Source organism: Oryza sativa, chromosome 3, assembly GCF_034140825.1.
Source record: "Oryza sativa Japonica Group chromosome 3, ASM3414082v1".
In the NCBI taxonomy this organism is placed as follows: domain Eukaryota; kingdom Viridiplantae; phylum Streptophyta; class Magnoliopsida; order Poales; family Poaceae; genus Oryza; species Oryza sativa.
In genome coordinates, this window is record NC_089037.1 from 35,124,860 (window position 1) to 35,246,755 (window position 121,896).

General features: G+C 44.3%; 16 protein-coding genes, 2 long non-coding RNA genes, 1 other non-coding gene and 1 pseudogene across 21 annotated transcripts; 10 read left to right on the forward strand and 10 right to left on the reverse strand.

The window, feature by feature from the left end:
* The first annotated feature begins 14,276 nt into the window (after nt 1-14,276).
* Nucleotides 14,277-15,668, forward strand: LOC4334553 (NAC domain-containing protein 2-like). Its single transcript, XM_015775072.3, has 2 exons — nt 14,277-14,829; nt 14,959-15,668. Exons 1-2 carry the CDS (start codon nt 14,356-14,358, stop codon nt 15,433-15,435), a joined length of 951 nt encoding a protein of 316 aa, XP_015630558.1. The 5' UTR covers nt 14,277-14,355; the 3' UTR covers nt 15,436-15,668.
* A 332-nt stretch (nt 15,669-16,000) lies between these two features.
* Nucleotides 16,001-21,511, reverse strand: LOC4334554 (probable methylenetetrahydrofolate reductase). Its single transcript, NM_001402309.1, has 12 exons — nt 21,221-21,511; nt 19,660-19,842; nt 19,443-19,503; nt 19,274-19,356; nt 18,904-19,077; nt 18,592-18,765; nt 18,422-18,522; nt 18,220-18,331; nt 17,796-17,876; nt 17,520-17,697; nt 16,732-17,066; nt 16,001-16,400 (listed from the first exon to the last, which is right to left on the reverse strand). Exons 1-12 carry the CDS (start codon nt 21,437-21,439, stop codon nt 16,317-16,319), a joined length of 1,785 nt encoding a protein of 594 aa, NP_001389238.1. The 5' UTR covers nt 21,440-21,511; the 3' UTR covers nt 16,001-16,316.
* A 1,448-nt stretch (nt 21,512-22,959) lies between these two features.
* Nucleotides 22,960-24,847, forward strand: LOC4334555 (large ribosomal subunit protein bL17c). The gene is made up of 3 exons (XM_015775073.3): nt 22,960-23,250; nt 23,827-24,236; nt 24,617-24,847. Exons 1-2 carry the CDS (start codon nt 23,028-23,030, stop codon nt 24,234-24,236), a joined length of 633 nt encoding a protein of 210 aa, XP_015630559.1. The 5' UTR covers nt 22,960-23,027; the 3' UTR covers nt 24,617-24,847.
* Nucleotides 24,848-25,015: 168 nt separating this feature from the next.
* Nucleotides 25,016-25,099, forward strand: TRNAL-CAA (transfer RNA leucine (anticodon CAA)). The gene has a single exon. It is a non-coding gene; the product is annotated as a tRNA-Leu (tRNA).
* A 9,471-nt stretch (nt 25,100-34,570) lies between these two features.
* On the forward strand, nt 34,571-38,950 carry LOC4334557 (KH domain-containing protein SPIN1-like). Its single transcript, NM_001418906.1, has 7 exons — nt 34,571-34,902; nt 35,013-35,101; nt 36,464-36,615; nt 36,842-36,958; nt 37,054-37,170; nt 37,760-37,903; nt 38,306-38,950. Exons 1-7 carry the CDS (start codon nt 34,820-34,822, stop codon nt 38,447-38,449), a joined length of 846 nt encoding a protein of 281 aa, NP_001405835.1. The 5' UTR covers nt 34,571-34,819; the 3' UTR covers nt 38,450-38,950.
* Nucleotides 38,951-40,593: 1,643 nt separating this feature from the next.
* Nucleotides 40,594-41,827, reverse strand: LOC4334558 (ethylene-responsive transcription factor CRF5). The gene has a single exon (NM_001418907.1). It carries the CDS (start codon nt 41,633-41,635, stop codon nt 40,910-40,912), a length of 726 nt encoding a protein of 241 aa, NP_001405836.1. The 5' UTR covers nt 41,636-41,827; the 3' UTR covers nt 40,594-40,909.
* Nucleotides 41,828-43,355: 1,528 nt separating this feature from the next.
* LOC4334560 (transcription elongation factor TFIIS-like) lies at nt 43,356-50,066 on the reverse strand (annotated as a pseudogene). The gene is made up of 7 exons (XR_010740104.1): nt 49,731-50,066; nt 49,272-49,524; nt 48,831-48,912; nt 48,300-48,357; nt 47,742-47,824; nt 45,899-46,093; nt 43,356-44,556 (listed from the first exon to the last, which is right to left on the reverse strand). The product of XR_010740104.1 is annotated as a transcription elongation factor TFIIS-like (transcript).
* Nucleotides 50,067-50,639: 573 nt separating this feature from the next.
* On the reverse strand, nt 50,640-54,416 carry LOC4334561 (serine/threonine/tyrosine-protein kinase HT1). Its single transcript, XM_015777365.2, has 6 exons — nt 53,837-54,416; nt 53,081-53,213; nt 52,732-52,927; nt 52,126-52,250; nt 51,675-51,833; nt 50,640-51,200 (listed from the first exon to the last, which is right to left on the reverse strand). Exons 1-6 carry the CDS (start codon nt 54,064-54,066, stop codon nt 50,892-50,894), a joined length of 1,152 nt encoding a protein of 383 aa, XP_015632851.1. The 5' UTR covers nt 54,067-54,416; the 3' UTR covers nt 50,640-50,891.
* Nucleotides 54,417-63,586: 9,170 nt separating this feature from the next.
* On the forward strand, nt 63,587-64,548 carry LOC9272278 (uncharacterized). Its single transcript, XR_001544642.3, has 3 exons — nt 63,587-63,655; nt 63,744-63,861; nt 64,303-64,548. It is a non-coding gene; the product is annotated as an uncharacterized lncRNA (long non-coding RNA).
* A 1,557-nt stretch (nt 64,549-66,105) lies between these two features.
* Nucleotides 66,106-67,457, reverse strand: LOC136355766 (uncharacterized). Its single transcript, XR_010740115.1, has 4 exons — nt 67,326-67,457; nt 67,168-67,246; nt 67,024-67,061; nt 66,106-66,914 (listed from the first exon to the last, which is right to left on the reverse strand). It is a non-coding gene; the product is annotated as an uncharacterized lncRNA (long non-coding RNA).
* Nucleotides 67,458-67,911: 454 nt separating this feature from the next.
* Nucleotides 67,912-73,740, reverse strand: LOC4334563 (uncharacterized). The gene is made up of 6 exons (XM_015776112.3): nt 70,258-73,740; nt 70,005-70,181; nt 69,755-69,937; nt 69,508-69,690; nt 69,275-69,442; nt 67,912-69,207 (listed from the first exon to the last, which is right to left on the reverse strand). Exons 1-6 carry the CDS (start codon nt 73,663-73,665, stop codon nt 68,233-68,235), a joined length of 5,094 nt encoding a protein of 1,697 aa, XP_015631598.1. The 5' UTR covers nt 73,666-73,740; the 3' UTR covers nt 67,912-68,232.
* Nucleotides 73,741-75,934: 2,194 nt separating this feature from the next.
* On the reverse strand, nt 75,935-80,448 carry LOC4334564 (uncharacterized). Its single transcript, XM_015773311.3, has 11 exons — nt 80,332-80,448; nt 78,982-79,892; nt 78,332-78,450; nt 78,136-78,255; nt 77,874-77,961; nt 77,541-77,632; nt 77,340-77,444; nt 76,763-76,872; nt 76,458-76,545; nt 76,324-76,359; nt 75,935-76,218 (listed from the first exon to the last, which is right to left on the reverse strand). The coding sequence occupies exons 2-11, from the start codon at nt 79,853-79,855 to the stop codon at nt 76,135-76,137; spliced, it is 1,716 nt and encodes a 571-aa protein (XP_015628797.1). The 5' UTR covers nt 79,856-79,892; nt 80,332-80,448; the 3' UTR covers nt 75,935-76,134.
* A 2,142-nt stretch (nt 80,449-82,590) lies between these two features.
* LOC136355811 (uncharacterized) lies at nt 82,591-83,570 on the forward strand. Its single transcript, XM_066308908.1, has 2 exons — nt 82,591-82,763; nt 82,929-83,570. Exon 2 carries the CDS (start codon nt 82,977-82,979, stop codon nt 83,457-83,459), a length of 483 nt encoding a protein of 160 aa, XP_066165005.1. The 5' UTR covers nt 82,591-82,763; nt 82,929-82,976; the 3' UTR covers nt 83,460-83,570.
* A 95-nt stretch (nt 83,571-83,665) lies between these two features.
* On the forward strand, nt 83,666-86,616 carry LOC4334565 (uncharacterized). Its single transcript, XM_015772565.3, has 4 exons — nt 83,666-83,866; nt 84,759-85,163; nt 85,508-85,852; nt 86,117-86,616. The coding sequence occupies exons 1-4, from the start codon at nt 83,777-83,779 to the stop codon at nt 86,390-86,392; spliced, it is 1,116 nt and encodes a 371-aa protein (XP_015628051.1). The 5' UTR covers nt 83,666-83,776; the 3' UTR covers nt 86,393-86,616.
* Nucleotides 86,617-86,713: 97 nt separating this feature from the next.
* Nucleotides 86,714-89,692, forward strand: LOC4334566 (pentatricopeptide repeat-containing protein At2g41080). The gene is made up of 2 exons (XM_015772564.3): nt 86,714-89,301; nt 89,391-89,692. Exon 1 carries the CDS (start codon nt 86,777-86,779, stop codon nt 88,913-88,915), a length of 2,139 nt encoding a protein of 712 aa, XP_015628050.1. The 5' UTR covers nt 86,714-86,776; the 3' UTR covers nt 88,916-89,301; nt 89,391-89,692.
* Nucleotides 89,693-90,486: 794 nt separating this feature from the next.
* On the reverse strand, nt 90,487-91,864 carry LOC4334567 (protein LURP-one-related 15). Its single transcript, XM_015774667.3, has 2 exons — nt 91,186-91,864; nt 90,487-90,749 (listed from the first exon to the last, which is right to left on the reverse strand). The coding sequence occupies exons 1-2, from the start codon at nt 91,744-91,746 to the stop codon at nt 90,588-90,590; spliced, it is 723 nt and encodes a 240-aa protein (XP_015630153.2). The 5' UTR covers nt 91,747-91,864; the 3' UTR covers nt 90,487-90,587.
* A 1,541-nt stretch (nt 91,865-93,405) lies between these two features.
* On the reverse strand, nt 93,406-94,527 carry LOC4334568 (protein LURP-one-related 15). Its single transcript, XM_015773708.3, has 3 exons — nt 94,164-94,527; nt 93,837-94,070; nt 93,406-93,725 (listed from the first exon to the last, which is right to left on the reverse strand). Exons 1-3 carry the CDS (start codon nt 94,395-94,397, stop codon nt 93,591-93,593), a joined length of 603 nt encoding a protein of 200 aa, XP_015629194.1. The 5' UTR covers nt 94,398-94,527; the 3' UTR covers nt 93,406-93,590.
* An 11,350-nt stretch (nt 94,528-105,877) lies between these two features.
* Nucleotides 105,878-115,202, forward strand: LOC136355733 (SCAR-like protein 1). Of its 2 annotated transcripts, none has more exons than XM_066308612.1 (11): nt 105,878-106,228; nt 107,428-107,591; nt 107,698-107,821; nt 107,897-108,023; nt 108,550-108,611; nt 108,701-109,752; nt 109,896-110,285; nt 110,396-114,357; nt 114,439-114,525; nt 114,614-114,733; nt 114,825-115,202. In XM_066308612.1, exons 1-11 carry the CDS (start codon nt 106,080-106,082, stop codon nt 114,879-114,881), a joined length of 6,294 nt encoding a protein of 2,097 aa, XP_066164709.1. In that variant the 5' UTR covers nt 105,878-106,079; the 3' UTR covers nt 114,882-115,202. The 2 variants fall into 2 exon arrangements, with proteins under 2 accessions (XP_066164709.1, XP_066164710.1); XM_066308613.1 differs by having other exon boundaries at nt 109,971-110,285.
* A 735-nt stretch (nt 115,203-115,937) lies between these two features.
* Nucleotides 115,938-117,047, reverse strand: LOC4334571 (CASP-like protein 4B3). The gene is made up of 3 exons (NM_001418910.1): nt 116,674-117,047; nt 116,458-116,596; nt 115,938-116,348 (listed from the first exon to the last, which is right to left on the reverse strand). Exons 1-3 carry the CDS (start codon nt 116,937-116,939, stop codon nt 116,157-116,159), a joined length of 597 nt encoding a protein of 198 aa, NP_001405839.1. The 5' UTR covers nt 116,940-117,047; the 3' UTR covers nt 115,938-116,156.
* A 2,204-nt stretch (nt 117,048-119,251) lies between these two features.
* Nucleotides 119,252-121,391, forward strand: LOC4334572 (amino acid transporter ANT1). Its single transcript, XM_015772630.3, has 3 exons — nt 119,252-119,915; nt 120,024-120,707; nt 120,792-121,391. The coding sequence occupies exons 1-3, from the start codon at nt 119,715-119,717 to the stop codon at nt 121,161-121,163; spliced, it is 1,257 nt and encodes a 418-aa protein (XP_015628116.1). The 5' UTR covers nt 119,252-119,714; the 3' UTR covers nt 121,164-121,391.
* Nucleotides 121,392-121,896: the final 505 nt, after the last annotated feature.

Consider the following 121,896-nt stretch of genomic DNA (forward strand, 5'->3'; position numbering starts at 1 on the left):
GTCGGGTTGCCAGATCGGTCTGAATCATCGTAGGCCTTGGGTTAAGGCAGGTTCGTGTGGGTTCACGGCCTTGATAAATAATATTGTTTAGTTCTAGAATCGTGTTTACAAAATAGCCCTGAGCAACTAAATATCTTTAAATGCTGTTTACTGCAACCCTAACCCCTTTATAGTGTAACTCCTTTGTACTCCCTTGCATTTATTCTGCACTTGTGGGTGTGTCTTGTTGAGTACGGTGGTTGTACTCAGTCTTGCTCAATTTTTCCCAACCCCAGAAGAGGAGTTCCAGGAGGATGAAGGCTTCGGTGTCTAGCTCGTGCCTGCCGTCAAGCGCCTGTGGTCGTCGCCCTAGTCTTCCGCTGTTTCTCGTTTGTCTCTGTGTGTGCTGGGCCTTCGTTGCCCATGTAATAAGTTATCTATTTACGCTTCCGCTTGTTAAACTCTGAATTGTATCAACTTTTGGTGTACCTTGCCTCCTGGGACAAGGATTAATGCACGCACGTAAGGAATGCCCGTTGGGTTATTTCCGGTCGTGACAAGTTGGTATCAGAGCCCCCTTGACCCTAGGACGAGCCGTAGATCCCAAGCCTTAGCAATATTTTCGAAATAAAAATCCTTTGTATTTGTGAAAATCCTCTATTCTCTCTCTGTCTTGCTGCTTCATTTATCGCCAAAATCTGACCTTTAAAATGTTGCTTTTCTTTTTGTTTTTGTTTATAGATGGCCGGCAGCGTCACCCGTCGTGGTTTGGACATGACTGGTTTCGTCTTGGAGCTGCGGGGCATGTGCGTGGCCCTGGGGTATCCACACGGAGTGGACTACCAGGCCAGGCCGCTTCCGGAGCAGGAGGGTGACGATGCAGAGCCCCACGCTGCTTGGGAGGTCACTGCAGTGATCCTCGCTGGCTCTCCCGAGCGGACTTCGCTGACAGTCACCGCGGGTGGAGACTCCTTCCCCGCCGCTTGCCAGAGCGCCGCTCTCCTCGCCATCGGCACTCTTCACCAGCGCTACCCGGACGAGTTGCAGCACTCGCCCTACCGCTACCACCCTCATCGCGGAGGAGCCCGCGACCACGCCACCTTCCGGGATGCTAGCTCGGAGGATGACGCTACCATCGTGCACTTGGCGCGCATGGTGGAGGCGTACGACGCGGCTCGTATCGACTTTCATCAGATGGTGCGCCGTGGGATGGTCGAGAACAACCTGAAGATCCTGGAGCTGCGTCAAGAGAACCTGCAGCTCAAGGACCTGGACGCAGTGGAGGCGCAGCTGCATCAGCTCAAGATCGCCCAGGGAGAGATCTGCCGCCCCAAGCGCCGCCGCGTCTGCCGCAGCCAGAAGATCACCGCCCGCAAGAGCACCTCCAGGCCCGAGCTTGTTCGTCAGTCCCTGGCGTGGACTTGCTTCGTCGAGACCCCTCATGCCGAGCCTGCGCCCGTGGTTCCCCAGGAGGGGGAAACCTCCGGCGTTGGTAGCACGGAGGATGCGCTGTTGCTCACCTTCCGTCCTGGCCCGTCGCAGCAGTAGACGAGCAGTTAGTAGGCTTGCGCGTGTGTTCTTTCTCATTTGTCTTCTTGTTGGGTTGTGTGGGGCACGGTTATGCCGGTGTGTGGTGTAACTGTGTCGGAGCCTGTCTTTATTTTATTCGCCTAAGCAACTTGAACTTTAATGAACCCATTTAATAGCAGTAATAAATTTAAGAATTATGGTAGTCGTGGGTGGTTAGCTTTAATTGTCAGCTCTCTCTGTTTGCTAGTTCTGTGTGGGGTTTTCAGATGGTGATGACCAGGAGAAGTGCTAACACCGGTGATGGCAACCAACCTGAAGGCAGCAACCACAACCATCAGGGCAACCCACCTCCACCTCCTCCTCCGCCTCCACCACCACCACCAGACACCAACGCCATTCTCACCCAAATCCTCGCCCAGCAGGCCAACATGATGACTGCTTTCCTCCACCACCTCCAAAATCCGCCACAACTTAATGCTCCACCACCACCCCCACAACACTCTAAACTCGCCGAGTTTCTCCGCATCCGCCCACCTACCTTCTCTAGCTCCAACAACCCCGTGCATGCGTTGGATTGGTTGCATGCCGTGGGGAAAAAGCTAGACACTGTGCAGTGCAGCGATGAGGAGAAAGTCATCTTCACCGCCCACCAGCTGCAGGGACCCGCATCTCTATGGTGGGACCATTTCCAGGCTACGCAGCCAGAGGGACAGCCTATTACATGGGCTCGCTTCACCGCCGCTTTCCGAAGAACCCATGTGCCCGCCGGAGTCGTGGCCCTTAAGAAAAGGGAATTCCGAGAGTTGAAGCAAGGCAACCGCTCCGTGATGGAGTATTTGCACGAGTTCAACAACCTGGCCCGTTACGCTCCGGAGGATGTGCGGGAAGATGAGGAGAAGCAAGAGAAGTTCCTGGCAGGAATGGACCCTGAGCTGTCCGTCCGTCTAGTCTCCGGGGATTATCCGGATTTCCAACGTCTGGTGGACAAGAGCATCCGCTTGGAAGCCAAGCACAAGGAACTGGAGTCGCACAAGCGCCGCTTGGCGAATTTCCGCAACCAACAGGGTGCTAACCAAAGGGTCCGCTACACCAATCCCTATCCAGGGGGATCCTCCTCGCAGCAGCAACAGCAGCAGCAGCAGCAACCTCGCTCCGCGCCTCGACCTCAATTCGTGGTGCGCGTCCCACAGCCGCAGCAGCAGCAGAATCAACAAGGGACTCGTGCGCCCCGTCCTCCTCCACCGACTGTGCAGCCTGGTCAAGGCCGCAGGGACGCTCAAGGTCCGCAGCGTCTGTGCTTCAACTGCTTCGAGCCCGGGCACTTTGCGGATAAATGCCCGAAACCAAGGCGTCAGCAAGGCCAAGCGCCTCCCCGCCCCAACAACGGTGGTAAGGACGTCATTCGGGGTCGTGTGAACCATGTGACGGCCGAGGACGTGCTGACAACTCCAGACGTCATCGTTGGTACGTTCCTCATTCATTCCATCCCTGCTACCATTTTGTTCGACTCTGGGGCTTCCCACTCGTTTATATCTGTGCCATTCGTGGGGAGAAATCAGTTGGGGGTAGAAAGGCTTAGAAACCCTCTGCTCATCACCACCCCTAGAGGGGTTATGACAGCAAAGTATTATAGCCCTGCCGTCCCTATAGAAATTCAGGGGATTCCTTTTCCCTCGGATCTGATTCTGCTAGACACCAAGAACTTGGATGTGATCCTTGGGATGAATTGGTTGGCTCAATTCCAAGGAGTAGTGGATTGCGCGAGACGCACTGTCACTCTGTACCGAGGGCCGGAACAACCGGTTGTTTTCTTTGCACCCCCAACCTCAGTCAGAAGTTCAGAACTTCATCAGATAGAACTGTCAGAAATTCCCATCGTCAGAGAGTTCGGAGACGTGTTTCCGGAAGAACTACCTGGTATGCCGCCTAAGCGAGAGATTGAGTTCCGGATAGATCTTGCTCCAGGAACCGCTCCTCTGTACAAGCGACCCTACCGTATGGCAGCAAATGAACTGGCCGAAGTTAAGAAACAGTTGGAAGAGTTGAAAGAAAAGGGGTATATACGTCCGAGTACTTCCCCCTGGGGTGCTCCTGTGATTTTTGTGGAGAAAAAAGACAAGACGAAAAGGATGTGCGTTGACTACAGAGCTCTCAATGAAGTCACCATCAAAAACAAGTACCCTCTTCCCCGGATCGATGATCTGTTCGATCAGCTTAAAGGTGCCACTGTATTCTCCAAGATTGATCTTCGTTCCGGATATCACCAGTTGCGCATCCGTGAAGAAGATATTCCGAAGACCGCATTCACCACGCGATACGGACTGTATGAATTCACGGTGATGTCGTTCGGTTTAACCAATGCACCTGCCTTCTTCATGAACTTAATGAACAAAGTGTTCATGGAATACTTGGATAAGTTTGTTGTGGTTTTCATTGATGACATTCTGATATACTCACAATCAGAGGAAGACCATCAACACCATCTCCGTCTGGTGTTGGGAAAGCTGCGGGAACATCAATTGTATGCCAAACTTAGCAAGTGTGAGTTCTGGTTGTCCGAAGTCAAATTCTTAGGGCACGTGATATCTGCTAAAGGAGTTGCTGTGGACCCCGAAACAGTGACCGCCGTCACCGATTGGAAGCAACCCAAGACAGTCACTCAAGTTCGCAGTTTCTTAGGTTTGGCAGGATACGACCGGAGATTCATCGAGAACTTCTCCAAAATCGCTCGACCCATGACACAGTTGTTGAAGAAAGAAGAGAAATTTGTGTGGAGCCCGCAATGCGAGAAGGCGTTTCAAACTCTCAAAGAAAAGCTGGTTTCCTCGCCAGTGTTAATCTTGCCGGATACTCACAAGGACTTCATGGTGTATTGTGACACTTCGCGCCAAGGATTGGGGTGCGTGCTCATGCAGGATGGTCATGTGGTGGCCTATGCCTCACGCCAGCTACGGCCTCATGAAGGCAACTACCCTACCCATGATTTGGAGTTAGCCGCGGTGGTTCATGCTCTAAAAATCTGGCGGCACTATCTCATTGGGAATCGTTGTGAAATATATACTGATCACAAGAGTTTGAAATACATCTTCACTCAGTCGGACCTGAATCTTCGACAAAGGAGATGGTTAGAACTCATTAAGGATTATGATGTGGGAATTCACTATCATCCTGGTAAGGCCAACGTGGTTGCCGACGCTCTAAGTCGAAAAAGCCATTGCAACACTCTTAACGTCCGTGGCATTCCACCCGAACTTAATCAACAGATGGAAGCTCTGAACCTAAGCATAGTTAGTCGCGGATTCTTGGCTGCGCTGGAAGCCAAGCCCACCTTGCTCGATCAAATCTGCGAGGCTCAGAAGAATGATCCAGACATGCATGGACTCCTCAAGAATATGAAACAGGGTAAAGCCGCTGGTTTCACAGAGGATGAACACGGAACCCTATGGAACGGAAATCGAGTATGCGTTCCAGATAACAGAGAACTTAAACAGTTGATACTTCAGGAAGCTCACGAAAGTCCTTATTCCATCCACCCTGGCAGCACGAAGATGTACTTAGACTTGAGGGAGAAATACTGGTGGGTTAGTATGAAGCGGGAAATTGCAGAGTTCGAGGCCCTTTGTGATGTGTGCCAGCGTGTCAAGGCAGAGCACCAACGACCGGCCGGACTTCTCCAACCTCTCCAAGTACCTGAATGGAAATGGGATGAAATTGGGATGGATTTCATCACCGGACTTCCAAAAACCCAAGGTGGATATGATTCTATATGGGTAGTTGTGGATCGATTAACCAAGGTAGCTTGATTCATTCCTGTGAAGACCACCTATGGAGGGAACAAACTAGCCGAACTCTACTTCGCTAGGATCGTAAGTCTCCATGGCGTTCCTAAGAAAATCGTATCTGATAGGGGAAGCCAATTCACCTCTCACTTTTGGAAGAAGCTCCAAGAAGAGCTGGGTACCCGATTAAACTTTAGCACCGCGTATCACCCGCAGACAGATGGGCAGACCGAGCGTCTAAATCAGATCCTAGAAGATATGCTTCGCGCATGTGTCCTGGATTTCGGGAAGACCTGGGATAAGAGTCTCCCCTATGCCGAGTTCTCCTACAACAACAGCTATCAAGCCAGCATACAAATGGCACCTTATGAAGCGTTGTATGGGCGCAAATGCCGGACACCGCTAATGTGGGATCAAGTTGGGGAAAGCCAAGTGTTCGGGACTGATATCCTGAGAGAAGCTGAAGCTAAAGTCAGAACCATTCGGGATAATCTAAAGGTGGCACAGTCCCGGCAGAAAAGTTATGCAGATAACCGTCGCCGTGACCTGGAATTCGCAGTGGACGATTTTGTATATCTTCGGGTCACGCCATTGCGAGGTGTACACAGGTTTCGGACAAAAGGGAAGCTCGCACCTCGGTATGTGGGTCCTTTCCGTATCGTTGCTCGACGCGGAGAAGTCGCTTACCAATTGGAGCTGCCCGCCTCCTTGGGCAACGTGCATGATGTGTTCCATGTGTCTCAACTCAAGAAATGCCTTCGAGTGCCATCCGAGCAGGCCGACTCAGAGCAAATTGAAGTTCGCGAAGACTTGACCTACGTGGAGAGGCCAGTGAAGATCCTGGACACCATGGAGCGCAGGACCAGGAACCGGGTAATCCGTTTTTGCAAGGTCCAGTGGAGCAACCACGCCGAAGAAGAAGCTACCTAGGAGCGCGAAGACGAGCTGAAGGCAGCCCATCCAGATCTCTTCGCCAGTTCTTCCGAATCTCGGGGTCGAGATTCCGTTTAAGGGGGGTAGGTTTGTCGCGTCCCAAAACGGCTCTAAAATACATCCTCGAAATTGTGCATAGAATAAGTAAAATCCATGTGAAAGCCTCCAACAATTAAAATGTGCAAAGCTAAAAGTCAAATAAGGCTTGGAGGATTTTTGTATATTTCCTAAAAGCCTAAAATGCGTAAATAAATTTTAGTGGAATTTTCAGAGCACAAATAATAATTAAGAAGAAATAAACAAAGTTAAAGTGGTTTTATAAAAAGAAAAATCCCTAAAAGTCCTTTTCCCCCCCCCCTTCCTCTCTTGGGCCGGCTCGGCCCAGCTCCCTCCCTCTCTCTCCTCTCCCCCGCGGCCCATCGGCCTTCCCCCGCGCGCGCGTCGCTGACGGGCGGGCCCGCCCGCCACCCTCGCTGACGGGTGGGGCCCACCCGTCATCCCCTACCTCGCGCCGCGCCCGCCGCCTCGCCCGTGCCCTAGCGCCGCCGCCGCCGCGGATTCCGCCGCATCCCGCCGCCCCCGCGCGCAATAAAGAGGGGGAAATCACTCCCCGTGATTCCCTCCCTCTTTCCCCCCACTTTTCCCTCTCTCTCTCTCTCGGATTCGTTTGGTAATCCTCCCGCAAACTTCGCCGGCGTCATTGATGGAGCCGAGATCGCCGCGCCGGTTTCCTTCCCCTCCGGCCGCCCTCTCTCACTCCCAACACTATTTAAGCACTCCCCGTGCCTCCCTCCTCCGTTTCCGACCCTTGCCGCTTTCTCTCCCCGTCGGAATCGAGCTCGCGCCGTCGTCCTCTCTCTCCGCCGTCGCCGCCGAGCTTCGGTTCGCCGCCGTCGTCGCCCCGGACCTCCTCCCGCTTCGGCATCGCCTCCTTCGGCTTCGCCGCGTCCTCGTCGACCTCGTCCACCCCTTCGTTTCGCCCGCCGACCGCCGGAACGCCGCCGTCCTCGTCGACCCGAGCCGCGCCGCCGCCTCTCTCCGCTTCGGTCGCCGTTCCCGTCGTCGCCGTCGACCCGGGGTGAGCCGAGGACCGCCATTTCGCTTCCCCCTTCCCTCCCCTCTCTCGGGCGCCGCTCCGTCGCGCCGGAGGTCGCCGCCGGCGACCATCGGGGCGCGGGCGCGCCGCCTCCCGTCGGCCGTGCCGGCGAGGCCGCCTTCGGGCGCGTCCCGCGGCTGCCATGTGGGGCCCGGCCGTCAGCCGCCCGCACCCTCGGGTGCGGCTGACGCGTGGGACCCACGGCGCCGGCCGGCGCAAGCCGCGTGCACCCGGTCCACCGTGGACCATGAGGCTGCCGCGTGGGCCCCACTCCCGTGGACCCGGTCCGTGCGCCCCTCCCCTCGGCTGACGCAATAAATCCGATTTTAAATTAAGATTTAAATGAAGAAATTCGCAAATATCCATTTAAAGAGCATATAAACTTCAAATGGCCATATCTTGGCCATTTGAACTCGGAATTGGACCGTTCAAGTCTCTAATTTTTCCTTAAGAAGTCAAGAACCCATTTTTGTGCTTTGTTTCTGCTTGTTATATGGAGTTTAGTAGAGTAAAAGCCTTTTCTTTTCCGTTGGTCGTGTAGACGCTGTAGCTTCGGAAGATCCGCTCTTCGTGGAAGTTGAAGCCGGCGTTTGGGAAAGCGAGCAAGGCAAGTCACATCATCTTTGAACATATTGAATCCCCGTTTGTAAAATTATGTTGATTTAAATTATTGCATTATCGCTTTATTTAAATTCCCGCGTTATCACTGTTTTATTTAGCCATGCCTATTTACCTTTGTTATGACCTTATTATTGTTATTGTTATTATTACCTTGTTCACCCTAGAATAAACAAAACCCCAACTAGTGGACACTCTACTCATGGTACCACTAGTACGATTATAGGTAGATGCTTCGCTTTTAATTAGGTAACATTAGGCGGTTTTACAACTCTAGACTTTGGGAATGTTCATATCACCTGGACACTGTGGAGTTGTTGGAGTATTGTGGAATTGGATTCACACCGCCCCCTCTATTCAAAATCCCCAAAAATGGTTTTAGGCTGGGCTCGGGGTGCATGGTTTTGATAGTAGCACCTCGGCCATATAAGGACCGGTCTTCGGGCCTCTGTTGCAAAGCACTACCGTACTTCCACATGTCTAGTGGGTAAGGCTTAGTTTGTGGCTCAGTCTGGTTATAAACAAAAGTACACGGATGGAGGTGGATGAAGTCGGGGGTCGATGGACATTCTCCAGGGCAAATGAAGGCTACACGAGCTGCGGCCCGGTAGTCGAGATGTCATGGCACAGGGCCGGTGTCCTGCTGCTAGGGGCTCAGTCCTGCCTGCCTGTCCCGGGTGTTCCGGCCGTAGGTGGGATTGGGTCGGTACTCTTGTCTATGGCTAGGATGGGTTGGAAACTATGTCACGTCTTCCGTCCGTATACCGTGGTGGTATGTGGCACGTGGTTACACGTGAGGAAGATGTGTCTTGTGGGTAAAGATGTACACCTCTGATCAGAGTAAAATCTATTCGAATAGCCGCGCCCTCGGTTATGGGCAAGCCGAGCAATGTACCCAAGTTAGTGTTTTAATTCTGAAAACCTGCTTAACAACTAAAATGTGGAATGGTTGGCCTGGGTTGGCTTGGGACGAGCTGGGACCCAGGGTCGGGTTGCCAGATCGGTCTGAATCATCGTAGGCCTTGGGTTAAGGCAGGTTCGTGTGGGTTCACGGCCTTGATAAATAATATTGTTTAGTTCTAGAATCGTGTTTACAAAATAGCCCTGAGCAACTAAATATCTTTAAATGCTGTTTACTGCAACCCTAACCCCTTTATAGTGTAACTCCTTTGTACTCCCTTGCATTTATTCTGCACTTGTGGGTGTGTCTTGTTGAGTACGGTGGTTGTACTCAGTCTTGCTCAATTTTTCCCAACCCCAGAAGAGGAGTTCCAGGAGGATGAAGGCTTCGGTGTCTAGCTCGTGCCTGCCGTCAAGCGCCTGTGGTCGTCGCCCTAGTCTTCCGCTGTTTCTCGTTTGTCTCTGTGTGTGCTGGGCCTTCGTTGCCCATGTAATAAGTTATCTATTTACGCTTCCGCTTGTTAAACTCTGAATTGTATCAACTTTTGGTGTACCTTGCCTCCTGGGACAAGGATTAATGCACGCACGTAAGGAATGCCCGTTGGGTTATTTCCGGTCGTGACAATAGCTGGCTTATAGATTGATATTGTAGTACCTGCTCTTAGAGCAAGTTTAATAGTATAGCCAACTACTAGCTCCAATTCATCTATAGCCAATCTAATAGTTCATTCATACAATAGTTACATACTACACTATTAATATCTGGTCTCACTTGTCATACAGACACTGCGTCTTAGAGTCCGTGCTACAGCTGGCTACAAATCTGTAGCCCGCTACCCTTCTCTCTCCTTATTTATGTGCTTAAAATATGTTTGCAGCTGACTTATAGCCTGCTATTATACCTGCTCTTTAGTGAGCCGTCGCCTCCAAGAGAGGGCGCAGATCACGCCGCGTGGCGCGTCGGACGATCTCCCGCGCCGCTGGACACTTCACCTCATCACGATTTTCACGTCTGCCTCCGGATTCATTTCAGATTTTTTTTCTTTTTTTTTTCAGTTCAGCGCACCTCGTACCGCCTGGGCACGTTACACGTAACACGTTACTTCCTCCGGATTCATTTCAGATTTTTTTTTTTTTGTTGTGTTTTCTGCCTTTCTGGGGATGACGTGCTTTACTGAGGCAGCTAACATTTCGTGTTGAAGTGCGTGTCACCTTCTGCACGTCCTTTTGTTTCTGGTGTGTTTGCAGGATATTCATGTACGTCGAAGCTGTCAAGCAGAGGCCTCGAGTCCATTGTTGATGCTTCCCTTGATGCCTTCCAGATGAAGAGGCCCGTGATGCCGCCAGAGAAGCGGCTCTCCGGTAACAGAACACATCTTAATCCACTGTGATTAAGGAGTACTTCTACTTGGCTTATACGTATTAAATCGAGGGATGCCATGGAATCCAACACTCTCTTCTGTTGTGTCGTTCCCATTACCCTTTGACAGTGAAACCATAGTACTCCAATGCCAGTTTTGGTGGGTTATTAGTTACTAACACTTGGGTACGTATGTAGTCCAGGGAGGCATAAATTTCTGGTGGAGTCTTGTACCATGAGGTAGTACTAAAGCTGTTCGATGGCCTCATCAATAGTATTATGATCTAAGCTCCACATTTTTGTCCTTCATGTACTACAGAGTTTTGCACTGCTTGTTATATCTGGAGGGTTGAATACTTAATTAGCACTCACTCCGTTTTAGGTTGTAAGACATTTTGACTTTTATCGAAGTCAAACTACTCTAAGTTTGAATGATTTTGTAGAAAAAAGTAGTAATATTTACAACACCAGGATAGTTTCATTAAATCTGTAATTGAATAAATTTTCATAATATATTTATCTTGGGTTTAAAATATTAAATATTACTACTTTTTTCTATAAAATTAGTTAAACTTAGAGTGTTTAACTTTGACCAAAGTCAAAACGTCTCATAACTTAAAACGGAGAGAGTAGTATAAAGGTTTTGACCCTTTTCGTGATTGATTTATGGTTAGATAGGCCTCGATATACACTACTCCCTCCGTCCTAAAAAATCCAATCCAGATGATATCCTAAATATACCAATAGAAATGTGATATCATCTAGAACAATAAATTTAGATAACCTTATATCTAGATTCATTCTATGTGATGTCACATCTCCACATAGAGTTATTTTTCTTAACAGAAAAAGTAGATGCATGCTGAACGGTATGTTGAGCGTCTGGTTTATACTGCTCACTATCCTTTAGAAAGGACAAAAGTGTCAGCTACGTTTTCTAGTATTGAGTCGTGTGTTGTGTGCTTCATGTGTGATCAATCCGGTAGTTATTCCATCGTGTCTCTTCAAGCCATGGGCATATTTTCCCCCGTCTAAAAATACCACTTTCAATCGAAGACTACACGCTATAATATCCGAACGGATAAAAATACACTGTTGCTACCTTCTTCCACCTCTGACAAAGACACCAGGATGGATGCCCTGCCGGCTCGTCTCTGCCTCATCTACCTCCACCTCCGCTCCCCTTCCACCCCGCCTCCACCGTCCCCACCTGACGACTCTGTGGTCGCGCTCCATGCCATCCACGCCGCCGTGGAGGCCTTTTGCTCCATGCTCTGCGAAGGCACCCGACAGACCTACGCATTTGTCGGTATCGACAGCGGTCGGCGGGCCGCGTGCTTATTGGTGGTGCTGGTCGGTAGATCCATTCACTCGTCGATGCCGACGCCGGATTCGTGACCTCGTCGTCGTCATCCACCGAATCCCGCTTGCTCGTCGTTGTCGTCCTCCATCCATGACGCTGAAGGAAGGTGGCCGCCGACGAGAGCTGATGGTGATGGAGGGAGGAAGAAGATGAGAGGAGGGTAATTTGGTTCGAGATAGTATTTTAGCGTTTAACCAATATTGATAGTGGCATTTTATCGTATCTATTTTGCGGAGTGGTATTTGGACGGAACCCACCTCGGACTATGTCAATTTTCTCCTGGTGACCTCGTGGAGCGGCACGCGCCGCTGAGCCGTCGACCCGTCGTCTCCAAGAGAGGGCGCAGATCACGCCGCGTGGCACGCCGCCCGAGCTCCCGCGCCGCTGGACACTTCACCTCATCATGATGTTCACGTCTGCGTCCCGTCCGGATTCATTTCAGATTTTTTTTCAGTTCAGCGCACCTCGTACCGCCTGGGCCTTTGTTGCGAGCACGCACGTTACAACACTTTACTTCCTCCGCCTTTGGCTATGTTTAGTTCAACGTAAAGTTTGTATTTTGGTTGAAATTAAAGATGATGTGACTGAAAAGTCGTGTGAATATGACAAGTTGATGTAATGAAAAATGACTGAAGTTTGGATCCAAACTTTAAAACTAAACATAACCTTTTTTTTTGTTTTCTGCCTTTCTGGGGATGACGTGCTTTGCAAATTTCGCACGCACAGCTCGCCGCCGCGGTGGCGCAGTCTCGTGGAAAAAATTCACCTCCCAGACTCCCAGTCCCAGCAAAAACACACACACATCTCGCATGGTAACTTGACATGCGATCGCCGGCACGACGTCGAGCCTCCCTTGGCTTCTTCATCATGCCACCCGTCATTCCGTCAATCACCGAAAGACAGTGTCGCTCGTTGGCCGTGAGACGCGACAGGACGCACGCACGCACGCCACGCCACGCCACGCCCCGTCGCGACTGAAACCGACGCCTCCTCTGCTGCAGCCTGCAGCTGGTCAGCCCACACCAAAACCCAACCAAACCACGCGCCACGCGAAGCACGACGCCACGCGCCCGCGCCATGAGCCACCGCGTGTCCCCTTCCTTCACTCCACCCCTCGTGCGCGCGGCGCCTCGAGCCGAAGAGAAAAAAAAAAAAACTCCTCGCGCTTTTCGCTTTTCCGCTGCAGCAGCAGCAGCCGTTGTCCTCCGCGGCCGCCGGAGCGGCGCGGGGCGGGACACGTATCGCCCCACCCGCCCACACGCACGCAACGCGACTCGGCATCCGCAATCCGCATCGTCGTCGTCGTGTCGAGCCGGGTCCGCGACGAAACCGACCGCGCGCGCATGTCTCCCGCCTGCCTGGCGGGCGGTTACGATTCGGTCGCCCTCCCATGCCACCACGTGTGCGCTCCTACTCCTTACCCGCCAAAGCAACAGTGGAGAGAAAACTAAAAAAAAGAGAATGCGTTAGAATATGTCGTGGAATAATGGGAGGGGATAAGCGATGCTGAGGTAGCGGCCGAATCTTCCCGACGCACGCCGAACATGCATGATACGAGTATATGATTTGATTTGATGATTTTTCTGGTGCCGGTACCTTGAGGTTTTTTTTCTGTCCTGACTCCTGAGATGAAGGAAAAGGCTCGATCGATGATGCGATCGGCGATGATGAGAGTGGTGGTTCCAAGTAACGTGGGGGAAATCTCGTCTCTCGGCGCAATGCTATAAACATGCGGATGACCATCACCGGAGTAAGTAGAGTAATTTAGTCGTACTTGTACCTACTGGAACAGTGACCACCCAACGAGCCTCACATTCACTGAATCATACTAGTCGTACTACTACTACTACAACACTGGAACGGATAGAAAACGATAAATGACGCCGCATAATCGACAACGCATGGGACCAAACTCATGCTTATCTGCTCTTGTACTCGTGCTTATCTCAAATCCACCTCATTTTACATGCCCCTTTTTGCCACAGCAACTTTCGGTCCCATCATGGCATATTTGCAAACGCAAAATAGTTTATAAATAAAATTTTTTATATGCGTGTTTTTATAGTGATATAAAAGCAACGGTTGAAAGATAAATTTCGATAAAAAAACCTTAAAATCAGCTTTAAATTTAAGATTAAAAATTTAAATTTTGACTGATAATAAGTATTAGCGAAAAGATGATGTCCTAATTTCCCCTTTTCGCTCCACCCCATGACGTTGTCCGACATCTAAATACTACTCCTAATCAACTTGCAACCTAAGATAATTTAGTATAGTACACGTAGTACAGCCTTTTTGGAGCAGTAACAAAAGACGCGCGGGCCACACGTCCGTGCAGTTGCAGCCGCCGCTGCATCCCCACCGCGAAAACCACGGCAAAATTTAGCGGCGGCCGCTGTGGCCGCCTCACCCCCCCGCGCCTGGCTGTCCACAGCAACGCACGCACCCGCACCCGCACCGCCGACCCGACCGCGGCGCCGAGCTGTCCCAATTCTGCTGACCTCGGCCGTGACGCCATCCTCGCACGGGTCCAATCCCCGACGCAGGAGGTGGCCTCCTTCCTCGAAACCCACCACCTCACCACCACACGTGCCCCATTTCATCCCATCTCCTCTTCTTCCCGCAGCCGCCGACTCCGCTTTGACTCATCCCCCCGCCGCCGAACCTTCCAGACTACCTCCCTCTATATATCCCCCCCTCCGCCCGCCATTTCTCCCCATTCGAGAAATCCCTCACAACCCACAACATTTTCAAACAACGCAAAGCAGTAGCAGCAGCGAGAAGCAAGCAAGAAGCGATGGGGATGGGGATGAGGAGGGAGAGGGACGCGGAGGCGGAGCTGAACCTGCCGCCGGGGTTCAGGTTCCACCCCACGGACGACGAGCTGGTGGAGCACTACCTGTGCAGGAAGGCGGCGGGGCAGCGCCTGCCGGTGCCGATCATCGCCGAGGTGGATCTCTACAAGTTCGACCCGTGGGATCTGCCCGAGCGCGCGCTGTTCGGCGCCAGGGAGTGGTACTTCTTCACCCCGCGGGATCGCAAGTATCCTAATGGGTCACGCCCCAACCGCGCCGCCGGCAACGGGTACTGGAAGGCCACCGGCGCCGACAAGCCCGTCGCGCCGCGGGGGCGCACGCTTGGGATCAAGAAGGCGCTCGTGTTCTACGCCGGCAAGGCGCCGCGAGGGGTCAAGACTGATTGGATCATGCATGAGTACCGGCTCGCCGATGCTGGCCGCGCCGCCGCGGGCGCCAAGAAGGGATCTCTCAGGGTAAGCTTAGCTCAGATTCATCCGAATTACTAGCAATGATCCTTGCTTCGATCGAAGATTATTCGGTGGGAGTGATGATCGATAATTGGATCGTGGTCTGATCTGATCTGGTGTGAATTGTTTGTGCAGTTGGATGATTGGGTGCTGTGTCGGCTGTACAACAAGAAGAACGAGTGGGAGAAGATGCAGCAGGGGAAGGAGGTGAAGGAGGAGGCGTCCGACATGGTTACGTCGCAGTCGCACTCGCACACCCACTCGTGGGGCGAGACGCGCACGCCGGAGTCGGAGATCGTGGACAACGACCCCTTCCCGGAGCTGGACTCGTTCCCGGCGTTCCAGCCTGCGCCGCCGCCGGCGACGGCGATGATGGTGCCCAAGAAAGAATCGATGGACGACGCCACCGCGGCCGCCGCCGCCGCCGCCACCATCCCCAGGAACAACAGCAGCCTGTTCGTGGACCTGAGCTACGACGATATCCAGGGCATGTACAGCGGCCTCGACATGCTGCCGCCGGGCGACGACTTCTACTCGTCGCTCTTCGCGTCGCCGCGGGTGAAGGGGACGACGCCACGCGCCGGCGCCGGCATGGGCATGGTCCCGTTCTGAGGTGACGGCGACGCGATCGAACAGGTGGTGATCGATGCTGCAACGTGTGTAAATATACAGCGCCGGCTGGGTCAAGAGATGGCTCGGGTGACGCGCGCGCGGCGTGTCCTGGCGTTGGCGCCGGGGCATTCTTTAGTTTTTCATCTTTTCATCATCTCAGATGGTAGATACAAAACAGTGTATGTATGTAGCTCTGTTTCTCTCTATAGAACCCCAACAAATTTTGTTGTTGATGTTGTTTATCTTCATATGCTTTGATCTTGAAATCGTCTACCTTACTACTGCCGATCGTTGCTCAAAAGTGTGGAAGTTTGAAGCATCTTCCACGGGCGTTGCTCTACTCCCATCTCGTTTCACCACGAAATCCCCTTCGCATAGAGGCATCTCAGCCGTACATCTCCAAACCCACGTTCTGGATTCAGCAAACGGACGGCATATGCCAGCGGACTGACTAGGATTTGTGGTTCAGAATAAAAATATGGTTTGCAGTGTCAATTTTCCAGGAGAGTGACTATGTCATACTAACTTCATACTCCAATAATGAAGCTAAGCTATCTCCATGTACATATCAAATACGAAATCATATCCAAGGGAACTAACACAGTCACAAACAACAGGTACACAGACAATTACAGCACAAGCGCAGGAGGGAAATAATTTTAACTGAACTAGGAAGAAAGGAAACACAACTCATTTTTTATTGATATATGTTGGATGAATCCAATAAAACCGATACAAGTCACGAAAAATCAGACTAGATGAATCCTTCGAGATCACATGAGCAAAAGCTTTCGACGAAAGCTGTCCTATAGTCGTGGAAGCAATAACACTTGATAAAGATAGGAATTCAGACACGAGAGGTTGCAGACTATAAGATGTCATCAAATCTCCTTGAACGCCGCGAAGAGATCACCGTTGATGTAGTCGTTGTCCACAAGACTAACCAAGAAGTAGCTCTTCTGGACCTGAGAAGCGAAGAGCAGCGAAATGTGTAAGCTTGTGAGGTCAGGTGATGCATTCAGTATACAGGGAGTATACAATGAAATGTAGCACAATGCCACAACCCTATCACGGCTGATACAGTGGTTCAAGTGGCATGGGATAAGGGGAAAACATGCCAAATGGTATTTTAGAATTTAGACGAATGCCTTCTAAAACACTCTATTTAACATGCAAGTCTTATGAGAAATTGGGAGGATAGGAGAAAAGGTGGCATTCAGATCAGTGCAACAAGTTCTGTTCAATTTTATCTACGACAAAATATTAGGTTCAACGCTAAGGTTTGTGTCGAATTACCTTGTCTAGTATCTCCCTAGATGAGTCGCCCTCAGGGAACAGGCAAGCCCAACCCTTTGACCAAATTTCGAAAGCTTCGTCTTTCCAAACCATAAAGCTGGCTGAGTCAACGACAGTTGGCTGGACTATTTCCTTGCCAGGGAAAACACCCCATGTGACCGCATTCACAGCGTTTGTGGGAATGTTTGAGAATGACTCTCCGTCCTTGTTCACGGCAATGTATGTAAGAGAAGGGAATGCCTTGCTCTTCTCAATTAGCTGATCCAGCTTCTCTTTTGAACAGAAGAACTCAAGATAGGCCTTCTGGTAAACATAGCCTCCAGGACCACCCCATCCTGCACAGTAGGATACCAGTAAGCAGGTTGGCAAGGCACGCCCATATAGCATTATACATAAAACCAGACATTAATGAACAAGTTGAAGTTTGCACCTTAAACAGTGGAATAGCAAATAGCTAATGTGTCGATTGTAGTGAACCCAGACATTATGGCGATGTTGATTTCAGGTTTATTATAATAAGGGAGGGGCATATGATTAAACATGCCAGTGAACATTTCATAATTAAATGTCACTAGTAAAGCTACAAATAAGGTTTAAAATCTTCATGCCCACTACAAACATGAAACATCATAATAATTCTCAATTTCAGATACAATCGACACATGAACTACTGGCATTTTAAGTACTACCACTGTATAAGAGCGCCATGGCAGAAACATGCACATGCTTAAAGATCCTGCTTCCAGTAACAAAAGGAAGAACAAACATAAGAAATAGATTGAACATACCAACACTTGTTGAATCAGATCTCTCTCCATTAACAGCAGGTTGGCTGTTAATGGTAAGGAAGCCCTTCTGGTTAATCTTCACCAATTGGTCGTCTATTATCTTTGTCTCAGGTTGAAGGCCATCAAGCTCAGACCATGGGCTGCTTGTAAGTTTTCCTTGACAGAAGTTCATGAATCGCTGTGTGACAGAAATTGGTTAGCAAAAAAAAAATGATACACTCGTATTTATCTATACATAATAAAGATATATAATATATCAAGCAGCCCAGCAGTTACCTCGTTAATGTCTTCAACAGATTTCACTGGAACCGCCCATTCCTCTTGGAGCTTCTTACCCCTCCCACGTGGTCGAGTGAACTGTAAAATAATAAGAAGGAACGCGTTACTACACACAGCAACAACTTTGTGAAAATTTCTTAACTTGTTATCACAAAAGAACAATTCTATGTAATATGGAGACAAATAATAGACATGCCCGACAACTGATGTTGCACAATCCCACATTCAAGTATTCGACAATTACCAAGTACCAGTACACAGAGGTACTGACGTTGCTAAATCATATGTAAGAGTTCACTTTATAGTTTATAATAGATAAATGTAACTTTTAGTGTGTTTCAAAATACTGCAGACAGCATATCGGGAAAAAATGGTTGAGAACACCAAATTTGTAATTGGAACAGAGGGGCATGGAAGTAACCTGGTAGTCAGTAAGTGCTCCATACGATGGGTTCCGGGAATCACCCCACCGCCCATGTGGGTATTGATCCCAACCAAGGGTCCTTGAAATATAGCTCTTTGGTCTGTTAGCCCTGCTCAGTTATCATCATTCACCAGATTGAATGAGTGTTTATAACAATAAGATTCAATTACCTTGACAAATATTTTTTTTAAACAACTACCAGAATATAGGGCGGACATCCTCCTTGACACGGAAAACATTTGTTGGGGGCCTCCAAGGCAATGACCTTGAGATCTTGGACTCCTCAATTAATCCAAGGTTCTGGATAAATTTTACTTGTTAGAAATGCACCAGACCAAAATACTGCATCAAGTAAGATGTGGAAATTACCATCAATATTCCTAGAGCAGACTTCTCCATGTTTAGCGTGTAAAGGTGCAAGGTCTTGATTCCAGTAGCTAAAATTTTCTTGCACATTTCAGTACCAAGGTGGATTCCATATGCTTTGACCGCCTCCTCGTTATCTTTAATAGGTTCCAGTGCAGCAGTGATCTCAGCTGGTATCTGTTATTAAATTCAAAATTTTCAGTGGCATTCTGTGGGAAACAATGTACAGCACATTGAAGCTTATACATAAATCCATGTCCATTTGAACTATCTCCATGCAATTACTAATCATGGAGCTACAGAAACAGGCTATACCTTAGTTTTGCAGAACCCTGTCATGCGCAGGAAACCTTTGTAGTTATTTATAGGCATTATGCCAGGAACAATGGGGCAAGTTATGCCAATTTGGCGGCAGTCATTCACAAACTTGAGAAAGATATCAGTGTCATAGAAAAGCTGTGTAATGATAAGGTCAGCACCAGCATCAACCTGCAGTGAAAGTGTGCATTCGATAAGAAGCTGACAAAGAACAAAGGTACGCTAAACAAACACCTATGTTTTCTAACAGTTTTACATAATTCCGAAATAAGATCTTATGCTAGACAATGTCCAGGTGATTAATTAATACAACAGAAGATGTTCTCATTTGAATGGAAAAAGTCATTATCATGTGATCAAAGAGAACCTTTTGCTTCAAATAAGCAAGATCATTGCTGTATGCTTCTGGTGTAGCCCCTTCCGTACTTTGTATTGCATCCGGGTGGGCCTCTGACGTTTGAAACAAAAATAAATAAATAAAGCTTCTAATTTTTAAGGTTTAATATCACTGTATAAAGCAGAAACGTTTTGCTAACCTGGATAACCAGCAACAGTAATACCAAAATAATCACCATACTTGGCTCTAATGTGTTGTACCTGCAATTGGAGAATAGAACGCAGGTTTGAATATAGTGGTGATTTCTCTCAGCAAATAAATGGTTTTTATATACATAATCCTAAATATTGGCAGCACCAATCAGCTCGCCACCATATCCTGGCCTTTCTATCATAACTAATCGAAGAGATATTTACCAAATCAAGAGCACAAGCGAATCCACCAGCAACTTGAACAAATTTGTCCTGACCATGTGGAGGATCACCCCTAAGAGCCAGAACATTTTGAATCCCATTAGACTTTATTGTTGTTAAGGCATCATCAATCTTCTCAACTGGCATATTGGTGCATGTCAGGTGCATCATTGTTTCCACACACACCTGCAAAACAACACCAAAATAATATAAAGCATTGACTATATTTAACCAGTGAAAACGATGTATGAAATATTGAAATTGCAAAAGATACTTTATTTTATGAAATTTATATTGAGAAATATATTGGCATGAAGACATAACTTCTGTGCTCATCTTATGTACAATGCATGCATGGCTCCAAACATTCACAGAAAAACAAATCATTGTTTGTGTTGTGACCATCAGTAGTCACGAGTCCCAGTCCAGAGAACAGATGAAATGCAAGCATCTGATGTATTCATAAATGATAGGCCACTACAAAACAACATGATAACTGATTCGCCAATCCTATCAACATCATCTACGCCAGGAGAAAATATCCAGGTTTACTTGTAGAACTACAAGTCAGCAAGATATGCAATATCTTGCATGGGATCAGCACGGCTGCAAAAGGCACATATTGCTACCAAGAATTTTGTCAAAGTCATCTCTATGAATCCACCCAAAGTCACCACTCCATGTCTAGCATCCTCACCATGTGAGGAAACTAGTCCCAATAGTGTGACATCATCCAATCATCCGCTGATCACTAACCAACTTCTAAGGCAAATTCGTTTCAATCCACCAAAACATTTTCTCTCGGAAAGATCACTCCTAACATTACCATTACCAGGAGCTGGGAGACCAGATATCAGGATGGATCAACTCTACGAGTTACAAACCCAGTTTTCAACCAAATTGCAACCACAACAGCTCAAAAGTTCCATTATCTTAAAAAAAAAGCACTAATCAGGCACTAAACCGTGTGGCACTTGAACATGAACGGAACCTCATTCTGCATAACTCAGTTGCAAACCGAACTGGAGCTCAAAGTAGGCATTGTTATTTCTTAATCTATCAGCGTTATCGCAGAATATCACCCGACCGATTATCATCCAAACGGCTCTTATATCACCATTTCACAACCTCATCATCCGACAACACAACAGCACGGTCTCAAACAAATTTCGTCCCAAGTATCAATGAGAACTATTGCAGTATATAAACGTGCGCTCGTCTCAGCACAATCTTACGAGACCGAAGCAAACGAGGAACGACTGATGCAATTAACCAAATCTAATCACCACCGAGTAAGCGAAAATGGCATTTCATCGAACACATCCCCTTCTCAGTTCTCACCAAAGCCCCGAACCAAAACCAGCGAATCTAATTGTCTAAACCCATGATCCAAAAGCATCCCACCCAACACAAACATAGCCACTTCCTACGATCCGTTCCGCCACGCCGAACCAAATCGCGCCCAAAAAAAAACAGATCAGATCGGACCGCGCCGCGCGAGAGAATGAGCGATCGAGAGGCGGCGACACCACACAAACACACACACACACACGCACAAGCGTACCATGTTCTGCATCCGGTTGGCGATCTCGAGGGTGAGGTCGGCGGTGGATCCCCCGGCGCCCCAGGTGATGTCGCAGAAGTTGGGGCCGTGCGCCACCATGCGATCCATCCGCTCGAACAGGTTGTCGAGCCCCTCCTCCGTCTTGGGCGGGAAGTACTCGAACGAGAACACCGTCCGCCCATCCGCCGCCGCCTCCTGGATCTTCTCGATCACCTTCATCTCGGAAGAAGCTTCTAGAAGCTTCTAGACCCTTCCCCTGATGCTGCTGCTGCGGCTTGCGCGGGCAGAGGGGAGGGGACGGGTGCGCGAGTGGGTTTAATAGGAGATCTGACTCCCACCAACCGCAGCCACTGGATGGACCCGGTGCACGTGAGCGCCCGTGCCACTGTGCGGTGGGGCCCACCTGCAGTGCTCGTGTTTCGAGGCGTGGGTGGGGGTGGGTGCAGGGAGAAGGTGGTGGGCTGGGTGCACCGGTCTTTGGTGTCGCTGTCCTACACCAACCAAAATGTTGGGTAAAGGGCACTGACCAGTGACCACCAGTGACCAGTGAGGATCAAAGCTTAAAAAATGAGGTTGTTGGCCCATCGTGCAGCCACTGACAACGTGGGTTTAAAGTGTTAAACCCATGATCAAGTAGGCAATTTTCTGCTGTTCCTGCAATTTTCATGGAGTTTGGGGTGTGGATGACAGCCAGTTTTAGCTGTTTAGCTACCCTTGATCCTTGTTTAGATTCCTGGAGTGTGTACTTCTGCTGATTTGATGACGATGGCACGATTTAGGTGCTGTTTTTGTTAATTAAATCTTGATACCAGTTTCATATTGAGAGGATCATGATAATTAGTAGTAGTACTCTATTATGAACACAATAAATTAGCGCAGTATTTAGGTAGGAGAAGGATGGTAGACACGTTGGACGAGTAAACATGATACTACTTCTACCTACCTTACCAAGTCCTGACAGTTACAACGTGGAAAAATGGCCCCAAGTTCAAGAAAACGACAAACAAGAAGAAAAATAAAAGAGAGTAAATTTGATAAAAATCTCATCTATTATTACGAAGCCATTCCCAACCCAATGACTAGAATGGTATCCATAACATTAAATAAGCTATCAACTAGAATGAAAAATGATGTGGCAAGTGAATAAATGAGGAAAGAGAAGAAAACCATGTCTTGCATGAGACATGGTTTCTACACAACATCCAAGACATCATATGAGATAAGTAGCATTAAATTTAAATATGGAATAGTGGTGTTTGTATTGGAAGGGTAGTGTCTAGTACTAGTTTCTTGATGATGTGGAGTTTATGGAAACTGTGTCTAACGCCTTGGGTTGGAAATGGCCTGATCATTATAACTACACAAAACCACGTGAGTTTCGGTATGTGCCATATAATCCCAAGTATTATGGTCCTAACGTTTAAAAAAGCCACACTATTAATCATTTTGATTTTGGTATACTGCACTTTTGAATTTTACAACCACATCTCAAATTTACAAGTGCTTTATGCATCATATCAAAATGGTTGAAACTTTAGAACCATAATATGCGGGGTTATGTGTCACGTGTCAAAATGTGTGGTTTTGTACAGCTGGGATCATAATACTTGCGGTTTTACTCTTAATTAATCCAGCCCATTAGGTCGAACAGTGAACATTTTCGGCCCGGCCCATGAGGACGGAACCCAATCGGCAGAGCAAAACGTTATCCGATTCAAAGCCGAGCGGCGTCGCCACTCGCCACCACCTCTCCAGCCGAAGCCGCTCACCCTCCTCCGCCTCCCTCCTCCTCTCCCCGTCGCTCGCCATGGCAGCCTTCGCCACCGCGACCCCCTCGCCGGCGATCTCCGTGTCCCCCTGGAGCATGTCGTCGCTCCGCGCCGCGCTCCCCTCCCCCACCCGCGCCTCCCCGGCGGGGAAGCTCCGGTCGTCGTTCTCGCCCGCGGCGGCGGCCACGGCGGCGTCGGTCGGCTGCCTCAGCTCCTTCTCCGGCCTCACCCCCATTTCGCCTCTCCTCTCCCTCGGGGAAGGTAAAGGAGTGGCATCTGTATTGCCCGCGTGATTTTATTGAGCTCACTCGAAATTGTAGCGTTCTAGTTGTAGGAGATGCGGTTGTAAGAATGGGGTGGATTTGTAAATGGCAAACTAGAAATTAGGCTTCTGATAGTATATACCTTCGATGTGAGTTTGGTATAATTCAGAATGTTGGGATAGTGGTGGCTCTAATTTAGTAATGTCTCTGATGTAGATTTAGATATATGCTCCTAGTTATTTAACAAAAACCCTCCACAACACAATATTTAGTGTAATGTTATTTGGTGTGTATATGTTATAACAAGAATGCAAGATTTATTTGTACATTCACTGTAGATTTGTATATGGTTTGAATGAGTATTGTAAGGTAAAAATGCATAGGACAACTTTAGCTAGCTTTGTCTACATAAAACATGTGAATGTGTTACGATCTTATCTACTTCACCTGGAATTTTCATGCCTAAATTTTCTGAGTGAGTGGCACTAAAAGAAGAGGTTAGGTTGCATTTATCCAAAAAATCATATGAATTCTACGGTAAACTCATTCATGGACTATGCTGAATTTATTTTAGAGACTTCAAGCTTTGAGCATCGATTGTTTGGTATTGATGCCCGTGGAAGGATAGTGGCAATGAGACATGGGAGGCGTGTTCCTAAACTTAGCAGACCTCCAGATCAGCGAAAGGCACTTCTGCGCGGGCTGACCACGCAGCTGCTCAAGTACGGAAGGATAAAGACTACCAGGCCAAGAGCAAAGGCAATGAGGAAGTATGTTGAGAAGATGATCACACTGGCAAAGGATGGGTCTCTTCACAAGAGGAGGCAGGCTCTGGCTTTTATCTATGAGAAGCATATAGTCCATGCGTTGTTCGCTGAGGTTGCAGACAGGTATGGGGAAAGAGAGGGGGGCTACACAAGGATCATCCCAACATTTCCAAGACGGGGAGACAATGCACCTATGGCTTACATTGAGCTTGTCTAGGTAAGTTAATTTACCATTACACAAATCTGAAGATATGGTTCTACTATAAGGTTATTTTATTCAGAACTGAAAGGAGTCATTGTTATGTAGGATAAAGTATGCAATGTAAGACTTAATATGCACCATCCTGTTACATGTATTATCAGAACATTACATGATGAAGTACAGAGAACCGCTGTGTTTTTGGTACATGAATGTATTGCCTGAAGATAAATATGCTATTTCTGTCCCAATCTGATACAAAAGACAGATGATGCTGTGGGGGAGTGGCAAGTGCTAAATGAACATTTTTTGTGCTACATGAATCTCTTCTATATGTAGTTGTCTGCTACTCATGAACCTAGGGTGTCTTCTAACTTGTGTCTTATATATATCTGCAGGAGGCCGTTCATTTGAGCGCGCTGCCTAGGTGGAGGGGTCAAGGGAATGCCTTTTTGAATATCTGTTTACATATTTTCTTTTGTAACAAAATGTAGATCATGTGTGAAGTTTTGAACAGTGGAATTTCTATCCTGTAACTACGAAAGCATTGTGCTACATTTTGGAAGTGTTCCTGGCACCATAATCTGGTGCCCTTGAAGTTATGGATTGTTTTCCAGTCAGTTACTATATATACGATATCACAAATGCAAGCAAAACCCCCAAGATGCTGTTTTTGTATACAGTCTTTCCATGTTTCTGCAGTCATGTCCTACAACGGAACATCATGGCGAACTATATTTTGGTGTTACTACTGTTCAATAGGTTAGGTTCTTTGTTCTCCTGATCATATCAACGTGGTCAGGATGGCCGAGTGGTCTAAGGCGCCAGACTCAAGTTCTGGTCCTCTAACGAGGGCGTGGGTTCAAATCCCACTTCTGACATAATTTTGTCGTCTTTTTTTATTTGGTTGTTTTGTTTCATAAAGCTATTCCACAATGTTGACGGTCACGGTACAAACTGTACTACACATGCATTGCAATGCCGCTTCTGAAAGTCGTGGTTTGTTACACTGCCCCCATCTGAAAAAACGCATGGGCTCTAGACTCTGGAAGCCGTGCTGTCGTCCAGGCTTGGGTCGAAGCTTACGTACAAAAGTCTCTACTCTCTACTATTTTCTCTATCTTCTCTGCTACTCCCTCTGTTTCAAAATATTTGACACCGTTAATTTTTTAACACGTGTTTGACCATTCGTCTTATTCAAAAAATTTAAGTAATTATTGATTCTTTTCATATCATTTTCAAAAGAATAAATAATGAAAAGAATAGTCAAACATTATTTTTTAATAAATAATTATTTATTCTTTTGAAAATGATATGAAAAGAATAAATAATTACTTAAATTTTTTGAATAAGACGAATGGTCAAACACGTGCTAAAAAGTCAACGGTGTTAAACATTTTGAAACGGAGGGAGTACTTAAAAAATAAGAGGTGCTTCCATCGTCCGTAAAAAAAACCAGGCAAAAAAAACCGGCAAAAAAACCAGGTTTGTCCGATAAAAAAACCAGGCGAAAAAATGCGAAAAAAAAGAAAAATCCGATCTAGAGAAAAAAGGGGAAAAAACAGGGCAAAAAAAAGTTGTCCGATAAAAAAAACCGAAATCTGTCCTATTCCAAAAAAAAGGGCGAAAAAAAACCGGGTGAAAAAAAACAAAAGTTGACCGATAAAAAAAAAGCGAACAAAAACGTGTTTCCGTCGTTCGTTAAAAACAAAAAAACAGCGAAAAAAATATCCGATTCTCAATGTGGCAAAAAAAATCCGATTCCTAAGTAAGGAAAAAATAAAAAACTGTAAAAAAAATCTAAAAAAGGTCGGACTCCCTAAGAGGCAAAAAAAAACTTTAGAGAGAAAAAAAAGTAAAACGGGAAAAAAGCGTGGCAAAAAAAAAAATCCGTTTTTATTAGTTTTAGTAGTTCTTATACATCTCTTCTCTATCTCTAATATAATCTAATCTAACTATTTAAAAAGTATTTAAAAAGGAAGTAAAAAAAATACGCGAGAAAATAAAAAAGCGTGAGAAAAAGTCAGAAAAAAAGCAAAAGAAAACACGCCAAAAAAAAGGTTTCCATTGTCCATAAAAAAAGCGCGAGAAAAAAATATTTCCATCATCGGTAAAAAAAAGCAAAAAAACATGCGAGGAAAAAATTATTAGAAAAAACACGCCATTTCTAAAAAATGGTTTGAAAATACCGCGCAAGAAAAAAACATCGTTTATAAAAAAATGCCGCTCTAAAAAAACTTTTAAAAAACGCTAAATTGATGGATGTTTGGGTCGGATATAATCCATCGGTTTTTTTCTATCTCCTACACGGCTTTTGTTACGTCATCTACTCTCCTGTATTGAAGACCCTGCATATTCTGTTGGCAATTATCAGACTGTTTTTTTTAAAGTATAGCTACTATTTTTTATAACATATTATATGGAAATAAACGTGTTTTAATTATTATTTATAGAACAGTGCACAATGACTCTATTTGTGTAGATTTGACCATGCGAGGTAGTGTAGGATTTGATTGATCCTATTATTGGTTGCAAGAATGACATTTAATGATTGAAAGAGTATTTTAGGTTAAACAAGCATCGGTAAGATTGCCATCGTCGAGGTTGGTCCATTACATTAAAAATGTTTCAATTTTCAGATTGTCTTAGCTATAAACAATCTATACAAATATTATCATTGATATGGTTATACATGAAAAAACATATATTATCATTAAAATTGTTTCACCCGTTGCAACGCACGGGCATTTTGCTAGTACTTATAAAATAAGAGACGCTTCCTTCGTCAGTCAAAAACAAAAAAAAATAGCGAAAAAATAAAAAAAAGGTCCGACTCAAAAATAGCGAAAAAATAAAAAAACAAAGGTCCGACTCCTATTCCTCTCATAAACAAAAAAAAAAAATCCGATTCTATATCCGATTCCCCCTTAAAAAGGAAAAATAAAAGGCACCACTCCTCTCGGTTTGAGTCCGAGATCCCCAGGCACCCTACTCTCGGTTTCAATTTATACCATGATATCCCATACATCTTGGTGAAAAAAATTGATGTGTCGGATTGAAGATTTGTTTGCAAAAATGGAATCTATAGGTCGAGAGCATTCCATTTTTATATGATTTTAATTTTTGGGTTTGTACTTTTGTATTCGAGTCCCTGTAATTTTTATATTTACATTTGAGTCCCTATAATCTTGCAATAAGGTACTTGAGGTTGTTTTTGTTAAAATAAAATGATAAAAGTGAGAGAACAAAGGCAGAAAGATACATAAAAAGAAAAGGGTGAATAGCTAATATGGTCCCTGAAGTTTCGCTTCGGGCTCAGTTTAGTCCTGGAGATTTCAAATCGTCCAAATAAGTCCTCCAAATTAATACTTTGGGTTAATATAGTCCTTGGACCCAAAAAAGTGCCACGTGAGTATGCCAAGTCATCCTCGCATACAGCGGTATATATGAAATGACCATTCTACCCTTATATACCATATAAAAAAGAAAACAAATGTTTCACACATGTATGATCATTTTAGAATTGTCACTTACGATTGCTACAGCCAAAGCACTGATCACATAAATTCCTTTGTCGGCCACCCTTCACAACAATGTTGGGCCTTGGGTTGGCATGTTATTTTTTTGTTTGTGTATTTTCTTTCTCTTCTATATGGTATATAAGGGTAGAATTGTCATTTCATTCATACCGCTGCACGCGAGGATGACTTGCCATGCTTACGTGGCACTTTTTTCCAAGGTTTATATTAGCCCAAATGATTAATTTGAAGGATTTGTTTGGACGATTTAAAACCTCAAGGACTAAACTGAGCCCGCAACGAAACTTCAAGGACCATATTAGCTATTCACCCAAAAGAAAAAGAAAAGCCACACAAACAAAGAAAAACAACAACAACAAAAGTCTGTTTCCCCTAAGTGAAAAAAAAGCATAGATCCGAACGGAAAAAAAATCGATTCCTATAAAAGGCAAAAAAAAGTGGTGAAAAAAACGCTAGATCCAATTCCTTTAAAAAGAGAAAAAAGCGATTCCTTTAAAGGCGAAAAAAGTCCGAAAAAACATCTAAAAATGTATGTCCGATTCCCTAAAAAAGTGGCGAAAAAAAATGGTTCGTACAAAATAAGAAGCTGGTTTGTATAAAATAAAAAATGCATGTGAGAAAAAAAATGGAAAGGGCAAAACAAAGTCTGATTTCTAATCAGTATATATCTCTTCTCTATCTCTAAACTAATCTAACTATTTAAAAATAGAAAATGCACGAGAAAATAAAAACTGTTCAAAAAAACGCGTGAGAAAAAAGTCAGAAAAAACACAAAAAAACACGCTAAAAAGGTTTTACATCTTCCATAAAACAAATAAAAAAACACGCGAGAAAAATTTATTTCCATCGCCAGTAAATTTTTTTAAAAAAAAAACATGCGAGGAAAAAACTGTAAAAAAACGCGCCATTTCTAAAAAAATGGTTTGAAAAAACCGCGCAAGAAAAAAACACCATCTATTAAAAACAAATCGCTCTGAAAAAACTATCTGAAAAAACACGATGGACGTTTGAATCGGATAGAATCCATCGATTTTTTGCCATCTACTACACGGCTTTTATTTCGTCACATATTGTCCTGTATTGGAAAAAAGCAAAAAAAAACATTTGAAAAAAAACAAGAAAAAAACACGCGAGAAAATGATTGTTAGAAAAAACATGCAAAAAACACACGAGAAAATAAAAGAAAAAAGGGGTGAAAAATATGGTTTTTATCGTCAGTAAAAAAAGAAAAAAACATGCTAGGAAAAAACTATTAGAAAGAAATGCGCCATTTCTGAAAAATAGTTTGAGAAAATCGCGCAAGAAAAAATCACCGTTTATAAAAAAACAAGCCGCTCATCAAAATACAAACATTGTCATTAACATGATTATGCATGAAAAACGTATATTATCATTAGAATTTTTTCACCCGTTGCAACGCACGGGTATTTTTGCTAGTCTTAAAAAAAAGCCTTACGTATATACTACATCCGTATCAAAATATAGGAACATTTTTTGTCCAGATTTATAGCTAAAAATGATTATATTTTAGGACGGAGGAGTACGATGTGCCCCAGGCCATGCAAATCCGTAGTCCATACGACCATTATATGCTGCACGTACAACTCCACGGCTCTTCCCTCCCGACGACGATCAACGCCGCCGATCGCCGCTAGCTAGCTTCCTAGATCACAATACTACTGTTGGCACTGCTATTAGCCAGTACAACTAATTACAGCACTTGCATTCACAGCTCACCAGTCTGCAATACATACAAGAGATCTTCAAACACAGGACTGACTTGTGCTCTTTTTTTTTTTCAACAGTGAGGCTGAAAGCCTGAAACTGCTCCGGCCGGGGCACTTCACTTTGGCCTGCCGGTCGATCACCCGCGAACTCTCCTAAGTACCACGAGTTTAAGTTACTAACCGTCCGTCCGTCCCTATCTTATCCGTGCAGTCCAAAAAAATTACTCTGCAGTACTAGCCCTTTTGTTTTAAATTGTCATTTACTACTATAACATCAAATTAGTTTTATTAAATCTATAATTTAATATATTTCTTTAGTATATATGTCTTGTATTGAAACCGCTCCAGTCGCCTCAATTCACTTTGGCCGGCCGGTCGATGACCAGCAAACTCCCCTAAGTACCATGAGTTTAAGTTATTAGCCGTTCGCCCCTCCCTAGCTTATCCTTGCAGTCCAAACACGAAAAACAATTACTAGTCCCTCTGTTTTAAATTATAAGTTATTTTGATTCTGGTCAAAATCAAACTATTATAAGTTTAATCACGTTTGTAGACATATATACTAATATCTATAACATCAAATTAGTTTCGTTAAAGCTATAATTTAATATATTTTATAGTATATCTGTCTTGCATTGAAACTGCTCCAATCGCCTCACTTCACTTTGGCCTACCGGTCGATCACCCGCGAACTCCCCCAAATATCACGAGTTTAAGTTACTAGCCATCCGTCCGTCCCTAGCTTATCCCTGCAGTCCAAAAAAAATTACTAGCCCCTCTGTTTTAAATTATAAGTCGTTTACTACTACAACATCAAACTAGTTTTATCAAATCTATAATTTAATGTATTTTTATAGTATATATGTCTTGTATTGAAACCGCTCCAGTTGCCTCAATTCACTTTGGCCGGCCGGTCGATGACCAGCGAACTCCCCTAAGTACCATGAGTTTAAGGCCCTGTATGTTTCAGCTTAAGATTACTGTAATATAGATTATTGAGCCAAATTACTATAAGCTAGATTATAATAAGCCGATATATAATAATTTGTTAGCTGTTAGCCACCCAATAATCTAAAAAAGCACCTTTAGAGTGGATTACCAGATTACTATAATCTGGCTTATAGATTGTAATAATCTATCATAATAAGTTATATGTTTATTTCAGCTTATTCCTAATAATCCAGATTATAATAATTCTAAACTGAATCAAACAGGGCCTAAATTACTAGCCGTTCGTCCCTCCCTAGCTTATCCTTACAGTCCAAACACGAAAAACAATTACTAGTCCTTCTGTTTTAAATTATAAGTCGTTTTGATTTTGGTCAAAATTAAACTATTACAAGTTTAATTATGTTTGTAGACGAATATAATAGTATCTATAGCATCAAATTAGCTTCATGAAAGCTATAATTTAATATATTTTTATAGTATATCTGTCTTGCATTGAAACTGCTCCCATCACCTCACTTCACTTTGGCGATGACCAGCAAACTCCCCCAAGTACACAAGTTTACTAAGTTACTAGCCGTCCGTTCATCCCTAGCTTGTCCCTGCAGTCCAAACACGAAAAAAATATATTTACTATACTTCGTTCCATCCGATCTCGCGTCTTGACTGTGATCAATTCGAATCCATTCGTAAGATTCGTGACTAGTACCAGTAAATGTACGCTCGATCTGACGTCGGATCGTCGTAGGTGCGAGCGAAAATCGGATGCTCTGCCGCGCCGCGCCACGCCACGCCACGCGCCACGCCGGCGCGCACGTACGGCGACCGCGAGCGCGCTACATATCTTTGTCTCCTCGATCGATCTCCTCGGGCGGCGCCACCACCCGCCCCCAGCCAATTTACGCGCGGCCATGTGCGCGCCACGCCGCGCCGCACGTGCGCGTCGCCCGCGCAGGCGCAGGCGCAGGCGCAGCACGGCGCCACGGCACGGCGCGGCGAGAGAGGGAGCGCGCACTGGGCGCGCCAACGTGCGCTGCCTCCCGGGCGCGCGGTATTAACGCGAGTTCTCCAACCAATGCGGAATCCTATGCTCGGATCGCTGCATTGCTGCAGCTGCTGCTCGATACGCATCGAACGCGCGACGCGACATGCCGCATGGCTGGCTGGCGAGCGTGTTCCTGCCATGGTTTTTTGGCTGCTACGGTTTGTCGCCTAGATCATTGCTCCCTTGGCCCACGCGATTCTCCTCCTCCTCCTCCATCAACCATAATTAACAACAGTTAAAACACTTGTTAATTAGCACTAGCACCAGCATTGGCACTTTGGCAGACAGCAGAGTCCACTGGTCATCATGCTCGGGTCACCTGCTGAACCCATTTCAGACGATCGATTTGCCAAAATCATGCATGCATTGGCTGGCTCATGTTGATGTTTTTTTTTTAATCAAAATAATGCATTAGCTAGGATTGATCGGATGTTCTCAGTACGGTTGTATCACCTTGATGTAAGAGATCAATAAAGCTTTCATTATCATTAGAGAGAGCATCAACGGAATGGTGATCAGCTGAGCATACGCATAGTATGTAACTAACTGCTTCTGAACACTGTTCTCCTGTGGCTAGAGTGGTAGACTAGTAGTAGTAGACTGACACTGTAATTTTACTGTCAGATTTTAACTGTACTCTCTGTTGCAGATCTGCGTACCAAGAGATTGCCCCCTCTGCACTCTCTCTTTCCTGAATTATGGCTCAAGAACAGAGCATGCATGGAGCTGCAGGGCGCATGTGAAGGCTGATGAGTAAAGCGAGAGAGCTGAAAAGGGCAAACACTAAAGTTGATGCCCCGATCACAGCATCCAGCTTGCCTGGTTTAATTTCTTCTTCATCACAAATCAAACACAACAACATGTTTCGTTTCAGGTTTTCTTCACATCATTCTCATTCATCTTTCCTTTTTTTTACTGACTTACCAGCAGATGATGGTAAACAGTAACACATGGAAGCGTTTCGTTTCAGGTTTCAGAGTTTCAGTTTCGCCCATGTCTACTACTACTACCAGATCGAGCATCTGAACTCGACAACGCATAAAACAAACGAAGGCAACAGGGTACATTCACTTCAGGTCCTCAAGTGAAGGGGTGAAATATTGATAACCAGATCACAGCACAGCTCACTGTGTCTCCTGGGGAAGTGACTTTGCCACAGTAGCTGATTGCTGCTGCTTTTTTCCTCTCTCTTTTCCTCTTCTTCTTCTGCTCTTGTATCCAAACACTTTCTTGTTTTTCTCTGGGGATACTTGATAAGACATTGTCTGTTGGCTAGCATGGTCCATAGGCTATGTATGTGTACTGCAATGCCAATTATATGCGTGCATTTCTCCCATCTTGTTTTCACAGTCAGGGAAACAATTTATTCCCTTTTGGTGTGTTTAGTATCATCATAATTGTGGCATTTTAGGGAACATAGTAAGTAGGTCCATCTGCATTGAGTGTACATATGAAGCATAATTAACATCTTATTTTAGATAGAGTGACATGATAAGGATTTATTGTTTGGTACAACCTTCCTAGAGCCAGCTATTGCTAATTAGTAGTTTCTATTGAAGAGCATCTTTAGATTTCTTTTCCTTTGTTTCAGTTTGGTTCCCTCTGCAGATAATCTTCCAGGAGTATATTATTATATTTCTTAAGAATGTTTCATAGTGTTATTTTATTTGAAACAGTGACAATATCGTTTTTTTCTACAGTGCAGCACCCACCACACAATGACTCACTAGTAGGTCTAAACCTCTACTTCTACTGTTCTACATCACTGATAGGATCTTCCTCATGTGTACTGACAGTGACAACCTTGTTTTTCCCACCAGCTACCGACACATTTTGCCCCAAAAAAAAAACAAAATACTGAGCATTTTGTGGCCCTGTGTATATTATTGTGTAAACTAGTAGTAACGGAAAACTGTCCCTATTATTGGTTGCTTGAACAAATACAGTTCAAGAAGCTAGATACAGTCTTAGTCATGACTTATTTGTCATTAGGGTCCATACCATTAATAAATGCTTGACAGCCAAAATTGAATTGTCAGAAATACCTGTAATATTGAATGAAGAGCTTAATAGGAGAATTTGGATTTGACTATAATGACAAAACAGACAGTTTGGAAACAGCAGCATGAGGATTTGGCTTCTCCAAAATTACCAGGTATATCACACTTAAAAGGGACAGAGCAGCAGGTTTCTTTCGGTATATACCCAGTTCTTTTACTCTTTTAGAGTTGTCAAACTCACACTTTTGCAAGAATGTCCTCCTTGTCGACCATAAAATTGCAAAGCTATACAATGTATTTGCTATATATTTATCATTAGTATGTCATGATTATCTTTAGGAAAAGTTAAATATTGAAACATCAAAGCACGACAATACTAACATGCTTGCCTGAGTTGTAGCTTTGCATGACCAAGAAATTTAATCACAGGGGAATATGTAAATCCATATTTCATATTTACAGGTAATATAATTTGATCCTCATAAATGTAGATACTAATGATTTCTATAGTTCCTTTAATAGAAAATGTATAGCTATAATACATCCACATCAAATGGAAGTTATATTTTCATTATCTAAAAAAAATATTTTTTTAGGCAGGTGAGATTCCCCACCTAATATCGGCACCAAATGATATGTGACGACATAATAAACCTTCATTTTCCTTGTGATGAAAAAGTCTATACACCATGACAACTAACGTATAGATATGGACAATTGTATAGCACGCAAGCATGAATGGCAGTATTTTTTTTCGCCCGTCATTCTTGTCGCCGAGATTTAATAGCGGCGTCTTTTAAAAGAGAGTTACCTAAATATTTCAACGAAAATTAATTCTCTGCATAAACATTTTAATAAATCTATAATATCATGCGCACGTCCATGTTAATGGCTCGATCACATATACGAAACACAAATACACATTTCATACACAAAAAATCGTAAAACAACGATATTATCTTTCTCCTGAAGCGGACATGACGCGACCCGCGGAACTGATAAAGAGAAAAGAGAGCGACATTTTCCACCCCTCCCCTTTGATTGTTTATCTCCTCTTTTTTATGTGTTTTCCCCTTGTGTTTTTTTCTCAATCATGTTTTCCATTCCATTGGGTTTGGTGTCGTGTTGTGAATGTGTTGAGAAAGAGTAGAGGAGAGAACCAAAAGGGTTTCCAGAGCGGCAGCGGCTGCCTGCTTAGCTGCTGCTGATGCTGCAGGCTGCACCAAAGCAGCGAGCCTTTTTTTACCTCTCCTACTATACCACCACCACCATCTCCTCTCCTCGGCTTCACTTCTCGCCTCTCCTTGTTGGCACGGGCGGCGATTGAGCCCGCGGCGGCGCCATGTCGGGGCTGTACAGCCCGGGGTTCTCGCCAGCGAGGAACCTCTCCCCCCAGATTAGGAGCAACCCGACGGATGTTGATAGGTAACTCGGATTCCATTTCCCGTGTTTCTTGGCTTTTGTTGTGCCTTTGTGTTCTTGGGCTGATGAAGCTGATGGTGTGTTGTGATTGGTTGGTTGGATTGTTCTTGCAGTCAGTATCTGGCCGAGTTGCTCGCCGAGCATCAGAAGCTGGGGCCGTTCATGCAGGTGCTGCCCATATGCAGCAAGCTGCTGAGCCAAGGTGAGATCTTTTCTTCTTTTTTTTTTGATCTCCCCTCTTCATCGTTTCTCGCTGTGCGACGAGATTTTTTGTTTGGTTTTGAGAGAGGTGTTTCCTTTGCAATCGATGAATTTGGGAAAAACTTACATGGCTCCGATGCCTGAATGGGCGCTCGCGTTTGGATAGATGGCATTGGTGGTTTCTTGGCTCTACTGCACTGTCATCTCTGACGCATGAGCTGCTTGGATGGCGTTCTTGTTTTAGATTTGTGTTGCGATTTTACCTCAATCGGACAGATTGGATGATCAGGCTTCTGCTAGATAATGTTGCCGCCTGATGATTGCGATGATCGATCTGTCCTTGATAATCTACGCTGGCGATGTTGTAGAACGATCTTCTTGGCTGAAATATCACCAATCATTACATCTTTGTCTTAGATATTCATCTTATCATTCTATTAGTAAGAATCATATGTTTAATTTAGAGTTGATTTTAACAGTAGGATGTAAAAACAGTGATGAAGCTCGTGGTTTGTACTAGTGGGCAGTGGTAAAGGGTTTCTATGGACGTCAAGTCGTCACCTTATTATGCTTATCTCAATCACCATCAACCAATCAATGTGCATTACCATTTGCCAGCATGACGATTTCAACATTTTTAGACAGGCCTTGACATAATCAGTTTTAACATTTTTAGACAACCCTTGACATAATCAGCCGTACTTGATATAAGTGATTTTGGTACTAATAATTTTAGTCATCCGCAAACCGAACCGTAGAACACTCTGCTTGATATACAGCACCTTCCTTGTGCTAATGCTGGAAAAATTATAACTTGCAACTGAAAACCAAACGCATTTTCTTGTTTAATCAGGCTATACCACTGTGTCAGGTCACTTGTAGACCATGACATATAGGATTGTTATATATCATCACATTATAGCTTGAGGAATTTTCTGTCTTCTTCATTCAGAACATCAATAATTGTTCTCTATAGTTTGTAAGTGGTGATATTGGATCAAATCTTGCTTCACAATGCGATGCTATTCGTTTAGATTACCCTGTAGAAACTATACTCTGGCCATCTGTATACTGTAGGCCTATTGGATAAGTACATACGAAAGGGGTTAATATTACAGGTTATTGCTTCTGTTATTGAATCATGTTGGGTCTAGTTCTATTCATATGTGCTTTTAGTTACCTGTCTTTCTCCTGTGAATGTTTATCCATTGTATAATGAACTATCATTTCTTCTCCTTTTCTTGAGAGAGGATGAACTAGCATTTCTTATCTTGGTTCTGACAAAAAAGATTTAGTAGCAATGTCCAAAATTCTGACTGTAATAAACAACTTGTATATTCATTCTGACCTTTATGCTACTCAGAAATTATGCGGGTATCAAGCATTGTCCACAACCATGGATTTGGTGATTTTGACAGGCATCGGTTTAGAAGTCCTAGCCCTATGTCTTCGCCAAACCCAAGATCTAATCGCTCTGGAAATGGGTTTAGTCCTTGGAATGGGCTACACCAAGAGGTAGGCATTCTGCAAAACTTATTTGCCATCCAATGCATCAATGTATTCTGAGCTTAGCAGTTTATAGTACACTAAAGCCAATAATATGGTAATTCTATGGAAAATTCACTCCCACTTTTTTCTAAGACAGATTGGCTGCTACTCATCATGCAGTGCACATGTTCAAGATGATTTGTCAAAAATACTGATAAAGCATTATCCTTGCCCTTTTTGAACTATGTAAAAGAGATTAGGTTTTCCTCAAGGAACCAGCATGGATTGGCAGGGAGCACCACCAAGCCCTAGTTCTCATGTTGTAAAAAAGATTCTGCGTTTGGATGTCCCAGTTGATTCTTATCCAAATGTATGATACCTCCACTTCATGTGTTATATTAATGTTAACAAAGAATAATTCTTGAGATCTTTTAATTACTTATTTTCCTTTTCCTTTTTTCCCAGTTCAATTTTGTGGGACGCATTCTAGGTCCTAGAGGTAACTCTCTAAAGCGGGTGGAAGCATCCACTGGCTGTCGTGTTTTCATTAGAGGGAAGGGTTCCATCAAAGATCCAGGGAAGGTAATAGTTTCTGAAGTTTGATTTGCATGCACTTCTATTGCTTCTTGAATCATCAGGATATTATTATGCTAACAAGTAGTTACAACAAACTATGTTTTTTCTTAAGATAACAGTAGCATCTTACAGTACATTATTAAAATATTGCTTAGGTATGCAAAATTTGGGTTAAACTCCTGTTGGTAGCACTTTTAATTTCAGTAAGTATATTGGAACTGTCTTCCTCTGCAAGGGATTTCATCTCCCACCAAGCTTGCTATTTTATTACCTCTTCACAGTCCAAATACTGTAATCCCTGTAGCATACAACTATAGCTTACATGGTTGGGGTTTTTTCCCCAATCATTTCGACAGCATACTGTACTTGTAAGCTTCTATTGTAATGATCTTTTTTCCTAATCTTAATAAGATTGGTCGACCGAACTTTCGGCCGAGCCGGCGAAAAAAAAAATGTTTCATCCTGCTTAGCTCATACCAAAGTTTTAATTGCTCTGCTTTTGCCTCCTCATATGTGCTTCGTCCTCTTTCTTCATAGATTCTACTGACCTGCCTAGCGATCAAGCTCATATATTCCCTTCCATGTTTCTTTGAAGGAGGACAAACTCCGTGGAAAGCCAGGCTACGAACATCTGAGTGACCCACTGCACATTTTGATAGAAGCTGAGTTCCCAGCCAGTATCATTGATGCAAGATTGAGACATGCACAGGAGGTTATAGAAGAACTGCTAAAACCAGTGGTGAGTAATTTGCATACACCCTATTTGTGCAGGCCTAGAGTATTTTTGCTAGTCTCCTAGGGTAACTGAGTGCAAAAATGATTGATTCCCGGAGAACCCAAAGAAAATGTGATCCCCTTGGTATTGGTTTGAATTGTTAATAACTATTCTGAATGTTTTCCTCCCCTTCATACTGGTCCTGAAATGTCTTCACCCAAAAGATAGCTCATTTCTTTTATCATGATTATTTACTACCAGTCTCTAATTGCTTCTCTCTGTTTTATTTTGGAAACCCATTCCTTTTTCACATGTTCTGTTCTGAACCTTGTGTTACATAATTGCTTCTTTCTCCAGCAATCCTTTAATTTGTAATGAAGTTTTCGTATGCCTGACTAAACGAAATCGCATCGGCTTCTTCTGCAGGATGAATCACAGGATTTCTACAAAAGGCAACAGCTCAGGGAGCTGGCAATGCTAAACTCAACCCTGAGGGAGGACAGCCCCCATCCTGGGAGTGTCTCTCCATTCAGTAATGGCGGTATGAAACGCGCGAAAACGGGCCAGTAGAGAAGCAACTCTACCACCACCCATTTGAGGTGGTATCCAGGTGCCTTATGCCCTTAAAAAGGATGGCATTGGCACACCTTCAGGCATTGTTTGCCATGGGTGTGTGTGAAGGAAGCAATGCAATGCACCTTCACTAGATGGAGTTTGGTATCAGTCAGATTTTCGCCTTCAGGCAGGGGAAAACTTCAGGGACAATGACAATAGTCGCAGATCGTCCGGTCGATCCACCTTTGGTTTGTTGTAAGGTCTCAAGAACATTTGTTTTATTTGTTATTGACTGTTAACCCTAGTATGTGGTGCTATGGTAGGTTATCTCCATGACAAGCTAGAGAAGGCCTGGGATGTGAGCCTTTTTTTTTCTTCCATTTACCCCCCATTTAGGTGTTTAATTCACCTTGTATTATATCCTTTCACATTTATGGAGCTGTGAAAAATAAAAGAAGGATGAAGGGTCATCCTCTTTCTTCTGCCTTATAGTATGTCAGTATTTGGTTTAGCTGTAAAAATATTCGAGGTTATTCCTCCCTCCAATTTAAATTATTCTAGCTTTGTCCTAAATCAAATAAACTTTGATCACCAATTTTCAAAAATTCGTACAGTTCAACCTACTAAGATATTTGTTTCTAGATTCGCCATAAAAAAATACTTTCATATTATATATTTCATCACATGTTAAACTATACGAATTTCTAGAAATGATGGTGCTTAAGGTTTTGAAGCAGGAGGAGTAAATGCCATGAACTTATGGAATCCAATATGGTCTGTCAAACCCACACAGGCACACACACAGTGTTGATGGGCCATGGTGGTTTGATTTCCAAGCTTGATTGAGTTCATGGAGGCATGGCTGGCCCTGGGTCTCCTCCAAACGCGCGGCATCCTAAGATGAGATGATGTCCGCTTGCTGGGGCACAGGAAAGCGGTGAGACCACCAGGTTTTCCTGACGAGACCACAAGTTTTGCAACGTCATGGTGGTGTTGCAGAGCAGAGGACACGAAAAGAAATGATCTCAATTCTCAAGGGGCAGCTCTGTCAAAGTCTGATGGATTTAGGTGATGGCAATAGTTGTCCCTGTCAGGCTTGGCCATCCATGATGCCAACAGAATATGCTTGCATTAACGGTAGTATATGACTAGCTCAGCAAATTGAGAAAATTTTCTATATCTACCATAGTGGAAGCAGTATCCAGCAGTATGTGCAGAATACAGATCCCAGTTAGTGACAGATTGCTGCTCAATCCAACAATGAGCAAAATCAAATCAGTTGCATATGCAGGAAACCAGCACAATATACTTTTTTTTATAATATAAAAGTATACACCATAAACCAATACATCAAAATTACCAGCGACGTACTGAAAAACCATGGTGCAGACCTGAAGACCGAACATGCCAAACCATGAACTCAAATTATTGGACTACAGATTATCAGGCACACCAACACAAAAGACATTCCACCCACCACATATGTCAAGAAAAGGTGGGAATATATTTCCAGACAAAATATACTAAGCTTAACAAGATTACGAAAAAATAAATTAAAGACCACATGCTAGTATAATTAATACTCAAAAGAAAAGATGACACTATGTTATGTACGTATGTACACCAGATATGTATTCCAGCACCAGTACTGTCCACATTAAACAGCCAAATATGTGTTCCAGCCCAACAGTACTGTGCACATTAAACAGTCAGCTGCCGCAGAAGCTATATTGGCCATAATTAAACCTGGTATCTGTTACTATTAGACGGGCAGGTGCAGTAGCCATAAATCCAATAAAAGAGGACTTCTATATGAACTATTAATAGAGCGGTATATAGCTCACAAGTCCAATAAAAAAGGACTTCTGTATGAATTAATAGCTCATTATATAGCCTACAAGTGCAATAAAAAAGACTTGTATGCATTAGTATTAAAAAATAGCACATTATCGCTGCGACAAGATTCATGATGTACATGCTACATAGTCATCAAACAAGGTAAGTAAATCTATCATGGTAAAGTTGAGGCCTGAATATGCACGCAGCGGCAAATCTTTTAATCAAACTATAATGGCATGACCTGAAAATTAACAGCAAACCGCACCTATCGGGAAAAAAGCAATTAACTACTAACACAAATAAAAGAAACAGATGGTATTGATAACCACTTACTGCAATAATTTTCTACTATATTTTATTCTAATCGAAGAACATGTCTATATCTCACATCAAAGGTCTTATTTAGATGCAACATACTAATTCCACAACACCTTATCGAAGCCTACCATACTGCATCACATATATCAGCAACCATACCGTATATACACATCATAACCTTACCAAATCAGGTCACATGCAGAGTCATCTTCACATCATAAGTTCAATACTAACCAAAATTACACAATACCAAGTTTCCAATGATGCTATGCATAACAATAAAGCTGCTAACGATAGTAATTACGGATAATTGGACCCTCAGGCCCCGCCAACTTCTTCCACACAGGCGGACACAGCATGGAAGGCACGGACACGGGTTCCACAGCCCGATCGCTTCTTACGCTTGCCTGAAATCATCGTCCACATTGGCTCCGGAGCAAGCACCTGGACCTCACAGCTACTGGCCTCCTCCTTGACCCGACCGCCACAGCTCTCACCTTCCTCCTTCACCCGTGGAAGAAGGGTCGGCTTAGCTGTCCCAATTGGCAAGGTGATTGGCCTCACAGCTGCTTCAGGCGGTGAAATAGTTGGCTTGGGTAGCTCCGGCGGCAGCGAGTAGCAGCGGACGGAGGCGAAGTTGGTGGCGGCGCTGGAACCGCGGAGGCGGACGCTGGCGGCGTCGTATGCGGCGGCGGCCTCCTCGGCGGTGTCGAAGGTGCCGAGCCACAGGCGGCGGCGGAGGTGAGGGTCGCGGATCTCCGCCGCGAACCTCCCCCACGGCCGCTGCCGCACGCCGCGGAACCGCGCGGTCGGCCTCGCCTCCCCCGCCCCCGCCTCCATCACGCGGCGCTTCACGCCCCCACCACCACCACCACCACCACCCACCTTACCCCTCCGCCGCGGCCGAGGCTGCGCCACCGCAACCGCCTCGTCCTCGCTGGAGGACGAGTCGGTGGCGTCGGCGTCGCGCACGAGGATACGCACCACGCGTCCCCGCGGCGCCGCCCCCGCCGCCAGCTCGTGCAGGCTAGGGTTTGTACCCATGCCTCGGGAAACCCACCTCAATCCATACAGGGTGTTCGATCGATGTGGCTACGCGTAGCCTCCGCGCCCCGCCATGGGAGCGTGGGGGGTGGAAGGCGAGGTGGGGGGGCTAGGGTTTAGGGTTAGGGTTTGGTTCCGATCGATGCGGCGGCGTGCGGCGGGGTGGGGTTGCAATGGAAGCGGGAAGACGAAGGGGAATTTTGTGGAGACGCGGGGACTAAAAGGAAGGCGGGTAGAGGGGTAATTCTGGAATTTCACGTGGGAATATTGGAGAGGAATCTACTGTTCAGGCAAATCGGATGGTGGGGATATTCTCAGAACATGGGATTTACTAGAAAGATGCTAATATCCGACAATGATTATGATTTTTTGTTGCTGGTTTTTTTTGTATTATGAACTTATTATTATTATTTAAAAGCAAATACAAATCAAATTTAATTTACCCGTCACTTAAAATGTGGGAGAGGAGAGTTTTTGTCACCTACAAGAGTTTAATAAATTGTTTGTGTCAAAACTGTGTAGTTATCTTATCTTGAAAAAATATATAGTTACCCTAAAAAATAGAAAAATAAGTATAGTTTCTAAAAAAAAACTTCATCGTCTAGTCAGGTTCCGAAATATTTGTATGAATGAATGAAGTTATAGTTGGTTATGTTCTAAACGAGGCGTGACCGTGAGAATTAATACAGTGAGACAAGTGCAGTGCAACGTGTAACGGTGTAAGGGTGAAAGCCGATCTTAAAAATAAAATTATAGGTTATTTAGTTAAACTGGATGAGTGTAAGAATTACCCGTGAGTTAGCCGTGACCATACCAATGAATACTCCAACACGTATAAGACTTGCAATAATAGAGTTATGATCTGATTCTTTACCGGATAATATAGATCATAGATCCTCTCAGCTCACTTCCATAATTTTGATTATAACAACTTAACTCCCAAAGTGTGTGACAGGTGTTATGTATACAATTCTTTCACACGAAAGCTAAGGCTGCACGTAGCATGCTACCATTGGCCACTGCGTTCACAATGCACGGGTGGCCCTGCAGCTGGGGCGATCTCACAGGTTGAGCATCACCAACTGAAAACCAGCATATTCGCTGATTGGCAATGCGATTCGGCGCCCGGGGATGAAATCAAGTAGTAGAAATGTCAGGTACTCAGGCATACCCTTCACTTCTACGGTAGCTATATACTGTATATATTCCTCTGTTCCAGAGTTCCGAGTGAATCAAGAATTTTTTTTAAAAAAAAAATAGGGACAATTGCTTATTTGACCCTGTTTCGAAACCTAACTACCAATTTAACTTTAATTTTTCTAGTTTGCTTATTTGACAATGCTTTTCGAAAAAGAAACAAGAAAACCATTCCCCTAAACACCCAAAGCATTTTCTCCAGATACCACAAAGCAGCAAGGGACAAGCTTCAAAAGCACCAGCATATCTGTGATTCGCATGTCTTTACAGAAACAGCAAGCTTCAGATTCTCATTTGTCCAGCCCAACTTGCCACATTTCCTTGTCTGAGCAAGTTCTTTTCTAGTACTATATGTAAAGCAATCCATATTCGTAACGAACGGATATGAAAAGATGCAAAGAGAACTCCTTGGTTATATTGCTCACCATGATTGCACTCCATCTGTCCATGTTCATCACTCCATCTACATATGAGCAACATCGCTTTTCCAGCATTATTTCCACTCTTCATGGCTACCATGAAAGAATCACACAACCTCCTTATACACAGAACTACATTGCCATCCACGACTTTAAAGAGGTACAACAGGTAATGGTAATATAGTCAACAACAGTTGCGGTCAACTAGTACAATCTGAATAAATCAGGTTCCGAAAGAGAAAAGAAAGGTAAAATAAAAAGGAAACAGGCTCCTAGTTTATGGAAAATTGAAGCCAACCTGCCTGTCAAATTCAAATGACACCGCTAGCCGGGAGAACATTTTCAGCAGATTGGCGCTCAGCAGAACTTCCAGTGGTTGTTGCAGTTCACGCATGTCACAAATGTTGTCATTGGCTCATCAGCACTCCGAGTCTGCAGCTGGTAGTAAGTCGTCTTCCGCTGGCCACACCTGCCACACTTGAACTGATCAGTAGTCGCCTTTGGGGCTCCTCCACGCTCACAATCGAACAAAGCCTTCTCCTTGATCTGCTTATTCTCAAGCTTCCTCGCGTCACTAGCCATCTCTTCTGGAGATATGTCAACAAGCCTCTCAGGCCTCACTTGGCCAAGGAGAACCCTTCTTCGGAAATCAGTGTTGTTGTCAGCTCTAAGATTGAACATTATTGACCTGTATTTTGCCTTGTGAGCCCCAGTTGAACGTCCCAGCCTCTCAAATAACGCAGATTCAACGGTCACAGCAACTCTGAATGGATCTCGTGCATCCACTTCATCTAAGATGTTTCTCACTTCCTCCCTGTCATCTTTGCTAGTCTCTCCATGAACCCTGGAGAAGGCATCTGCAAGTAGTTCCCGGATTTTATCTCTAGTGGGATCATTGCATTTGACAAGAGATGTCAGCTTTGGGGGGCCATTTGGAACAGAAGATGGCTTCTTTGTATCAGGAGTTCTAGTGGCTTCCTTTGGAGCCCTCTCTACCTTGACTTGTTGGTTTTTGGAATCATTATTGGTGATCTTCTCAACCTTGATGCTCTCAGGCTTCTGGCCCCTAACATTGACTTCTCTTTTCTCAGGCTTCACACTTCCTGATGCAGAACTCTTATCAACCTTCATGGGCTGAGCCTTTTCAGCTCTGGCGGCTGAGTTGGTTGATCCAACATTTTCTGTGGTACCATTTTTCTTTCCTTCTTCGATAACAACCTTTTTCCAGTACCCCAGAAGATCTGTAGCCATGGATTGTATGTCTGAGTGAGGGTGCTTAGTAAGGTAACGAAGACGTTTTCCAACCTGGCAAAATAGAAAATATCAGGCGAGTCCATTTTTCGCAAAAATATTAAAAGAACTGCACAAAAGTAGAAGAAGAAATGAGAGAAGTAAACAAATAAGGGAGAAAGTAGAAGTTTGTAACAAAAGCACTAAATCCATAGAGTAGAAGTCTGTAACAAAAGCACTAAGTCGATAGATTAATAGGCCCTCAAAAGGAGATTCACTGCTCAGTGCTCACAAATCAATAATGTTGCTAAGCTCTGTATCATGTTCAGAATATAATTATATGTTGATGGATATGCAATCTTGAATATCAGATGCACTGATATGTGTGGCTAGATATGAAGAAATCACACATGAAGGAAGAATGCCACTACGGCCTCTCAGGTTCCGAACTGCTACTTCAACCCCATGGCACTCATGTATGCATGTTTAGGGGGAAACACACGAGACATTGAAAAGAATTGATTAGATAACTAATATGAGCAGGGGGAAAGGCTTGTCGAGCTCGACAACTTGTTATGCCTTAAATAGAATAGAAATGATGATTTGTTATGCATATCTATAAAAGTACAAAGAAAATTATTACATCTTAAAGACTAGCCGTTTCATGTTCCGCCCGATTTTACTGCCAAATCAGCTACACACATAACTACTTGACAGAAGACAGTATTTACAGTCTTACTTGTGAGGTCATGGAATTTAGTTTTCAGATAAGCCAAATGAATCCCCACATATTCCGCATGTTTCTCCCGCCAAATCAGAATCCCATGCACATCTCATTCATTACACACACAAAAATTTGCACCTTTTATGTGCATCAGCACACAGTAGTATACTATATTCAACCCTCACAAATCAGAAAGGTGGTGCTTAGGAGATCACTACTACAGAGTTCCCCTGAACCCTGAACATTAAGGGGTAGCAACAGTGTTGCAGCATTCCTTTCACAGATCTCAGCCAAACCCTCGCTCACGGACAATCCCTGCATCTAACTCTCTAGAGAACGCACCAATTAGAGACAGGAAAGGAGAATGGAATCATCTTTGCACTTAATCCGCAATTCACATCCACGAGATCTAATCCCAATCGAGAGCCCCATGTCTTCGCATGCCTTCATCCCTCTCGCCATGAATGTTAGAACGAATCAAGTAAATTTCGACAGACTAACCAAAATCACAAGCACACAGAATCCGAATCGGATGCACCAATACACGCATCGCCACACGGTAATTCCTCACCAGGATTGCCGCTCCCGCACGCATCCGCCGGACGCGACGCAGCAAGCGGCCACAGGGTACTAGGTCGCAGCTCGCAAACACGAATTCGGATCCCGGGGGGATGGGGGGTGGGGCGCGCTCACCTGCGTGGAGACGAGGACGTCGGTGGTGACGCGGAGACCGCGCAGCCGCCGCATCGCGTCGAGGCAGCGGTCGGCCTCCGGGGAGTCGTCCGCCCCGGCCGCCGCGTCGGCCGCCTTCTTGGCGGCCTCGAACGTCTCCAGCAGCTCCCTCTCCATGGCGGGCGGCGCGTCGCCGGCGACAAATCAATCAAAACCCTAGCCGCCGCGGGCTCCCCGCCGCCGTCTTCTCCCGTGTGGCGTACGGAGGCGAGCGAGAAAAAGAGAAAAAGAGGTAGGAATTGGGGGTAGACGAGGCTTTATAGGAGCGGGAGGCTGTCAGAAGCCGACACGGGTGGCCGTTGATTCGGAGGAGGATTCTTCTGGAACGAGTCCGATCGGACGGCTGGGAGGCGCGCCACGTGTCGAGTGTTTGAGCTGTTGTTGGGATCAGGTCCTCTCTGTTTTCTTCAGAAATGGCAGAGTACACGAAGCAGAGGTCAGTATTTGTATGGTACAGAAAGGGAAGGTGTTTTCAGGCTTTCTTTCAGGTGTTCTGATCTCACGTTGCCTATCTCTATCTCGTCACATTGCCTTCAGCTTCCGATGCAACGCCAAAAAAGAGAGGTGCTCCATAATTTTGTAAGGACATTGACGTCACAATGATATTCATAGCTAAAAGTTATTATATTTTGGAACGGATGTAGTAGAGAACTCATCACAACACAAAAGTTTGTCATTCTTCCCAAAATGTTACTGCTACCAAGATGTGATATTACCTATAATACTATACAAATATGGACTTAGACCTATCCAGATTTGTACTAGTAATAGTTAATGTCACGTCCTATTTTAGGTAGCAATATTTTTGGACGGATGTAGTAGTACTCTCTCCAATCCAAAATATAACAATTTTTAACCTTCAAAATCTATTCCAAAATATAAACTTCACCTATATTCTTTTCACAACCAATCATAATCTTCCACCATTTAAATTATCTACTTACTTTCTTAGTACTCGTATCCAGCTCTGAATCTTCTTATCTTTTGCCCTTTTGGGACGGAGGTGTACTAGAAAACCATTGATTAAAAAAGAGAGAACTTTGATGAATATGCTGAGTATAGGGACTATAAGATGGATGTGACATTGGGTTCTTTAATGCTTGACACATGAAACTGGTTTGTAAACAGCCAAATCTTCCTCAGATTCACCCTCTCCTGGTGATAGGGAAAAAAGGGAAGAAAGAAAAGTAATCTGAAGCACCATAGGAGATCCTTGGCAGCTACAAGCACTGTATGATGATCTGCTTTGGTACCTTACAACCAGTTTGCATTCTGGGCATTGTTTGCGACCATAGCAGAGGACTGGCCGCCATCAGTAAACTTAGCCAGAGAACGGTATTGCAACTTCACACTCTCTGCATTGTCTAAGGTCTTCACCACATACCTGGTGTGCAGGTACCGGGTAAGCACGGTGTTTGATATCAACGATGATCATATTAAAACTTGGGAAAAAAATGTTTCTAACCATCCATTTAGACACTGTGCTGTCACAACTGCTACGCGTCCCACAAATCGTTCTGGGGTCCTTTTGTTGCCCTGAGAAATTCATTTTGCTTGTAACAAATATGGGGCAAACGGAAACAAAAGCGAGTGTCTACACAGATAAAATACCTTGATTATGACTCGGTCAAAGACAGCAAAAGGAAACTGGACACCTTTACCTCTAGAAATCTCAGTTGGATTTGGTTCATCATTGCCACATTTGTCCTCATTTCAGAGAAAGAACAGAGTTTAGAACACTAAATAACACACAACAAGTGTTCAAATCCAAATATTAATAGAATAGATGAGAAAAGTTTGATACCTGCTCAAGGCGCTCTCTTCTTCTTTTTAGAGATTTAGCTGACTCTTCTTCGCGTTTAAATGCCTGAACTGCAAGGCGGAGAGCTGAAAATGTGCAAAATAAAATGATGTTAACAGCACAGAAAGAAGCCAAAATAAAAATCATGGGCATGGAAAAAACCAAAAGTCTGTGTACTTAACTAGCAAGGATAAAAAAAAGGAAGATGTTGAATGGTACACGTTAGTAGAATGGCATAGATATCTGAACAGCTTGGCATCAACTATTGTTTGTTACCAAAGTTTTACAAGAAATAAGAGTATTCAGCCTATGGGATTAAGTTGCAACAATTATGCAAATATCTCAACTTATATCCCCTAGAACAAACTAAGATTAGGAGATGGTAGGAAACTGCTGGTCCCCTTACAACTAAGCAGATGAAATGACAGTGTCGCACAATACCAATTTGGCAATTTGACAATTAAATCAGAATGTCCCCTTATAACTAAGCAGATGAAATGACAATGTCACACAACATCAATTTGGCAATTAAATCAGAATGAAAAAAAAAAGGGTACATACCCAAGTTTGGTCGAATAGAGTCCTCGGTAATTGGCTGACCACATTTGCCACAAGCTTTCTGCATGGCAAGTAGAAACTATTCCATGTCACTTCCACATGCACTTGCAATGTCACATCCCCTCCCCTCCCTCTGTCAGTAGCACTGTAATATCAGGTTTTCCCGTTTCCAGGATTATTTCAGTAATGTTTTGCCTTGAAATTAAATATTAGTTGATGCATTGCTAGTGCAGACAAGATAATGTTCTTGGAACCCTCAGTTGATACATTTTTTTTAAATCTGATGTCACTACCTTAGAAAAGCAAAGAGTATATGTCATGCTTCTCACTGGACATAAGCCATACCTATGGACATATGAGCAGAGCACAATAAAAAACACTATACTTTAAGACGAACAACCTCTACAAAAATATGAACAAAACAAAATTGGGGTAAGAAAGTCTCAGCACTATCAACGACTATATGCAGCAACAAGCAGGATGCAGATGCCAACACACAAAACACTATCACACGGTAAGGATCCTTTGACAAACCATTCTGTAGATATGCTGCATTCCATTACTTCCATAAGAGTGCCCACACGATAGAATCATTGCATCATCCATGAGTATACCTCTACAAATTAAGCCGCAAGACAGTAAATGAATTAAGATGTTCAAATACTTTATCCCAATTTTTTATTTATATATTATCAGACCAAGGCATGATTTTGATGTGACAAACTCAAGTGTTACGCATATCTAGTACTCATAATCAGGATAGAGGCAATGACTAGCATAGAAGCAAGCTCTTCCAATATAATTTAAAGAGTAACTAATATAGATAGCATGTCATAGCCTCAATCTTACGCTCCATTGCTCAAGTACTACTACAAACTAATCAAGAAGGTGAAACAATAGCCAGGTAATCCTTGTTAATCAAACATTCAAACACTAAACTTTCCAAGAGAACAACAATCATTCGGAGATACCCACGTCAACGGATCGGAGAGGTGTGCTCTGAGTAGGTCCCAGTAGCTGGATGCAGGACCTCCCTCTCTTCTCCCAATAACTCCATATCCATTCTCCACCCTCATCTCCCTGGGGATGGTGCTGGGTTCATCCTCTCTAGACGAGGCATGCCCATACTGCTCGTTCCCACAGTTGTAGATGTGGCTGTGCTGCCATTGCTGCTCCTCTTCGATTTGCCTCATTCCATTCCCCCTGTTCATCCCTGCCCGCCCGATTCCTGGCGTGTCAATCAGCCAAGAAACAATTGATCAATTTCACATAATAGAAAAATATTAACGAGATGTTTGTTTGCTCGAATGCCACATGAACCCAGCTCAATCCTGGATATTATTTCTTTTTCACAAATCGAAGCAATTCTACAAGCTTAATTTACGACCTTGCAAGAGCAAAAGCAGCTCGCGCTCGCGCGAACCCTGTGCTCACCTGGAGTGGAGGCGCACCGCTGCTGCGAGCTGCAGGGCGCTCCGTCCGCCAGCTCGGCCTCCTCCTCCTCGTCGTCTTCGTCGTCGTCGCCCTCGTCGACCTCCTCCACGGCGTTGTCGCCGTCGGAGTCGCCGCCGCCGCCGGGGTGGGGTTGCTGCCGGAGGAACGGGGCGGCGGCGCGTGAGGCGAAGTGGGACGCGGCGGGGAAGGCCGCCGGCGCGAGCGCCCCACTCGAGGAGGCCGCGCGGTGGGCTCCCGGAGGAGGAGACGCCATGGCGGTCAGGGAGATCGAGAGAGAGAGAGAGAGAGCGCGAGTCTGCAACCACTGTGTTTCCTAGCGTAGTCCAGCTGAAACTGTGATGCATTTTAGCTGAGCTTAAGGAATTTGAATTTCACACAAACAAATTCTCGTAAGCTTTGATCGTTTGCTTGTTTGCTTCTCAGCCATAGCTAAGATTTGAATTTTAAAACTTAATTTTTTTAGAGTTTGTATCGAAGTTTATTTTGCGACATTAGCTTTTATATAGTTAAGAATGTAGATATAAAACTTTTACTTAGAAATTTTTTTTGGCTGCTTCATTTATTAGTCCACGGCTTATAAGCCGAATGTAGTGTTCCTATATTTAAAAATTCAAACGGGCTTGTTCTAACTGACATTACAATTTATTCGTATCTAATTCCATTTCAAAATTCAAATGGACTTGTATAACTGACGTTACAATTTGCTTATATCCAGTTCTAAGTTTAGATAATTCATCTTCAGATTCAAAGCATCCTTTTTACGTTGACAGGATATGAGATCCACCACGAGTGTTTTCAATCCAGGCCACTTTGTGCCTCCATGTTAAACCTGAAGTCAGTGATCAATGATCGGTAATCAACTGAAAATAGATCAAAGAGCACATGAAATAGTGGTAAAGCAGCTGCCAGCTATACATATAGCTTGCATGAGTTGCATTTCAACTTAATTTCCTTTGTGTCATCAATACAACAGCTATCCTACACTGAACAAGATCCCTCTTGTTTTACACATAACCTAAGCTAACTCTTTACAGCACCAAAGGGAAACCGTCTCAGGACATGCATCACATGTCCTCCCATTGCCTGCCTTCTTGAGGCGAAGAGATGGCGGACGACGACTGAGACCTCCGAGAGCTTTGTTTATGTCCTCCCATTCCCAGCCTTCTTTGAGGCAAAGAGATGGCGGACGACCGAGAGCTTGCTTGTCGCGCGAGAAACGATAGAAGAGACAGCAGAGTTCTTGCCATTCAGCGATGACGCTGTTTCTTCCGATTCCACGTCTTCGTTTGATTCTGAAGGAGGTGGTGGAGGTATTGTCATGAGGAAAGCATCCAGCATGCGGATGATCTGGCTGAAGCTAGGCCTCATGGCAGGATCCTCGACCCAGCATGACTGCACAATGAACACAAGCTCCTGAGGGGTCTCCTCAGGAAGGGGTGGGCGCGCTTGCTGTCATTAGAGACGAGAGGGAAAATATCAGCTCAGTGCATAATGCAAGTGAAAAGATAGTGACCGTCAAGATAGCTAAAGTTCAAAGCACAGGTCAAAATAATTAAAGAAAGGTGATACAGTCATGTATACCAGTTGAATGGTGCTAAAAAAATCTTAAAATTACTTGTGTCAAAAATTGCCATGACCTTCTCTCTTCTGGAAGCCAAAAACGAGTCATTGAACTAAGTTGATAAAAATTCACAACATAAGAAATAGTACCAACTTGTTTAGGGGTTGTAACATTTTAGCCACAAAGGAGACGTTATTAGTAGTAATTTATCACCTGTCTGAACAGGAATGGTTTACAATTAAATAGCATAATTCATGAGGTGTGACAGGTTTATTATACCAGACAATTTTTGAGGCAGTGATATCATTTTTATAGCAAATAATAGTTTCATACCACAGTCTTGACTATTGCTTAACACTTACCTTGAAAGCAGCAGCATATGCAGCTTGTAGATTTGACATGCCTTCAAATGGCATTTTATTAGTCAACAGTTCCCACAGAACAATGCCAAAGCTGTACACATCCACTTTATTTGTGTAATGCTTCTTCTCACCACGTTGAAGAGTAACAGTGCTATATAGCTACAAGATAGAACAAAGAGAGATCTTAAGTCAGGCTTTGTAATCACACAGATCAGTGCTAGCGCAACAACTTTCTGTTTATACAGAAGGTCCTCACGATTTAGAATTACAGCCCACAAGTAATTGCACAGGCACAGAAATTAAATCATAATAATATAGCTTTAGACTGAATTCTTGACCATTGCCTAGAACACTAAAGGTGTGAAAGTCTTTTTTTTAAAAAAAAAGAAATTGGCTTTAGGCAAAAGTTGTTAATTTAAATTATTTGTTGCATAAATTAATGGTTTACAACCTCTGGGGCCATCCAGCGGTATGTCCCTGTTTCAGCTGTCATCATTTCAGTCACAGTTTCTTCTCGTGCAAGACCAAAATCAGTAAGCTTCAGCTTCTTACGATTTGCAGTGAGCAACAAATTATCTGCACACAATAACTTTTATCAGAAAAGTACAAATAATTTGACTTAATGACTGATATGGAAAGTAAGAACTACTGGAGGAAACTATAAGATTAAGCAAGCAAAGCAGAAGAGTAAAAAACAGAAAATACAGCTGTCTCCATGGACATGGAGAAAGGAAATCAGTTTTTATGCTTATGTAAGTAGGAGAAATGACATTAATGCCCCTTACTAAAAATTTTGAATAATTAACTTGCCAAGATAGCTCTGTTGAAAAACGCAAGTTACCTAGGCCTAAAAGAATACATGATGTTCCAATATCATTGATTTTCACTTCTGAATTGAAAAATGGATCAGAAACACATGTGGAGATGTGTTAAAAAAATCTACATGTAACCATAAAATTTTATGTATATATGCAGAAAATTTGGTCAGAAATTATAACAATAGAACAAAAAAACAAATGAAGCACAAGTGCAAAAATAACAGCCCATGCATGCATACCAGGTTTCAGGTCTCTGTGTATTATTCCATTCGCATGCAAACATTCCATTGCATGAGCTATATCCAGTGCATAGCCAATTGCAGTATGGATATCTAACTGGCTGGGCCGAAGGCTGTTCAAGTAGTTTTTCAGTGACATCCCCGGCAATAACTCGCTGACAATAACCATTAATGGTTCCTTGCAAGCTCCAATAAACTGCACAGGTGTGAAAAAATGTTATGAAAATTTCCACAAAAAATTAATGATTAGCTAGCGATGGGTATGATGCGACTGAATTAAACGGGACAAATTAATGAAAAAAAATCAGATTTGTGACAGCAGTATGTTACCCAAACAAGGATCTATTACCTTCACAAGATTGTCATGTTTCACTTTACACATCATATTTACTTCTCGAATGAAACGAGCTTCAAGGGTTGCCTTTTCCTCCGGAGTGGTGCCATTGTTAAGAACCTTTATTGCTACAATTTGTTCACCATACCTATTTCACAGAACACAAAGAAAGGCAATTAATTGCTGACATGAGATATCACAAGTATCCTAGTTGTACTTATATAATGAAGAGTAAGGCGGCAAAGTTTCCAAGGGACCAACAATATCAACTCAATCTGTAACAGCACAAACAGGCAGCACCAAAGGAAACTGGATTTTCAATTATCATGAGTGAGTTGCATGCTGGCTTGAACAATCTCTACTTGACCACAGCAGGAAATCGAAGATAACTGCAGCAGACTAGTATAGCTAAATTAAGTAAGCATAATTAGGGTATTTGGCAGTATATTGGCATTGATCGTGTGGAGATCCGGATGGATAGGACTGGATTATGAATTTATGACTAACATTTCATCGGGGGCCAAAGTGAATCGAAGCACAAAATATCCAACCTAACTGATTTAACTTCCTGAACCTACATGGCCCCAGGAACTCATAAATAGAAGGCATAATTCATACCACATGCTCTGTTGATACATAAAACCTAAGTGATTGCACAGCTGCTTAACACTGCGACTAGATCGGAGTATTCGAATTTGGTGCAATTGAAGCCAAAACTAACGAGTTCGAGCACAAACTTAAAACAAAATCTTAAGAGGTTTCTTCACTTACTTCCCCTTGTAGACCTTGCCATGAGCTCCCTCCCCGATTTTGGATCCGATAAACAAATTCTTGGGGTCAACAAGCAGCTTCTTGTCAATCCAAGAAGCCGGCGATGCGGCGGCGTCCGAGCAGCGCGCCGGCTCCACCAAGTCCCCCGCCGCGACCTTGCTCGGCCGCGGCCGCCTGAACTCCTCGCTGCCACCACCATCCCTACACCCGCCATCGCTGCCGCAGCTCATCGCGCGCGCGCCGCCGCGGGGGAGGAAGCCCAGCCGCCCGCTGGGGGTGGGTCAAGCGAGCTCGCGCTTGCAGCAGCCGAGGCAAGGGAGGGCGGACGCCTTCAACTCGATCCCCCCACCCGAGACGGGAGCCAGTTGGAAGGAGGTCAAAGCCGCTTCAAGAAACACCCACTCTCTCCTCGCCGGCGAGGAGGAGGAGGAAGAGGCCGCGCGGCGGGGTAGGATCAGGACCGGGTCAGGGAGAGGGGGGAGGCTTCCCCACGCCGCGCGTTGCGGGGGTTCTCGCCGGCAGGCCGGCCGCCGAGGAGGTCCGGCGAGAGGAGAGCGCGAAGGAGAGAGGGAGGGAGGGTAGAGTAGAGGAGCGGCGAAGGGAGGAGAAGATGGAGGGGAAGGGGAGCAGGCAGCACTAGCAGCATCTTGGTTCATTCGCCAAATTCTCACCATTTTTTTATTCGAAAGAAAAAATAAAGTAAAATCCCTCCTTTTTAGGGAGGAGAAAAATAAAGTTGGATGAAATTCCTCATGCTCAAAACCACTTACTAAAACGCTCTACCTCGAATAAGGCAAACGACATATTTATAAATAGAAAATAATTTATAAATAAAACTTTTATATACGTTTTCTTAGCGAACTAAAACCAAATGATGAAATACAAACTTCGATAAAAAAAACCTCAAAATCGACTTTAAATTTAAGATTAAAAATTCAAATTTTAGTTGATAAGTATAAGTATAAGCGAAAAGATGTGGAAGTGCATGAGATAAAAACTTGGTTGTGTTCTTTAGTCTACTTTCACAACTATATCTCTCTCGTTTTCTACACGCACATTTCCCAAACTGCTAAGGTACAATTTTTAAAAAATAAATCTATAAAAAAATACTTTTAAAAGCTCATGTAAAACAACCTATTTAAACTTGGAAAAATTTTAATAAGAAAAAAAAAGATAAAATGGATTCAACGTGATAAAACTTTTGCGGATACCACTAGTCCACCACACACCTGATGTTGTAAATCCTATTATTACATACTTATTTTCTACTCAATTCATACTTAGGTTATAATGCAAATAGGGTCGCAGAGAGCCATACATACGGATATTCTGATGGACTTGTCAATATTGCTTAGATATATAGTATTGAGTTTCAATTTAAAATGTGTATTTTTAAGTTCTTTTTCTCGATATAGGAGTAATGATAAACATATATGTAAAAATTCTAATAAAAATACATATAGTCCTCAAAAGCATTTTAAGATTTTCGGTGAAGAAGATGGTTGGACCGTCGCGTGACCCTCGCGTCGCACTCACACGGGCGGCTCAGGGGAGAAAACCCTAGCCGCCCGCGCCGCCACCTCGCCGGCCTCTAGCCGCCTTGTCGCCGCCGCCAGAGCCAGCCGCCGGAAACCGCACGGCCGGCCGGGAAGGCGGCGGCGGGGAGAACATCCTCGGGGAGCCCTTCCTCGGCGTTGGAGGTGGAGCAGCGTCGACGGAGGCGGCGGTCGATGGAGGTGGCTGTGATGGATCCGGGCACGCCGGAGACGGATCCGACCCCCCCGAGCGCGGATGTGGCCGGCGACGGTGCTTTGCGTCCAGCTGCCAGTGGAGGCGGGCAGCGCGTCGGCTGTGGCTGGCGAGCGGAGGTGGTGGCAGCTCGCGGCGACGGCGGCCGACGGAGGCGCGCGGAGGTGGCTTCCGCTGTGCAGCGGCGGAGCTCGTGCGGAGGTGGCTGGCCGGTGACGGCGGAGGCCGGCGGCTACGGAGGCCAGCACCGTGGTGGAGGCGCTGCGGCGGCCGGCAGCACGCGTACAACCAGGCGTGTGCGGGGTGGCTACCACCAGCGCTGAGCAATGCGGCTGAGCTCCCTCGTCACCGTGGTAGCCTATGCATGGCTAGGTGGGGCAAGAAGGTCGGACAAAGGTGGCGCCGGAGCCGGAGCGGCAGCATTTCCGGCGTCGGCGTAGGCCTAGATGGTAGTGCAAAGGGAGCTGGCGGCAGTGGGTCGTCTTCCTCGTTGCCGATCGGTACCCTCGCCCTTCTTGGAGCTCCTCCCCTTCTTTGTGGGGAGTTTCTAGGTTAGATTGAGGCGACAGCTTGTCAACGGGGGAAGCCCAGGTTGCTGAAGCAATGCCACCCAATCCCGGGTTCTCCTTTGGCCAGATTTGGCGAGGAGACTGGCGGGTGGTGGATCGGAAGGGTCCTGGGCCAGCTCTCAGGGATGAAGGTTCGTTGAAGTCAGTTGATGGCGGGGCGTCGGTGCGGTGTGGTGGCAGTCCTGTCGTTGGCAGGACTGGAAGCTGGCCGGTGGAGGGACGTCCGTCAAGTGTGGCGGAAGCCATGTGCCGCCGATGTTTAGATGGTGGTTTCGGATTGGGCGATGGACTACGGCGGTAGGGGGTTCCGAGCGAAAGCTTAGCCCAATTTCTTTGGGCCAACATTGACTTCGCCTTCGGGCGTGGTAACCCTCCTGAGGGCACTGTTGAGGTATCCCTCCTCCCTCGGTAAGGAGCTCTGGGTGAAAACCTTGTCCAGTTCCTTGGACGGAAGACGACGGCGTCTTTCGGCGTCGCAACCCTCGTGAGGGCGTCGTTTTAGAGTCTTCGTGTCGTGGTGGTGTTGTTGGCCCGGTGGCAATCGGTCTCGCATAGCGATGGCCGGTTCGGTGCTTGGCTTCCCTCTCTGGCGTGTGTTTGGGCGGTTGGCACATGGTTCGGGGCATGTGCTCTGGTTCACATCCTTCCTCGACAGCCAGCTGTCGATGTAAAACTTTTCTTGTAACCTTTTTCTTCCTATTTTAATTACATTGAATGACCTCCTTCGGTTATTTCGGCAAAAAAAAAAAAGATTTTCGGTGAAGAAATTAGACGCGGTCCAGTTGAACCAACGCGGGAGGGTTTCACCGTGTGGTCGTGGGTCGTCGTCGTGGCGGTCTTGCGAGGGAAGGGGCCAAGGGGGCCAGCTTTTTTATAGGGAGTAGAGAGACTGGACGAAAGCAAAGCGAGAGAGGAGACGGGAAGTGGAAGCTTTTTTTTTTTCTTGTTGAGAAAAGCTTCTACTCGTATTGGCTGCATGCCCCCTGCTTTGTACCATGGAATGCTCCCCACTCCCCAGTAGGCAAAAATAATACAGTAGCTTTCATGCTTTCTGCTCGTAGCAACAATAATAGTGAACTATATGCTTGTGTGGAATAGAGAGAGAAAAGTGAAGAATGAGCTAACTCTACACATACTCTAAGAAATATTCATTAAATTCATACTTCATCCGTTTCACAATGTAAGACTTTCTAGTATTGCCCACATACATCTGGGCACATATATATGTCTAGATTCATTAACATCTATATAAATATGGGTAATGCTAGAAAGTCTTATATTATAAAACGGAGGGATTAGTGAGAAAGAGAAAAGGAAAAAAAAATAGAGCTAACCTTACCTCTATAATAAACTTATTGTAAGTAGTGAGCTCTATTATTAAATTTGCTCTCAACAGATTTATTATTTTTTTAGGTTTGGCTGTCCTTTAGGTAGGCCAAATTAAATCCGACCAGATTAGTAGTAATGCTACAAGGTGTATACTTGCTTTTAGCGAGATAGGCTAATAGGAAACCAAACCCTAATTAAGAGTCTACATAGTTACCAATACAGATAAATTGTATGCTCCTTGCTACGACTTAACCTAAGCAGCTAGAGTTATAACTAATTTTAGCTTAGAAATTAAGCTTTTACTACTAATTAACTTGGAGGTTTTTCCTTATTTTCGTCACTCATCAATTGTCAGTTGCTGAAGTGTACACACGTAAAAATATCACCTTATTTTCTGTTTCACTAACAATATATGTTTAGCACATAAGTTGCAACAGAAACAATATCTTTCAATCAAACACTAGCTTCTTCTCATGTCAACTTTCTCTTGAATTGAGATAACCATTCATCTGTTGCATAGCCACAGAAGCCGCGGCTCAACAAAAGGCCCAAGCTGGGGACACTTGCACGGTGGACCATTAGCCAAAGTCATGCTCTGCAATTAAAATAGTAGTATTATTAAACTCCAGTGCAGTTCCGTTATCTAAAGAAGGCCGAGTGGGCGTATTTGACTGGGTGGAGCAAAATGGGGAGGGGACGTGGGGACCACGATTTCGATAGCAGCAGCACACACGCTCCCCTCACGGAGCTGTGGGGCCCACCATGATCCACGTGGTTTTAATGCTTTTTCTCTCTCTTATTATATTTTATTAGTATATTGGTTTTTTGCATAATTTTTTTCCCGTATTGGCCTAGGAAAAAAATAGCACACCGTTCACGCGGAATCGTCCACTGGCCGCGATTCTTTATTCCCTCGCCCCCTCGGTTCGTCAGAATTCGTTAAGTGGGACCCACGCAACATTTTCTACTCTCCAGTCCACATAGTGCACTAACCTCCCGGCAGATAATATAAGGGCATTCCCAACCCAATGACTAGTATGGTGTTTATAGCATTAAATAAGTTGTCACCTAGGACAAAAAATAATGTGGCAAGTGAATAAATGAGGAAATAGAAGGAAAACATGTCTTGCATGAGACATGGTTTCTACACAACATCCAAGACATCATGTGATATAAATAGCATTAAATTGAAGTATGGAATAGTGGTGTTTGCATTGGAAGAGTAGTGTCTAGTACTGTTTCTTGATGATGTGGAGTTTATGAAAACCATGTCTAGTGTTATGGGTTGGGACTGCCCTAAGGGGGTGTTTGGGAGACTTTAGCCCCTCTCACAAAACCATAAGTGGACTTATGGTTTTGTCCCAAACACCCCCCTAAGTCTTCTAATTTTTCTTCCAAATTCACTATTTAGGGGCAACTTCACTTCCTTGCAAAAATCAATTTTATTAAAATTTTAATGTTACTATTTTTTTTAAGTATTAGTGTTACCTGAACTTTTAGTGTTATGATATTTAACTTGAAGCTTTTTGTAAAATAAAATTGGCAGTGTTTTTATGAGAGGAAAATTCTCAAAACTAATATTTTTCGTAAGGTAGCAACGATAATACTCCCTCCATCTATTTTTAATAGTCATATTTTCAAATCTGAAAAATTTATTTTTGATAGGCATATTTCAATCCAACAACTTATCATCTTAATGGCTTTCTTGATTAAATGCGTGACTCTCTATTCTTCCACACAAGATTGGCTACATGAGCATCGAGAAATGTAAATATTAATGAATCGTTTGTTTACGAGAAATGACTTATCCTTGGAAACATATTTAAATGAATGATAAGTAGTATCACTTATCCTGGTCTGTGTGACAAGATGAAATATGACTATCAAAAGTAGATGAAGGGAGTATTATATTTAGTCCATTTCCCAATCAAAATTTGCCTTCCCAAAATTTAAGTAGGATTAATGAAAGTGGTAATAGAACGGACATGCACTTAAACTAAATCAGATCAACAATAAAGATGACACGATATTATAGTATAATTCATTCAATATAAATATACTTCCTCCGGTTATTTTTACAGTTGACTTTAACTATAAAGTTTAATCATTTATCTTATTTAAATATTTTATATGAATGTGCAAAGCTACAAGTTAATTATGCTTAAAGTATTTTAATAATAAAAGCAGTCATAACAAAACCAAAGATATTTACATAATTTTCCAATTAGACCAATTGTCATCAAAGTTAAATGCATCAAAATATTATGACATGAGAGGGTAAGATATTACTAGTAAATTTTATTATAGAAAAGATGAATATATTCTTCTAGTTGTAAGAGCATCCGCAATGGTAAAGTAAGGTGCTATCTATAAAACATTTACATCTCAGCAATAGACTAGATTAATAGTAAACCATCTCAATATCTACATGGGTATCTATAGCTCTCTAATACATTGCCTCGTTTTTCTCTATAGACTATCTCCAGATTAGTAGATAACTTTGTTCTCTCTCTTCATTTAATCTCTTCCAAGTAGGAAAATATGCTGATATGGATCTCTTATAGAGAGCCTATAGATAACCATTGTGGGTGCCCTAACTGTATAATAACTGTACTAGTCGATCGTGTTGCAAGATTTCCATGTACCGATGGCCGAACACGTGCCAGTGGTGGGGGCGTAGAGAAAACGATCCATATCCATCCGTCCGCGTGGAGATTTGTCACCTAAATCATGCGACGCTGTCGGTTGTTGCAACTATACATGGCTTTAAACTTCGTGCAGGATTGATCCAGCCATGGAGAAAAATAAAATCTGCATCTTTCTTTTCCAAGGTCCCAAGCGATGACTTCAGTTCATCAGTAGTAGTATAATTAATTAAGCTGTAAGTAATAATGGAGATTAGAGTTGCCGACGTTGACGATCGAATTCGAATCATCATGTACTTTTTAAAAAATTGCATGCTTCCAAACCGTCGTCCCTAAGTCTGTCCCAAGTGCTTGGGTGTGTGATAAAAAGTCTTAACTCTGAACTGAAGAACGCTTGCTGCTATATATACTAGTCTATAATAACAAAAGAAATTAAAAGTCTAACCTATCTTTACCTAACGCTTGAACAACGACCACCGCATCTAGAAACCCTACTACCCTATCAACAAGAAGCCTGATGACGTTCAAAACAAGCCCCTGATTATCATTTACCACTAGTCTATAATTAAGTCTCTTCTTTATTTACTAAGTACTCCAAACTGAGGTTGAATTGAAGTCACCCGGTGAGAATTTTAATTGAACTTATGTGTTCTCAATTTTCAAAAACGGCTAAGATCATTAATTTACACCGTGTACATCCCTAATTTGAGCAAAGGCCTTGTTATTAAAAAAATGGTCATTATTGCACTATAGTTTGTAGTTGATGCAATGCATAATCAACGGCTCTACATGCACAGCCTACATGTCATTAGGGGATTTGGTAAATGTCCCTAGCTAGCTCAAGTAAGCAAAAATAAAAATTTCAACTCTCAACAAAAGAGGAGAAGAAAAAAAACACCTATCACCTAGCACACATCAGTCCTGTCATACGTACTAGCATATGCTTAATTACTTGTTCATATATAAACACATATACATGATGTGAGTGACAAAGATCCAAAGATGCTTTGATGCAATTGCATGGGACCAGACATGACCTCATCACACACACACACACACACACAAACACACACCAAACAAAACCCAATAATTGTGCTCCAAAAAAGCTTGCAATGAAAGGGAAAAAGAATGTGGAGCTCAAGCTATTGCATCTCCTTTTCTCTCATCGCCATCTTCAGAAACAAACACAACATGCATATGCATGCACAAAGAGAGGCTCTGCATATATGATCTTTCATGGAATCAGACAAGGATGCCTCTGCATATATGCATTGTGTCTCTCTCTTTGCCTACCTTGATCCCCTATCATTGGCTGATGTGCCTGAACTTTTTCTCTCTTCCTCTGTGTGCTCCCCTTATGGCTTAAAAAAATTTCTTACACGGTGTGCACGCAACACAACAGCCACACGCTTACGAATACATCCTCTAACACTCTTTCGAAGAGACAAAAACCAACGATACATTTCTGATCTTACTAAATTCCTGTTAAAAACTCGTCTATGCAAAGTATTCGTTAATTCGTAGATAACATGATTTGAATCTTAGTGGGTAAGACTAATGCACCAACGACTCCGGCGCCACACCACTAGTGCAGTAGTGCTCGTGCTTCCTCTTATTCCTACAAAATATGAGCATTGATCAATGGCTTTGGTTTCAAAGGGATATCAATGAAGGAAAAAAAAGGGCATTACATGTACTGTGTATGTGTGTTGATTTGTATATATATAAGCTTGTGGTTTAAACTTGCTGTCTGGTAAGAGGTCACTGTCGTTCACCATCTCTCTCTCTCTCTATCTCATGGCGATCTTGTGTGTCATGCACTTGTTTTTTCACAGGGTAAGGTGCAAGTGCGACATCCACTGCTGCTCCTTTTTTCTACGAGGAGAGAGAAAAGATGGAGAGAGAGAGGGGAAGCTTCTTTGTTTATGTCTTCTGTTTTTTGTTTGAATATATTTCTTTCTGTCTGTCTCTTGTTAGAGTGGAGAGGAGGAAAGAGATTCGTTGATGTGTCAACTATCAAGCAAGTATGCATGATGGTTCGGTGAAGGATATCCTTGACCTTTGGGATGATCAAGGCAGTAAATTCAACGTTGTGGTTTAGACTTATCGCTTGTTCGATGGCTAATAAGTCTTGAAAAAAAAAGAATCAATATAATATATATATATACTTATATATATATATATATATATATATAGTAAATTTGTTTGGTGCTCCATGGTGCCCGGGCACCATTGTTGAAATTGAGTATATACCCAATTCAAATGAGTATGAAACTTTTTCGATTACCTAGGTATTAACATTAACTACTTTACTAACTAGTTTAAAGCAAGTTTGAACTGAATTTGAACTTGTTTTTGTTAGATTTTGATTCTAGGTATATAGCATCCATACATATAATTAGTTAGGTATGTAATCATGGATTGTGAAATAAAGTTAAATTTGAGTTGTTTTGTTGATAAGTATAGGTATGAATCAAATTATTATAACTAGGTATATACTCACAATTTGAAAATTTTGAAAAATTTGAGTGATTTTGTGCATTAGATACCATGGTGCCCGGGCACCATGGTGCCCCATATGAGTGTCCTATATATATATATAAGTATACAACTTATATATATATATATATATATATATATATATATATATATATATATATATATATATATATATATATATATATATATATATATATATATATATATATATATATATATATGTGTGTGTTCATAGTGATTTAAAAATAAATTTAAAAAAATTAAATGCGGTGAAAAAGCTTTGAAATCAGCTCTAAATCTAAATTAACCTTTAAACTTTAAAATTTGATGGTTGTTGATAAGCCAATGAGTAAAAGATGGAGCTACATCAATGACAAACTCTCTTATGCTCCAACAAAGTCAAATGACCTAGTGGTGAGGAAGCCTTTTATTCAACCTCTTAGAGCAAGGATAATAATATAACCCACTTTTTACTATTAGCCCATTCTAAAGACAACACATATAATAGATTAGCTATAAGATTGGCTATAATTTTCTTCTCATATCTCTCTATCTCTCACTTATACATTTAATGTATTTGTCTTGGAGCTTGTGTTAAGCTAGCTCTTGCATAAGAGCCAACAACATTCTCTTTTGTTTACCTCTCTCCTGCATATAAGCTTATAGTAGGCTTATAGCTTACTATTATACTTGCTCTTAACCCGCTTGGACTTTAATACTGGATTTAGCGTTGGTGTGTCTATGTTAAAAAAAAAAGAGTAAAGTCAAAAGAAATGCGAATAATTAACTGGCTAAACTGTTTGGGTGGCCACTGTCCACATGCCCACATCATCTTCAACTGGGCCTACATAGGCTTTACATGGTGCATATATCTCGGCCCATTAACTTGTTAGCCCATCTCGGCCCAATAAGCCCAACACAAGCGCTACAAAATCCCCATCGCTTCATTCTCCGCCGCTATCCCCCCTCCCGCCGCCGCCGCCGCCGCTGCAAACCCTGGCTCGCGGCTCGGACCAACGGCAGCCATGGTGAGCTCCTGGAACCCTAGCGACCGACCTCCTCTGTTATTCTCTCCTCGCCGTTGTTGCCTCACTGATCTGGTTTGTTGGTGTGCAGACGTGGAAGCGGAGGAATGGCGGGCGCAACAAGCACGGCCGCGGCCGCGGCCACGTCAAGTAGATCCGCTGCTCCAAGGTGTTCTCCCAGAATCCATTCCTCTGCCACGAATCTAATGGTAATTGCTAGATCGTGTTGCTTCACTAGTAGCCTAAGCAGTGTGCGAGTGTTGAAGTTAATACTAGTATTACCTTGAAAGGGCTAGCTTTTCTCACCTGGGGTGGGGGTAGGCAAGGTGAATAAAAAGCGGTTGTGAAACTGATAATTATCGATGAGAAATGGCGACATTTGTGCCACTTAGATGGAAACGGAGCTCTGGAATGTGTGTTGTCACAATTGCTGTCTGAGATTCTGTGTCACTTTGTGTGGGATTTGTGAGTTCCCTCTAGCTAACGCGGTAGAACTTTGTTGCTGTAAGCTTGGCTCGACAATTTCGTGAGCGGCTCAAATCATTCGTAGTTTGGCGGCTCTGTTGTGCTTGTGTAAGAGATTCCAGGATAGTGACAGGTGCCTTGATTTTATAGGGTATGCCTAACGTTGAGGTCCCTTGTTTTTACAGGACAAGGCTATCAACCGTTTCTTGGTGAGGAATATTGTTGAGCAGGCTGCAGTCTTGAGATATGCAAGAGGCTTGTGTACATGATGGTTGAACATCTGTGGCTATCTTTTTGTTTGATGATTGAATGCTGGTGGATGGTTAAACATGCAATCGTCATGTTTATTTGTCCAGGTCACGTTCTTCCTAAGCTGTATGCAAAGGTGCATCACTGCGTTTCATGGAATGCAATTCATGCTCACATTGTCAGTGTTCGCTCTTGCGAGAACAGGAGGAATTGTGAGCTTCCGCAGCATTTCAGGTGCAGGGTATACAATTGCTAGCGCTTGTTTTTTGAAATATGCACAAAATTTTCTGAAGTTTTTTGTCGAATAAATGTCATAATTAATTCATTTTTTCATTGATGATGATTGTATCATGTTGAAGTCAACTACTTACTCTTAGTGCCATTTCTACATCGCTTTTATAGGCGTTGCATTCACTGTGTATATACTGCAATGGATGCGTCAACGAAAGCGTAAATGAACATGTGTTGGTGCATTGCAGGCTTAAATGTGATGACTGATGATTACTTCAGTCATTCATGAGTTCCTGTTTGCACACATTTGTGTAGGAAATCCCTAATGCACATTTACAACGGATAGTAGAATTGGCAACTTTGAGTTTATGTTGTGTTTCAGATGCACTATATAAATCAGTAGCATCTTTTTTTGTCTTCATGTGGTATTTACTTTTTAAAGTTTTTGTTCAATAGATATTTTATAACAAGTAGCGTTCAAACACTTGCAATAATAGTACGTTATTACTGTCGCTTTTATAGGCGTTGCATTCACTGTGTATTGTACTGCAATGGATGCGTCAACGAAAGCGTAAATGAACATGTGTTGGTGCATCGCAGGCTTATCTGTGATGACTGATGGTTACTTCAGTCAGTCATGAGTTCCCTGTCTGCACATATTTGTCGAAGAAATCCCTGATGTGCATTTACAACTGATAGTATACTGAATTGGCAATTTTGACTGTATGTTGTGTTTCGGACATAGGTTAAATAATCAATAGCATATATTTTCTTCATAAGCTAGCTACCTTTTAAAGTTTTTTCTATGCATATTTCATAACAAGTACATTCAGATACTTGCATAATATATACTGTTTCTGTCGCTTTTATAGGCGTTGCATTCTCTGTGTATGTTGCAGTGGATGCGTCAACGAAAGCGTAAATTAACATGTGTTGGTGCATTGCTGGCTTATGTGTGATTACTGATGTTAATTCAGTTGGTCATAGGTTCCTGATTGCACTCATTTGTCATAGCGTCTTGACATTCCTGTGCAATATATGCTAGAATTGATAGTTTTTTAGGTCAGATATGCAATATATTAACAATTCATCTTGTTTTTGCAGACCTTCACTGTTATTGGACGACCACCTACCGTTTAAAGAGCTTTTCTTTCAGCACACATAATGCAATTCTTTTGAAATGCATGCAGAACTGTACGGATCTGTCTTTTCGCTGATCATTGTGGATGACATATTTCAGATTGCACTGGAAAATATAGTTCTGCAAGCTGTATCTGAGTTGTCCGAGAGCTGAAGCGTTCATCTGATGTTGTATCTTGGAATAACTTGATGTCTCCTTTGGTGGTATCAAAGACAAGCCAAGTATCCAAAAGCATGCTGATTTAACATCTGAAACTTGTGCAGGGAGGTGGTGCTGCGCCTCCTGCACCAGCTGCTGCCCGTGCCGGAGTTTCAGCTCTGCGCACCTTGAGCTTCTCTCCAGTTGTTTTTTGTAGCTGAGTTTGGGATTTTCTTTTTTTTTTTTTTTGGGGGGGGGGGGTCAATCGATCCATGTTGGACTGTTTCGGTTCTTTTCTGCTGTAATTAGTTGTATTTAAGTTCTCAAATACACGATTTGTTGTTGTGTTTATTAACACAATTGCATTATCCACAATGGGAATAGGAAACTGTTGTTTTTTTACGTCTCAAGTCTGTTGTAGCTGATCGCCTCTAAGCCTCTGGGTTCAAAAAAATCTCAGATTTGTCTTGCACGCTAATATTCCAGAGCTTAGCTATGCTATACTACTCAAATTCAGCGTTGTCTGTTGCCTCGCTTTTACGGAGGTCATGGAACACATAACGTGTCTTTGGGTGTACTGCGTTCTGAAAAAACTGTTGCAATGCTCACCATCCATCCTGATCTAAGGCTAAAGTTGTCACGTTTGTCTTCCACACATCCAAAACTTCTACGCCTAGGCCAACATGCCTAATAAGAAAGGACAAATGGGGTCTCCAAAATCCTAGCTCATGCTAGTATGCTACAACTACACGGTCTCAAATTCTAACCTAATTTGCAAACTGCTTAAGGCTTCAGTTAATCCCCAAGTGAAATTATTGTGGTGTGGATTGGAGGATATTTATTCCGCACCTATTGTGACGTGGAATTATTCTCCCTCAATCTCCTTCAATCCTATTCAATCCCCACTAAACCGAAGTAAGGCCTAAGTTGAGAACTCTTCAAATATCCCGAATCTGTAGCCCCCAAACCAAGTTAAACCTGCTTCCAACCACTCCTCAGGTTGCGCACACCATCTCCAGTTTTAGAGCTCATCATCATCTACAAAACGTGTCCATTTATATCAGGTAACAATGTAATGCACTTCATCAAAGAGCAAATAGCTCACATAGAACACAGGAGATGCAAATGCAATGATTCAAGAGCTCACCACCGGGTTGACCATTGATTTTTTTTCTTCTTCAGGCTCTGTAAATGAGAGTATATGTGATTCTGTCAGGTAAACAACTCAAGACACAAGAGGGTGCATGAGAGGGAAATATGGAGGGACTAGGGAGAAGAGAACTTCTTGGACCAGATCAGTCTTGTTCAATACAATCTGGTATGGAGTCTTCCATCTGCGGTAGTGTGTTTAGGCGCCTAAGACCTAGTAGCTGCAAAAAAGACAATATTATGTCACCAGAAATGCGGATTACATGGAGAAAGAAGAGTGAGGAGGTAATAGTGTTGTACATTGTCTTCCACATATGAAATGGTTGAGGAACTTGGCTGTATAGCACGAAATTTCTTCAGGTGAACTCTTTTCTGGAACCTTCTCTGTACTGCAAACTAAAAACAGAAGAAAGGAAGTTACAATACAGGAGTAGAAGATTGATGATGAGATGTATTCCTCATGAGACCAAAACTAAAATAAATAAATGCAGGTTAATTGACTCAGAAGTTCATAAAAAGCTCGTACCTTGTGAAGGGAATAAAAAGAAAGACAGAGATAGGAAGTTTGTGGTGCTATCCGCTGAAAGAAGAGAGTGCTCCCTTCAACAATCATAGAGCATGTGCCAAGGTACTTAAAAGAGATGACATGAAGTGGCACTTCCCACCTTTAGCAGATGAAATCAAATCACCTACACGACAGCACAAGAGACGATAACAAGTCATAACAAGCAGCACAGTGCTTCTTCACTTCTCCATCCCAGCGGCTGTTGGAGGCTGCTGCCTCCAACAGCCAGCTGCAATTGCTCGTTTTCAGTTTCAGTCTTGCAGCATTCAGCAGTCATCATGGCTAGAAAACAGAAGTCACACTGAACTAAGACTCATAACGTGTTAGAATACAGTTGCAAATCATTTATAATATGTCCACAACTTTGAGGAGAACCTGACAGTGCAATGTGGGATAGGTTTGATGTTTTCTATATCTCCTTGATTCTGAATGTAAAAGTTCCCATCATTTCCTAGTGTCGGTACTCTTAACTGAAAAAAGAAAAAACCTAACATAGGGAAAAGTGAATTCTGGCCTCCATGAATAGTCAACATGAGCAAACTGGCATGCTTTGATTTGATCTCACAAAGGGAGAGCAGTACAATTCTTCACCAAAATTTTGGTACGAAACAAACTCCTAAGCATGTAGAGACTATGGAAAGGTCAATGTCTTTTTGCTCTAGAAATTACATCACCAACACGATCCAAGTTCATCGCTTGTCTCTGCATGCTAGAAACCTGTGCCTTCAGTATTCTGATCTCCATCTCCATCCTAGTTTTCTCTGCAACGCGAGCATTTTGCACGTCTTCTAAAATTTGAAGTGCGTATTGTTCTTGTCGCCATCGAGAAGTCTCTTCTGGTGGACCTGTCACCACTAGCTCTGGTCCACGATCTCTTCCAGAGGCCCTTGTACTGTCATACAACGGCACTTTGATTTCCCTGGTGACTGAAACTGGTTCAGGAACGGCATGTCGAGAATAGTACCCTGCACTGTTTATGTGTAATTTGTTTGATGTTTCAGAGCGAGTCCTTCCCTGTGATTCTTTGATGTCTCTCAGATAGATGGATCTGCCACTATGTGTTCTCCTAGACTCTTCCATACCTGGCTTGCCAAATTTGCTGGGCTGCCAAGATGTGTTTACTGGATCAGAAGCATACCTACCATAGGTTTGTACAGATTCTTCAGCCCATCCTTTGTTATTCTCGTCCCGGTCATCCATACCTGAAGGAGCAACGATACATTCCTCTGTGGAGGTCTCTTGTTCAGATACTTCATCATTCTCTCTACCTATGGATATTTCTATCTTATTCTCCATATTTTCTTCTTTCTCTTCTTCCCGGTCTTCATGCTCTGGTGGAATAGTCCTTTCGGACTCCTTTGGTGCAGTTTGGTTTGATTCAGACACTTCAGCATCTGATTTGTTCTGGTCCTCCCAGGGTACATCGTTCTGCTCATTCTTCGAAGAAAATGTATCTCCTGATGTGCTAACAACTTGCACTGTAGGAAGAGTCTCATGAGTAGTTTTCAGGGTCCCATGAGGTTCCACCCCACATTCAAACGAATCTGTGTTGACCAAATTTTGGTTTCTGTTCTCATTTTCTGTTCCCTGGTCCTGCTTCTCCTGAACTTCTAGCTCCTGTGAACAAGATTCATGAGATTTCGTTATAGTAAAAAAATATATATATCTTCAAAACTACACCAACCTTCTCCGTGTTAAAAGCACACAGGATCTGAGTTCCTTCTGTTGATTCAGCCCCATTAACTACCGCATTAGTTGAATCACGAATATCAAGTGTACTTGCGTCTTCCAAAATCCTCTTCTCATCCACATTTTCAGCTCCATTGTTCAAATTGGTCTCCCCAGCCTGGAACTGTAAAACAACTTTGTCAGATTAAATAATAGTCGATCATATGGATATCCTGAAACTTCACTTGCCTCCTCTGTGCTGCGAATTTCCTGGTTTTGCATTTCTTTAATAGAATTTTCCTCATTAACATCCAAAGCAACACCAATGTTATCCACCCCACCATCACAACCACCAAATGTGTTGGCCTCTTCCAAGGGTCTTTCGTTTCCATATTTAATTTCACAATCTAACCTTCTGTCCATAATCAGTTCCTGCAAAAGAACATGATCAGACCCCATTAATCGAAGCAAAAGTCGCTTCTACAGGTAAACTTACTTCCTTGATGTCCAAATGTTCGTCGTTCTGCGTTCCTGTGGTGAACTCAACCTCATTAACATCTGTGCTATGTGGATCAGTTTGAATTTCACCACAGCTAAATGTACTGGCATCTTCTTCCGGTATTTTCATTTTGTTGTTTTCAATTGTTGTTCCTGGATTCTGTTCTTCCTCCATTTCTTGCTGCAAAAGACCAAATATCAGTATTCGGAAAAGTTATTAAAGGTGGGGATTCTGCAAGTCCATTCACCTTGTCCAACTCCATAGTTTCTTGGTTCTGAATTCCTTCTGTAGCTTGAGTTTCAATCTCCATAATATCAATATCCGATTTCACCCCGCTGTCCAGCTTACAGCCTTCTTGAAACATTTGTGTCCCCTTGTTCTCACATATGCTTCCACAGTCATGCGTATGTTTCCTAGTCGCTTCCTGCAAAAGAGCTGGTAATATTAATATTTAATACCATGAAACCTTAACAGACAAAGACATTTGCAACCCCACCCACCTCATTCGTGTCCAAAGTTATGTGGTCATCTGCTCCTTCAAAAACCGTAGCAGCTGCATCAGACAATGAATCCCTCTCATCAATGGACTCAATATCCTGATTGCTTTGCTTCTCCGCCATATCTTTATCAGAAGCTTCCTTCTGCTCTCCTTCTGATTGTATACTAGCTGTACTATAAGGCATCGCACCATTGACTGAAACCTTTGAAGTTTCCATCACACCGTTATCAAATTCATTTTCTTGTTCTTGAGTGATTTCTGCATGCTTTTCCTCAACACCTGTCCTTGTGAGTCTCTCGCTTTGTCCATCCACCTGCTCCACTTCATGTATGCAGCTCTCTGTCAGTGCCTTGTCTTGTCTTTCTATCTGTTCTACTCCAAGAGCATTCTTGGCATTCTCCTCAGTGTCTTTCTCCCTTAAAACCTTGCCTTCATCGGGCTTCTCACCATCACACTGGCCATGCATATTTGGTTCTGCCAAGACTGGCTCTACTTCAGCAACTTCGTTGTGCTCATCTACAACTTCATGTGTTGAAGTAGTAAATTGATCCTGCTGTGAGCCCTCTGCTCCTACAACTTCCTTGGGCATGTCTTCAGAGTCTTTCTTTGCTAGGAACAGACCTTTATCCGTATCTGCATTCTCTGCTTCAGGAACACCTGAAAATACACTAGTCATATTGCTGTCCGAGATGGCATTCTCCAGTGGTTGAGGAATTTTATCATGCTCATCCTCATTGTCATTTTTCATGGGATTAATATCTTCTCCACATTCTACCATGTTAACCTGGTGAGCTTCGTGGGGCTTCTGCTTGCTAGCTTTCTCAACCATCTGGCTGTTTTCTCCTCCAATCTCTTCGATGCAACAGGCCTTCCTCTGTTCCTCAGTGACAAAATCACGACGAGTGGTTTCTCCATCATTTGGCTGCTGAACTGGAAGCACCTCATCAGGTAAAGTCACTGCATCATGAGAAATATTAATAACACCTGTATCAACTTCCTGTTTGCTCCCAGGCGCAACTTCAATAGAACAGATTGATCCCAATGCAGCTGTTCCTACATCTTCTGAAGTTCCATTTCCTTCATCCGCTTCATCAATGGCAACCTTTTCTTCTTTATCTCCTCCAACCGTTGCAGAAACTTCTTCAGGACTGTTTGACACACGACATGATTCATCAACTGAAAGGTTGGCTTCGTTCTCCAACTCCAGCATAATGGTGGTACCTTCTTCTGGCCTATCTGTGGCATCAAGAGACATGTCTACAGAGACATTAAGCATTTTCTCCTCCGGCATTGCGGTAGCACCTCCTTCAGGTTCACTGGAGACATCTAGAGGTTTATCAACTGTTACAACTTCCTTAATGCTTTCATCATTACAAACAACATCACTCAAATGATATCTGGATTCTTCTTTCTCCATAGCCTCTGAAGGTACAGCCTCTTCATGCCAATTAGGGACATCGGGTGTTCTCCCCCTATCCAGTTCATTAACATTTGCCAAAACAATGCCACTTGATTCACCCTTAGTGATTTCTGTTGATGGGGCTGCTTTTGTCTCCTGACAATATGGTTGGTGCGTTGGATGCTCTACATTACATGTCTGCTGGGCTTTCGGCATCTCATCCTTCTCCTCCATTCCAACTGGTGGTGTGGCTTCGAGGCTCCCTCTATCTCCTGTAGCCAGATTCATGTTATCCTTGATCAAATTTACATCAGGAGCTGCTGTCTGCTTCCTGGGCACAAGTAGCACAATATCATCATTGATAGTTTCAACATGAGACAACAAGGCCTTTTCTGATTCCATGTCAGATAATGGCAAGGACCCCCTATCGCAGCTGCCAGCACCCTCATCCCTTGCAGCTGCAAGGCAATCTGACAGCTTCGCATCATACAACTCTTGCAGCTTGCGCTTTTTATCATTGTTACTAGGTAAGACTCGAGCCTTCTTCAGCTTCCGCTCCTTCTCCTCCTCGGCCTCAATGGCTACTAGTGTCTTCTTCACCTTACGCTTGGAAACCTTCGATTCTACCACTGTGCTCGCTGCACCAACATCAAGATGAGAATGTGGCAAGGGCTGCCTCCACCACTCTGCATATCGCGCAGTGACCCCTGGCTCGGACTGGGGGATGAAGAAAGCTACATTCTTCCCCTCCAAATGGTAGGTCTCCCACGCAACCCTGCAATCGTCGTTGGCTCGTTGAACATCCCCGGGCACATCTTGATCCAGTCCAAACTGCATCGCGACACGGTGCGGGAGATACTGCTCAATGCAATCCATCCCCACAAGCTCGCAAGCACGCAAGCAATGCGCGAGCGATGTGAGCTCGTCGTTCCCGGAGACATGGCAGCCACGAACCCAGCCGCACGGCTGCACAGAGATTGTATACGGCTGCCACACAAAGCTGCTCCCGGAGTTGAGCGCCTTGCGGAGCACCGCCGGGTCGATCTTATTGCTGACATCATTCCAGCGAGCGGCCCTAGGCTCGCCGGCCTTGATGGGGTTCGCCTTTGCGGGCCTGATCGCCGGGAATCGCTCCCACGCCCAGAGCTGGAGAAGGTAGAATGGCGCGTAGACTGACAATGGCGAGAGCAATTCGCCGGTGGCGGCGGCGCTGGAGGATGACAGGAAGGCCTTCAGCTCGCGCAGGTCCCGGTAAATGGAGGCGAGCACGGCGGGCGCGAGCGCGACGCGGTCGCCGCGCGCCATGCGGACGGCGAGCGGGAAGAGCGACTGGCGCATGGTGGACTCCGGGTGCCCCGGGAGGACGAAGCGCGTGAGCCAGAGCGAGAGGAAGGCGGCGTGCTCGACGACGGGGTCGGCGGCCGGGCCGGTGAGGAAGTGGCTGATCCAGGCGGAGTGGTGCGCCTTCTTGCAGGCGCTGCGGTTGAAGCCGAGGCGGACGGCGTTGAGCGCGGCCTCGTCGGCGCGCCAGTGGCTCGGCAGCGGCGCCAGGACCGGGCCGCCGTTCGCGGGGAGGCCGCCGAGGAGGGCGACGTCGAGGAGCGAGACGGTGGCCTCGCCCCACGGGAAGGCGAAGGAGCTGGTCGCCGGCGACCAGAAGGAGGCGAGGTGGAGGACGAGTGCGGCGTCCCGCTTGAACCTGTAGGTGGAGGCGACGATGGCGTCGAGGATCCCGAGGTGGCGCCAGAGGCGGTCGTGGAGGGGGCGGAGCTTGGCGACCCAGAGGTCCCAGTGGCGGGGGCCGCCGAGCCATCCGCGGAAGGAGACGCGGGCCTCGGCGTTGGAGGCGGCGGCGCAGAGAGGAGGCGGGCGGAAGGGGGGAGGCGGGGGCGGGGCGCCGGCGAGCGGGGGGAGGAGGTGGGCGGGGCGGCGCGCGCCGTGGCCTTTGGCCATGTCCATGGGGAGGTAGAGGACGAGGCGGAGCTCGTCGGCGTCGGCGTCGGAGGCCATTGCTCCGGCGATGTCGAGTCGAGGGAGTGAAGGGGAATGGATCGATCCGTCCGATCTTCGTTACTTTTTGGGGTTGGGTTTTAGACGTCACGGTTTACATTTTGTCTAATGGACTGGCTCCGTTCTATACGGAGATTTCGCTGAGGAAAATGGGTTAGTGCAGGATTAATTGTGTATCAATTATTATTATATAGGCCGTGTTTAGTTCTAAAATATTTCTTCGAACTTCCAACTTTTTCCATCACATCAAAACTTTCCTACACACGTAAACTTTCAACTTTTCCGTCACATCGTTCTAATTTCAACCAAACTTTCAATTTTGATGTAAACTAAACACACCCATAATTAAAATTTAAACTTATCTAGTTTTATATACTCCATCCCTCTCATTTTAAGTGCAGTCATGATTTTACGTGCACAACTTTGATTGTTTGTCTTATTTGAAAAAAAAAATTAAAAACATAAGTCACGTAAAAAGTATTATTCATGTTTTATCATCTCTTAACAATAAAAATATTAACTATAAAAAATTTAAATAAGACGGACGATTAAAGTTGAGCACGGAATTTATGGTTGCACTTAAATTGGGACGGAGGGAATAGAAAACTTTGGTACATAAATTATTTTTGCAGGTAAAATGACGGCCGATCGTTTGGCCAAATACGTATATGGCATATTAGCATAATAATAATAATTTGTAGGCAAAACTTATATATATATATATATATATATATATATATATATATATATATATATATATATATATATATATATATATATATATATATATATATATATATATATATATATATATATATATATATATATATATATATATATATATATATATATATATATATATATATATATATATATATATATATATATATATTCTTAGCGATTTAAACGTCGATAATAAAAAATAAACTTCGATGAAAAACTTCAAAATTAAGTTGTAAAATTCAAATTTTGGCATTTGCTGATGCTGAATAGAGAAAACGATGGGGCCTGAGAAGATGGAGCATGATTAATTACGTATTATTACTATATAATTGAAAAGTATACTCATTTCTTTTATAGAAAACTTTGTATGCTTGTGCAGGTGCATATCCAACTATCCAGTGCATTTTTTTTTCCGCAACCAACTATCCGGTGCCTAAATGTCTGCTTGTGCAGGTGTGCCAGAGAATTGCAAATTGTGATGGCCTCATCGGTTGGCTATACGTGGAAAATACACCATTTGGCGTATTAGCGAAAAAAATTATAATTTGTAATTAAAACTTTTATACTTATGTTTGTAGCGACTTAAATAACAATATTGTAAAAAAAACTATGATAAAAAAACTCAAAAAACAACTTTGAAATTAAGTTAAAAATTTTAAAAATTGACATTGGCATATGTTGATTGGGCCAAAAGATGAGAGCCTCACCATTCAACGTTAACAATCCAAGACAGTGTATGCGCCTAAAGACCTAAGCCTGCCCTTAATTTTCACCATCTCCACTGGACTCGCACGTATCGGTGAGGATGCGACCAGGGTAGGGCATGGCCGGTACATGCTGCGACCGCAGGAGACAAATCCAAGATACTCCCTCTGCCATATAATATAATATAAGGTATTTTAACTTTTTTCTTATACTGTTTAATCACTTGTCTTATTCAAAAAATTTGTATAAATATAAAAAATAAAAAAATATGCTTAAAGTACTTTGGATAATAAAGTAAGTCACAAATAAAATAAACAATAATTTTTTAAAAAAAATTAATAAGATGAATAGTTAAATAGTGTATATAAAAAGTCAAAATCGCTTATATTATGGGACGAAAGGAGTACCTAGCTAGGACAAGGGAGAGGAGAGAGAGGAAGCGAGAGAGAAAGCGAAGATGGCCACCGGAGGGAAGAGCGCTGCGTCGCCGTCGCCACCGAGTCGCGCCGCCGCTGCTGCGCTGCGCCGTTGCCTCCTCGGGATTTCCCTTTCGTCCTTTTACTGGGCCGATGGCCCGATGAGAGGGGGAAACGCCTGGATGGGCCGGATTAGCACCCAGACTGGGCTTCTCCTGCGAGCCGGGATTCAATCTCCTCCGGGTCCACGGGGCTCAAAGCCCAGTCCCGGCCTAACTGAACAAGGCCGTGGAAGGAAAACAAAATTTGGCAATGACAACTCTTTGTATTTCTGTGTATTGCGTTCTAAATTCAAATGTACTTCCAGGTTGCAGTGAGCCAGTGATCATGTTTGTCATATTACATCCATCCAAAACATCGATACGTAGGCCTAACATGCCATAAATTATGTAGAATCAGGATGTTTTTCTGTCTGCGCGACACAAACGTCTTAGATGGAAGACGCCTCCAAAATCCCAGAAAACTTTTGCTCATGCTACGATATGGCCTCAAGTTCTAAGCTAGCTTGAAAATTGCTTAAGAGCTAAAACTCTCCAAACTCCCCAAACTAATTTGAACCTTCTTGTTATGGTTTGATGAAGCGAGCAATCTTCCCAAGCACCCCTCTCAGGTTGCGCACACCAGCTCCCGTTTTAGAGCTCACCATCATCTGCAAAACGTGTCATTTTTATATCATGTATGATATTGCACATGAGATTCTTTTCAAATAAAGATATAGCACATGAGATATGAAGGAAATGATTCAAGAGCTCACCACCGGTCTGACCACTGACTTGTTCTTTTTCAGGCTCTGTAAAAGAGAGTGCAAGTGATTCTGTTAGGTAAAAACTCAAGAGGGTGCATGAGAAGGAGAGTAAGAGGGAAGGGGGGAACAGGGGGGAAGAGAACCTCTTGGATCTCCACAGCACGGCGAGCAACGTCAATAGGGAAAACCAAATCAGTCTTGGTCAATACAATCTGATATGGCGTCTTGGACCTACAGTGGTTTGATTAGAAACGTTACAGCAGAAACTGAAGTAAACATTACTCAATATATGTGATCAGAGGCCTATGAAATGCTCTGAGAAAATAAAGAATCATCAATGAATTTTCAATGAACTGACAGATGTATTTGCATCAATATCACAAAATGTTAACTAAAAATTTGAAAGAACCGTGAAACTTGAAACTAGGTGGTTTATTTGAAAGCAAACCTTTCCATTAGGTCTACAAGCTCGTAGTCCAATGGTTTCATTCCACGTTTAGTGTGCACAAGAAGGCACACTCTTTCTAGGCCGACCCTGGTTGAAACATACTCCTTCACCTACAAACCACCTTTAAAAGCTTAGTGTTCTAAACAACTCAAAGTATGATGGGAAATTGTGTTCCCATACAGATCCAGTGGGCATATGCAAATAGTACTAGACAGTTACCAGGATATTGTTTGTTTAATGTGCAAAAGTAAAAAAACAATCTGTTCAGTCATAAATGATGGCAATTAGATCCTTGATTTTAAAATTGTCCCCCAGCTGAATAACTAAAGTGGACTTGGATACCAAAGGAATGTACTAGAGGAAGAAAGAGATCAGAAAGTAACTCTCAGAAGGGTTGTGAAGTCTTGAGCTAAGGAAATTTCATCAGTTCTTAGCAAGTAAAATGTACAGAAGTTATTGAGCATATGATATACCAGTATACAATGGACGTGGGTTAGATATCCAATTTCATCAAATTGCACGATGTGAGGTAATATGATTCATTACAAGATTTTTTTTCATGATTTAGGGTACTTACAAGTTCTTGCCATGAGTCTTTAACTTCATCCTTTGCATAAGCAAAACCATATCCAGGCAGATCGACAAGGCATAGCTTTGATGCAAGCCGGAAGAAATTTATTGTCTGAATAAGGAATAATAAGCATAAACAGATAGACTCGTGGATTGTTTGGATGCCCAAACTAATTACAATAAAACACACAAGCTTCATTCGACAAACCTGAGTAAGTCCTGGCTTATCCGATGTTCGCACAACACCCCATTGCCTTGTAAGTGCATTCAGTAGTGATGATTTCCCAACATTTGATACCCCTAAAATTTCAAAGTTAAGTTATTAGAAGGCAGGAAATAACTTTGTGGAAACACTACGATAGTTGAGAAAAAGATCATGCAGCTTTAAACACTCATCAACCATAATCCCTTCCAGAGAAAAATAAATACCAGCAAAGTCACATACATCAAACCTAAACGGTGTGCACAGGAAGATAATGTGATTAAACTAAATATCAAATTCAAAGATTCACCGTGCCAAACTTCATTCTTCTGATGTTACCTGCAAATGCTATCTCTGGGAGCGTAGGAGGAGGAAATGATGACGAAATTTTTGCTGCAGCAAAGAACTCCAACTTATTTCTGAACACCTGTTAATAGTTTTCTGTGAGATAACAATAAATACAAGTGGATCCCAACAATCTATGCAAAGAGATACTACACAGCTAGAAAAGCAACTCAAATAATGTAGAAACCAGGCATGCCCAGCTAAAACAAAAGCAGAAGAATATTTTCTAGTACTGATCATATTGTATGTTTCTTACATTTTCTTCTATGCGCTCACGTTCAGGGCTGGTTGAGAAGGGAACATTATCCAAAGGGGCAGAGAGCTTAACATTGTAGCCAGCATTTTTTATCTCATTTAGGCGCCTACGACCTAGGAGCTGCAAAAAGACTGCATTATGTCACCAGAAATGCATCCACATGGAGAAATAAGAGTGAGGAGGTAATAAAATGTACATTGTCTTCCACATATGAAATGATTGAGGAACTTGGCTGTATAGCACGGAATTTAGCATTTATAGACGTCTCAGTCTCTTCAGGCGGACTTTTTTCAGGAATCTTCTCTGGACTACAAACTAAAAACAAAAGAAAGGAAGTTACACCAAAAGGGCAGCAAATTGATTATCAAAATTTCCCTCATAAGGCCAAGACTAAAATAAATAAGACGAATTGGATGTGGGTGAGTTGATTCAGAAGTTCATGAACAGATTTTATATTGTTAAGAAAAAAAAAACAGACATAAGAATTTTGTGGTGCTATCTGCTGAAAGAGGAAGTTGTTGCCTTCAACAATCTTTATAATTCACAAAACATGCGCAGATAGTTCCAAGTTCTAATAGGGATAAATTATCTAGCTAAAAAACATACCTTGCAAGAGGTTAAAAGCATATGTATTCCTATACATATTTTCTTCCAAATTCCTGGTTCTTTCTTTTAAAAAAGAAAAGGGCCTTTCTTTTTATCATCATTTTCAATTTAAAGGGGTGAATATCTAGCAATATAGATAGGACACACTACATTTACTTGATTCCTTACTTTTATGTACATAATTCTGTATTACAGAACATTCCAGACTCCTAAGTAAGAAAAGTAAGATAGCATTCGCACCATCCTGTTTGGCAGTAGAATCCTCAAGTCTTTTGTTTGATGTGTCATAGGGATCCAGTTTCATCCGCTTCCTCTTCTTGGGAGGAAGGGTTTCCTCAATGTCAGAAACTGGATCCTTGTTTGCAACCCTAATTTTTTTCCCAGTCTTGTCCAGAACTCGAGTACGACGAGGGCGGGGCTTCTCATCAGCAATCTGGCCAGAATCATCCGACTTCTTGCTTTCGGCGCCATGATCATCCAAGTTGGCATCTGTAGCAGCCTCTTTTTGGCGACTGACTCTGGTAGGTGTATCAAACTTCTTCCCTTTGGATGATGCTTCTGCATTCCTACTGAACACTGATTGACTCTTTCCCTCTCTAGTTATACCAGAAACCATGCTGTTACTCCTTCCCCCTCTACTTACACTGGAAACCATACTGTTACCCCTTTTCCTTGAATGCAAATCATCCTCATCCAAAGTTTCAGACCTAAATCTATCACCTTTTCTAGCAGAAGCCTTTCCACGGGTCATGGTGGAAGGGCCATTTCTGGTCAGCTTTGATTTAGAATACGGCGTGTCACTGTGATCACCATTCCATGAGTCATGATCACCCTTCCTTTTCCTCCTCACAGCCTGTGATGCGTTCTTCTTCGCATCTGATTGACCATTTGTGTCGCTCCACCTCCTCCTCTGTCCGGCATTTCCCCGTGCCTCCTTGTGCTCTTCTCTCTTCTCACTCTTGTTCCTACCAGTTGTCCTGGTTCCTTTCGTTTTAGCACCTTCTCTTTTGCCACTCTTCTTTCCACCATCAACCCCACCACCACTCCAGTTCCTCCGGGAACTCAACAAACTCGCTATGCTCGTCTTCTCCCTTATGCGAACATGAAGCGGCATTTCCCAATCCCACCTTCAGCAGATGAAATCAAATCACCTACACAACATCACAAGAGACGATAACAAGTTAAGGACTCCTACAACAAGCAGAGCAGGTGCTTATGCATACAATGAACTGCAGAATGATGTGCAGGTAAGCAAGAACGACAAAATGAACTCAGGAAGTCCACCCCAGATGCAAACGCAAGCGATGCGCGCACGGCGGCGCACGCATTGCAAGAGCAACAGAAACGCCCAACACGAGCACACGCAAATGACGCAATGCGTTTGCTCAATCACGATACAGGGCAGGCTACTACTACCAACCCCTCCACGGAAGCGGGGGCGTGCTCGCCACAGCGGAGAAGAGACAAAAACGAAGAAACGCGTGGTAGCTGTTCGACGAAATGCCTCGCTGCGGACACAGGGAACCGCTGGCGATGGCACGGCCGGCGAGTTGAAGGGTGAGGAAAAAGGGGATCACGTCCCTCGCTTACCTGTCCGGCACGGCGGACGGCCGGTGGAGTCGGCGGCGCGCGGCGGCGGCGAGGAAGGAGCCCGAGCGCCGGCGGCGGCAGAGGCTGCGGTGTGCGGGTTGGAGAATGGCCGAACTCAACGAGACGACATGAACAGAATGCTTTGTGGGCCACTCTATTGGGCCGATCTAATGGCCATGGGCTTTCTGGTGCCATGATGGGCTGGGCCGTCAGATTTCTCTTTCCACTCTTAGTCTCTTTATTTTGAGCTGTTCAGATTAATGCCATTTTAAACCGTACTTTTTTTTAAAGTAAAGTTACTAAAAATGTACATATATTTAGTTTCTTACCAAACTTTAGTAAGTAGGCATACCAAAATTTGGTAAGGTTTATTTTAGTTACAATCTGAACAGCCCCGTGATGTACAAATAAATGGTAGTAATGTAATAGTATACTGTTTTTTTTCCCACATGTTAAAAAAATACAACTCCCACCCAAAAATATATTAAATAATAAATTTTGAACCAAAGAAAAATTGTAGCCAACAATTCAATAAGAAAATCTATGGAGAAAGCGAAGGCTACTTGTGGGCAAAGGGAGATCTAACTGAACTATTGCTCTGGTCCTTCATTGATATGCAGTGACCTGTGAACCCCAACAATTCAGCTAGCATCAACCGAGAGGTCTCCTTCTTAATCAGCAGCAAAGTGATACTTATCCAATAGTTTACTACAGTATATATATGTATACATCACACCGTCAATCAATCACAGCCGTTAAGAAATGCACATCAACTACTTGATCAACCTAGCAGGTAGCAGCAGGAGGCATGGCCCAGGATTTCTGAATTTTGTGCTGCTGGATTAGTTGGCAGGTTGTCTAGTTGCCTATGTACATATGATCACACATGTTCCTATAAAGTCAGTACATTTGTTGCTGTTTATGTAACATAATTCACCTTTTTCAGGAACTGGAGCTTTTTGGAGTGGTTGGCTAATGAACTTTTGATCATAGATGCAGGCTTGGATCTGCTTGCTGTATCTGTCCTAAGTAGACCATAATCTTGTTGTCCTTGCTGCAATTCAGGCTTGGAAATTGCAAAGCTTCTCCCTGTCAGAAGGTGCAGTTAAACCTAACCACCAGCAGCAGCATGGACTAGCTTGATTACAGGAGCAAATTAAAATGCATCTTCTGTGTCCTTAAGTAGACAGTAGAACGATCTCAGTCTCGGCTAGGTGAGACGTTTTTGTCGTGGGTCAGTGACCATTGCGGATGGATACAAGCGCAGGCGGACAATTCAATTAATGACCTCCTTGTCTGTCTGAACGTGATCAGACTAGACGATCAGTGGCACCGTAAGAACAGCATATTCAGTAATTTAACATTGTAAAAAAAGGTGTCACGGTAATCAGGATAAGGCGCTGTGATAAGCTTAGCACTTTAGCAGTGATAACTTGTGTTGGGTCTTAGTGCTGACGATGCCGCAAGTTCTTTTTCACCCTCTGTGTTTATTATACCCGTTTTCCTTTAGCTAACTGTGCTGTATATGATTTTTAGTCCGATTTTCCTCGTAAGCAAACTTAACTTTTATTCTTTTAATATAAAACAGAAACTTCATTCCTCCTTCTCGAAGTTTACCTTGAAAAAAAATAGTTTGATTAGCAGTCAGAAAGTTTTCTGCTTTTAACTGATTAACCTCTTGATGCAGCCTGTTTCTTTCAAGCTACACAGTGTTTAAGCATCATTAGGGGCAACTAATCTTTCTGCTCGGTATTCAGAAGCAGTAAGCTTCACTAATGCATAGCCACCATATGGCAGGAAATAGAATCACGAGATCATCATCTGTAGTTCTTTTGTTGTGCTTTTCATTTAGGTGAGATGACACTGTCAGAAAGAGATCGTCAGGAAACAACCCAACCACAGAGTCGACGCCTGCCTCGATCGAAGGACGGCTAACCGCGTTGCTCACTTGCTCTGCAGCTCACAGGTCATGGCAAACTAATTAAATTTCTCAACACCTAATTTTCCCAACGAATGCGATGGATTAGAAAAATTAAACCCTCCAATCGAATGCTGAAAAATGGATTAACGAAGCCATCATCCGTACCACGCGAAAGGCAAAAAAATTCAAATCAGTGGGCCAAGAACAACACTAATAGGTCATGTCCATTTCCATCCCATTTCCATTGAAGCCAACATAATTATCAATGCTCTCCATCATCAACTAACTCCTAATTATTCATTGATGCAGGCTTGTAATCGATGATTAAAAGCGAAAGCTTACAACTCACTCTCTCATGCTCCCTCATGTTCCTGCCACAATCTATATAAAAATCTTTTGCATGGCAACTTGACAATGCCATGGACAGCGGCTTAAACTCTGAATCCAGCCAAGCGACAAGTCAAATCCTGACTGGTTATAAAAACCTCATGTTCTGTAGAACAGAACCAAGGTTTGCTCACTTTGTCGCAGCATTTCAAGCTCTCCTAACCTCAGATAAATGATAGCCATTAGAACCCTAGAAGGATCATTATCATTATCCTGAAATAATTCCGGTGAAATTCCTGTGTTCCCAAATAGCAGAGCAAGATTTAATTTCTTGTTAATTATTTTTTAGAAGGAAAGGAGCATTGCGAGTTTTTGGCGCCAAGAAGCAAGAAAGGTCATGGACAGCAGCAAGCAGCAGCTCGCCGTTTGGCCGGTGTCCGCCGCCAAGAAGTACGCCGGCTTCGACGGCAAGGCGGCGGCGAGGGAGCGGTCGGGCCTCGCGAACGCGTCGTTCCGGGTGTACTACAGCCTCCGCGCCGGCGCCGTGCCGTTCCTGTGGGAGTCGTCGCCGGGAACGCCCAAGGCGGCCGCCGTCTCGTCGCCGGCGAGGGAGTCATCATCGGCGGCGCGTGGCGCTCTGCCGCCCATCTCGCCGCCGCCGTCGTACCAGTCGGTCGAGATGAAGAAGGGGGGGAGGTGCCGGCCGAGGTCGTCGTGGCCGGCGGCGGCGGCGGCGGGCGACATCGTGAGGGCGCTGCTCGGCATGCTCGGGCTCGGGAAGTGGCGCCGCCGCCGCCACCACCACCACCGGTCGTCGTCGACGCGACGGCGCTCCGCCTCGGTCTCCGAGCTGCCGCCGTTCGCATCGCTCCCGTATTGACACGTGTACAATCAGATTAATTAATTAATTACAACTTTATTATGGACGGATGATTAATCACGGATGTTGCATGTAAATTACGGAGGCGGATGCCACTTTGCTCTGTGATTATCTCCTAATCTCTCGGGTTTTCGCGTCGTTAATTAGCAGAGTCTGAGTCGGTTTAGCGCACGGTTATAAAACGAGTGGGCACATCGATTTGAAACGAGTCGCGTCGCCGCTGCGTTTCCGAAGAGAAGGCGCCGCTCAAGGGAGAAAGCGTAAAGCCGTTTCCCGCTTTAGTTCTCGCATCCGCGCTAACCCTCGCGGCTTCGTCGATGGTCGGCGGCGGCGGCGGCGGCGGCCACGGGGTCAGGACGCCGGCGAACTTCCCCCCGCGGCAGAAGGCTCGCCTCCCTCGCGGACCGGTACGCGCCACCGTGCCCTAGTGTTTTTTTTTTTGAAACCTCCGGGATTTTCTTCTTTCCGATGGATTCCGATTGCAACTGGTCGCGCCGCCACCTTGTTTCCGCCTCTACTAGAGTACTAGACTTGGGTTGCCATGACGCCGGTGCCGTGCTTTAAATTTCCTGAAATCACATATGTAATGCTGTATTGCTATTGTTTGCGGCGATGGTTAGGGTTCGACATTGGATCAGTCGTCAGTTAATGTTTAATTATTCTTTTGGTTTGGTGTGTGTGAAGTAGGAAACCTATAATCGTCTCTTTGGCAACTGGGCAATGGGGAAGTAGTAGATCCATGTGATTGCAAATGATACTGCATTCCTTTCTCTGTTTCTCAGTACATGATTCCTAATCGGGTTTGGTGTAATGATCTCGATAGGTTGAGGAACTGAACCTTATAATGTATATACTTTTACATGACGAGCAGCAGTCCGAAAATGTTCTTCAGGATTCTTGTTACTCTACAGCAGCTTGCCTATGCATATTCTTATTATTGCAATACAATTTGTATTGCTTTCTTGTATGACCTGTGTAGAACTGCAGGCTTCACCATTATTTATTTTTGCTGCCTCGTTTCGATTAGTACATCTACTGTTAGAGATAAAAGGAGATGCACTTGATAGTGCAGTGGCAAGGGGTGTGTGGTTTTAACCCCGATGTCCCGTGTTCAATCCTCAACGTGCTCATAATTTCTTCTTTAAAATATTTGGAGTGACGTCTCTCCCTAATCTCCTTTTTTTTTCCTGTTAGAGATAAAAGCTTACACAAACTTGTTCCATGTTAGGTATATTTTAGCTTGTACCTTGTGAGGCCTTTTGTTTGTACTCTGCTTCTGACACACTCTGTGTTTTTCAGGTTCATGAGAAGTCGTTGGAACAGCAAAAGAAGGGGCCAAGTTCATCCTCTCCTTCAGTTAGCAGTAACAAGTCCCCACTCCAATTGGCTGCAGCAATTGTTCAACCACAGAAACCGCTAGAGTCACCACAGCACATGGTTACACCGGTTCGACTGCAAGAATCTCCAGGCCCAAGAACCATTCCATGCAGTTCTGGATCTGTAGGATCTGGTTCAGGAGCTGCCCCATTTGACATATGCATAAAAAGAGATGATAAGTGCTCCATCAAGTTAAGTCGTTCTTTACTGGAAATCAACAGAGAAAAAAGACGAGAAAGGGAGCAACTTTCCAAGGAGGCAGCTCCATTGCAATATTTGAGACCTGGGATGGTTCTGTTGAAAAAGTTCTTAAAGCATGATGATCAGGTATCTCAATATCAAACATGTTGCTCAATTTTACTACAGTTTCTGCCAGCATCAACATTTGTTTCAAAAGTACTATCAATAGTTGTTTTCCATTCATTTTGCTCTTTTTGTGTTGGAATCTGGAATCATGTGCACTCATGATTTTGAAGTTCTATGTCACTACTGTGACTCTCTCATTGGCACAGTTTGCTACAACTTTCGTAGAATTTTCAGAATTCCTCACATTAATATGCACTTTCTCAATTTATTTGATTATTGTGATTTTATTTAGGTTGTATTATAAATTCCCAATGTTTATTTAATTTTGAAAGTATATATCTAATCTCTTTTATCGCACATATCAGGTTGACATTATCAGACGCTGCCAGAAACTTGGTATTGGCTCAGGAGGATTTTATACTCCTGGCTACAGAGATGGTGGTAAATTAAGTTTGCAGATGATGTGCTTAGGGAAGAACTGGGATCCAAATTCACGTTCATATGGAGATACACGTCCATTTGATGGTGCTCAACCACCAAGTATACCAGAAGTATTCAGTAAGATAGTTAAAGATGCCATCCAAGCTTCCAATGAATTTTTGAGACAAAAAGCCAGACCTGCCAATGATGTTGAAGAACTTCCTCCACTGTCACCAGATATCTGCCTTGTTAACTTCTATACCAGCAGTGGTAAGTTAGGTCTTCACCAGGTACGAAAGATCCACAATCTTCAACGTTATACAATTATATTTCAAAGATTAGTATTACAAGTCTTCCTCAATAAATTACTCCAACAAAATCCTCACCTAGGTCAAAGCAGCTTTTCCTATGGTTATTTTCTTCAGAGTTTCTTGTACTTGCATTTGTATAGTATAATGCCTTCAATTCCTCTGCTTTTCAATTGAAATGTTTATATTGCTGTGATCCTCTTTGGTGATTACTAACTGGACTGTGTGAATGTATCATTTTTACAGGACAAAGATGAAACGAAACCCAGCCTTCATAAGGGATTGCCTGTTGTTTCATTTTCGCTAGGTGACACTGCAGAATTCTTGTATGGTGACGTGAACGATGTGGATAAAGCTTCAAAGGTTGATCTGGAATCTGGTGATGTTCTCATATTTGGTGGTAAATCAAGGCTCATATTCCATGGGGTTTCCAGAATCAAACCAAAAACAGCACCAAATTGGCTGACCGATGAAGCAAAACTTCGACCTGGGCGTCTGAACCTCACATTCAGGCAGCATTAGCTTGCCCCGTATTAGATGTAGAGGGAACCTTGTTCTGTTCTGTTGTAGTAGCTCAGTACCCACCCTATTAGCATGAGTTAGCTGGTAGTACATTCGATCTAACTACTGGAAAACTCGAGAAGGAGTCAGATCAAACTATGGAACATATATATATTTAGTGCAATTGATTTTCCTGTGATTATTATTTTTAGATATAATGGAAATCAATCCAGATTTGTGTTGTAGTTTGAAGAGGTGGCATTGCCAGATTTGTGTTCTAATGTAAATTCCTATCGTGACCACTCTTTCAAAATTAAAAGACAATATATACCAAGCCAATTTACCAAATCAAGTAAATTCTGTTCTTCAAACTTAATTTTCTGCTCTTTAAACTTCCAGGCCTCAATGGCCCAGCCCAGTAGCCCACAGGAGAAGGTGAAGCACTCGCCGTCTCGCTCCCATCTCTTCACTTCGAACCGCACGGCGGCGCTGCGCCGCCGCTGGAGCACCGCTACTGCATTGCATCCGGCCGCCGGAATCTCACCGGCGACTGCAGGAGACGGCCGTGGCGCGGCCCCAGTCCGTGCCCTCTCCCTTCGGTCGATGGTTGGACTGGTTGCATTGTCACTGGACACGGTCGCCACCAAGGACGAGTTCGTCCGCCTCTGCGCCACCGGCCGCCTCAGGGACGCGCTGCGGCGACCCTTCCGCGGCGTGCTCTGGTCGGACGCTGCCCGCCTCTTCTCCCACCTCTTCCGGGCTTGCCGCGCCCTCCGGCCACTGCGCCAGCTCCACGCCTTCGCCGCCACGTCCGGCGCCGCCACCGACCGCTTTACGGCGAACCACCTCATGCTGGCGTATGCTGACCTGGGCGACCTCACCGCCGCCCGCGAACTGTTCGAGAGAATTCCCAGGAGGAACGTCATGTCCTGGAACATTCTGTTCGGGGGTTACATCAAGAATGGCGACCTGGGTGGCGCGCGGAAGCTGTTCGATGAAATGCCTGAGAGGAATGTGGCGACTTGGAATGCCATGGTAGCTGGGCTCACCAACCTAGGATTTGATGAGGAGAGCTTGGGCTTCTTCCTTGATATGAGGAGGGAGGGGATGCATCCTGATGAGTTTGGCCTCGGGAGCGTGTTCCGGTGCTGTGCCGGGCTTAGAGATGTTGTGACTGGGCGGCAGGTCCATGCGTATGTCGTGCGGTCTGGGCTGGACAGAGACATGTGTGTTGGGAGCTCGTTGGCTCACATGTACATGAGATGTGGGTGTCTTCAAGAAGGTGAGGCTGTGCTCCGAATGCTCCCTTCACTTAGCATTGTATCATGCAATACCATAATCGCTGGAAGGACACAGAATGGAGACTCAGAGGGAGCGCTAGAGTATTTCTGCATGATGAGAAGTGTCGGTGTGGCTGCTGATGTGGTCACTTTCGTAAGTGCTATTAGTTCTTGCTCAGATTTGGCAGCTCTTGCTCAAGGGCAGCAAATTCATGGGCAGGTTATGAAAGCTGGAGTTGACAAAGTTGTGCCAGTAATGACTTGTCTTGTGCATATGTATTCTCGTTGCGGGTGCTTAGGTGACTCAGAGAGAGTTTTCTTTGGTTATTGTGGTTCAGATACCTTCCTTCTCAGTGCAATGATCTCAGCTTATGGATTCCACGGGCATGGACAGAAAGCAATCGAGCTGTTCAAACAGATGATGAATGGAGGGGCAGAACCTAGTGATGTTACTTTCTTGGCCTTGCTATATGCTTGCAGCCATAGTGGTCTGAAAGAGGAGGGCATGGATTGCTTTGAGCTTATGACTAAGACTTATGGAATGCAACCAAGTGTGAAACACTACACTTGTGTTGTGGATCTTCTTGGGCGATCAGGTTGTCTGGACGAAGCAGAGGCCCTCATCTTGTCAATGCCTTTAACTCCTGATGGGGTCATATGGAAGACATTGTTGTCTGCTTGTAAGACCCAGAAGAATTTTGACATGGCAGAGCGGATAGCAAAACGTGTCATTGAGTTGGACCCTCATGACTCTGCCTCTTATGTTCTGCTATCAAATATTCGAGCTACCAGCAGGAGATGGGGAGATGTCAGTGAGGTAAGAAAAGCCATGAGAGATAACAATGTGAGGAAGGAGCCTGGTGTCAGCTGGGTGGAGCTTAAGGGTCACATACACCAATTCTGCACTGGAGATGAATCGCATCCAAGACAAAAGGAGATCGATGAATGTTTGGAAGAGATGATGGCCAAGATTAGGCAGTGTGGGTATTCACCGGACATGAGCATGGTGCTCCATGATATGGAGGATGAGGAGAAAGAAGTTAGTTTGTCTCACCACAGTGAGAAGTTGGCAATAGCGTTTGCTTTTCTGAGCTTACCTGAAGGAGTTCCTATCCGAGTGATGAAGAATCTACGTGTATGTGATGACTGCCATCTAGCTATCAAGTTAATGTCCCAGGTAACTGGTCGGGAGATTGTGGTCAGAGATGTAAGCCGCTTTCACCATTTTAAAGATGGCAGATGCTCTTGTCGTGATTATTGGTGATTGGGAACAAAGCATGGTAGGAATTTCTTTTGCATCTTCTGAGGGGAACAACATCAACATACCTTACCTGGTTTTTGAACTATCTGAAGCAATCAGCTGCAGTTGATGCCCAGCAGTCATAACTAAGGCTCAACGGGTGCCACACTCTTTACTGCCAGCTGGCGGTGGTACAACTAACAACTCAGATCGGCTAGTATGCACACTTGAATGAACCCTAAGATGCGAATGCTCAATGGTGTTTGGTTTGTACTTGTCTAATGGCCCATGTACATACATGATGGCTTGGTTCCCATGTAATGCAATGCTATGGGAGAATTCATCTGTTTTCACCAGATATCTGCCTTATTAACTTCTAGACCAGCGATGGGAGATTGGGTCTTCACCAGGTACCAAAGAACCATGTTCCGATGTTATATTTCAAACAACAGTATCAATACTTTGCATTCTTGCTGATACCAATCTATTAAATGAACAGAGATACCACAAACTAATCTGGAAAGAGCGCAACTCGAGAATCTTTGAACACAAAGATTGCACTGCAGCGCAAGTTTACAGAGCCATTAGAGATGAAGTGCTGATTTGGAGGGAAGCTGGAGTGTTTAAGCATAGAGAGTAGTGTGTGGGAGTTTTCTCCTGGGTTCCTTGATCCCCAGGAGTTTTTTTTTCTTTTTTTGGGGGGCTTATGCCCTGCGACAGTACAATGTCATTCTGTACCTGGCTCATTTTTCTCTCTTCTTAATACAATTAGGTTGGTCGATTTTCGGCCGACCCAGCAAAGATACCACAAACTAATCCAACAAAATCCTGTTCTGGGAGCAGCTTTAGCCGTGGTGCTTTTCCTCTGGAGAACTTAGACATCTCTAGTATAATGTGTTCAGTTCATTTGCTTTCCAATTGAGATTTTTATAGGGTTGTAATCCTGTTCGGTGATTACTAACTGGGAGTCTGGGACTGTAAAACGTCCCAGTTGCCTATTCGGTGATTACTAATTGGGACTGTAATCCTGTTCGCTGTTTTTTTCAGGACAAGGATGATGAAAATAAACCCAAGCCTTAACAGGGATTGCCTGTTGTTGCAGAATTCTTGTACGATGGTGTGAGACAATGACAAGGCTTCAAAGTTGATCACGAATCTGTTGTTCTAATAATTGGTGGTAGAAACATTGTCATATTTCATAGCGTTTCCAGCATCAAGCCCATAAATGCACCGAAATGGCCGACCAATTAGACAAGTATTGAACCTGGCCGTCTGAATTTCACATTGAAATACTGCAACTGTCCCCTGCATATTTTTTTTGGCTACTTGCAGTACAGTTGGGTGCTCCCGTTTGTTGTATATTCAGTGCTACTACCCTTTTATTTTAGCAAAGTCATCAGAGACGTCCAAATTCGAAGAAATATTTTACCGACCTCTCTTCTCTTGTAAAACTTGAGTTCGTTGTCATACCCAATCTCTTTTCTTTCTTTCTTTCTTTTTTTCTGTTTGGCTTAATCGTGTATGCACTGACCGTGTCTTGAAATAAAGATAAAATATCTGGCCACAAGAAACCTCTCTTGACAATTTATTGAACGCAGTTGATTCATAGAAAAATGAGAGACATACATTTACTGATTTACATTTGATGAACCTGTACTGAAAAATAAAAGAAGAAAAAATGTCACAAGTTCAGAGTTCAAAGTCCCCAATTCCTACTACTAGTGTTGCAGTGATGCATCTCGTGCAGAATCACAACGAGCGACAGGATGAACGCCTGGTCTATCCCCGGGTTGATCCTAGCCGTATACACAGACCTCGTCAATCCCACCAATGTACCCGCCAAATTTGGACGAGTGATCTACAGCATCAAATTCAACAAACAAAAATGTTAATAAAATCGGATATGGATTTTCATCCCTCGAGGGGACATCCTCTCATTGTTTGCATGTTATCTAAATAGTTATAAAAAAATTAAAAAAATAAAAGCATAGATTAATACAGAATATATCAGTCCACAAGAAATGCAAGACCAAATTCAATTTCTACAAGTTGCAACAAAAATAACAAATTAAACTGAAAATAGTTATCGCACATTCACAACTATATTTGTTATTTTTGTTAACTTGTAGAAGTTGAATTCAAACTTGTATGTTTGTGGAGTGATATATTTCATATCAATCTATGTTGCTAATTTTTCATATTGTTTGATGAGGGATGAGGGATGAAATTGCTTTCCCAATAAAATCGATCACCAATGATCTGCTTGATGAATTTTGAGATGTTAATTAGCTCACCTGAGCAATGGCGGCGTCGGCGTCGGAGTCGGAGTTGCCGGCGAAGACAGTGCATGCGCCGCCGTAGTAGTTGCCGCCGATGACGAAGTCGGGGACCTGGTCGGCGGAGCGGTAGCCGCCGAGGTAGACGAAGATCTTGGTCCTGACCTGGACGACGGACTCCTTGACGACGCTGAAGAGGACGCTCCGGCGGCTGGTGCTGTCCCCTCTGAAGGCGTGCCACATCGAGCTCATCAGGTAGGTCGAGTCCGTCATGGTGAGCACCGGGCGGCGCGCCGCGTCGAGGAGGAGCGTCCGCTTCCGGAGGCTGAACACGGCGCCCTCCAAGCGCATCACCACCGCGCCGGCGGCGTCCGTCACCGCGAAGTCGCGCTCCGTCGTGCCGATCACCCTCGCCACCGCGAACGCCGTCGCCTCCGCCGCGCAGTGCCGCGCGTCCACCACCACCACCGTCGGCGCTGCCGCCGCAGCCATCCTCGTCGTCGGCTTGCGTTCTGCTCGTCGACGCTGCGGAGAACGCGTGTTGAAATACACCTCGATGATGAAATGGGCGACGTCCATGTCGCCGGATGGCTGAATTTATCAAGAAGAGAAAGGAAGGCATGCGACATGATTGACATTCGCCGCCAGTAGGTCGCCGGTTTGACACCGGCGAAGACTGCCGCGTCGACGGCGACCGGTCGTCAACCACGGTCCGCAGCCGACGCAGTCGCCAGCTCGCCGCGGTTTTCTGATGTCAGTCTCAATCTACGTGCTTATCCCACTCGTACTTGCCATGCTTGAGGATTGCCTCACAAATTTTGACAGTTTGACCCTTTACAAAAACTATTTTTATAAATAAACCGCTCTCAAAACTTATTTCAAATCTGACCCTTTTGCTCAACGCCAAATCGTGTGACGCTGAATTTAGACACCTCAGCACCAAATAGCATGACACTGAATGTACGTTGGCACGCTAACTTAGTCTCCCATCCGCCGTGGCACGGCATTCAGCGCCAGCTGACGTGACGCTGAGGTGTCTAAGTTCAGCGCCACACGATTTGGCGTTGAGCAAAAGGGTCAGATTTGAAATAAGTTTTGGCAGCGGTTCATTTGTAAAAATAGTTTTTGCAAAGAGTCAAATTGTCAAAATTTATGGGATTGCCTCGCACTCTTGCAATTTGCGAGTATGTTACAGACTTCGCCTTTCCGTCTGAACTGCAAAATTGGTCTGTCGTCGTAAGTGTAACTTCTTTTTTTAGACAATGGATAAATATCTAACCTCTATATCCACATGTGGATTATACACAGCCAAACGTTGTAAACATGAGTACATAAAATCCACCAAAATTTGGACAAATTGTTTCAACAATAAACCGTGGCAAAAAAAACTAATTTTAGGAATAGAAACGATTCATTCATGAAATTAGTTTTTGACATGGTTTATTCTTAAAATAAGTTTTGTGAGAGGAACAATTTGTAAAAATTTATGTAAACTCCAAACCTCACAAATGAGAAACACAACAAAACAAGAAAGAAGACTAGCAAAGAAAACCAGAAGACTAAGCTTCAAATTTTTTCTACGTTTTTTCTTCAATCTTGCTTCATCCTTGCGCAAGTGTAACTTCTTGTTATTGCTTTTGCTTGACATTGAAACGGAATTCAGCACGCGCCTATCAATTTTAATTTCGGATGCATTGTTTGATGGACGCAAATTTTGTTACCAAGTTAAACAACAAACGCACCAAAACAAAAATTGAGCAGAAAACCAAGAGAAATGGCATGTTCATTCAACCGTGCTCCCAACAAACATCAGCTGCAAATGCACATTCAGCACAGCATGTGGTAGGGCTGTTTGTACTGAATCTGTTTCATGTCTTGAAAGCGATACTAGTTCTGACAGCACATGAACTCAAATTGTACAGCAGTCAGGGTTTCCCAAACCGCCGGGGTCGGGGTTACCGCGCGGTAACCGTGAAAAACCGTACAAAACCATACAAAATTTATCAAAAATTTAAATTATTTTTTAAATTTATTTGAATTTAAGGAGGTTACCGCGGTATTTATATTACCGTACCCCGCGGTAAACCCGGTAACCGCGGTAACCGCACGGTAAAGTGAACCCTGACAGCAGTACGGCACATTGAAAGCATCCAGTGATGCAACCCACTTTCGTATACCCTCTCCGTGCTAAAATATAACAACTTCTAACCCTTAAGATTTATCACAAAATATAACAACTTTCATCAACAATAATCAATTGCAATCATCCACCGTATAATTTTCTGAATTGTTTTCACTTCTCAACCAATTACAACCTTCCTCTCGTCTATCAAGCCTGTATACAGAGCTAGCAAAACTGAAGGGTAAAAAAATCGTGTCTTTTTGAATCGATGGGAGCAGGGAGAGCTTTGGTTTCGATCTTGTCATGGCTGGAAATGCATCTCGTCGAGGACGACGACGAGCGCGACGATGAAGGCGTAGTCGATGCCGGCGTTGACGGTGACGCTGTATGCGTTCTTCCCCAGCAGCGCGCTCGCCACGCTGAACCGCCGGTCGATCTGCGCGCGAAACAGTTTTTGCGTCAGGTCGAGCAGCACGCCCACCAGGTGTTCGATGAAATGACGGAAGTGGTTTGAGCAGGGGGGAGAGAGAGGGGTTGCTTTGCTTGCCTTTGCGATGACGGTGTCAGAGTCGCCGAGGGAGACGGCGCAGGCGCCGTCGTGGTAGCTGCCGGTGACGCGGAAGTCGCTGGCCTGCTCGGCGTCGTTGCTGGCGAGGAACACGCTCACCTTGGTCGAACCCCATAGCTGGATCGCCGACGGCTTCACCACGGTGAAGAGCAGGTCACGCCGGCTCGTGCTCTCCCCCCGGAACACCTTCCACCTCCTGTTCATCACCATCGCCTGCACCCACCGGAGCTCACCACCACCGATCAGATTGGCACGGTGGGGAAGAAGAGAAGAGAGTAGGGGAGGGGAGTCGAGTGTCGCGCGCACCGATTCTTGGACGGTGAGGACGGGGCGGCGGTCGGCGTCGGCGAGGAGGCAGCGGCGGCGGAGGCTGAAGAGCACGCCGTCGACGCGCAGCACGACGGCGCCCGTGGCGGCGTCGGTGACGGTGAAGTCACTCCCGGACAGGCTCAGCGTCTTCGCCACGGACAGCGCCGCCGCGTCCCCCGCGACGAACCGCGCGTCCACCACCGCCAGCGCCGGCACCGCCTCCATCTCCATCTCCCTCCTCTCCGGCCGCCTCGCCGCCGCTGCGGGTGGGGATCGATCGGGGATGGCTTGGCCGCGCGGCGACGCGTCTTCCTCCTCTGGCGTCCACGCCCACGCTGAAAGATTTGACCACTACAATGGCAGGAAGGTCGGTGACCGTGATCAGATTTGACAAAAACAAACTGACGCTTTCAGTTTTATGCTTATGCTTATACTAATTATTAACTAAAATTTAAATTTTTAACCTTAAATTTAAAGCTGATTTTAAGATTTTTTTTATTAAAGTTTATTTTTCAGCATTTGCTTTTAGATCGCTAGAAATACGTAAATAAAAATTTTATTCACAAATACTTTTTATTTGTAAATATATCGTTTCGCTACTATGGCTCCTGTACTAAGCAGGATTCTTCTTGAGATCAGTATTAACGAAAAGGAAAAGAATTCTTCAGGCATAGGCAGTCTGAATGGACGTAAAGAAAATTCAGAAATCGATAAAGGAATCATCTTTAACGCGTATTCACACAATCACAGCTTCAGATGTAGCTTTTCCCGCGTAAAATTATTTTTTTTTCAGAAGTAGAGTGTGCTACGTGGAAGCATGAGATTTGTTGTCTCTTCCTTCTTTGATCCTTTTCTATGTGATCACGGCGTGAGCTGCTGAATCATCATCAGCTGGTAGTAGTATAAAATTGCAAAAGAAGAATCCATTAGGCTCCCCTTTTTTTTTAAGAAATCCATTAGGCTCCTAGCCGACGTATAGTTGAGTAGTACTCACTCCGATTCACAATGTAATTCATTCTAGCACTTTCCACGTTTATAATGATGTTAATTTAATATATATATCTAGATTCATTAATATTAATATAAACATGGGAAGTGCTAAAATGACTTACATTGTGAAACGGAGGGAGTACTATATTGCTACTCCGTCTGTCCTAAAATGCAAGCATTTTTAGCTATGAATCTAGACAACTGTGTGTCCGATTTATAGCTAAAAGTTGTTATATTTTGGGACGGAGGTAGTATTTGTTACTCTCTTAAAAAAACTAGGATAAGATGGGATATACTTTATTATGTCTAGATTCGTTGTATTAGATTATATTTTATCTCGTTTTATGTTTGGTTTTTTGTTTGATTGCTTCTATGTTTTACCTGTTGGAATTAATGAATGGGCCTTAGCCCACTCGAAGATTAATTCTTTGGAAAATCACAAAAGCCCACCTCATGGGATGGCATGCATGTGGAGTTTAGTACCACCTTGCTTATTCTAGGAGAGGGGGACCTCCTTAAAAGGGAGGATGCCCTCCTAGCCACTTGAAGCATGTATGGTGGAGAGAAGAGGGGAAACACGCGCGCGCTCGCTCGCCTCGCCTGGCCTGGCAGGCGGCGCGCGTGCACGACGTACGCGTCGAATGGTCCGAAAAATTGGCTCCTCACCCTTGCGCAGATGCAGCCTCCTTTTGCAGTTTTGTTTTGCTGCAAATTCGGATTCGTTTTGTTTTGGAAACGTTCCGAAAAATCCGGTGCGTGCAAACGGCGTGGAGTCCGGATAAGTTACGCGCGACTTATCCGGTTCGGTTACGCGCAGTAGAGATCGTGCGGGCGCCCTGATCAAGCGACCCTTCTCTATATAAACCGACCCGCCGTCTTCACGCGATATATGCGAAAATCAATCTAGGGTTTGCCTCCTACTCTGTACTGCGCCGTCGCTCGTAGACTACTCCATCCCGCTCGCCGGCGTGCACCAGCGATCGGGAGAGCAGGTCTCCGGAACCTCTGCCTTTGACGTCCTGCACCGGGAGAAGGCGGCAATAAGGTTTTTGGGAAGCGCTTCGCGCGACTGCTCCCTGTTCGTTCGTGACGGCTCGCCTTCCTCTTCGCTCGCGTGTTTCGTGCCTTCGTAGACACCTGCGAAAAGTTTCGACCAAGCAGCCGGTCTTTTCGTCACCTCGGTACGTGTTCAATATGTTGCGCATATTTGATCTGTTCATGTTATTCTGCGTAGTTTACATGTGTAGATCTAATGATGCGTTCATGCTAGTTTTCATCTGTAATGTCATGATTTATTTATGGAATAAATTAAATCATTATATGCCCATAATCTCAACAATCCAAAAACCTTATTATAGGCACTGTGATTTTACTATGGCTGGTTTTGCCGATGCACTGAGGCCGGATAAATTCACCGGTGTGCATTTTAAGAGATGGCAGATCAGGGTCACTCTGTGGCTGACAGCTATGAAATGCTTCTGGGTGAGTACTGGCAAACCTAAAGGAGTTCTTACTGCTGAACAGCAGAAGCAATTCGAGGAAGCCACTACTCTCTTTGTGGGATGCATTCTTAGCGTTCTTGGCGATCGTCTGGTCGAGGTGTATATGCATATGACCGATGCTAAGGAGTTGTGGGATGCACTGAATACTAAATTCGGTGCTACTGATGCTAGCAATGATCTGTATATCATGGAGCAGTTTCATGACTACAAAATGGCTGACAACCGTTCTGTAGTCGAACAGGCTCATGAGATACAAACCATGGCTAAGGAACTCGAACTCCTTAAGTGTGTCTTACCCGACAAATTTGTGGCCGGGTGCATTATTGCAAAACTACCTCCATCTTGGAGGAGTTTCGGTACTGCACTCAAACACAAGAGACAGGAATACTCCGTTGAGGGGTTGATTGCGTCTCTTGATGTTGAGGAGAAAGCTCGGGAAAAAGATGCCGCGTCTAAGGGCGATGGTGGGCAGTCCAGTGCCAATGTTGTGCACAAGGCCCAGAACAAGAGCAAGGGGAAATACAAAGCTCAGCAGACCACCAACTTCAAGAAGCAGAAGAAGAACAACAACAATCCTAATCAGGATGAGAGGACTTGCTTTGTGTGTGGCCAAGTTGGTCATCTGGCTAGGAAGTGTCCACAACGCAAGGGGATGAAGGCACCTGCAGGGTAGACTTCTAAGTCTGCTAATGTGACCATTGGCAACACTGGAGATGGAAGCAGGTATGGTAATTTACCTACTGTTTTTTCAGTTAATCAATCTACTAATTGGTGGGTTGATACTGGGGCCAATGTACATGTTTGTGCTGACATCTCATTGTTTTCTTCTTATCAGGTCGCACGGGGTTCCACCGTCCTAATGGGGAATGGGTCACATGCTTCTGTTCATGGTGTTGGCACGGTAGATCTGAAGTTTACTTCGGGAAAGATCGTGCAGCTGAAGAACGTGCAGCATGTCCCTTCTATCGACAGGAATCTTGTTAGTGGCTCCCGTCTGACTAGAGACGGATTTAAGTTGGTTTTTGAGTCTAATAAAGTAGTCGTGTCTAAACATGGATATTTTATTGGTAAAGGTTATGAGTGCGGAGGCCTATTCCACTTTTCCCTTTCTGATTTCTGCAATAAGTCTGTGAATCATATTTGTGGCAGTGTGGATGATGAGGCTAATGTTTGGCATTCACGTTTATGTCATATTAATTTTGGCTTGATGTCTCGGCTTTCCAGCATGTGTTTAATTCCTAAGTTTTCCATTGTCAAAGGTTCTAAGTGCCATAGTTGTGTGCAATCGAAGCAACCTCGCAAGCCTCACAAGGCTGCCGAGGAGAGAAACTTGGCACCACTAGAACTCCTACATTCAGATCTTTGTGAAATGAATGGGGTGTTGACGAAGGGTGGAAAACGATATTTCATGACATTGATTGATGATGCTACTAGATTTTGCTATGTGTACTTGTTGAAAACGAAAGACGAGGCTCTAGACTATTTTAAAATTTATAAGGCAGAAGTTGAAAATCAACTTGACAGAAAGATAAAAAGGCTTAGGTCTGATCGTGGTGGAGAGTTTTTCTCGAACGAGTTTGACTTATTCTGTGAGGAACATGGCATCATACATGAGAGGACGCCTCCCTATTCTCCCGAGTCTAATGGGATTGCTGAAAGGAAGAACCGCACACTGACTGACTTGGTGAATGCCATGTTGGACACCGCGGGACTGCCTAAGGCATGGTGGGGGGAGGCATTGTTGACCTCAAATCATGTGTTAAACAGAGTTCCTAACAGAAATAAGGACAAAACACCATATAAGATATGGATTGGTAGAAAACCATCACTTTCTTATTTGCGCACATGGGGGTGCTTGGCGAAAGTCAATGTACCAATAACGAAGAAGCGCAAACTTGGACCTAAGACTGTGGACTGTGTTTTTCTGGGATATGCTCATCATATCATTGCCTATAGATTTTTAATAGTTAAATCCGAGGTACCGGACATGCATGTTGGTACAATTATGGAGTCTCGTGATGCTACCTTCTTTGAGAGCTTTTTCCCAATGAAGGATACACATAGTGGTTCGAACCAACCCTCTGAAATAATTCCCAGTTCAATCACACCACCAGAACAAACTGAACATACACATGAACTTGTCTCTGAGGAGGATGTCAGTGAAGCTCCTCGAAGGAGTAAGAGACAAAGGACGGCTAAGTCTTTTGGTGATGATTTCACTGTGTACCTCGTGGATGACACTCCTAAGTCAATTTCAGAAGCATATGCATCTCCTGATGCAGACTACTGGAAGGAGGCTGTCCGTAGTGAAATGGATTCCATTATCGCTAACGGGACTTGGGAGGTGACAGAGCGACCCTATGGGTGTCAACCTGTGGGGTGCAAGTGGGTGTTCAAGAAGAAGCTTAGGCCTGACGGTACTATTGAAAAGTACAAGGCTCGGCTTGTTGCTAAGGGCTATACTCAGAAAGAAGGCGAAGATTTCTTTGACACTTACTCACCTGTTGCTAGATTGACCACAATTCGTGTGCTACTTTCCCTAGCAGCCTCACATGGTCTTCTCGTTCATCAAATGGACGTTAAGACAGCTTTTCTTAATGGAGAGCTGGATGAGGAGATCTATATGGATCAACCTGATGGGTTTGTAGTTGAAGGTCAAGAAGGCAAAGTGTGCAAATTGTTGAAGTCTTTGTATGGTCTGAAACAAGCTCCTAAGCAATGGCATGAGAAATTTGACAAAATATTGACATCTGCAGGCTTTGCAGTCAATGAGGCAGATAAATGTGTGTACTATCGCCATGGTGGGGGTGAGGGAGTTATTTTGTGCTTGTATGTTGACGACATACTGATATTTGGGACAAACCTTGAGGTGATAAATGAGGTTAAATCATTCTTGTCTCAAAATTTTGATATGAAAGATTTGGGAGTAGCTGATGTTATCTTAAACATTAAGCTAATTAGAGGTGAGAATGGGATTACTCTCTTGCAGTCCCATTATGTGGAGAAGATCTTGAATCGCTTTGGCTACATTGATAGTAAGCCTTCTCCAACACCTTATGATCCTAGCTTGTTGCTTCACAAGAACAAGAGAATTGCTAGGAATCAACTGGAATACTCCCAAATCATTGGCTCGTTGATGTACCTGGCTAGTGCAACTAGGCCTGATATCTCCTTTGCTGTGAGCAAGTTGAGCCGATTTACTTCTAATCCGGGAGATGATCACTGGCGTGCGCTTGAGCGAGTAATGCGCTATCTGAAAGGTACTGTGGAATTGGGGCTTCACTATACTGGGTATCCTGCGGTACTGGAGGGTTATAGTGATTCTAACTGGATCTCTGATGTGGATAAGATCAAAGCCACTAGTGGATATGTTTTCACACTAGGTGGTGGTGCTGTTTCATGGAGGTCTTGCAAACAGACAATTTTGACGAGGTCAACCATGGAAGCAGAGCTAACGGCACTGGATACTGCTACTGTTGAGGCAGAATGGCTGCGTGATCTATTAATGGATCTGCCTGTTGTTGAAAAACCGGTGCCGGCTATCCTTATGAACTGTGACAATCAAATGGTAATTGTCAAAGTGAATAGTTCTAAGGATAATATGAAATCGTCTAGACATGTGAAAAGACGATTGAAGTCTGTCAGGAAATTAAGAAACTCCGGAGTTATAACGTTGGATTACATCCAAACAGCGAGAAACCTGGCAGATCCCTTCACGAAGGGACTATCACGAAATGTGATAGACAATGTATCGAAGGAGATGGGTTTGAGACCCATGTGAGTTATACTATGGTGGTAACCCAGTCTATGTGATCGGAGATTCCGTGAATTAGATCCTGGGAAGAACAAACCATTAATAAACTAGAGGAGAGTACCAATATATATACCCTATCCAAGTGAAGATGCATATACTCTCGTGAGCTGCAAGGCAGGTTGGCTATGTCTTAATGAGTTCTGTTGGCTTTAATTAGCAAAGATGTTGTCCTGCAGAGCATTCTTGAAGGAACTCACCTTTGTGAGCTTGACTGTTGGTCGCAGTCTATGAAGATTTTGGGTGAATCTTCTAGGAAGCTTACTAAAGACCTAGGAGTATGACTTATACGCTCCACCCGAGGGGTAGTCTACAGACGGTCTAGTACCAGATAAGACTTTGAGTGAAACTTGCTTGCACAAGACTTGCAATTCAAGGCGTAGTCCATTGTTCAAGTTGTGAGTAAGTGTAGCTTGGAGTTCTAGGTGGATGTTCAACCTTAATTGGTCTCCATCGAACCGCTGGTATATAAACAGTACATTGGAAAAGGCAAATCTCAGTGGGATTTTGAGATTTGGTGGGGGATTGTTGGAATTAATGAATGGGCCTTAGCCCACTCGAAGATTAATTATTTGGAAAATCACAAAAGCCCACCTCATGGGATGGCATGCATGTGGAGTTTAGTACCACCTTGCTTATTCTAGGAGAGGGGGACCTCCTTAAAAGGGAGGATGCCCTCCTAGCCACTTGAAGCATGTGTGGTGGAGAGAAGAGGGGAAACACACGCACGCGCTCGCTCGCCTCGCCTGGCAGGGCAGGGCAGGGCAGGGCAGGCGGCGCGCGTGCACGACGTACGCGTCGAATGGTCCGAAAAATTGGCTCCTCACCCTTGCGCAGATGCAGCCTCCTTTTGCAGTTTTGTTTTGCTGCAAATTCGGATTCGTTTTGTTTTGGAAACGTTCCGAAAAATCCGGTGCGTGCAAACGGCGTGGAGTCCGGATAAGTTACGCGCGACTTATCCGGTTCGGTTACGCGCAGTAGAGATCGTGCGGGCGCCCTGATCAAGCGACCCTTCTCTATATAAACCGACCCGCCGTCTTCACGCGATATATGCGAAAATCAATCTAGGGTTTGCCTCCTACTCTGTACTGCGCCGTCGCTCGTAGACTACTCCATCCCGCTCGCCGGCGTGCACCAGCGATCGGGAGAGCAGGTCTCCGGAACCTCTGCCTTTGACGTCCTGCACCGGGAGAAGGCGGCAATAAGGTTTTTGGGAAGCGCTTCGCGCGACTGCTCCCTGTTCGTTCGTGACGGCTCGCCTTCCTCTTCGCTCGCGTGTTTCGTGCCTTCGTAGACACCTGCGAAAAGTTTCGACCAAGCAGCCGGTCTTTTCGTCACCTCGGTACGTGTTCAATATGTTGCGCATATTTGATCTGTTCATGTTATTCTGCGTAGTTTACATGTGTAGATCTAATGATGCGTTCATGCTAGTTTTCATCTGTAATGTCATGATTTATTTATGGAATAAATTAAATCATTATATGCCCATAATCTTAACATTACCCAGATTGGTTATAATTATATTATGCCTTTTTGAACTGATACGGTAGGATGGAGGGTGTACGATTTGATCGATCCTTCATGCATTCATTCCTCATCTGGTTTGGTTTTAGTTTTGGTTTGGTTTGACAGTAATCCAATTCCATCAGCATGCCGACCACCGGGGAAGCGAGGTCACCGATCTGAAAAGGACCAGCCGCGATCTCTTCATCTCTTCCCGGTGTCGGTCAGCGACTTGGTACTCTGGAATTAAAGAGTCCGTGTCCATCCCAGTGGCCACTGCAACCAGCGCACACGTATAGATCTGTGACCTCAGCTACAGTACCCTGGAATAAGCCAAATAACATATTTGTAAACGTAAAATAATTTATGAATAAAACTTTTATATACGTGTTCTTAACAATTTAATAGCAAAGCCTTAAAAAATAAACTACGATGAAAAAACCCCAAAATCAACTCTAAATTTAAAGTTAAATATTCAAATTTTGATTGATAAGTATAAACATAAGTGAAAAAATAAGACCTACATATCCCAACTCAACTAAGCACTGAAAAAAAAACATGAAGAATTTACGTGCTAGTATTTGTTTAGCTGCTTGTTGGTTTGCTACCATTTCGAACCTTATAGGAAACAAATTAAACATGACTGATTCAATCGTCTAATTTTCTATTATATATGGTTCTATCACCTTAATATAGTTGTCCAAGTTCAATAAAAAACTTTCTTTATATATAAAAGATGAACATGCATGGATGATTTTCTGTCAGGCTGTTGATTTGCAACGGCTTCACCGGTATCAGGGGTTCAGTATGTATCTAGCCGCCATTTGAGAAAAATGGAAGCAAGCAGCATTGCAAATTTGTACCCCACTTACTAATTGAGGAGAGAAACATTCTACTGTGTAGCTGTTAATTTGGTTCTACTCCACTGTGCATCAGTGGCCAGAGGCGCAAACGCATGTGAGCAGCATGCAATGCAGCATGTGACCAGAATTCAGAGCCGTCAGTTTAAACAATTTACTACAGTACTAGTCCTGTTTGGTCTGCAAACACCGGCCGATCTCAATAACGAGACGAGTGGCATCTGATCTGACCAGCTGACCTGTCTGGCTGGCTGTCTATACTCTCTTCTCCATCTGACCATCTCCATGCTGAGCTGAGGCTACTGCGTACTCAATTCCTGGCTAGTGGCTATGAACCGGTTCATTGCCAGGATTTGATTCATTTTTAGGCCTTGTTTAGTTCTAAACTTTTTTTTTTAAACTTTTAACTTTTTCATCACATCAAATCATTTCTACACACATAAACTTCCAATTTTTTCATCACATCGTTCCACTTTCAACTAAACTTCTAATTTTGACGTGAACTAAACACACTCTTAGTCGGAGGAAGTACAAAAGCATAGCAGGTGAAGAATAGATCTCATGTGTCAGCAAAAAAAAAAAATTGCCAGTTAAAATTCTTATATCTATGTCCTCAACCATTTAGAAGCAAATGATAAAAACAAAAGTGAAGTGTACTTTAGACCATGTTTATTGGTAAAACTTCACTTTGGACCATCATATACATAATATTTTTCAGTTTGAACTAGTTAACTTTTATCTTTATTGCATAATGGACCATCTTAACTCTATTCACTAATTATGTCTCGCGTTTCCTTAGGCAAAGCTATGACAAGCGTATATGTAGGAAAGTTGACCGGCATGTTGTTAACGATGTGCTCGAGATCATTGAAGTGCTGAAGATGTGGTTTGAGACGGTCCATTATGCAAGAAAAGTAAAGTTACATAGTAAAATAGTTTTAAAAAAAGGATAAATGATGGTCTAAAATGAAACTTTAACAGCAAAATAAGATCCAAAGTGAAATTAACTCAAAAATCAAACTATGAAGAAGAAAAAAAAAACATCAGAATTAATTCTAAAATCAACTTTTAAAATTTAAATGTTTACAACGGCTTAAAAGCTAGTATTCACTTTCGTACAAAGTTTGTTTTTCATGAGACTGGGAGAGTACGTGTAAACGACGGGCCTGGATCGTTCATGGAGTCTGGGGGTGTCGCCTCTCCCGGCGACGGCGTCCGTCGGCGACAAGGAGCTATCGGCCAACCCCATCGGGTGGATTGGCGCGCAATTATTCGGCTGACGCTGAATGCCAAAAATCCTGTGTGTCCTACCCGGCGTCCTCGCCTCTGCTCCCTTCCAACAACGCTCACGAACCCTCTGTAGCTACAGACACACACTGCACACATCTCATGGTCCTAATCTGCTAAAATTAGCTTTTTCTCCACCAATTTTCTCTCCGATTTCAAATCCCCAATGACGTAGGAATGGTCCACTTTTCCGATGTCATCCTGTCAACGTTTCCATAATCCGTGATTTGTTCGCAGGTTCAGCAAAAACTTCAGATAAACAAAATGAAGAGTTCAGAGTTTCAGGAAGTTCAGAGTTTCAGAAATATTTCCACCAGGAGACATGAAAACTTTAAGACCATTTGCAATCTCTGATGGAATGATGCATTGAGTCCATCAAATGGCTAGCTTAGCTAGAGCCTGTGACCGACATTGCCAGGACCAAGCAATGATCCTGTCTCGTGATTAGGGAATCAAGAACAGTTAAGCTCGAGATCCTGTAGTATGTATAGGCATTGCTCCAATAGATGCTGAATTGCTGATTGATATAGATCTCAACCAAAACCTAACTGGAAAGGTACAATACAGCCGTACGGGCCACATTAGTGAGAAGAGTATTAGGTAGTACTACCTCTCCTTTAAGTACACTATACTTAGATGAACAGGGCAGCTAATTACTCTACTCCACTGTATGTGGAAAGTACTCCGAATTAGCAGCAAGATTACTCCAAATTAACAAGCCTTGACTGCAACTTATGCTTTGTTTCGTAGATTATAGCAGTATCTCATTGGGTTGTGCAGGGCACACACACCATAGCAAAAAGGTTAATCAAACTTTAAGCAAAAGCAAAATATAACTTGACCTAGAACTGATAACAATCCCTTGTTTTATTTTTCCACTTCATTTTCTATCTCATGTTCCAAGTGATAGTAACTAGTCGTAATTTGAGAGCTCGTTTTCTTCAAGGGAAGTAAAGATCACCAACGAGACAAGCTAACAACTACTGCTGCTGCACAGCAATTGGTTGATCGGCAACATCAAATTCTAATCACTGAAAAGCTACACAATTAAGCGACAAGTGCAATGGCTAATGACAAATCAATGAACATACACAGATACACTACACATTTGTACAAGGAGTACTGTATTTGCCAATCTCATTCTGAACCCTGATTCGCCTTTACTTTTGGCTAATGATGACGATGTATCAATGTTGGAGCCTCACCAAACGCACTTAACTATGGTTAGTTGCTGCTTGCTTATCTGGTTTTTAAAGAAGTATAAACCAGATGATGAATAATAATAATTTATAAATTCAAGTACAACTATACGTATACGGCTCGCCATCACAAATAGCCTAATGTTTTTGTACTGAACTGAATTAAATATTTACCACCGGACCTGCCAGCTCAGCACGGTTCAACCTGGGACCCCCACCGTCAATGCCTAAACTAACCCCTCGGTTTAACCCCCCAACGATATCTGCACGGATTAATTAATTAATAATAGCCCTACCATTTCGCCATCATGTTGTACTAGTACGTCACTGAAATCGTGGGCCCACCGTGCGGGTACCTGGTGGGGCCCACGTGGGCAGCGAGTGAGGCTGGTGGTGGGATCTCGAAGTGGGAGCAAATTGAATAATATCTCACGGGTTTGGGAGAGGGGTGTGGGGGGCCCACCCGTCAGTGACGCGCGTGATGCGCCGGGGGAAATAAGAATGTGTTCTCTGACGCGTACCCCGTATAAATCTCGTTACTCCCACCTCTCTCCTCCTCGTCTTCCTCACTTCCACTTAGATAGATGAATTTATATTTTATTTTTTTACGCGCTAAATCCACCCGCGAAATCTACCCGCGGATGCGAGCGAGCGGGCGCCGCTGAGGTGGTGGTGGTGGTGGAGGTGGCTCCAATGGCGGAATCGTGAGGGGGTTGAGGAAGGAGGAGGGAGGAGGAGGGAGAGAGAAGGGGGGAGCGGAGATGATACGGTACCAGATACGGAACGAGTACGGGCTGTCGGATCCGGAGCTGTACGCGCCGGGGGAGAAGGATGACCCGGAGGCGCTCCTCGAGGGGGTCGCCATGGCGGGGCTCGTCGGCGTGCTCCGCCAGCTCGGGGATCTCGCGGAGTGAGTACCACTGGCTTTGTTCTTTGTTCTTTTTCCTGTGTGGAGAGATGCTAGGGTTCGTGTTAGCGAATGAGCGAGTGAGTGAGTGGCCTCGCTGTGGAGTTTGCAAGTTTCTGGATGTGTTTTGGACTTATGGTACGGTCGATTGAGATGCGGTGTGTCGGTGTTTGAATTTCTTTTTGTGTGTGTTCATCTGCTTTTGGGATGTTTCTATGTACTAGATAACTCGATGGTTTTGGAAACACTTTAATTCAACTTTGTTGCGCTCATTTACTCAATTTCATGGCATCAGTTGGTCTTAGAATTTGCTTCACCTGTTGAATTTGTTACAAATTTTGGGGAGACCACGAGGGATGTATTCTGAGTCCAGTTTGAGCATGTAATTGGATTTCCAAATTTGGGTTGAGTCATGACGTTTTTTTTCCTTCGCAAATGGGGGTTGTGAGTTACATTTGCATCCCTTTCGGGCTAGCAAGATGGGCCACTGCAGATATTGCTTTTTTTAGTCTTCATTGCACGCTTTGCGGATTTCAGGATAGTTCCTTCTTTTTCGTAGTGCAATTGATAGCTGTTTTAGTGAGTGAAGAGATTAGACATTAGACTAGAGGGTACATTGTTGTATTTGGGAATAGAAGAGAAAATTAACACTGCAGCTAATTTCTGTAATTTGGGAAGGGTATTCAACCTTGTTAATTTTGTCTATTGCGGAGTGTTGGAAATGCTGCATAGTTTGGATTTTGTTAGATGAGGGACAAAGACATTTCATTGTGAACTTCATAATAGAGACGAAAGTTCTAGAGAGTCAGATGAGAGCGCCTTTCATATATATTTTCTTTTGAAGGAATAGTTGTAGTGTTTTCAACTCAATTCGGTCAGTATCTAAGTTCAACACTTCGTAAAATTTAAAGCATTTTGTTTTTTTTGAAAAGTTTCTATTATATACCGTGTCATCATTTGGAACTGGTGATTGCAAAACTTTTGCTGGCTTTTGACAGGCTCTTTGTTGGTGAGGTTTGTCTTATAAGCTTTGTTGTATGACATTTTAGTTGTACTGTCTGCAACAAAGATATGCCTGTTGTTGATTATTGATGTTTTCTTACAGATGTAGTAATATTCCTGTTGAAACATCTTGTCATACAGACCATGCCACTATTCCTCTTTTACTTAAGAACTTATGTATTTCCCTCTTGGAAACAAAGGTTTGCAGCTGAAATATTTCACGACCTGCATGAAGATGTGATGGCCACTGCTTCTAGAGGGCATGGTTTAATGCTTCGGTTGCGACAGTTAGAGGCAGAATTTCCTGCAGTTGAGAAGGCCATTATATCCCAGTCTGACCATTCAAATTACCCACATGATGACGGTTAGTTGAAATTTGAAAAAAAACAGAGACTATATGCCTGCCCTGCTTGTTGTTTTCTTTATGGTATGGTTCTTACTTGAAAAATTCTTGGTACATTCTCTTGTAGGTGTTGAGTGGCACACAAATCTTCAGATTGATCAAAATATGATTACTCAAGGAGATATGCCCCGTTTCATTTTGGATTCATATGAAGAATGCCGTGGCCCACCACGTTTATTCACATTGGATAAGTATGGAAATGCTGTTTTTTCATGAGGATTAACCAAATACGTTGTTGGTATTTACACGCTAGGGTTGTTCTTCAGGTTTGATGTTGCTGGTGCTGGGGCCTCCTTGAAACGATACTCAGACCCATCTTTCTTCAAGACAGAACATTCCTCGGACATGATAGAAACGGATGCTGTGATAGAAAAGAAGCCCCGCAAAATTAAGGTAATAATTAATCCTCTATTCTTGCCTGATTATTTTTCACTTCGCCTGGGAGCCTTCAGGAAGTACACCTAATAGTTTCGTGTGCATGAAATGAACGCGATGCTAGCTGATGTTGTTTTGTATTAAATGTAATATTTTTGGTAGTCAGCAGTAATAAATATCTTTGCCTGACAGTATTGGTTTTTGCAATGGTAGGACTTACTAAAACGTTCTTTTTGCATGTCAAATAAAAATCGGGTCAGTTAAATTGCACATGAAAAAATACAGCAGATGGAAAAGAAAAAGGCATGCTGACCTTATTATTTGAAATGTAAATCCAGACCTGATAAATTTTGGAAGGTTGTCCAAGTTAAAATGCCCATTTGTTTAGTTGCTAATATGTTATTACCACAACTTGCGTGAAATATAAGCCTGTCCTGGGAACACCCCTTGACCATTTGTGTTCATTGTTGTTTCTGAATATATATGGATCTTTGTGGTTTTAGTTTTCTTGGATTTACGAACTTATTGATACCTTTCATTTCAGAAAAAAGCTTTGCGTTGGAGGAAAGGAGAAACACTCGAATCATTGCTTATCGCAAACTCTGAGTAAGTCTAGTGCATTTTGATTGGTCATGTACATAATAATCACAAAAATCATGTAGTGATACAATATCATTTTGTGTAAAAATCGGCAGATCCCACACTACCTCAAAGGATCGATCATCTAGAAAAGTTCCACCAAGGACAACAAAGTTGAAATACAGGTATCCTCGGGAGTCTGATCATAAGAACATTAGCAGAATATGCAGAGAGCATCTGCAAGAAATAATCTCATCACAACAAAAGATCTTCTCCAACTATTCTTCGAGGTACTACCATCCAAAGTTTAGATTAACTGAGTCAAGTGAAACGGCATCCTCATTTGGAGAAATAGATAATTTCAGTGCTCGTGCTCAATCTTCTGCTAAACTTGAACTGACTAAGGTTGTTCCAATAAACGAGTTTGATACCAAGGGGATCGCACCTACACACATTAATGGTTCAGATTGCCTGGAGGCCCTGGAGGCAGATGATAGGCAATTACAGGCTACACAGCATGAACCTGACAAAGTGGAAGACGTCTGTAAGAGATCTCTTGTGGAACAAAATGCCATGCTCTCCAACTCTGATAGGATGCAGTCAGTGCAGGAAGAGAATCTTCTATCAGCTATGGTCCCTGCTGATCAAAATGATGATCGCTGCAGACCTGATGACACTGGTAGTGATCAGGAGAACTTCGTGGACGCTCTTAATAACATGGAATCAGAGGGTGAAGCACATGCTGAGATGAAAATAAAAAAGGACCCTGGTGCCAAGATGGAATTGGATGAATTGAACTTTCACCGCGATGAAGGTGAAAATGAACGGCACACAGAGTTTTCAGAACTAGGTCATGTAATAGACTCATCACCATGGTTGAATGATTCATACAATGGTGGAGAACCAAACCATGCAATATCTTCTAATACAAATTTCAGTGGTGTTGATTGCACCAATGATGAAGAGCCTTCTAATGATGTTGACCTAATGGAAATGGATGTCAGCTCATCATCCAGTGTATTCTCTGACGACAATGATGTTTTTAGGACCAATGGTAATATGAATGGTTTTCAACAATACCAGGAGGCATCTTTGTCCAATGATCATCATGCTGTGATTGCCCATAGTTCTGATAAACAGTCATCCCAGAAATCTAGTGGCTTGGATGGTAATTCTTACATTCTAAGTATCTAGTTTTTTATACAAAAATATGATCCCTCTGTTGGAGGATGATAAAAACATCATTAGTTTTTTTTATTTATTGTTCTTATATTTATTTTTACCTACATAGTTATTGTCATGTGATGTCAGGTTCCTCTATCGAAAGCAATGATTTTATTGAAAAACCATTTCACTCATTGGAGGATGATAAAAACTTTGCACCAGATGGTACTTCTGTGATATTGGGCAGACCTAATGATGTATCACAGTGTGAAGAAGAAATTGAAGTTGGAAATGCTGATGATTCATTGCTGCAACCTACCATTTCCAATCAAGAAGTACATAGGTCCAATAACCAACTTGAAGGTGTGGCTATGCACGCAAGCATTTCATCTGGAAAAGTTGCATCTTTCCCTGATATGGATCCTGGTATGTGCACAAAGGACTTGGAGTTGGACAATGTTTTAGTTCCTAAAGAAACTGTTGCAAATACACCCCCAACAGGTTTAGGTACTGATCATATCCACGAGCATGTGGACGGTAAGCCATTTGTTTGTTTATCTGTCTTCAACATCTTGCATTTTATTATATTTAAATGCTTTATTTAGTTGGGATATTTCATTTCATTAAATGAAACCTTATTATTGCAGAGCTTGATTCGGGAGTTGCACCAATCAATTCAAGCATTCAGAGTGATTCGACATATGAATCAGATGATGATGACATGGCTGAAGATTTGAACTCTCTACCAGAAGATGATCTATATAAGCATGACGTAGAGGACCTATATAAGCATGTTTTAGAGGATGATGGAATAATTGCGCTAGGAAAAGGGCCTTGTTCCACTAGGGCCAACATGCATCAAGAGGACCCTATGGAAGTCTCTGATGTGCGTGGGGACTTCTCTAATGGTCAAGAGCTCCCAGTACTCACTGAAACTGCATCTCCTCAAGGAGAATTAGTAGGAGGAGGAGAGCTCCCATTACTCACTGAAACTGCATCTCCTCAAGGAGGAGAAGAAGATCTTGCAGATGAGGTGGTTGTGATCTCTTCTCGTGATCTGAATGATGAGAAGAAGCCATCGTTGGCTGAGGTCCCACTAGCTTGCGGTGATGCCTCTCTGCTTGACAGTAGTGCTTCCTGTTTGGAACATGACGAGTCTACTGAAACAGGAGAAATTGCAAAAAGTGATGAAGTTCTGGTCAATGTTGAGGTTGCAGAAGAATCCATCACTGGCAGGTTTACTGATGACATGACACCTTTTCAAGAGGATCTTCCTGATGGTGCCAAATATAGTGAGGATGCAGAATTTTTGGCTAATCCTAGGGTGGACAACTCTAGGCACGATGTGCAATTACAGTCTAGTTCCCCTTGCAGGGAAGAGTTGGAAACAGTGAAAGCTCCATGTGAAAATCTTTGTGCATTAGATGAATCAAGAGAGCATATATTCGAGAAAAGTGTGTTGCAGATAAACAATCTTCCCCAGCATATTGAAACAAAAAATACAGGTGAAGCATGTAGTGACATTGATGATATTCAACATCTTTCAGCATTGCATTGTCCGAAAAATCCTGTTTGTCAAGAGGAATTACCAGACGAGACCAATCTTAGTGCTGACGTTCAGTATCATTGTGATGTGGAGAAGGGTGGTGCAGTAATCTTGAATAGTAAAATGGTGGAAGAACAACCAGAAAATATTGATTTGGTGAGGGAGCCTCGTGCTCAAGATTCTTTTGGTACAAACCCATTCATGGATCCTGGGTACAAAGCGAATCATGCTCTAGCTGATCCGTGTCCTAGCTATCAACCATGTTTCTCTGAGGAAGAACAGGATTTTATTTCAGAACTATTAATCCCTCATGGTAATATGGGAATCGAAGACCTGAATCCGGTTCCGGTTGCTGATTCCCTCTGGGAACCTGCAACTCCACCTGATGAGGTGCCATTGCCATCAGAAGTTATGACTGAGGAGGACTTCAGATCGTTCTGCCATGAGTACCACGAGATGGATCTGACAGCAACGCCTGAAAGTATTGATGATAAACCAGCCTCAGATTCTAATGTCGTCTCAAGTAGTTTGGTGACCAGTGAGTCGGAGTTCCTCTATTGTGTCTCTGCAGTACGGACAGGAGTGGACCAGGAGGAATCCAGGGATGCTCCAGATGATACATTGATGCACTTTTCTGCCAAAGCGGATCCTGATGACAAGGCAGCAAATTCTGACTTAAAATCCGATGAGCCCTTCATTGATGAGAAAATTCATGAATTAGGTGTCCCTTCTGTTCCAATGGAACTAGAGGTGGAACAACATGCCTTGCATGAGGTTGATTCTCATGGTGATTCCCAGTTGTTGGATAATGACATGATCGATGAAACATGTAGCTCTCCTTCAGGCAACAGTATTGCAGTGAAAGATAAACAGGAAACCTGTGCCAATCTTGTTTCACGTGCTTTTATTAATGAAAGGACAGATGAACTAGAAGTTCCTGTGAGTAACTCCGTATTGTTGGAACCATCAGAAGAAGTTCATGACTCGGATGAATATAATTACCAAGATGTTCCATGGTCTTCAACTGATGAGGGGAGAGATGAAGTGGATGCCCATCCGTTGAGCAAACGAATTCAAACCCAGGGATCAGAAGCTCTTGTTTTAGGCGAACTTGATTCTCGAGCTGTTCCATCTTGCTCTGTTAATGAGATGGCAGATCATGTAGATGCCCCTCCTTTGAGTACTGTTCTTGAAGCAGAACAGGAACCAGAAGATTGTATATCAGGAGAGCATAATTCTCAAGTCACCAAATCTTCTTTGGTTGATGAGAAGATAGGTGAACTGGATGATGCCTCTCCATTGAGCAATACTCTCCTAGCGGAAATGGAGAGAGAAGTTTGTGTCCCAGGAAAATCTGCTTCTCAAATCGCTTCATGTTCTCCAACACCAAGTAATGAGAAAATAGATGAACTAAATGCCCCTCCGTTGAGCAGTTCTGGTTTAATAGAACTCGAGTCAGAAGACAGTGTCTCTGGTGATCTTGATTCCCAAATCATTCCGTGCTCTTCACCTAATGATAAGACTAATGAACCAGATGGTGCTACATCAACTCATGTTCTTCCGGTGGAGTTAGAGCAGGAAGTGTGTTCATTCCCAGAATTGGATTCTCTAGTTGCTCCATGTTCCTTGAATGATGATAAGGTTTGTGAGCTAGATGAACCTCCATGCAAGCAATTGGAATCAGAGAACGGATCTTATTGCTTGCCTCAAGTTGATTGCCAAATCGAACCATGTTATTCAGAATCAGTTGTACTATCTGAGGCATCGACAATGTCTTCTGCTAATGCCATGCCAAGTACTGAGGAAACATATCGGTTGTCGTCTCCTGTTCCACCACCCAACGAACCGTTTTCAAATGTTTCCTATGAAGATCCTCAAAAACCACCACCTCTCCCTCCTCTTCTATGGAGGCTTGGAAAGCCTCGCTTAGGAATTGCAAGTACAAAAGGCCATATGCTTGAGCCTGAAAGAGGGAAAGGTCCTGTTTTGCATACTTCAGATGCAGGGATGGATAATATGCCAGGTTGCCTAAGTGGAATGACTGAATCAATAGAGCCGGTTTCCTCTCAAGAGATCAAAGAGAGGCATCTAGATCCTATATTAGACAATAATGAGCGAGGAGTAGAGTTCAGAAGATTGGCTACACCTCCGACAGCAAATGATGTTGCAGTGACTGAACATGTTCAGTTATTTTCAGATGCTTGTGAGAACATTAAGCATCAGGAGCGTGTGTCTTCATCAGAAACAGAGGCTGAGGAACATCAGAATGGCACTGGGATCACAGATGTAATGGATTCACACCCACCAAAACCATTGTTTCTAGTTCCATCAATCAGCCAGCAGGGCCTTCAGGGGTCCGTTTTTCCTTCGGATACTTCAGACAATGGTGAGCATTCTAGTTATACTTCTCGAGCGGTATCAGAGGATGAAAAAACAGTGGATGACCACAATGCTGCATGTGCCATGGACTTGCACATAACAAGCTCTTCAGCATCAAGTCATGTTTCAGAGAATGGGTGTAACCAGCAATCTCATGGTGAATCGCTCCCAGTGACTTCAGTTGATAAAGTGCATACTTCAGATGCATCATGCGAGGACAACAAACTAAAAAACCATTTTATCACAAGCGAGGTGTGTTCAGACGCAACAAATCTTTCTGCATCAGGCTTGCTGACGGAAGAAGAAAATATCCATAATGTGGAGGATCAGTATGAAGGCCCATTACCTAGTGAAGAATCATCAGGATGTCTAGATTACCCACATGATGACCACAATTCGGAGAAAGAAGACATACACCAGCCAGATGGGTATGCAGCAAGCCCTGGCAATAATAACCACTTTGATAGCTCTCATGAAGGTGGCTATTTACATGCCGAGCAGCCACCAGTCATGGGCTGGACTGTGAGACCCCAGATGCTTCATCCAAATTACGGCATCTCAATGGAAGAGAACCAATTTGAACCAAAGGTTGAAGATCATCTACTAATCAAGAAACCAGTTTCAATTAGAAATATCCCAAGGAATCCACTGGTTGATGCTGTTGCTGCCCATGATAGAAGCACGGTAGGTGCCTTCATTGTGAGCGCCTACGTTTCATATGTTCCTGTATTTTCCCCTAACACCACTTGCTCTTTCTTTTTGTAGATGCGGAAGGTTTCAGAACTTGTGGCCCCAACTGATAAGTCAAAACCTAATGAAAGAAACCTGTTGCTAGAGCAGATAAGGAACAAGGTTGGCAATAAAATGCGCTCTCTCTCTCTCTGACCATCCTCTCTCCTCTCCACTCTCTAACTTGTTTGCTGTTTGCTCTCATAATCAGACCTTCAACCTGAAGCCGGTGAGTTCAGCTAAGCAGCCAACAATCAGAACCCCTCCTAGAGCCTCAACAAGGAACTTGAAAGTTGCTGCCATAATAGAGAAAGCGAACGCCATACGACAGGTTATCCATCTCTGCAGTGAAATTCCATAGTTCCCATCTTGATATTGATATCTTCCGTTTACTTATCTGTCATGGCTATCTTATGGAGCAGGCGGTTGGAAGCGACGATGAAGACGGAGATAATTGGAGTGAATCGAGTGACACATGAACGCGCACATTTTGCCCCATTTTTGTGGCTGGAAGGTGCCGAAACTTCACGAAGCTCCTGCCTTCCTGGACAGGCTGCACAGCCAATCTCATCTTTTGGATAGCGTTGCTAGTCTTGTGTATAGTATATGCCCATACATCTTGTCTTTTTTTGCATTCTTTTAGCCCGCATTTGTATGTATACTTTCCTCTCCCAGCAGCAAAGGCTGCTGATGGTAGTCATGTTCCGAGGACTGTATTATTCAGGCCTATATGTAAATTATCAATCTGTTTGTTTCAGTTAAAGCTGATTTATCTAACATGACAGTCATCTTTGTGTTTAGTTGTGATCTATATGTTGTACCCCTCCGTTTTTTAATAGATAACGCCGTTGACTTTTTCTTATGTTTGACCATTCGTCTTATTCAAAAAATTTACATAATTATAATTTTTTTTATAAGTTGTTTTATCACTCATAGTACTTTAAGTGTGATTTATATCTTATACATTTGCATAAAATTTTTGAATAAGACGAATGGTTAAACATGTGAGAAAAAGTCAACGGCGTCATCTATTAAAAAACGAAGGTAGTATAAATATTGTGCAGTTGCTTACATTTAGGGCTTCTTTGAATCGCAGGAATGAGAAAACATAGGAATAGGAAAAACGTAGGATTTTGATAGGAATATAAGTGTAAAACAGAGGATTGCAAAACACAGGAAAAACACAGGAATGGTCGTTTGATTGGACCGCAGAACACAGGAAAAACACAGGAATGGTCGTTTGATTGGACCGCAGGAAAAACGCAGGAATTAGAGGAGAGATAAAGACTCAGAAAGTTTCCAAAAGGTTTTACCTCATGTTAGAATTCCTCCAAAACTTTCATGTTAGAATTCCTCCAAAACTTGCATGGCATTAGGCAATCCATAGAAATTTCATAGGATTCCATAAGATCCATTTCTTTGATATATTAGAATTCCTCCAAAACTTGCATGGCATTAGGCAATCCATAGGAATTTCATAGGATTCCATAAGATCCATTTCTTTGATTCAAAGGGTTATATAGAAAAAATTCCTATAGGAATAAAATCCTCTAAAATATGAATTTCCTTTGAATCAAAGGGGGCCTTACAGGATACAGTCATACACCCGTTTGTTAACTGATTCAAAAACTGGGTGTATTCAGACGAATTCAGAACCGTGTTTCACAAACTAGGTTTGAAATGAATCAAGGAACATGGTACAGTGCTGCAATGTGATGTGACACAGGGAATGGCTATGGAGATATACGCAGAAGCTATACAAGAACTTCCATGGCAAGGTTGTAACCGGAGACGAGAGCGGAAAGGCCGGCGGCCAAGAAGGCGAGGAACGCCATGCTGATGGCCGCCGCCGCGGAGTCGGTGAACAGGTTGTCGGCGGCCTGACGCATGTAGTCCGTCACCGGCGCCGCCGCCGACAACGCCGACATCAACAGGTAAGCGACGACCTGACGATGACATGATCCAAGTTGGTGGCGGTGGTTGGATCGGAGCATTGCAAATTCCAAGTAATAAAAAAAATGAAGCTGTGCACATGTATATGTACGGTACACCTACCTGATCTCCGGCGAAGTCAACGACGGCCGCCGCCTTCCTCCCCGCGATGACGTCCCGTCCCCAGCTGAGCCGGTGAACGTCGCGCGTGACCTGCGCCGTGGTGTACAGCACGGCGATGATCGAGATGCCGAGGCAGTAGCTGCACGGGAAACGATCGATCGGAGGTTAGGTTGAGAAGACGGCGGAGAAACTGTGGAAATTGCAGGCGGAGAGGACGTGTATTCCGGGTAGTTGTCGAAGTCCTGGGCGCCGCCGTGGCCGTGCTTGTTGGACGCCATGACGACGAGGGCGAGGAGGGAGAAGAGCCACGCGACCGCCCGCAGCAGCAGCCGCGCCCGCGCCGCCGCGGGCTCCATCTTCCACCGCTCCACGATCGACCTCGACACCGGCACGCTGCCGTCGGCGGCGGCTGCGGCGCCGGCTGGTCCCGGACCCGACGCGTCATCACGGCCGTCGCCGGCAGGCGGGCCGGACGACGACATCGGCGTCGGCGACGGGCGGATCGTGTTCGTGTGGCGTACGCGTCATCTTCCTCGGATGGTGACTTGCCGGCCAAAAGCTCGCCTCGTTGGCGGTGGGGACGCTACGGTCCATGAGCTTAGTTGGCTCAGTGGATGCGGAAGCAGTACCACAGTGAGATAGGTAATGGGCCGCACCTAGGCATGGGCCATGGGCCACACGGTGAATTCAATGGGCCACGTGAGAGCGTAGAAACTGGGTAGATAACCTGTGAGAGTTTTTTTTTTTGAAAAAGTCCAATTTGACTCCCTTAATTGTACGCCGAATCTAATTCATACCCCTTAACCCGAAAACCGGATAGGACGACTCCCCGAACTAATGAAACCAGTGCAATTTGACTTCCTCAGCGGTTTTGGAGGACGGTTTTGCTAACGTGGCGCTGACGTGGCAGTGTTGACCCGGTCTTCGTCCCACGTGGCGCTGACGTGGCATTAGAATTGAAAAAAAAAATCAGTGGGACCGATCTGTCATTCACACAAAAAATAATGTGAGACCAACTGACATGTGGGGTCCACATGTCATCTTCTCTCATTCCCTCCTTTCTTCTCCCTCTCTCCCCTCTCTCTTTCTCTCCCCCTCTCTTGGTCGGAGTGGTGACGGCGACGGCGGCATGCGGGCGAGGGCCACAGCGGTGTTGACGGTGGCATGCGGGCAAGGACCAGAGCGGTGGTGACAGCGGCATGTGGGTGAGGACCACAGCGGTGGCGACAGCGGCATGCGGGCGAGGACCAAAGCGGCGGCGGCGGGCAGGAGGCGGGGGATCCAGGCGGCGTTGTTGCTGGAACCACGCCCACGACGGCGTCGCCAGACGAGCACGGGGAGCTTGGCCTCGGCAATGGCGGCAAAGTAGTCGAGGCAGAGGAGCGTAAAGACGTTGGGGGAGATGGCGCGGTCATGGGAGGCAGCGTCGGTGGAGCGCAACGCCGCCGAGCTCATGTGCGCCCTCCGCGCCGTTGTGATACTCCTCTACCTCCATCGCCGCTAACCGAAGCACCGCCGCCTTCCTAGGCTATCGCCGGTTGTGGAGAAGGGAAAGGGGAGAGGCAGCGCCGCCGAGATCTCGCTCACCCTCCGCCGCCGAGCTCGGGAGCGTCCTCCACGCTATCGAGCTACTCCTCTACCTCCGCCATCGCCTGCCGAAGCGCCGCCGTTGTCCGAGAAGAGATAGGCAGCGCAGCGGAAGGGGGGAAGCGGACGCAGACGACGATGACGACATGGATATGGCGAGGTGGAGCTGGAGGGGGTGGTGGACGCTCTAGCGCCCGCCTCCCGTACGCCGCCGATCTGTCTCTAGCCCCGCGCATACGCCGCCGTCGCCACTCCGGCAGTCCGGCCCCCGCTTGCCGCCGCCATCGATCCCCGCGTGCGTCCGGAGTGGGAGGGGGAGAGAAAAGAGAGAAGGGAGAGAGAGAGGGAGGAGGAAGAAGGGAAGGAGAAGGATGACATGTGGGCCCCACAATATATTTTGTGTGAATAGCAGATGGGTCGCACTGATTTTTTTTTCAATTCTAAAACCATGTCAGCGCCACGTGGGACGAAATCCGGGTCAACACTGCCACGTCAGCAAAACCGCCGAGGGAGTCAAATTGCACTGGTTTCATTAGTTCGGGGAGTCGTTCTATCCGGTTTTCTAGTTAAGGGGTATGAATTAGATTCGGCGTACAATTAAGGGAGTCAAATTGGACTTTTTCCCTTTTTTTTTTCTCCTTTCCTTTTTTTAGTAGGGTGTTCACTCATAGAATTTTATTATTTTTAAGAACTTTTTTTTATTAATGGACCCTTTTAAAACTTATTTTAAAAATTTGAACATTTTGATCATGCTAGCTTGCTTGCGCGTGGTAATTTTATCATGCCACGTCAACCAGAGTGATGTAACAATATTGTTTTGTCATGTCCGGAATAGTCAGATCTTGAAAATAATTATTGGAAAGAATTATTTTTAAATTAAAAAAGTTAAAAAAAAACCCTCACTCATATGGGTTGCAAGTGAATTAATCGAGAGCATCTCAAAAAAGGAGGAGAAAAGACCAGAAAGCACAGAATAGTTCTCTCCTTTGGCACGATTGGCTGCTGCAGCCAGTTCATCATGGTCGTCGGTGACACGCTACCAGCAACATGCCAAAACCACAAACCCCAAAAAAGAACGGTGCGTCGACCTGTTGCTCTCTATACTTGGCCTACTCATCTACTTCCTCCGTTATGTAAGTCATTCTAACATTTTCTATATTAATATTAATATTAATGAATCTAGATAAATATATATGTCTAGATTCATTAATATTAATATAAATATAAAAAATGTTAGAATGACTTTCATTGTGAAATGGAGAAATGTTAGAATGACTTACATTATGAAATGGAGAGAATACTTGACTACTTGTGTCACTCTCCGATCTCCACCAATTCGCCGCGCCCACTCGAAAGCGCACGCCGCCGCCGCCGACGACGATCCTCCCAATCACACAACCCGATCACCAACGACAGTCGACAACAAGACCAGAATAATCCGGTGGAAAAAAAAACACTTTCTTCGCCACCACACACGTTTTTTTTGTCGCTGTCAACAGCATCAGCGTCCCCGCCACCTACCGATCATCATCCTCATCCTCGCGCCAAACCAAAACCTACGTGTCACTCGTCGTCAAGCTCTCCACGATTTTGCAACGTTTTTTTGAGCTCAAAAGATTGGTTGATTGATTGCTTTGGTTGTTGGTTGGGTAGAGTCGTCGCCGGAGTTCATGGGGGCTGAGGCGAAGGCGCCGCTGCTGGAGGGGAGGAGGGGCGCGACGCCGGCGCAGACGCTGGGCAACATCGTCGTCTCCATCGTCGGCACCGGCGTGCTCGGCCTCCCCTACGCCTTCCGCACCTCCGGCTGGCTCGCCGGAGCTCTCGGCGTCGCCGGCGCCGGCGCCGCCACCTTCTACTGCATGCTCCTCCTTGTCAGTAATTACTCACACACGCGCTTTCCTCTGCTTAATTAAGTCGCTTCTAATCACGCGATTAAGTGTAATTAATTTTGTGTGTGTTTTTTTTGGTTCGTTTTGTAGCTGGATTGCAGAGACAAGCTACGGGAGCAAGAAGAGGTGGATCACGACGGCAACTACACCTATGGCGACCTCGGCGAGAAATGCTTCGGCGCCATTGGGAGATACTTCACCGAGGTCACCATCATCCTCTCCCAGACCGGCGGCTCCGTCGCCTACCTCGTCTTCATCGGCCAGAACATCTGCTCCGTCTTCCCCACCACCGCCGCCGGCGGCGAGGAGCCGCCGCGTCGCGTGTCGCCGGCAGCCGTCGTCCTCGCCGTGCTCCTGCCGGCCGAGGCGGCGCTCTCCTTCATCCGCTCGCTGTCGTCGCTGGCGCCGTTCAGCATCCTCGCCGACGCGTGCACCGTCCTCGCCGTGGCCACCGTCGTCAGGGAGGACGTCCAGCTCCTCGCCGGCCGCGGCGGGAGCCCATTCCAGGGGCGGAGCGCCCTCGCGGGGCTCTGGGGCGTCCCGTTCGCCTGCGGCGTCGCCGTGTTCTGCTTCGAGGGGTTCTGCCTGACGCTGGCGCTGGAGGCGTCCATGTCCGACCGGAGGAGGTTCCGCCCCGTGCTCCTCCACGCCATCGCCGGCGTCACCGCCGTCTACGTCTGCTTCGGCGTCTGCGGCTACCTCGCCTACGGCGACGTCACCAGAGACATCGTCACTCTCAATCTCCCCAACAACTGGTCCACCGCCGCCGTCAAGGTCACCACCAAATCAAACATAAATTCTTTTAGAGTTCTTTGATCAAGTTGGCCATCAAGCACGATTTGATTATCCGATTCGCAGATCGTGCTGTGCGTCGCGCTGGCGCTCACGTTCCCGGTGATGATGCACCCGATCCACGAGATCGTGGAGGCGCGGCTGTTCCCGTCGGCGGGCGGGTGGGCGCGGAAGCGCGCGGCGGTGCAGGCGAGCCGCGTGGCGGTGGTGGGCGCGGTGACGGCGGTGGCGTGCTTCGTGCCGGCGTTCGGGGAGTTCGCGGCGTTCGTGGGGAGCACGGTGTGTGCGCTGCTCTCCTTCGTGCTCCCGGCGCTGTTCCACCTCCGCCTCGTCGGAGCGGCGGCGAGCGCGTGGCGGCGCGCGGTGGACGGCGGCTTCTTGCTCCTTGGGCTGGCCTTCGCGGCCCATGGGCTTTACACGGTTGTCTCGGGCCTCTGAACTGGGCCGTAATGGGCTCTCCTCGCCGTCCAATCCCAATCCAGCAGCTTCTCTCTTCCAGTATATATTTTTCCAGACATTTTTCAAGACGTGTATAATGTACTACACTAGATTAGCATACTAGAATTTTTTTTTTCTTCCAATAATGTAAAAGCGTTACATTTGCAGCTAATTTTGCATGTAGGAACACAATTTCCTTATACTTTTTACTACTTTTTCAATAGTTCACTTTTGGTGTCGATTTTTTTTTTAAATAAAACAATAGAAATAGTTTACATCTCTGGCCTTTTTGTCAATAGACACTGTCACTTTTGGTGTCACTGATTGCTGCATTGTACGTACAAGGCTATAAGGGCTCACGTGCTATAGCTTCGGTTAGCTGCACAAGTTGAGGTAGTGAAATGTGCAGGGCAGAGCATGCCAGCTTTGTTCTCAACTGAAACTTTCAATCGATGATCAGGAGCAGGCACACTGCTGATGATAGATGCATGGTCATATGGGCAGTGTGCGCTGGGACACCTGCACATCCATCCATTTGACCTGCTCTGGACAAATAGTTAGATTTACCCCTTTTTTTTATACATGATAAACGGATTACTTTTTTTTTTATCGATTTTGTCTTTTTTTTTCTTTTTTGGAGCGTGCAGCAACAGTTTTTCTCTGTTTGGAGCGTGACTCGAGCAAGAGGAAGGATTGGAAAGAAGAACGACTTAGCCGTCTGCGTTCATAGAGA

What these genes read in the sequence shown, in the direction of transcription:
- LOC136355811 (XM_066308908.1), top strand. Translation starts at nt 82,977, where the DNA reads ATGGACAGCAGCAAGCAGCAGCTCGCCGTTTGGCCGGTGTCCGCCGCC.
- LOC4334561 (XM_015777365.2), bottom strand. Translation starts at nt 54,066, where the DNA reads ATGAGCTGCGGCAGCGATGGCGGGTGTAGGGATGGTGGTGGCAGCGAG. An exon ending in AACATGACAATCTTGTGAAG is followed by an intron (nt 52,928 to 53,080) that starts GTAATAGATCCT and finishes ACACCTGTGCAG; the next exon opens with TTTATTGGAGCTTGCAAGGA. An exon ending in ACACAGAGACCTGAAACCTG is followed by an intron (nt 52,251 to 52,731) that starts GTATGCATGCAT and finishes TATTGTGTGCAG; the next exon opens with ATAATTTGTTGCTCACTGCA.
- LOC4334568 (XM_015773708.3), bottom strand. Translation starts at nt 94,397, where the DNA reads ATGGAGATGGAGGCGGTGCCGGCGCTGGCGGTGGTGGACGCGCGGTTC. An exon ending in TCCTCACCGTCCAAGAATCG is followed by an intron (nt 94,071 to 94,163) that starts GTGCGCGCGACA and finishes CGGTGGGTGCAG; the next exon opens with GCGATGGTGATGAACAGGAG. An exon ending in CTGACACCGTCATCGCAAAG is followed by an intron (nt 93,726 to 93,836) that starts GCAAGCAAAGCA and finishes TTTCGCGCGCAG; the next exon opens with ATCGACCGGCGGTTCAGCGT.
- LOC4334557 (NM_001418906.1), top strand. Translation starts at nt 34,820, where the DNA reads ATGTCGGGGCTGTACAGCCCGGGGTTCTCGCCAGCGAGGAACCTCTCC. An exon ending in CAGCAAGCTGCTGAGCCAAG is followed by an intron (nt 35,102 to 36,463) that starts GTGAGATCTTTT and finishes TATGCTACTCAG; the next exon opens with AAATTATGCGGGTATCAAGC. An exon ending in AAGAACTGCTAAAACCAGTG is followed by an intron (nt 37,904 to 38,305) that starts GTGAGTAATTTG and finishes CTTCTTCTGCAG; the next exon opens with GATGAATCACAGGATTTCTA.
- LOC4334558 (NM_001418907.1), bottom strand. Translation starts at nt 41,635, where the DNA reads ATGGGTACAAACCCTAGCCTGCACGAGCTGGCGGCGGGGGCGGCGCCG.
- LOC4334563 (XM_015776112.3), bottom strand. Translation starts at nt 73,665, where the DNA reads ATGGCCTCCGACGCCGACGCCGACGAGCTCCGCCTCGTCCTCTACCTC. An exon ending in TAACTTTGGACACGAATGAG is followed by an intron (nt 70,182 to 70,257) that starts GTGGGTGGGGTT and finishes GCTCTTTTGCAG; the next exon opens with GAAGCGACTAGGAAACATAC. An exon ending in AAATTCGCAGCACAGAGGAG is followed by an intron (nt 69,443 to 69,507) that starts GCAAGTGAAGTT and finishes GTTGTTTTACAG; the next exon opens with TTCCAGGCTGGGGAGACCAA.
- LOC4334566 (XM_015772564.3), top strand. Translation starts at nt 86,777, where the DNA reads ATGGCCCAGCCCAGTAGCCCACAGGAGAAGGTGAAGCACTCGCCGTCT.
- LOC4334567 (XM_015774667.3), bottom strand. Translation starts at nt 91,746, where the DNA reads ATGGACGTCGCCCATTTCATCATCGAGGTGTATTTCAACACGCGTTCT. An exon ending in CCGACGCCGCCATTGCTCAG is followed by an intron (nt 90,750 to 91,185) that starts GTGAGCTAATTA and finishes TTGATGCTGTAG; the next exon opens with ATCACTCGTCCAAATTTGGC.
- LOC4334572 (XM_015772630.3), top strand. Translation starts at nt 119,715, where the DNA reads ATGGGGGCTGAGGCGAAGGCGCCGCTGCTGGAGGGGAGGAGGGGCGCG. An exon ending in TCTACTGCATGCTCCTCCTT is followed by an intron (nt 119,916 to 120,023) that starts GTCAGTAATTAC and finishes TTCGTTTTGTAG; the next exon opens with CTGGATTGCAGAGACAAGCT. An exon ending in GGTCCACCGCCGCCGTCAAG is followed by an intron (nt 120,708 to 120,791) that starts GTCACCACCAAA and finishes TCCGATTCGCAG; the next exon opens with ATCGTGCTGTGCGTCGCGCT.
- LOC136355733 (XM_066308612.1), top strand. Translation starts at nt 106,080, where the DNA reads ATGATACGGTACCAGATACGGAACGAGTACGGGCTGTCGGATCCGGAG. An exon ending in AGAAGCCCCGCAAAATTAAG is followed by an intron (nt 108,024 to 108,549) that starts GTAATAATTAAT and finishes CTTTCATTTCAG; the next exon opens with AAAAAAGCTTTGCGTTGGAG. An exon ending in AAGCGAACGCCATACGACAG is followed by an intron (nt 114,734 to 114,824) that starts GTTATCCATCTC and finishes CTTATGGAGCAG; the next exon opens with GCGGTTGGAAGCGACGATGA.
- LOC4334571 (NM_001418910.1), bottom strand. Translation starts at nt 116,939, where the DNA reads ATGTCGTCGTCCGGCCCGCCTGCCGGCGACGGCCGTGATGACGCGTCG. An exon ending in GACAACTACCCGGAATACAC is followed by an intron (nt 116,597 to 116,673) that starts GTCCTCTCCGCC and finishes TTTCCCGTGCAG; the next exon opens with CTACTGCCTCGGCATCTCGA. An exon ending in TTGACTTCGCCGGAGATCAG is followed by an intron (nt 116,349 to 116,457) that starts GTAGGTGTACCG and finishes TGTCATCGTCAG; the next exon opens with GTCGTCGCTTACCTGTTGAT.
- LOC4334565 (XM_015772565.3), top strand. Translation starts at nt 83,777, where the DNA reads ATGGTCGGCGGCGGCGGCGGCGGCGGCCACGGGGTCAGGACGCCGGCG. An exon ending in CTCGCCTCCCTCGCGGACCG is followed by an intron (nt 83,867 to 84,758) that starts GTACGCGCCACC and finishes TGTGTTTTTCAG; the next exon opens with GTTCATGAGAAGTCGTTGGA. An exon ending in TCTTAAAGCATGATGATCAG is followed by an intron (nt 85,164 to 85,507) that starts GTATCTCAATAT and finishes CGCACATATCAG; the next exon opens with GTTGACATTATCAGACGCTG.
- LOC4334564 (XM_015773311.3), bottom strand. Translation starts at nt 79,855, where the DNA reads ATGCCGCTTCATGTTCGCATAAGGGAGAAGACGAGCATAGCGAGTTTG. An exon ending in TTCTACTGCCAAACAGGATG is followed by an intron (nt 78,451 to 78,981) that starts GTGCGAATGCTA and finishes TTTTGTTTTTAG; the next exon opens with TTTGTAGTCCAGAGAAGATT. An exon ending in ATAAGCCAGGACTTACTCAG is followed by an intron (nt 77,445 to 77,540) that starts GTTTGTCGAATG and finishes TTCCTTATTCAG; the next exon opens with ACAATAAATTTCTTCCGGCT.
- LOC4334553 (XM_015775072.3), top strand. Translation starts at nt 14,356, where the DNA reads ATGGGGATGGGGATGAGGAGGGAGAGGGACGCGGAGGCGGAGCTGAAC. An exon ending in CCAAGAAGGGATCTCTCAGG is followed by an intron (nt 14,830 to 14,958) that starts GTAAGCTTAGCT and finishes TTGTTTGTGCAG; the next exon opens with TTGGATGATTGGGTGCTGTG.
- LOC4334554 (NM_001402309.1), bottom strand. Translation starts at nt 21,439, where the DNA reads ATGAAGGTGATCGAGAAGATCCAGGAGGCGGCGGCGGATGGGCGGACG. An exon ending in CAGGGTTCTGCAAAACTAAG is followed by an intron (nt 18,766 to 18,903) that starts GTATAGCCTGTT and finishes ATTTAATAACAG; the next exon opens with ATACCAGCTGAGATCACTGC. An exon ending in CTAGGGAGATACTAGACAAG is followed by an intron (nt 16,401 to 16,731) that starts GTAATTCGACAC and finishes TTCGCTTCTCAG; the next exon opens with GTCCAGAAGAGCTACTTCTT.
- LOC4334555 (XM_015775073.3), top strand. Translation starts at nt 23,028, where the DNA reads ATGGCAGCCTTCGCCACCGCGACCCCCTCGCCGGCGATCTCCGTGTCC. An exon ending in TCTCCTCTCCCTCGGGGAAG is followed by an intron (nt 23,251 to 23,826) that starts GTAAAGGAGTGG and finishes AATTTATTTTAG; the next exon opens with AGACTTCAAGCTTTGAGCAT.